The 128,066-nt window shown below is 44.5% G+C and overlaps 3 protein-coding genes across 7 annotated transcripts; 2 read left to right on the forward strand and 1 right to left on the reverse strand.

The window, feature by feature from the left end:
* Positions 1 to 3,128: 3,128 nt before the first annotated feature.
* On the reverse strand, positions 3,129 to 21,233 carry LOC141100388 (uncharacterized). Its single transcript, XM_073588844.1, has 3 exons — positions 21,116 to 21,233; positions 5,575 to 5,662; positions 3,129 to 5,434 (listed from the first exon to the last, which is right to left on the reverse strand). The coding sequence occupies exons 2-3, from the start codon at positions 5,651 to 5,653 to the stop codon at positions 3,831 to 3,833; spliced, it is 1,683 nt and encodes a 560-aa protein (XP_073444945.1). The 5' UTR covers positions 5,654 to 5,662; positions 21,116 to 21,233; the 3' UTR covers positions 3,129 to 3,830.
* An 89-nt stretch (positions 21,234 to 21,322) lies between these two features.
* Positions 21,323 to 78,613, forward strand: LOC141100389 (uncharacterized). 2 transcript variants are annotated; one of them, XM_073588846.1, is made up of 8 exons: positions 21,323 to 21,434; positions 30,998 to 31,670; positions 58,998 to 59,068; positions 62,549 to 62,675; positions 64,008 to 64,076; positions 65,961 to 66,164; positions 73,367 to 73,576; positions 75,842 to 78,613. In XM_073588846.1, the coding sequence occupies exons 2-8, from the start codon at positions 31,022 to 31,024 to the stop codon at positions 76,051 to 76,053; spliced, it is 1,542 nt and encodes a 513-aa protein (XP_073444947.1). In that variant the 5' UTR covers positions 21,323 to 21,434; positions 30,998 to 31,021; the 3' UTR covers positions 76,054 to 78,613. The 2 variants fall into 2 exon arrangements, with proteins under 2 accessions (XP_073444947.1, XP_073444946.1); XM_073588845.1 differs by lacking the exon at positions 21,323 to 21,434 and adding an exon at positions 21,445 to 21,677.
* A 15,927-nt stretch (positions 78,614 to 94,540) lies between these two features.
* On the forward strand, positions 94,541 to 117,189 carry LOC141100390 (uncharacterized). Of its 4 annotated transcripts, none has more exons than XM_073588850.1 (8): positions 94,541 to 94,771; positions 101,107 to 101,776; positions 106,201 to 106,271; positions 109,348 to 109,474; positions 113,025 to 113,093; positions 113,914 to 114,117; positions 114,602 to 114,773; positions 116,176 to 116,403. In XM_073588850.1, exons 2-8 carry the CDS (start codon positions 101,128 to 101,130, stop codon positions 116,225 to 116,227), a joined length of 1,344 nt encoding a protein of 447 aa, XP_073444951.1. In that variant the 5' UTR covers positions 94,541 to 94,771; positions 101,107 to 101,127; the 3' UTR covers positions 116,228 to 116,403. The 4 variants fall into 4 exon arrangements, with proteins under 4 accessions (XP_073444951.1, XP_073444948.1, XP_073444949.1 ...); XM_073588848.1 differs by having other exon boundaries at positions 94,542 to 94,771; positions 113,908 to 114,117; positions 114,596 to 114,773; XM_073588849.1 differs by having other exon boundaries at positions 94,542 to 94,771; positions 113,908 to 114,117.
* Positions 117,190 to 128,066: the final 10,877 nt, after the last annotated feature.

Below are 128,066 nucleotides of genomic sequence, written 5' to 3' on the forward strand. Positions count from 1 at the left end.
GAAGGTATTCCTATTTGGAACCTCTCTAGTTATATACTAACGGAAGATCAAATGTCCTTGTTATCTAGAGGACTAGGCTATTGTCCGACGTATAACTTTGATTTGTATAAAACCTTGTTAGATGTTAACAAATTGGCACGCAATTTTACCATTAAATGTCATTTTTCTGATGATAATGTTACAAAGTTATATGATGATATGCCTATTATAGATGAAGATATCATGTTATCCTATGAAGAACAAAAAACACTTTTGTCTGCAAAAAAACTACAATGTGAAAGCACAGATAGCTATATAGATCTGAATTCAACCTTTCATACAAAAAATCCTCACTTTTATCCCCTGAAGTCACGTCCACCAGTCCTGGATTCCTTCCAGGAGCTGGTGGAAAGTGAACTTATAGAGTTGGATAAGGAAATTAGAAATAATCCTATAAATAGAAATAATTTATCTACAAAAGAAAGAATGGCTTTAAAGGATTTAATAAGTAATAAAGATCTGTTAGTACGTGAGGCTGATAAAGAGGGAGTAGTAGTTATTCTTAATGCAGGATTGTATGAAAGGTTGAATTTATTAGACCTCGAGAATTCTAAAGCTTATCAAGAATTTTTCTATGATCCCACTATTGAATTTAATGGGGAGCTTAAAGCATTGTTAGAGGAGGGCTTATTCAATGGGGCTCTAACACAGAGGTTATCTGACTATTTGCATGTCACCTGTCCAATTGTTCCTATTTACCATTCCCTCCCTAAGGTCCATAAGGATTTATTTCCACCTCCACTACGTCCTATAGTGGCAGGTATTGGATCTTTGGGAGAGAGATTAGGAGAATGGGTGGATCATTACTTACAGCCTCTGGTGAAAGAAATCCCTAGTTACATCAGAGATACCAAAGCTTTAGTTACCATGAAGGAAAATTTTGTATGGGAGGATCAATACTCCTGGATCACAAGTGATGTAGTTTCACTATATCCATCGATCCCTCATGGGGTGGCTATAGATTCCTTAATTTATCACTTAGAAACATTTAGTAATTATGCTACAGAAATTAAGGATTTTTTGGTAATGGCAGTAAGGTTTTTACTTAGTCACAATTATTTTTCTTTTAATAGCAAAATTTTTTCTGCAGAAGACTGGAGTCAGCATGGGGGCCAAGTTCTCCCCGTCTCTGGCAAATTTAGTTCTGGCCAGATGGGAGGAATTGGTCCTATATGCTGACTCCAACCTTTTTTCTAAAAGCCTGGTGTGGACAGGGCGTTATATAGATGACCTAGTCATTATATGGAAAGGAACACAGGAGGAAGCCTCCAGTTTTATAAACAGCATTAATGTGAATGATTTCAACTTAGCCTTTACACATTTTTGGAATAAACATTCAGTGAATTTTCTAGATGTCACATTAACAGCAGGTCTAGATGAAAATGACAACAAAAAAATCTTTATTAGCCCCTACCGCAAAAGCACTGCCAAAAATACATTACTGGCAGCTGATTCTTGCCATCCTCAACATGTGATAAAAAACATCCCCATAGGAGAGCTTATAAGGTATAAACGAAATTCGACTGATCCAAAAACATATAAAAATGCACAGGAGTTAGTTAATATGATATTGATAGAAAGGATTTAATAATAAATAAAAAAACAACAAAAAAAAATCACAATTTCCAAATAATAAAAAAAAAATTTTCTCTACTCCATATAGTCTTCAGTATAACAACATAGTTTCTATTATAAAGAAATATATTCCAGTGTTAAGCCAGGATCCAAAACTAAAACAAATTATTGCAGAAAACCAAATCACTTATGTAGCAAAAAAAGCCCCCACTTTGCAGGATAAACTATCGCCCAGTCTGTATTTGAATTCCTCGCTGGAAACCAGTGACACCTGGCTGAAATTAAAGGGGTTTTTTAAATGTGGAAATAAGAGATGTACTTGTTGTCAATATGCACATAAAATCAACACATTTTCCTCATTCCATAGTAACAAAGAATATCCTATCAACAGTTTTTTGAACTGTAATTCCACCTACGTAGAATATCTGATTGACTGTACATCATGTTGTAAACAGTATATAGGTTGTACAACGGGAAAACTGAGGAAAAGAATTAGAAGACACATTTCTGATGCTATTAACCCCTCCAGCTTCAATCCATCAGCGGTCTCCAGGCATTTTTCACAATATCATTCTGGTAATTTTGATAGCTTCAGGTTTAAAGCAATAGAGTTAGTAACACGGTCTACCGGAGGGGGCGATAGAAAACGTAAACTACTTAACAGAGAATCTGCTTGGATTTTTACTTTGGAAACTAGGATGCCAATTGGCTTAAACAATAGACAAGATTTAATTAGAATTTATTAAAAATCCTAAAATTATGATTCTTTTGTTAATAATTATAACCTGCTCTGTCTTAAGTTCATAAATATATATTTTTTTTGAGTAAAAATTATATTATAGAAGTATTGTGGAGGACAACAGGAGAATAAAATCTCTGTACATATGTTCTGTTATATCATGTATTGTAAAATATTTGTAAAATATATGGAAAAATTACTGCTAGCGTATTAGCTTTTGTTAGGGTTAACACGTGTTTTTAAATAGTTAATCTTATAGGTGGATGCCTACAAGTGTGATCTATTAACGCTTAATCAACTATAGCACCACCTATCTTAGGATCTTTTCCTTCTTATATCCCAGAAAAATAGCAATGTGTATTATGGCAATGATAAAGGTTTAGCCGAAACGCGTCTTGCCGTGCGCTTTACAGCAGTAATTTTTCCCATCTCTGCCTATATTTATAATATGCTGCTATGGATAAATATTTTTAATCTACGTTTGAAATAAAGAAAAAGAATTTTTATGTACTTCAAACTTGGCTCGCTGGATTCATCTCCTTTTCGCATTTATTGTTGGCAAGAGCTCCTGTCATTTATCCGTTGCTGAGAGCCTATACAGTATAGCAGCTTATCTTTTGAACCAACCGGGTAAGCTGGCATTTTTTCTTTTTTACTACTAAAATAGCTTTCTTCTTTCTGTTTTGCATACTTTACTCTAGGGAGCATTGCATTTTTGCTCACTAAAAAACTTTCCAGGAGCCAAAGCAAGATTAAACTTGTAAAGAATCAATCAAGCCTTCTCACATTGGCTTTATTTCAGTTTTCGAGTTGGTAACCTCTTGAAGCAAATCTTTTAATTCCAGGTCTAAAATGTTGAAGTCAACAAAAATGTCCTCTAGGTTATGGATGTGGCCAAACAGAAATTATCCATCCCTCGTCCTTGTAACAAAATAGTAAGTTAACCATGTTCTTCTTGAGACCAGTCTATGTTTTAAGGCATCCACATCTGTAAAGGACTTTAACTTCAGTCACAAGTATCAACCATGTGTAAAACATACAATTTATATTCCAATTGACACTTAAATTCACCAAGTTAATCGTCTGGTTATTTTAACACTGACATAACCAAATACGTTAAAGAGTTCAGAGCACAGCAATGTACATTCACATATTAAAAAATTAAAGGCCAAAAGGTCTGAAGGTCCATCGAGCTGTCATAATTTATGTGCAAAACACTTGGCCACTTCAACACAACAATGGATCATTGACAAGTTGGAGAAGTCAACAAGTTCTGTAATAGACATGTACAATTCAGGTTTATTTAGAAATATGGACCCTTGTAACTTTGGATTAGGCATACATATAAGGTGATTTGCTAGCCGCTATGGTGCAAATAAATATTCAGATCTGTTGAAAAGTGTGATCGTGCTAGTTCTTGGTTTCTGAAATAAGGCAGATGTCTGTAATCTCCTCCTTAATGTACATTTAGGCCTTCTCAAAAAATTACAGTAGCTGTTTCAGACTTTTTAAAGTCCATTTTGGGGTCTATAATATGAGCTGGTTGTTCACCTCTATGGTGGATTCTCTGATGTTTAATTAATGTTGAACAATCTGTAAAACTTCTTCCGCAATCTTTACAAGTGTACGGCTTCTCCCCAGTGTGAATCCTTTGGTGTTTCACCAGTGTAGAACTATCTGAAAAGCACTTTTCACAGAACTTGCAAGAGTATGGCCTCTCCCCAGTGTGTATTCTTTGGTGTTTAATTAACGTGGCATTGTCTATAAAGCTTTTGCCGCAGCAATTACACACATAAGGCCTCTCGCCTGTATGGATTCTCTGGTGCTTGACCAAGGTTGAGCTATCTGTGAAGCTTTTACCGCATTCTGTACATGTAAAAGGTTTCTCTCCGGTGTGGAAGCGTTGATGAACAATGAGGTGGGAAATACAAGAGAAGCATTTCCCACACACTGTGCATGTGTATGGTTTCTCCCCTGTATGGGTCCTCTGATGGTTCACCAGTGTTGACCTGGCAGCAAAGTTTCTCCCACACAGAATGTAGTCAAAAGGTTTTTCGCCAGTATGAGTCCTCTGGTGTTTCACTAGAGATGAACTGTCGATGAAACTTTTTGCACATTGCGAGCAAGTAAAAGGTTTGTCCCCAGTATGCGTCCTCTGGTGTTTCACCATAGCGGATTTTTTTGTATACCTATTTCCACAAGTCATGCATACAAATGGTTTCTCTCCGGTGTGTACACGTTGGTGTATCACAAGCGTTGAGCTGTCAGTGAAGCTCTTTCCACATTCCTGGCAAACGAATGGCCGTTCTCCTGTGTGAGCTCTCTGGTGCACAATAAGTTGAGAGTTACACGAATATGTCTTTCCACATTCTTTACATGCATAGGGCTTCTCTCCAGTGTGACTTCTACGATGGACTACTAAGGTGGAGTTCTCAGTAAACCTCTTCCCACATTCTGTGCATTCAAATGACTTTTCTCCTGTGTGGATCCTTTGATGTTTCACCAAATTTGACCTGTCTGTAAAACTCTTTCCACACTCGATGCAAGTGAAGGACTTTTCGCGGGTGTGAATCCTATGGTGCTTTACCAGATTTGACCGATCCGTAAATCTTTTCCCGCAAACGGTGCACGTGAATGGCTTCTCGCCCGTGTGAATTCTCTCATGTTTTACCAGGGACGGACGGTCCGTGAAACATTTTTCACAATAGGAACAAGAGTAAGGTCTCACACCCGCATGAATCCTTTGGTGTATGACAAGGTGTGAATTATAGGAGAAAGTCTTTCCGCAAACAGTGCATACATGGGATTTCTTACCCCTATGGGTTTTTTGATGCTTCACAAAAAGTGCACTGTCTGTAAAACTCTTCCCACAGTCTATACAAAGGTATGTGGTCATTTCCAACACATTTCCAGTTTTGGGATCTATGGAGTTAAAAATGTTGTAGCAGTTGTCTACCAATCTGGTGTAAGTCATGACAGGGTTGGCTTCAATGTTGCTAATGTACTTTTTCAACGTCCTCTTTTCGGCTTCTTGATTTGATGTGGCATATGGTTCTCGTAGTTTACTTATCATTACAATTTCTGTTTAAAACAAAAACGATGAAATTACTGAAAAAATCCCAAAGAATCTTACTAAGCGTGTCATTCCAAAGGGTGAAACTTTACATGCAGACGTCAGGCACCCATCCAAAAAATGACATGACACATACACAAACATTTACCTTTTCTGGAGTCGTCATCATCAGATCCTGTAGTGTTTAACCTTTCACTCCTTGATGAGCCTTCATCTTCATAATGCATTGTGATAATCTACGGAAAAGAGTTGTGTCATTACAGAGAGCCATGAACTAACACCTCTGGGTTTATGTGCAATACCCAGGTAGGAGTTATCTATCTGGACACATTAGTAAAATCTCAGTAACTGTCATTTGTTTAGATGGCGGAATCTTAAAGGAGGTTTTAGTACCCCCATCTAGTCTATGCTTAGGTGGCTGCAATGTAGATTAAATCCGTACCTTTGTTTTTTGCAATTCTATATTCCTTTCCCAAGTAATCGCATTTTCTAATTTTTATGTAAATCAGCTTCAAGTACAGGGGGCTTGGCCTTGCACTTAAAGCTGTCCAGCCTCTACCTCTAAGGCCGTCCTCTGGTCATTGAATGACAGGTCAGTCTTGTCTGAATGACCAGCCTCTTCCATCAAATATCCCGCAGAGGCACCATCACTCTTTGGGGTAGCTCTTGTGTAGCTCCATGGTCTGCCGGCATCAGTAGCAGCCGGTCATGTGACCGCAAATACACGATTTGCCTACTTCTGGTCACATTTTGACTAGAAATGTCCTGCTTCGCACATTTCACTTGCATTGTGAGAGGTCAAACACGTCTAATTGGCACATGACCACATCTATGCAAATTGCATACTTTTGGTCACATGCCTGTCCGCTGGTATGAGGTCTTATATATTATGGTTATAGGTTGAAGTCTAGAGAGCAGGGCTGGAGTCTGATAATTTAGGAATCTGGGCTGGGATCTGATAACTTGGGTGCCTCGACTGGAGTCTGATAATTTAGCAGCCTGGGCTTAAGTCTGATAATTTAGAGGCCGGGGCTGAAATCCGATAATTTAGGGGCATGGGCTGAAGTATGATAATTCAGGGATTAAGTCTGGGATCTGATAATTTAGGGGGCTGGTCTTTAGCATACTAATTCAGGGACCTAACAAATAAGGAGTGTGGTTTAGGGTCTGAAGAACGAATCCTCCTTCCCCAGGGAAGGGTGCATTAAATGTTTGCTACTGGACTCAGTCTAGGTCCTGGCTTCTAGAGAGGGGAAGATAATGGCAACACGATGACTAGAGCCATATAAAATTTACACTGTTCTATATATTTTCAGAGGTTGTCTGGTTGTTATGAAATTGGCTATTTCTTAATGATTTTGACCTCTTGAATTCAAATCTGACAATGAATATTTTAGTTGGCTCTAATTTCCATAATACCAAAGAATTTTTCTTTAACTGTTACACATAATTAAACGTTTCAGTACTTTGGAACATTATTTTTGCAAATATAAAGATGCAGAATATTTTGTTATGCCAATTTTCTATTTATTTAGAGGATAGGCAGCAACAATTCATAGTTACATAGGTTGAAAAAAGACCAGGTCCATCCATCAGCTTCAACCATCCTCCACCAATTGTTTTTTTTGTCAAGTGACTTTTTGTCCAAACAGTAATATAAACAGTTACAGAAATCACACTACATTTGATCCTCATTCACTGATGACTCATTTTTGCTTGTCTCTTGTACTCCTGCATTGTATCATCTCTTACAGTTAACCAGTAACAGTAATCTGCAAGCACTGATGGACTCCTTTTTCCTTGATGTCTTTTCTCCGTAGACGCAGAATCTTAGTGAAATCTCTCATTGTGCTCGTCATTGACTGCAATGCAGTTTAGTGGAAAAAAGTCTAGATGTGAATGTAAGAAATGAATCTTTCAGACATGCTACAGTCAAGATCCTTATATGTTTTGTGGACACTTTCTACAAACTCGTGATAATTTATCTGCTCTTGATGACAATCTCACTAATGTGAATGATACCCAGGCAGCCTTTTCCTTGCACTTCAACAAACGGAGAAACTCCTCATCTTGAAACTTATAAATCTGAGGTCCAATAAAGACTCTTTCCTTTATCTTTGCTTCACTTATCCTTGGAAATGCATCAATGAGATACTTGATGATTTTGCATTTGTATCCATTGCCTTTACATAGTTCTTCATTAGGCCCAACTTGATTTGCAATAGTGGTAAGTAGTGATGAACATGCTCGGGTGCCAACAAGTGTCTTCGGCGTGCTCCAATAATATGTTCGAGTCCCCGCGGCTGCATGTCTCGTGGCTGTTTGACAGCTGCAACACATAATGAAGAAAGGTTCCAAATCATCAGTTTGCAAAGTTTATTCCAACTAAAAGGATTCCATAATAATATATACACAGCAACGCTTTTCGAACGCATAAACTGCGTTCTTTGTCCGAGATGTGACAAAGAACGCAGTTTGTGTGTTTGATATGCATTGCTGTGTCTATATTGATTATGGAATCTTTTTAATTGGAATAAACTTTGCAAATTGATGAAGCTGGAACTTTTCTTCATTTTTGTACTTCACCGCCAGTGGTCCTTTGAGTTCCGTGCTTCAGGACACCTAAGCCTTGCTGAGCTGGTTACCTCTTTCTTAAACTTCAAGACATGCAGGGATTGCCTAACAAACAGGCAATCCCTGCATGTGTTGAGGCTGTCAAACAGCCGCGAGACAAGCAGCTGGCCGCGGGACTCAAACATATTATTCGAACACACCGTAGTCAATCGGTTAGCACAGTAGTGATAACAAAATCTTAAGTGGTCAACAAGTGTTGGATGCAGGACATTTTTACTTCATGGCTGACGTGAATGTCGGAGAGGCCAGTCTCTTGTACTGTAGTGATCTTCTCTTGCACGACTATCCCACTCACACAGAAAGCAGCAGTTCTTTGTGTATCTATCCTGGAGACCAAGGGAGAGGACAACCACCTTTAAGTCACCACAGAGGAGCCACAAATGTTGGTCATAGTTCAGGTACCTTAACAACTGTTTCATGTTGTCATAGGTTTCTGTCATGTGGACTGCATAACCAACTAGACTTTAAGGTAGCACATTGCCGTTATGCTGCAAGACGGTTTTTAGGCTTGCTTTGGACGAATCAACGAAGAGCCTCCATTCCTCTGGATTATGACTTCTCTTCAGAGCTTCCATTAAACTGTTGATGTTGCATACCACAAGATCGCTCTCCATGAAGAAGGATTGGACAAGATCTTTATTCTTTATCGCAGTTGTGAAACGAACAAGTTCAAACATCGCCTGCTAGGAGATTCCACTGCTGTAGCCAGGAACCTAAGAGCTCAGCCTAAAGGCCCCGTTACACATAACGATGTCCCAGCGATCCCACCAACGATCCGACATGATGGGATCGCTAGGACATCGTTAGGCTGATCGCTGGTGAGCTGTCACAAGACAGACCCTCCAGCGATCAGGACCAGTGACGCTGGACGCTGATTTCTAATGTAAACATCGGGCTGGATACCCGATGTTTACATTAGAAACCAGCGTCGCTGATCTCTCGCTGCCACAAGTAGCAATGCGCGCTGGCCAGCGGGAGACCAGCGAATGAAAAATGGCCCAGGCCGATCGAGGACGATCAGCGATAACCGGCAGGGGGGGCCAGTTGGTGATCCCAGTCACACACAGCGAGATCGCTGTGGCGTCACAAAATCAGCGATCTTGGGTCATGAGAGAATGAGGCTTCACGACACCAAGTGCCCTCTTCTTTCTCACTTGACCCGACTGAAAATGTTTCTGGTGCTTTGGGGACAGGCAGTTCTTCTGTATGTAGTACTGGGCGTATTGCATAGGGAAGGTTGAGATACTGTAAAGTCCACTTCTTTCTTGAGACTCCTTTGCTAATGGGGGGCACCATGCAGAAATAGCAATTGGTAGTATGATGGGTTGGCTCTCCCCAGATCATTTGGATTGCAAAAGGCATAGATTGCCTCTTCCCATGCAATCACTGGGTAAGATGTGATGGACATTGTGGAGGACACAACACAGGACCCGTTCCTCCCACATCACCAATGTGATGTAACTACACAGGCACAGCTCTCCGGCGCCCCCTTGGTCTCTCAGGTCAGTAAGGGAACTGCACCTAGATCAAATCGCCACCGGGGAGGATGTCCTGTTACCCGCTGGGTATTCTAAGATTCGTTATCAGAGTAAAAGCATCAGCCCAAGATTAATTTTATAGTTTAATTGCCTTAAGGGCGCACTAGATAATTACAGAAATACACAGAAAGCTATACAATGGAATTACAGTGGATTTGCAGTCAGAGTAAAATATAACAATAAGGGTACAAGACTTAGAGATATTAAGCTGGAGGTCAATTTACCAGATTATAGGGTGCATGTGGGTGCAGGGAGCTCTGCAGTCCACAGGTACAAGAATCTTAGTTGCCGGACAGACCCCCAAAGCACGGGCCGCTGCTCCCCTTGGCAGGTCTGGCCCCAGTTCCTTCTTAGATCACCATCGTCTGGTTCTTCTGTGTGAGTGTCTGTCTCTGCCATGGGCTGCTAGTTCTTAAACACGCTAGGTTCCTCCCCCTGTGTCAGAGGGTGGGCTAATAATCTCCACCCTTTAGCTCTCTGCAGAACTTATTCCCAATATCTAAGAAAGGGGGTAACTTTCAACAGCATGATCGGATCAGGACATGAGAGGTACCAGTGAATGCAGTTTGTATTTCCTGTCGTGTGGAGAGTAAACATGGCCCCATTGGGTCGCTGTGGAGGGCCAATCTATGTATCTCAGGTCCCAGAACCCTCACCGACTCAGGAGTCACACTGCCAGATGCGCGATTTCCTCAGGGTCACTCAGATATTTTTCATGAGTCCATAACTCGAAAGATGTGCTCATAATCCATGATCCTAGGATGGAGCCGGAGAGGCTGGGAGAGACAATGGATGTGTATTTCTATGTCTAGCTGGCAGGTACTTTCTAATTGAAGCCCTCAGGCATCTTCCTGCCCCATACTGGCGTGGCTCCTTACCTAAGCTTTGAAGTTCTGTTTTGGGCCTTATCTCGTTATCATACTAAAAGGCCTTGTTATTCAGCATTGGAACACTAAATCCTGCTTTCTTCAATATGCTTACAGGCCCTGGGGGGGTAGGAGCAATTAACTCCTTCATCACACCTCCCTGCTTTAGAGGGCGCTAAGGGGTATCACATTCCTGTGTTCCCCCATGCGCCCATCCGCACCCTCTCCTTGCCGGGACAACCCATCAGCGTTACCATGGTCCCTGCCTCTTTTGTGGTGAATGGTGAGGTGATACTGTTGGAGAGCGAGGCTCCAGCGTAGCAACCTCCCATTTGTCCCAGAGACTGTGTGTAACCAGCTGAGGGGGTTGTGGTCTGTTTCCACGGTGAATTGGCGTCCGTACATGTATGGCTGCAGACGTTGCAGGGCCCACATAATTGCCAGACATTACTTCTCCATCGTGGAATAGGCCACTTCCCTCGGCAGGAGCTTCCGGCTCAGGTACAGAACGGGTTGTTCATGGCCCGTAGTGTTCACCTGGCTGAGCACAGCACCGAGGCCGAAGTCGCTGGCGTCGGTCTGCACTACGAACGGCCGCGTGAAGTCGGCTGCCTGTAGTACAGGAGAGCTAGAAAGGGCGGTCTTGAGCGCCTGGAAAGCTGTCTCGCATGCGACTGTCCAGTCGACTGCGACGGGCAGCCTCTTCTTGGTGAGGTTCGTCAGGGGCTTGGCCAGGGCACTATAGTGTGGAACAAACCTCCTATAGTACCCGGCAGTCCCCAAGAAGGACATCACCTGCTTCTTGGTCCTGGGGGTGGGCCAGAATGCGATGGCATCCACCTTCCCGGGCTCTGGCTTCAGAGCTCCCCCACCTACCCAGTGTCCCAGGTAGTGGACCTCACTCATACCCAGCTGGCATTTTTCCGGCTTAATGGTCAAGCCTGCTCTGTTGTGAGTTCATTTTCCCCTTCACCATTGAGGTCTGATGAACTCCCTCTTCTGGTGAAGGAAGGTAGTGAGGCTGATTACCAAGCACCTGAGCTGAATGATGAAGACTGGGTGACTGAAATTGCTGACTGGATATAAGGCAGACGACGCCCTTCTGCCTTGCAGGTGATTTCTATGAGGGATTCTTGGAGACCAGTCTGATTCCTGCTCCTCAAAAGCTAAGTTTTCTGCTCTGCTTTTTGCATTTGTGTTTTGGTTTTGTTTTGCATTGTTTTTCTGGATTTCTGCCATTCCCTGCTGGGGTGAGCTGAATTCCTTTTTGCTCTGTCTTCAGAAAATACCTGAGTACTGATATAGTCTTTTGAAGCCTAGCGTCTTCAGGGCCTTTTTCCCTATCAGCCTGTTGGCTCTTGTTTTTGATAGGGTTTTGGCGGATTGCAGACAGCAGCTTTTCTATTCTTTCCTATTTAGTTAGCTTGGGCCCCATCATTTGCTCAGCCTATCTTTCTATCTGTGTGAGTGTTTTTTCATCTTGCTTCAATGTCATTATATGTTGGGGGCTGCCTATTGCTTTGGGGTCTGCTCTGGGGCAGTTTAGATTTCCCTTTCTGTCTTTAGGCTATCTAGTTCTCCGGCTGTGATCGAGGGGTCTAGGGCACCGTAGGAACCCCCCACGGCTACTGCTAGTTGTTGTTGATAGGTTCAGGGGTCTGCAATCCGATAGCTGCCAACTTCTCTGGTTTTCTGGACTTAGCCAGTATTTCTGTTTTTGCCTCCTACGGTGACTCATTCATAACACTGCTCGCTGGATTCGCCCGAGCACCTGCGCCAGGTGTTCTAGGTGATCTTCCCAGGTGGGACTGAAGATGGCAATGTCGTCTAGGTACGCAGTCGCATACCCTTCCAGTCCCTCGAGCAGAGTGTTGACCATCCTCTGAAAAGTGGCAGGGGCATTCTTCATGCCGAATGGCATCACCGTGGACTCGTACAGTCCGAATGGGGTGATAAAGGCAGAGCGTTCCCGTGCCCCAGGGGTCAGGGGAATCTGCCAATACCCCCTGCTCAGATCCATGATGGTCAGGTACTTGGCCACGGCCAGCTGATCGAGCAGGTCATCGATGCGCGGCATTGGGTACGCATCGGTGACCGTCACAGCGTTGAGCCTCCGGTAGTCCACGCAGAACCGCGTAGTTCGGTCCTTTTTAGGGACGAGGACTACAGGTGAAGCCCATGCGCTGTTGGACACTTGGATCACCCCCAGCTTCAGCATCTCGTCTATCTCTTAGCGCATGTGCTGCTGCACCGCAAGAGAGACCCGATATGCTGGATGCCGGATTGGGGGGTGATTGCCGGTGTCCACGTCATGGAGGGCTGTCTCAGTCCTTCCGGGCAGGCTGCTGAACAGCTCCCGAAAGGGGTGTAGGGTGACCCCCAGCTGGGAACGTTGGTCCTCCGAGAGCTGGTGGCCAACCCCCACATCCTCGATGGATCCACCCGCCTTGGCTTGGGTGAGCAGATCCAGGAGGGTTTCTACCTCTCCTTCCTCGGGAAGGTTGCACACTGGGTGGGCACAAGCTTCCCGCTCATGATGGGACTTCATCATGTTCACGTGGAAGGCCTTCCTCCTTCCATGGGCGTGGTCCAGGGTGACCAGATAGGTGACAGCGTTGAGCCGCCGGTGCACGAGGTATGGACCCTCCCAGGCTGCCTGAAGCTTGTTTTGAGGTATGGGGACCAGTACCCACACCTTTTGACCCACCTCGTAGGTCCACTCACAAGCATTCTGGTCGCACCACCGCTTCTGGTCAGCCTGGGTTTGGGCCATATTGTCATGCACCAGCCATGTCAAGGCCATCATTCTGTCCTGGAAGCGCACGACATACTCAATGACCGACACTCCAGGGGTGACCAAATCCCCTTCCCATGCTTCCTTCACCAGAGCAAGGGGCCCCCGTACACGTCGCCCGTACAGGAGCTCAAAGGGGGAGAACCCCGTTGAGGCCTGTGGGACCTCCCGGTAGGCAAACAGCAGGTGTTGGAGATACCGCTCCCAGTCTCTCCCGTGGGAGTCAACCAACATCTTCAGCATCTGCTTTAAGGTGCCATTGAACCACTCACACAGGCCATTGGTCTGTGGGTGGCACGGGCTGGCTACCAGATGTTGCACCTGTACCTGCTTACAGAGAGACTCCATCAGCTGCGACATGAACTGGGTCCCTCGGTCGGTGAGCATTTCCTGGGGAAACCCCATTCTGGAGAAAATCTCCAGTAAGGCAGTGGCCACTTTGTCAGCCCAAATGGATGACAAAGCTACCGCCTCCGGGTACCGGGTGGCATAGTCCATTACCGTTAGTATGAAGCATTTCCCGAAGCGGCTGAGAGTGGACAGAGGTCCAGTGAGATCCACAGCCACCCTCGAGAAAGGCTCTTCGATGATGGGCAGTTACCAGTGGGGCTTTGGGGCGCCGCCCCGCCTTCCCCACCCTCTGACAGGTGTCACACTAACGGCAGTAGGCAATCACCTCGGTCCTCATTCCCCATTCCCGGCCAGTAGAAATGCTGAGCTAGCCTGGCCCTGGTTTTGGTGATTCCTAGGTGTCCGGCCATGGGAATCTCGTGTGCAATCCGCAACAATTCCGCCCTGAACGGATAGGGTACCACTAACTGTCGGTCCCTGGGCCACGCCTCCGGTGAACCCGGCTGGACCGTTACCTGGTACAGCCGTCCCTGGTCCTAGACCACTCGCTCGCGGTCAGACTCCAGGGGAGGCTGTGCCGCCTGCTCCTTGAGAGCTTTCAGGCTAGTGTCAGCTTCCAACGCTGCCTGAAATCCCTGACTCGATGTGGCAAGAATTGACGAAACAGCCACATCCTCTGTCAGCTCCCCGGGATCTGTCTCCTGGCCGCTGTCTGACTCGGCAGCCACTTGGTTGGAGAGGGGGAAACAGTCGGACCTCCGCGAGGCTCCTTGGGCTCCGGCGCTCCTACTCCTGGTAACAGCGGCCACGCCCGCTGAGACCACAGATAGCGCCTGCTTCCCCTCGGTCCCCAAGTCGCCGGGTCAGGCAGACTTCCCTGGCCTCCTGACATCCTGAATGCGGGGAACTCCTGCCTTGGGGTGTTACCTGGTGGCTCCTCTCCCAGGACGCCCCCTCCCCCCATGGCATGTTCCTCTTTCTGCAGAGGCCCTAGACTCAGCAGGCTGAATTCACTTAGGGGCCCTACACTGCCCATAGCAGCCCCTCCCGCCACCTCTGAGCTCTCCCCTGCAGTCTTCTCACCTGTCCTCACTGTGAGCCCTGTGTGTGTAGTGTCAGTGCATGGCTTACCATCAGGTTTCACTCCCTCCTCCACTGTTGGAGGCACATTCAACACATTAACATTAGCATTCACAGTAGAGTCATGACATTCTTGGAGAGCCGGGCTTGGGGGTTCAGTGGCCACATACTGAGACACTAGCGGCCCCAAATCGGTCCCAAGCAACACATTGGCAGGAAAATTTGGCGTTACTCCCACCTCCACTGTTGGAGGCACATTCAACACATTAACGTTAGCAGTCACAGTAGGGTCATGACATTCTTGGGGAGCCGGACTTGGGGGTTCAGTGGCCACATACTGAGACACTAGCTGCCCCAAATCGGTCCCAAGCAACACATTGGCAGGAATATTTGGCGTTACTCCCATCTCCCGGCGCCCCAGTCCAAAAACACCTTGGTGACGGGCAGCGCCGGTTCAACACCTCCAATTACGGAGATGGAAAGGGTCTTCCCAGGCACCAAGTCTTGAGGGGACACCACCTCAGGACGTACCAGGGTTCGTTCAACGCCTGTGTCCCGCAGTCCCATGACCGCTGAGCGGCCGATGGTGACGGGTTGGTAATTGTCCAGGGACCTCCCACCACCCCCTCCCACACACAAAACAGTGGACGGTTTCTGTTAGAGGGATGGGGCCTTATTGCGCTGGGGACACGCAGCCTTAAAGTGTCCCAGCTGGTTGCAATGATGATGTCTGGGTTCTGCTCCTGGCCTGGAGAGGGCAGCAGGGGGGTACAACCCTTGAACTCTGGGGGCTGGGGGGACAGGGGCAGGATTGGGCTTACCCCCTCTCCAGGTGCTGCTGGCAGGCTTCTTTGGCTCAGAGGCCCTGTTGTTGGCATACTTGTCTGCCAGGGCGGCTGTAGAAGAAGCCCCCTTTGGTTTCCGGTCAAGGAGGAACTGCTGGAGGTCCTCTGGGCAGTTCCACAAGAACTGCTCCGTGACGAACAGTTCCTGGACCTCCTGGCGGGTGGTGAGCTCTAGACCCGAGGTCCGGTGCTCTGCAGCTCTCAGCAGTGCCCACATGTGGTCAGTTCAGGTGTCCTTTGAGTCCCGCTGCAGGCTCCGGAACTTCCTGCGGTACAACTCCAGGGTGAGGTTGTAGTACTGGATCAGGGCCCACTTGATGCTGTTGTAGTCCTGCTCCTCCCTGGCAGGTAAGTCCCCCAAAACTTCCAGGGACTTACCCCTCAAATGGGGGGTCAGGTACCTTGCCCACTGATCCAGGGCCAGATGGTGTTGGAGGCAGGTTCTCTCAAAGGCCAGCAGAAAGGAATCCAGGTCTCCATCATTTTCAAGCAGGGGGAAGTCCTCCGCCCGGACCTTGGAAGCCTTGGTCCCCGGTGGGGCTGGAGCATCCAGCTGGAGCCCGTGCTGAGCCATCTCCAGTCGGTGCCGGCGCTCCGCAGCTTCACGGCGTTCTGCAGCCTGCAGCACACGTTCGGCATGCTCACGCTCCTCCGCCGCTCGCTCACGCTCCGCTGCTTTCTCTGCCGCCACCAGGAGTCTGTCATGGGCGGCGGCGTTACCAGCCTCGAGCTGTGCCATAGCCGCTTGGAAAAGGGCCTCTGATCTGGACAGGCTGGGGCGGGCAGGTGTTGGACAGTCCACTGCAGGACTGAGCACGGGGGTCTGGCTCCTAGGGGAGCCCTGGCTGAGCTCCCCCTCGCCTTCATTGGTATTGTCCTCCACCACCTCCTCAGAGACCATAGCATTGGCCTTCCCCTTTGCCTTACTCCTGGTGCCTTCCGCCATCTTGGGAACCTCTGGTTACTGACACAGCGGCAACCCTGACCTCGCACACAACTTATTATATTTGCACTCTGACCGTCTAGTGCTGGGCTGACCTTAGGACCCCAGCAGTGAAAGTTACAGCTGGTAGTCTTTAGTGTCTGGGAGTAGGGGTCCCACGCACACTATTACTCTGATCCCACTGCTGCCACCAATGTGGAGGACACAACACAGGACCCGTTCCTCCCACGTCACCAATGTGACGTAACTACACAGGCACAGCTCTCCGGCGCCCCCTTGGTTTCTCAGGTCAGTAAGGGAACTGCACCTAGAGCAAATGGCCGCGGGGGGAGGATGTTCTGTTACCAGCTGGGTGTTCTAAGATTCGTGAGGGGTAAAAGCGTCAGCCCAAGATTAATTTTATAGTTTAATTGCCTTAAGGGCGCACTAGATAATTACAGAAATATACAGAAAGCTATACAATGGAATTACAGTGGATTTGCAGTCAGAGTAAAATATAACAATAAGGGTACAAGACTTAGAGATATTAAGCTGGAGGTCAATTTACCAGATTGTAGGGTGCATGTGGGTGGCGGGAGCTCTGCAGTCCACTGGTTCAAGAATCTTAGTTGCCGGACAGACCCCCAAAGCACGGGCCGCTGCTCCCCTTGGCAGGTCTGACCCCAGTTCCTTCTTAGATCACCATCGTCTGGTTCTTCTGTGTGAGTGTCTGTCTCTGCCATGAGCTGCTAGTTCTTAAACACGCTAGGTTCCTCCCCCTGTGTCAGAGGGTGGGCTAATAATCTCCACCCTTTAGGTCCCTGCAGAACTTATTCCCAATATCTAAGAAAGGGGGTAACTTTCAACAGCATGATCGGATCAGGACATGAGAGGTACCAGTGAATGCAGTTTGCTTTGCCTGTCGTGTGGAGAGCAAACATGGCCCCATTGGGTCACTGTGGAGGGCTAATCTATGTATCTCAGGTCCCAGAACCCTCACCGACTCAGGAGTCACACTGCCAGATGCGCGATTTACCTCAGGGTCACTCGGATATTTTTCATGAGTCCATAACTCGAAAGAGGTGCTCATAATCCATGATCCTAAGATGGAGCCGGAGAGGCTGGGAGAGACAATGGATGTGTATTTCTGTGTCTAGCTGGCAGGTACCTTCCAATTGAAGCCCTCAGGTATCTTCCTGCCCCATGCTGGCGTGGCTCCTTGCCTAAGCTTTGAAGTTCTGTTTTGGGCCTTATCTCATTATCATACTAAAAGGCCTTGCTATTCCGCATTGGAACACTAAATCCTGCTTTCTTCAATATGCTTACAGGCCCTAGGGGGGTAGAAGCAGTTAACTCCTACATCACACACATCTATTGTAGCATAAGTGTGGAGCCCAACTCTTGTCCTGATCTCCTATTCTGCAACCAAAATACAGGTTGTAGGCTTTCCTTATCATGGAAGTCAAGTTTCGCCTTTGTGATGCAAAAGTGACTTCTCCGCATATGTAGCAAAAACTATTCGCTTTGTTAATGCAAGAAAGAGACATATCTGAAAAACATATAGAAATGTGTCAATATGCTAAGAAACTAAGCTAAGAAATCCTAAAACTGCATACCTTACACAGAGAGCATCTATAATAGTAAGTCATGCAACTCTAATTAGGATTACATCATCGGAGCAGAGCTAGTGGTTTTTTTTTCGACTGGTCACCTTAAAGCGAACCTGTCATCAGGATTGTGCTGAGTAACCTACAGAGAGTGTCAGGTCGGCGCCGTTACACTGATTAAAATGATACCTGGTGATGAAATCCATCATGTGGTTGTTGTTTAATCTTTATTTTCAGTTAATAAGATTCTCGTGCCCCAGGGTGGCCTGTGGACAGGGATTTATGTGGTGCTCTGTTCTCATATTCATCCTTATGGGCTTAAATGACAGGTCAGTGATACCTCAGTGACCTGCCTCCTATTTTAAATACGCTTGTGCAATTCATATTGTGGTCTTTGGAAAAAAATTTTAACTACAGCAAAATGCAGCGTGCGCATGCCGATAGATGCTACTGCACATGTGCCGCCGGCGGGGCTATTTTGTTGGAGGAAAAAAAATTTGGCTGCTGCAAAATGGCGCCGGTGCTTGCACAGCAGCATCTATCGGCGACAGATGCTACTGCACATGTGTCGGCGCCATTTTGCTGCAGCTAAATTTATTTTTATAAAAACTATATGAACTGCGCAAGCGCAGTATCTAAAATAGAAAGCAGGTCACTGAGGTATCACTGACCTGTCATTTAAGCCCATAAGGATGAAAATGAGATCAGAGCACCTCATACAGCCTTGTCCAAAGGCCGCCCCGGAGCACGAGAATCTCATGAAAACTGCAAATAACCATTAAACAAAAAACCAAGAGACGGATCTCAGCACCAGATATCATAATAATCAGTATAACGGCGCCAACCTGACACTGTCTGTAGGTTACTGTGCAATCCTGCTGACAGGCTCCCTTTAAGGTGATAAAATACTGAAGGCTCAAGAGACTAAATCAGTAGTCCCCAACCTTTCTGTCCTTGAGAGCACATCCAGCTCCGACAGAGAGTCGCGAGCCACATCCAGCTCCCTCCCCCCCTCACAGTAGTGGCAACCAAAACCCCCTTTACAGGTGTAAAGATAACTAAAGCTTTTAAACAGAAATCACGCGGAAGCAGAACACAAAGGTCCAGTGATCCCCACAATACCCCCATTCAGTATTCTCCCATTCAGCACTCCCAAAGCACATTCGTATCCAGCTTCAAGCACCTCCTCTAACAGGTAGTATCATCCTGTCTCCAGAATACCATACCTAAATTATCTCTAAACCCCTAAGACCAGTATGGTCATGGCATCCAGATCTGCTCTTCTGTGCAGCGCTACTCACAGAAATCACCATTTTGAGATTTGCTCTTCATATCTGTTTGCTACACCTTGAGCCAATGCACCAAGCTGGCAGACAGCCAAGAGCTGCAATTCATGGGACCACAAGACCGGCTGGGGACCCCAGGACTAAATAGATTATTATTATAGCGCCATTTATTCCATGGCGCTTTACATGTGAGGAGGGGTATACATAATAAAAACAAGTACAATAATCATAAACAATACAAGTCACGACTGGTACAGGAGGAGAGAGGACCCTGCCCGCGAGGGCTCACAATCTACAAGGGCAGGGTGATAATACAGTAGGCGAGGGTAGAGCTGGTCATGCAGCGGTTTGGTGGATCGGTGGTTACTGCAGGTTGTAGGCTTGTCGGAAGAGGTGGGTCTTCAAGTTCTTTTTGAAGGTTTCCATGGCAGGCGAGAGTCTGATATGTTGTGGTAGAGAGTTCCATAGGAAGAGGGATGCCGGGAGAAATCTTGTATGCGATTGTGGGAAGAGGAGATAAGAGGGGAGTAGAGGAGATCTTGTGAGGATCGGAGGTTGGGTGTAGGTAAGTACCGGGAGACGAGGTCACAGATGTGTGGAGGAGACAGGTTGTGGATGGCTTTGTAAGTCATGGCTAGAGTTTTGAACTTTAGTCTCTGGGTAATGGTGAGCAAGTGAAGGGATTGACAGAGAGGAGAGGCTGGGGAATAGCGGGGGACAGGTGGATTAGTTGGGCAGCAGAGTTTAGGATAGATTGGAGGGGTGTAAGTGTATTAGACGAGAGGCTACAAAGTAGAAGGTTGCAGTAGTCGAAGAGGGAGATGATGAGGGAATGCACTAGTGTTTTTGCAGATTCTTGGTTAAGTAATGTGCAGATCCGGGAAATATCTTGCAATTGGAGTCGGCAGGAAGTGGAAAGGGCTCGGATATGTGGTTTGAAGGAGAGATCAGAGTTCAGGTTTACCCCAAGGCAGCGAGCTTGTGGGACTGGGGAGAGTGGTTAGCCATTGACTTTGATGGATAGGTCTGTTGGGAGGGGCTGAGTGAGATGGGGGAAAGATGATGAATTCTGTTTTATCCATGCTAAGTTTAATCTAGCGGAGAATGATGAAAGAGCGGCCAGACATTGTGGGATTCTGGTTAGTAAGGAGGTGATATCGAGTCCAGAGAGGTAGATGATGTAATACATGAGCAACTAACACTGCATTAATGATGATGATGTTGAAATAATAATGACACTTTTCCTATAATTCTGCATGAAAGGTGTCATAAGTAATTGCATCCTCCACTGGAGCTTGAAAATTAATCAGCAAATGTAAGCTTCATATTCGTTTTCAGCACCCAAAAATTAGTTAAATGAGTTGTCTACTACTTTAGCATTGATGACCTATAGGATAGGTCATCAGTGTCTGATTGGTGGGGTCCGACACCCCAGCCGCTAGTGGCCACAGGAAGGGAACACCCACTTGGAAACAATCTATAGAGAAATGGCTTTATGTGCCAGAGAGCTGCAGTACCGCTCTGTGATCAGCAGGGGGCAGCCCAGCCATAATCAGAGACAGAGGGGGCGCTGTACTCGGATGGTCAGTGGTGCAGAACACACTTGGGGGTCTGCATTTCACCCCCGGGTCATGCACAAGTCCCGGATTGTACAGAGCTCTGTCATATTAGGCCGTGTGCGGTCAGTGCGGCATCCAGCATGGAGAGAGGCTGCACACATCGCAGCTGCTGTAACCCCGCCGTCACCTCCTGCGCTAATCCCTTACCTGGTGCAGCCCGCAGCCTTTGTGTGGGAAGGAGGAAAGGATGTGGCCGGAACTCAAGCTCCTGATTGGCTGCTGCGTTGCGTGACGTCATCAGATAGGCGCACACCCGAGTGCTGTAGTTCTGTAAACTACCGTTCTCATTGGTAATACCGCCCGTGGGACTATAATTCCCAGCATGCTCTGCGTTGCTGTTCACGCCCCTGTGTTACGTCATTTCTGTTTCACTGAGATCTTCAGGGAATTGTAGTTTTTTTTTAATACGAGATCATTTGCTCCGAAGAACAACTGGACTACATTTCCCATATGTCCTTTAAAGCAGGTATCTTCTGTTGTAATATGGGAGTTGTAGTTCTCACTGAGCCTGAAGAGAAAATCCTGGCCTAGTCATGTGGATTTTATCTATAGGAACCTGACACAGAATTGTCAGTGGCAGCTCAGTGTCGGTGACCTGGACTCAGTGGGAATCACCTGCGGGGTGTGGTGCTTGCTGGGTATTGTAGTTGTGGTGTAGAAGGACTACAAGTCCCAGGAATCAAGACTATAGGTGCAAGTGGGAAAGCAGGTAACGTGTGTGCCTGTGTGATGTTCTTATGTGTCACCTGTGATGTTGGGGTCCATGTATGTTTATAAAGGTGGGATGGACGTTATACAGGTGGGATGGACCCTATATATTATAGGTGGGATGGACCCTATATACTATAGGTGGGATGGACCCTATATACTGTAGGTGGGATGGACCCTATATACTGTAGGTGGGATGGACCCTATATACTATAGGTGGGATGGACGCTCTACAGGTGGGATGGACGCTATATACTGTAGGTGGGATGGACCCTATATACTGTAGGTGGGATGGACCCTGTATACTATAGGTGGGATGGACCCTATATACTGTAGGTGGGATGGACCCTATATACTGTAGGTGGGATGGACCCTGTATACTATAGGTGGGATGGACCCTATATACTGTAGGTGGGATGGACCCTATATACTGTAGGTGGGATGGACCCTATATACTGTAGGTGGGATGGACCCTATATACTGTAGGTGGGATGGACGCTCTACAGGTGGGATGGACCCTATATACTGTAGGTGGGATGGACCCTATATACTGTAGGTGGGATGGACCCTATATACTGTAGGTGGGATGGACGCTCTACAGGTGGGATGGACGCTATATACTGTAGGTGGGATGGACCCTATATACTGTAGGTGGGATGGACGCTCTACAGGTGGGATGGACCCTATATACTGTAGGTGGGATGGACCCTATATACTGTAGGTGGGATGGACCCTATATACTGTAGGTGGGATGGAAGCTCTACAGGTGGGATGGACCCTATATACTGTAGGTGGGATGGACCCTATATACTGTAGGTGGGATGGACGCTATATACTGTAGGTGGGATGGACGCTCTACAGGTGGGATGGACGCTATATACTGTAGGTGGGATGGACGCTATATACTGTAGGTGGGATGGACCCTATATACTGTAGGTGGGATGGACGCTCTACAGGTGGGATGGACCCTATATACTGTAGGTGGGATGGACCCTATATACTGTAGGTGGGATGGACGCTATATATTGTAGGTGGAATGGACGCTCTACAGGTGGGATGGACGCTATATACTGTAGGTGGGATGGACGCTATATACTGTAGGTGGGATGGACCCTATATACTGTAGGTGGGATGGACGCTCTACAGGTGGGATGGACCCTATATACTGTAGGTGGGATGGACGCTATATATTGTAGGTGGGATGGACGCTCTACAGGTGGGATGGACGCTATATACTGTAGGTGGGATGGACGCTCTACAGGTGGGATGGACGCTATATACTGTAGGTGGGATGGACCCTATATACTGTAGGTGGGATGGACCCTGTATACTATAGGTGGGATGGACCCTATATACTGTAGGTGGGATGGACCCTATATACTGTAGGTGGGATGGACGCTCTACAGGTGGGATGGACCCTATATACTGTAGGTGGGATGGACCCTATATACTGTAGGTGGGATGGACCCTATATACTGTAGGTGGGATGGACGCTCTACAGGTGGGATGGAAGCTATATACTGTAGGTGGGATGGACCCTATATACTGTAGGTGGGATGGACGCTCTACAGGTGGGATGGACCCTATATACTGTAGGTGGGATGGACCCTATATACTGTAGGTGGGATGGACCCTATATACTGTAGGTGGGATGGAAGCTCTACAGGTGGGATGGACCCTATATACTGTAGGTGGGATGGACCCTATATACTGTAGGTGGGATGGACGCTATATACTGTAGGTGGGATGGACGCTATATACTGTAGGTGGGATGGACCCTATATACTGTAGGTGGGATGGACGCTCTACAGGTGGGATGGACCCTATATACTGTAGGTGGGATGGACTCTATATACTGTAGGTGGGATGGACGCTATATATTGTAGGTGGAATGGACGCTCTACAGGTGGGATGGACGCTATATACTGTAGGTGGGATGGACGCTATATACTGTAGGTGGGATGGACCCTATATACTGTAGGTGGGATGGACGCTCTACAGGTGGGATGGACCCTATATACTGTAGGTGGGATGGACGCTATATATTGTAGGTGGAATGGACGCTCTACAGGTGGGATGGACGCTATATACTGTAGGTGGGATGGACGCTCTACAGGTGGGATGGACGCTATATACTGTAGGTGGGATGGACCCTATATACTGTAGGTGGGATGGACGCTCTACAGGTGGGATGGACCCTATATACTGTAGGTGGGATGGACCCTATATACTGTAGGTGGGATGGACGCTATATATTGTAGGTGGAATGGACGCTCTACAGGTGGGATGGACGCTATATACTGTAGGTGGGATGGACCCTATATACTGTAGGTGGGATGGACCCTATATACTGTAGGTGGGATGGACCCTATATACTGTAGGTGGGATGGACCCTATATACTGTAGGTGGGATGGACGCTCTACAGGTGGGATGGACCCTATATACTGTAGGTGGGATGGACCCTATATACTGTAGGTGGGATGGACGCTATATACTGTAGGTGGGATGGACGCTCTACAGGTGGGATGGACGCTATATACTGTAGGTGGGATGGACGCTCTACAGGTGGGATGGACGCTATATACTGTAGGTGGGATGGACCCTATATACTGTAGGTGGGATGGACGCTCTACAGGTGGGATGGACCCTATATACTGTAGGTGGGATGGACCCTATATACTGTAGGTGGGATGGACCCTATATACTGTAGGTGGGATGGACGCTCTACAGGTGGGATGGACCCTATATACTGTAGGTGGGATGGACCCTATATACTGTAGGTGGGATGGACGCTATATACTGTAGGTGGGATGGACGCTCTACAGGTGGGATGGACGCTATATACTGTAGGTGGGATGGACGCTCTACAGGTGGGATGGACGCTATATACTGTAGGTGGGATGGACCCTATATACTGTAGGTGGGATGGACGCTCTACAGGTGGGATGGACCCTATATACTGTAGGTGGGATGGACCCTATATACTGTAGGTGGGATGGACCCTATATACTGTAGGTGGGATGGACGCTCTACAGGTGGGATGGACCCTATATACTGTAGGTGGGATGGACCCTATATACTGTAGGTGGGATGGACGCTATATACTGTAGGTGGGATGGACGCTCTACAGGTGGGATGGACGCTATATACTGTAGGTGGGATGGACGCTCTACAGGTGGGATGGACGCTATATACTGTAGGTGGGATGGACCCTATATACTGTAGGTGGGATGGACGCTCTACAGGTGGGATGGACCCTATATACTGTAGGTGGGATGGACCCTATATACTGTAGGTGGGATGGACGCTATATATTGTAGGTGGAATGGACGCTCTACAGGTGGGATGGACGCTATATACTGTAGGTGGGATGGACGCTCTACAGGTGGGATGGACGCTATATACTGTAGGTGGGATGGACTATATACAGGTGAGATGGACCCTATACAGGTTGGATGGACGCTATATACTGTAGGTGGGATGGATGCTATACAGGTTGGATGGACGCTATATATTGTAGGTGGGAAGGACACTATATACTGTAGGTGGGACGGACGCTATACAGGTGGGGTGGACGCTATATACTGTAGGTAGGATGGATGCTATACAAGTGGGATGACTATATACAGGTGAGATGGACCCTATACAGGGGGGATGGACGCTATGTAGGTGAGATGCTCCCTATACAGGTGGGATGGACAATATACTAGTGGTATGGACCCTATACAGGTGGGATAGGCACTATACAGGTGAGATGGACATTATACTAGTGGGATGGACCCTATACAGATGGGAGAGAGGTGGGATGGACCCTATATAGGTGGGATGGATGCTTTATGACCAGTGTCACTTTATGAGATAATATCTCTGGAACGCTACAATGAATCCCCTGATTCTGAGACTGTTTTCTCTCAACATATTGTACTTCATTTTCCTAGTAAACTTACCGTAGGTCACAATTTTTGCTTTTATTTGTCAAAAATATTGGAATTTTGTCAAAAAGTTAGAAAATTTCTCGATTTTCAATTTTTATGCCCTTAAATGAGATATATCACACAAAATAGTTAAATAACATTTCTCACATGTCTCCTTTACATCTGCATCATTTTTTTAATATATTTTTTTGTTAGAAGGGTTAAAAGTTTACTAGTACCTCCTCATTTTCCAACAAAATTTTACAAAGTTATTTTTTAGGGACCACATCACATTTGAAGTGACTTTGAGGGGCCTATATTACAGAAAATACCCAAAAGTGACACCATTTTAAAAACTGCACCCCTCAAAGTGCGCAAAACCACATTCAATAAATGTATTAACCCTTCAATGCTTCACAGGAACTGAAGCAATGTGGAAGGAAGAAACGAACATTTCATTTTTTCCCACAAAAATGTTCATTAAGCCCCAAGTTTTACATTTTTACAAGAAAATGGACCATATAGTTTGTTTTGTAATATCTCCTGAGTATGCCAATACCCTATATATGGGGGTAAACTACTGTTTGGGCGCACGGCAGGGCTCGGAAGGGAAGGAGAACCATTTGACTTTGTGAACACAAAATTTGCTGGAATAATTAGCGGACGCCATGTCGTGTTTGCAGAGCCCCTGTTGTGCCTAAACACTGGATATCCCCCACAAATGACCCCATTTTGGAAACCACACTCCTCAAAGAACTTGCATCTCTGGCAAAAATTAAGAGACCACCACATCAAAACTTGTTTTTTTGCGGGACGAGTTGATGGTTTTATTGGTACCTTTTTCGGGCACATGACATTTTTTGATCGCTTTCTGCTCTGTTTTTTTGGGAGGCAGAATGAACAAAAACCAGCAATTCAAGATTATTTTTTTTTTAATGCCATTCCACGTGTTGTAAAATTGCTTTATTCTTCGGATCAGTATGACGACAGCGATACCACATTTACCGTATATAATTTCTTTTATGTTTGGTGCTTTCACACAATAAAAGCGATTTTATAGAAAAAAATATTAGAGTTGCATCGCTTTATTCTGAGAGCTATAACTGAAATTTTTCCGCTGATGGCGCTGAATGGCAGCTCGTTTTTGCTGGACAAGATGACATTTTCAACTCTTTTTATTTACATTCGTCTGTTTGATCGCATTTTATTCCACTTTTTTCCAGTGGTATGATGAAAAAGCATAGTTTGCCATTTATTTATTTTTGACGGCATTCACTGAAGGGGTTAACCATACCTCCCAACTTTTGAAGAAGGGAAAGAGGGAAAAAGGCTGCGGCGTGACCACGCCCTGACCACACCCAATTCAGAACTAGTCACACCCATGTCCATGCCGCAACCGCACCCATTTAGCACTGCTGATCACACTGACTGGTACTGAGGGCACAGTGGCTGGTACTGTTGGCACACTGACTGGTACTGAGGAAAAGAGAAAACAGAGAGAAAGAAAGAACAGAGACGGAAAGAAAGGGGAAAGAAAGAACAGAGAAAAAGATAGAGAACAGCGAAAGAGAAAGAAAGAGGGGAAAGAAAGAACAGAGAAAGAAACAGAGAAAGAAAGAACAGAGATAAGGAAAGGGGACAGAAAAAAAGAAAGAGAGAGAGAAAGAACAGAGAGAAATAAAGGGGTAAAGAAAGAGCACAGAGAAAGAAAGGAAGAACAGAGAGAGAAAGAATAAGATTAGAGACAGAAAGAAAGGGGAAAGAAAGAACAAAGAGAAGCAGAAAGAAGGGAAAGAACTGAGAAAGAAAGAGGGGAAAGCAAGAAACAGAAAGAAAGAGGGGACAGAAAAAAGAACAGAGAGAGATAGAACAGAAAGGGAGAGAGAAAGGGGAAAAAGAACAGAGAGAGGGGAAAGAAAGAACAGAGAGAAAGAAAGAACACAGAAAGAAAGGGGAAAGAAAAAATAGCAGAGAGAAAGAAAGGGGACAGAAAAAAAGAACAGAGAAAGAAAGAACAAGAACAGAGAGAGAAAAAAAGAAAGGGGAAAGAAAAAACAAAGGGAGAGAAAGAAAGAGGGGAAAGAAAGAACAGAGAGAGAAAGAGAAAGAAAGAACAGAGGGAGGAAAGAAAGAGGGGAAAGGAAGAATAGAGAGAAAGAAAGAGGGGAAAGAAAGAAAGATCAGAGAGAGAGAAAGGAAGAGGGGAAAGAAAGAAGAGAGAAAGAAATAAAGATTCTATAAAGATACTATAGCAGTCCGGCTCACATTGTAGTGCCCACCTGAGCCTCCTGATGCAGGACGTATCATGATCCGCTCACATGGCCGACATCCACAAGTCCAAGGCAATCCTGCTGTCCACACTGTCGGACGAGGACACGGTGATGGATCTGAAGCGTTCCCTGAAGTGCCTCCATAGTTCCGTCACATTCTCCTCCCGAAATTACCTCATTTACGGTCAGCTTCCAGCACGTCACTTCCGGTGGAACGTCAAATGCGAATTTTAAAGTGCTCCTCGGGGATCCACCGTGTACTCCTGTGTACACACACGGCTCCGCTCTGTACACCTCGCACACACACATGGCTCCACTCTGGAAACCTCGTACACATGAGGCTCTGCTACGTACACCTTGTACACACGCAGCCACGCTCTGTACACCTTGTACACACATGGCTCCACTCCATAAACCTTGTACACACGCAACTCCACTCCGTACACCCACAGCTCTGCTCCGCTCCGTACACACATGGCTCAGCTCCATACTCTTCATACACACAGGGCTCTGTTTCGTACGCCCCGCACACATGCGGCTCTACTCCGTACACACGCGGCTTCGTTCCATGCGCTCAGCTCCGTAAACACACGGCTCAGCTCCGTACACTTTGTACACACAGGGCTCCGTTCCATACACCTCGTACGCACATGGCTCCGCTTCATACACCTCGTACACACACGGCTCTGCTCCGTACACCTCATACACACACTGCTCTGCTCCGTACACCTCGTACACACACGGCTCTGCTCAGCTCCGTAAACACATGACTCAGCTCCGTACACTTTGTACACACAGGACTCCATTCTGTACACCTCATACACACGCGGCTCCGCTCCGTACACCTCGTACACACGGCACCGCTCCATACGCCTCGTACACATGCGGCTCCGCTCCGTACATACACGGCTCTGCTCCATACACACACACAGTTCCGTTCCATATACACACGGCTCCTCTCCATCCACCCTGTAAACCCCTCCTGACCCCACACATAAACTTCACCTCATCCAGCACATGACAACCAGCACAGCAGAGTCCTGCAGACACTGAGGCTCCTGATCATGTGACCCCTGACTCCTCCCCTCCTGTGACCTCATCACAGGTCCTTTGCGCACAGAACACACAGCCCAGCCACATCATTGCAGGCTGCGGTGGATCTCTCTGGGACGGCGAGGATGGGATTGGTGCATGGGGGGGTGTAGCGGCTCAGTGCAATGCGGGAAAAATAGCGTTCCGGGCGGGACGCGGGTGGGGGGTGTCAAAACCGGGACTGTCCCGCGAGAATCGGGATGGTTGGGAGCTATGGACATGGCAATACCAAATCTGTGTACTCTTTTTGGTTCTTCACTGACGGGAGCTCCTTAGACCATGCTCTGCGCATGGTCTAAGAGGCTTTCCGTAGGTGGTTGACCTGGGGGTTGTCATGAAGACCTCCTTCCTCTCCCAGCCTCCTAAATGTTGCAATCGCTCTTGATCGTTTAGGGATCATTTAGAGGTTTAAACAGCCATAGGCAATGCTGGCACCATCCCTGTCTGTCACAGCAGGAGCTCGGCCACTAGCAGCGCTGAGCTCCTGCTGTGATCTGGCGGGAGATATTGATATTTCAGGACCTTCTGCGCAATCATGCTGTGATTGGTCAGTCAGCTGGACTGACCAATCACAGTGCCTTGAGTGCGGCGACCGACAGCATGGGTTGTCGTGCCGCTCAGCTGTCGGCACGGAACTGTCTTTTCGTGTTTACACAAAGTGAGAGTTTAAATGCATGACGGACATAGCAAGTCACGATGCGGGAACTGACATCTGATCATGACGTGCTATGTCCGTAATTCATCGTTAAGATGTATTTGGGGCCAAAAAAAAAAATCATTTTTCTAATCAGTAAAATTTTGCACTGTTTACCTTCTAAGGCCTCTATGTATCAGAGCACATAGCTGGCTCCTGAATTAGTTAACTGAGAATCCATTAGTGAGCTCATTCTAATGAGAGAGTGTGTAAAGGGGGTTTTACACTAAGCGATATCGCTAAAACGTCACTGGTTTTTGTGACGTTATAGCGATATTGCTAGCGATATCGCTATGTGTGATACTTACCTCCGACCGGCTCCCCCGCTGTCCATTGCTGATCGCGCGAGAATGTCCGGCTCCATTTCTTGTCGGGCGCTTCCTGCTGAGACTTCCTGCTGTGATGACGAGCGACGCGTGGAGGCGGGCGGGAGGACGTCAGGATCGCTGTGTGTGAATGGTAAGTATCGTGCGCTGCGTCGCTGCTGCATCGCTGTGAGATCTTTCTGTATGAAAGCTCACTAGCGATCATTTAGCGATGCACCAGCGATCCTGACCGGGTCATATCGCTGGTCGGATCGCTGGTGCATCGCTAAATGTAAAAGGGGCTTAACTCATTTATCTGACTTTTTGTCAGCTGATTTGTAACCACAGATGACATCAAAGGTGAATGTGTGAAAGCTAAACAGTGCAACATGACAACCACTACAGCCCATCCTGGATATAGTACACTGAGTATTTAAATGGGTTGGCAACTGATTAGCTCTGATCACTGTGGTTTTACCATTTAAATGCCACTGGAAGTTTCTGACAGTAACATTTTAATGGCCCAGTTTTGTGAAGCAATCGTTTTGGTACATACAGCCCCCTTTGCCTATTAAAGACGCCTATTAACGCCATATTGGTACTCCTATGAAGCCGACCCATGGGATCACTTTTTCAACACAGCTCCAGTCCGCATGTTGCTGGTGCTACTGTGAGCCGCCTGTGTGGTCTAAACGTGCTACCATTACCTGTATCATCTTCGGACTCCCATCGAGTTCATCTGGGGCATCATTGGGCGGCAATAACACAGGAGCTGCCAGCAGCGGATCTTGATGATTTGCCCAAGTGCATTCAGTGCGGCAGAACATTCCTCAGACAACCAATAATTGCTCCCTGCACGATATTGAATAAATCGAGATGTTTTGAAAATCTTTTTTCCATTCTTCCACCATTGGCAGATCAGTAGCATGTCTCCATCTTGTGATTTCCATAATTCCATGACTTTTTCTTCTTGGTGTTGAGGAGTGTGTAAAGATAAAATCTCATGTATTTATTTGTTTCTCTTATTTTTTTCTTTTACATACAGGATAGTTTGTTTTTTTGCAAAATCATGCCTAGCTGTTTGGTGAATCAATGTAATAGCACCACTGGAAGAAAGGGCCAGAGCAAGCAGATAATTATGCACTCCTTCCCTAAGGATATCTCCAGAATAAAATTATGGCTGCAACAGACTGGACAGATATTTAAAGATCTAAACACTATGGCCCAGAAGATATTGGATGGGAACCAACAGAACAAATATCGTCTGTGCTCGCTCCACTTTACCCCAGAGTCGTACATTAGCAATCTTGACTATCGAAAATCTTTGAGTTTTGTTGCCGTTCCCTCTATTTTCCCAAATGTCAAAGAAGGGGAAAATATCATCGAAGAAGATTTGAAGAAAAAATATGTAAAAATACAAAAGAAAAAAATAGATGCAAGAAACAAGAGCCTTCAACATTCTTTGATAATTCTTCCAACCAACATAACGATCCAAAGTATAAAAGTGGGAGAAGACCTTCTTCAGGTCTATCCCACCAGCTTCCCAAACGAAAAACTATATGCCCGGGAAGAAATGCCGCATGACGTGGAACTGACAAAAATTGGGTTTTGCAACATTGAAACCCAGACAGATGACATTATGCTGTCGAATTCCCCTCTTGGCTTTAAAGAAAAGCAAGCAGTGGGATCTGAAGTTCTAAACGGACCGCCCTCGTCCGGTGCGTATCAACATATTCCATTACTGTTGCGGTAGCGTTTTAAAAGTATTGATGAGAAAAAGGATTTGCAGCTTAAGTAGTCCATGGTCACTAGAGCTTTGCGAACCTTCTCCTCCTTGGCGGAATTCCTTGCTACAATTTTGATTAGCCTGAGAGGCACGATATCATTCCACAACAATTATGTCACACCTTCGAATCAAAAATGGAGCCGGGAATACCAGTAGGTAAGAGGCTTTTCGCATGGCTCTGATCTGGTGACTGACGTGGCCTGTGGACCAGGGTCCTGCAAATCTTTCTCATCTCTATTTACAAGCCAAAGATTTTTTTTAACTATTAGACGATTTCTTTGAAGGTGCAAACCTTACTATCATTATCAGTAACAAATGAGCCACTCCTTATCTGGGTCACATAGAAAGTACTTTAGACACACACAGGAGATGGGAAAATTAGGTTGGGGCCACACTTGTGAGAAACTCACGTCAAAGGCCGGCACTGCCGCCAGCACTCGGATCGGAGTGTTCAGCTGCATGTATTCTATGTGTTTCTTAAAAGGGTCGCTGTCAGCACAGAATGACTGTTCAAACCAAGTACAAACATTTAGGCTATGTGCCCACGTTAGCGTTTTTAAACGCTCAGGAAACTGATCCCCCTTTCCATTAAACATGTGGTTTTTTTCCGCACGTTTTTTGCGCGTTTTTGACGCGTTTTTTTACGCGCATTTTCTGGGAACATTAGGAAAGGATAAAAACGCGGAGCAATGTGGAAATTAATGAGCATGCTGCGTTTTTAGCCACTAAGCGATTCCTGAGCGTTTAAAAACGCATGCATTGGCACAAAAAGCAAAAACGCATGTAAATTAATTTGAAGCTTCTTTTACGCGTTTCTGCAGCGTCTGAGCCGGCACAAACACTGCGGAAACGCTTAAAAAAACGCAACGTGGGCCACAAAGCCTTACAGTTAAAACCAGAAGTTTCCACGCACTATATAAAAAGACACATCTGCATGCTTTTCTCAATATGAAATCAGAATAAACCTTTCCTGTTTTAGGTCAATTAGGATTACCATAATTATTGATATTTGCCAAATCTACTGTATAATCGTCTAATTCTGTCTGTAACGGAAATCCCGCGTCGCTGATTGGTCGCGCCCGTCGTGTCAGTCATAGTGGCACGTAGTTCAGTCAGGTTTACTGAGCAAGTTCTGTCAGTCACAGTGCCACGTAGTTCAGTCAGGTTTACTGAACAAGTTCTGTCAGTCATAGTGCCACATAGTTCAGTCAGGTTTACTGAACAAGTTCTGTCAGTCATAGTGCCACATAGTTCACTCTTCTTTACTGAACAAGTTCTGTCAGTCATAGTGCCACATAGTTCACTCATATTTACTGTACAAGTTCTGTCAGTCACAGTGCCACATAGTTGTCAGGTTTACTGAACAAGTTCTGTCAGTCACAGTGCCACGTAGTTCAGTCAGGTTTACTGAACAAGTTCTGTCAGTCATAGTGCCACATAGTTCAGTCAGGTTTACTGAACAAGTTCTGTCAGTCATAGTGCCACATAGTTCACTCTTCTTTACTGAACAAGTTCTGTCAGTCATAGTGCCACATAGTTCACTCATCTTTACTGTACAAGTTCTGTCAGTCACAGTGCCACATAGTTCAGTCAGGTTTACTGAACAAGTTCTGTCAGTCACAGTGCCACATAGTTGTCAGGTTTACTGAACAAGTTCTGTCAGTCACAGTGCCACGTAGTTCAGTCAGGTTTACTGTACAAGTTCTGTCAGTCACAGTGCCACGTAGTTCAGTCAGGTTTACTGTACAAGTTCTGTCAGTCACAGTGCCACGTAGTTCAGTCAGGTTTACTGTACAAGTTCTGTCAGTCACAGTGCCACGTAGTTCAGTCAGGTTTACTGTACAAGTTCTGTCAGTCACAGTGCCACATAGTTCAGTCAGGTTTACTGAACAAGTTCTGTCAGTCATAGTGCCACATAGTTCACTCATCTTTACTGAACAAGTTCTGTCAGTCACAGTGCCACGTAGTTCAGTCAGGTTTACTGAACAAGTTCTGTCAGTCATAGTGCCACATAGTTCACTCTTCTTTACTGAACAAGTTCTGTCAGTCACAGTGCCACGTAGTTCAGTCAGGTTTACTGAACAAGTTCTGTCAGTCATAGTGCCACATAGTTCACTCATCTTTACTGTACAAGTTCTGTCAGTCACAGTGCCACATAGTTCAGTCAGGTTTACTGAACAAGTTCTGTCAGTCACAGTGCCACATAGTTGTCAGGTTTACTGAACAAGTTCTGTCAGTCACAGTGCCACATAGTTCACTCATCTTTACTGAACAAGTTCTGTCAGTCATAGTGCCACATAGTTCAGTCAGGTTTACTGTACAAGTTCTGTCAGTCACAGTGCCACATAGTTCAGTCAGGTTTACTGTACAAGTTCTGTCAGTCACAGTGCCACATAGTTCAGTCAGGTTTACTGTACAAGTTCTGTCAGTCACAGTGCCACATAGTTCAGTCAGGTTTACTGTACAAGTTCTGTCAGTCACAGTGCCACATAGTTCAGTCAGGTTTACTGTACAAGTTCTGTCAGTCACAGTGCCACGTAGTTCAGTCAGGTTTACTGAACAAGTTCTGTCAGTCACAGTGCCACATAGTTCAGTCAGGTTTACTGTACAAGTTCTGTCAGTCACAGTGCCACATAGTTCAGTCAGGTTTACTGTACAAGTTCTGTCAGTCACAGTGCCACATAGTTCAGTCAGGTTTACTGTACAAGTTCTGTCAGTCACAGTGCCACGTAGTTCAGTCAGGTTTACTGTACAAGTTCTGTCAGTCACAGTGCCACATAGTTCACTCATCTTTACTGAACAAGTTCTGTCAGTCATAGTGCCACATAGTTCAGTCAGGTTTACTGTACAAGTTCTGTCAGTCACAGTGCCACGTAGTTCAGTCAGGTTTACTGAACAAGTTCTGTCAGTCACAGTGCCACATAGTTCAGTCAGGTTTACTGTACAAGTTCTGTCAGTCACAGTGCCACATAGTTCAGTCAGGTTTACTGTACAAGTTCTGTCAGTCACAGTGCCACGTAGTTCAGTCAGGTTTACTGAACAAGTTCTGTCAGTCACAGTGCCACATAGTTCAGTCAGGTTTACTGAACAAGTTCTGTCAGTCACAGTGCCACATAGTTCACTCATCTTTACTGAACAAGTTCTGTCAGTCATAGTGCCACATAGTTCACTCATCTTTACTGTACAAGTTCTGTCAGTCACAGTGCCACATAGTTCAGTCAGGTTTACTGTACATGTTCTGTCAGTCACAGTGCCACATAGTTCAGTCACCTTTACTGGACAAGTTCTGTCAGTCACAGTGCCACATAGTTCAGTCAGGTTTACTGAACAAGTTCTGTCAGTCACAGTGCCACGTAGTTCAGTCAGGTTTACTGAACAAGTTCTGTCAGTCACAGTGCCACATAGTTCACTCATCTTTACTGAACAAGTTCTGTCAGTCATAGTGCCACATAGTTCACTCATCTTTACTGTACAAGTTCTGTCAGTCACAGTGCCACATAGTTCAGTCAGGTTTACTGTACATGTTCTGTCAGTCACAGTGCCACATAGTTCAGTCAGGTTTACTGTACATGTTCTGTCAGTCACAGTGCCACATAGTTCAGTCAGGTTTACTGAACAAGTTCTGTCAGTCACAGTGCCACATAGTTCACTCATCTTTACTGAACAAGTTCTGTCAGTCATAGTGCCACATAGTTCACTCATCTTTACTGTACAAGTTCTGTCAGTCACAGTGCCACATAGTTCAGTCACCTTTACTGGACAAGTTCTGTCAGTCACAGTGCCACATAGTTCAGTCAGGTTTACTGAACAAGTTCTGTCAGTCATAGTGCCACATAGTTCACTCATCTTTACTGAACAAGTTCTGTCAGTCATAGTGCCACATAGTTCACTCATCTTTACTGAACAAGTTCTGTCAGTCATAGTGCCACATAGTTCACTCATCTTTACTGAACAAGTTCTGTCAGTCACAGTGCCACATAGTTCAGTCAGGTTTACTGAACAAGTTCCGTCAGTCATAGTGCCACATAGTTCAGTCAGGTTTACTGAACAAGTTCTGTCAGTCACAGTGCCACATAGTTCAGTCAGGTTTACTGTACAAGTTCTGTCAGTCATAGTGCCACATAGTTCAGTCAGGTTTACTGAACAAGTTCTGTCAGTCACAGTGCCACATAGTTCACTCATCTTTACTGAACAAGTTCTGTCAGTCATAGTGCCACATAGTTCACTCATCTTTACTGAACAAGTTCTGTCAGTCACAGTGCCACATAGTTCAGTCAGGTTTACTGTACAAGTTCTGTCAGTCATAGTGCCACATAGTTCAGTCAGGTTTCCTGTACAAGTTCTGTCAGTCATAGTGCCACATAGTTCACTCATCTTTACTGAACAAGTTCTGTCAGTCACAGTGCCACATAGTTCAGTCAGGTTTACTGTACAAGTTCTGTCAGTCACAGTGCCACATAGTTCAGTCAGGTTTACTGAACAAGTTCTGTCAGTCACAGTGCCACGTAGTTCAGTCAGGTTTACTGAACAAGTTCTGTCAGTCACAGTGCCACGTAGTTCAGTCAGGTTTACTGTACAAGTTCTGTCAGTCACAGTGCCACGTAGTTCAGTCAGGTTTACTGTACAAGTTCTGTCAGTCACAGTGCCACATAGTTCAGTCAGGTTTACTGAACAAGTTCTGTCAGTCACAGTGCCACGTAGTTCAGTCAGGTTTACTGAACAAGTTCTGTCAGTCATAGTGCCACATAGTTCAGTCAGGTTTACTGAACAAGTTCTGTCAGTCATAGTGCCACATAGTTCAGTCAGGTTTACTGTACAAGTTCTGTCAGTCACAGTGCCACGTAGTTCAGTCAGGTTTACTGTACAAGTTCTGTCAGTCATAGTGCCACATAGTTCAGTCAGGTTTACTGTACAAGTTCTGTCAGTCACAGTGCCACATAGTTCAGTCAGGTTTACTGTACAAGTTCTGTCAGTCACAGTGCCACATAGTTCAGTCAGGTTTACTGTACAAGTTCTGTCAGTCACAGTGCCACGTAGTTCAGTCAGATTTACTGTACATGTTCTGTCAGTCACAGTGCCACGTAGTTCAGTCAGGTTTACTGTACAAGTTCTGTCAGTCACAGTGCCACGTAGTTCAGTCAGGTTTACTGTACAAGTTCTGTCAGTCACAGTGCCACATAGTTCAGTCAGGTTTACTGTACATGTTCTGTCAGTCACAGTGCCACGTAGTTCAGTCAGGTTTACTGTACAAGTTCTGTCAGTCATAGTGCCACATAGTTCAGTCAGGTTTACTGTACAAGTTCTGTCAGTCACAGTGCCACGTAGTTCAGAATTTAACCCTCACTCACAGCGCGACGTAGTTGATAATCTGTTTACTAATTTCGTTCAGTTGTATTAAGTTCTATGAGCAATAACATTTAATGATAATGTATATATTTTACCTGGAAAATCCTGTGTATTCATTGCATTATTCTTAAATCTTCATAAATAAACTGCATACATATTCTAGAATACCCAATGCGTTAGAATCGGTCCACCATCTAGTGCCAGAATAATGAGAGAGAAAGTTTTAAGGCATTTTTATTACTACAAAGTCAAAAGTTTAATAAAGTAAGATTACTATGCCTTTAACCCCTTTACCCCCGACGGTGGTTTGCACGTTAATGACCGGGCCAATTTTTACAATTCGGACCACTGTCCCTTTATAAGGTAAAAAATCTGGAACGCTTCAACGGATCTTGGCGATTCTGAGACTGTTTTTTCGTGACATATTGTACTTCACGTTAGCGGTAAAATTTCCCACATGTTTACTTTACATCAGCTCAAATTTGGAAACAATTTTTTTTTGTTACGAAGTTATAAGGGTTAAAAGTTGACCAGCAATTTCTCATTTTTACAACAAAATTTACAAAACCATTATTTTTAGGGACCACCTCACATTTGAAGTCACTTTGAGGGGTCTATATGGCAGAAAATACCCAAAAGTGACACCATTCTAAAAACTGCACCCTTCATGGTGCTCAAAACCACATTCAAGATGTTTATTAACCCTTCAGGTGTTTCACAGGAGCAGAAGCAACGTGGAAGGAATTAATTTACATTTAATTTTTTAGTCACAAAAATGATTTTTAGCAACAATTTTTTTTATTTTCACAAGGATAAAAGGAGAAAATGGACAGATAAAGTTGTTGTACAATTTCTCCTGAGTACGCCGATACCCCATATGTGGGGGAAAACCACTGTTTGGGCTCGGAATGGAATGAGCGCCCTTGTGTGGTGATCACTTTGAACCCACAAGTGTTTCTCTAAAGTTTATAACGCACAGGCATGAAAATAAAAAATACTATTTTTTCCACAAACATGATCTTTTAGTCCCCAATTTTTAATTTTCCCAAGGGTAACGGGAGAAATTGGACCCTAAAAGCTGTTGTTCAATTTGTCCTGAGTACGCTGATACCCCATATGTGGGAGAAAACTACTGTATGGGCACACGTCGGGTATCGGAAGGGAAGTAGTGATGTTTTGGAATGCAGACTGATGTGCCTAAACAGTAGAAACCCCCAACAAGTAACCCCATTTTGGAAACTAGACCTCCTAAGGAACATATCTAGATGTGTGGTGAGAACTTTGAACCTCCAAGTGTTTCACTAAAGTTTACAATGTCCGGGCGTGGAAAAAAACAAACATTTTTTTTCCATAAAATGATCTATTAGTCCCCAACTTTTAATTTTCCCAATTGTAACAGGAGAAATTAGACCCCAAAAGTTGTTGTCCAATTTGTCCTGGACAACAACTTTTGTCAAAGTGGGGTGAGAAAGAAAAGCGAGCACGAGTGTTGATCGGTGAACTGCGTCACCAATAAACGCTCGGCGGCTGCTAAAGTTGCGCACTTAGGAGACACACAGGGGAGGTGGAGGGTGGTTAAAAGAGGGGGAAAGGGAAGGGGGATTGGGGTCGATGAAGAGAGATCAGGCAGGGATCAGGACACTTACGGTTTTAGTCTCTTTTCTTTCTTCTGTCTTCAGCAGGGATTGTGGTGTCGCTTCTGTGGCACCACAAGGCCCAGCACAGCAGGAGATCTAGCAGTGTGACCGCTCTGCAGGAATCCTAGGCAGGGCACAGCATGGTCACACTGCGGCTGTGCCCTGTGATTGAAGATTGGCGCCATCGATGTAATCAGCAGCTGCAGGCCATGCCTGGCCCTACCTAGGCACCAGGCCTAGGATCGGTGCTCTTAAAGCACTGATCCTAGGTAGGTCACCGGCAGGGCACAGCACGGTAACACACCGGCTGTGCCCTGGTATTGGCGCGATCGATGTGATCGTCGATCTCGCCAACAATCTGTGTGGTTTTGGACGATGCCTGGCGTTGTCAGGCACCAGCCTAGGATTGAGTGCATCGGTACTCAATTCTAGGCTCGGACATCATTGTTTCAGCCAATCTGATTGGCTGAAACAATGAGAGAGGCTGCGATTGACTGTTCAGAATTGAACAGCCAGTCACAGCAATCGGGTGGGCGGGGACACCCCCAGGATGCCGTAGCCATCTTCCCACAGGTAAAATGGCGCCGGAATTTTAATGCGATCACCACAATTTCGGATTTCAAGACTGATTTCAATAACCAAAGTATCATTTTATTCAGTATAACGGCACTGACCTGACAGTGTGTGTGGGTTACTATGCATAACCCTGCATAACCCTGCTGACAGGTCCGCTTTAACTACATTTTCCCATTTTCTTGGATTCCATCTATCTCCTCCTTTCTCTGGCTTTATGAAGCCAAGTCTGTCAATCAAAGAGGTGGGTAGAGTGATTGAAAACCAGCAGTTGGTGAGAAGGTCTATATAACACAATGCCATTTTGTGTCTGATGCTTAGATCGCATAATCAATATGGTTCAAATCGTGGAAGACCGTTTTTTGGGTGGGGGGGTTTCTCGCAAATTGCGCCAGCATTTTGCCATTTAGCCTGATATACAGTATCTTCCCACTGAGTTTATATTTTTTAATTTGGATTGTACCAGACCGCATGCATTGACACACGTCAATATTGGAAAACAATATGTTATGGTGAACGTAAGTTAGCTATCCACACGATAGATAATACAGTTGTGCTTAAAAGTTTACATACCCAGGCAGGATTTTTGCTTTCTTGGCATTTTTTCAGAGAATATGAATGATAACACCAAAACTTTTTCTCCACTCATAATTAATGGTTGGGTGAAGTCATTTATTGTCAAACTACTATGTTTTCTCTTTTTAAATCATAATGACAACCCAAAACATCCAAAAGACAACGATCAAAAGTTTACATACCCTGTTGATTTTGGCCTGATAAACATGCACAGAAGATAGCACAAATGGATTTGAATGGCTACTAAATGTAACATCCTCACCTGTGACCTGTTTGCTTGTAATCAGTGTGTGCATAAAAGCTGACTGAGTTTCTGGGATCCAGACAGACTCTTGCATCTTTCATCCAGCCACTGTTGTTTCTGGATTGTAAATCATGGGGAAAGCAAAAGAATTGTCAACTGATCTATGGGAAAAAGTAGTTGAGCTGTATAAAACAGGAAAGGGATATCCAAGGAATCGATAATGCCAGTCAGCAGAATTCAAACTGTGATTAACATATGGAAAATCAGGGGTTCTGTAAAAACAAAACCACGGTCAGGTAGACCAACAAAAATTTAGTAAGTACTCGTCCAAGTTACAGTTGTGCTCAAAAGTTTACATACCCCGGCAGAATTTTTGCTTTCTTGGCATTTTTTCAGAGAGAATGATTACACCACGCATTTTCTCCACTCATGGTTAGTGGTTGGGTGAAGCCATTTATTGTCAAACTACTGTGTTTTCTCTTTTTAAATCATAATGACAACCCAAAATATCCAAATGACCCTGATCAAAAGTTCACATACCCCATGAATACCGTGTATTGCCCCTTCTAACATCAATAACAGCTTGAAGTCTTTTATGGTAGTTGTGGATGAGTTAATTTATTTTCTCAGATGGTAAAGCTGCCCACTCTTCTTGACAAAAAGCCTCCAGTTCCTGTGAATTCCTGTGCTGTGTAGCATGAACTGCGCGCTTGAGATCTCCCCAGAGTGGCTCAATGATGCTGAGGTCAGGAGACTGAGATGGCCACTCCAGAACCTTCACTTTGTTCTGCTGTAGCCAATGACAGGTCGTCTTGGCCTTGAATCATAGAATCATAGAATCATAGAATCGTAGAGTTGGAAGGGACCTCCTGGGCCATCTGGTCCAACCCCCTGCTCAAAGCAGGATTCGCTAAATCATCCCAGTCAGATGTCTGTCCAGCCTCTGTTTGAAGACTTCCATTGAAGGAGAACTCACCACTTCTCGTGGCAGCCTGTTCCACTCATTGATCACTCTAACTGTCAAAAAGTTTTTTCTAATATCTAATCTGTGTCTCTTCCCATTGAGTTTCATCCCATTGCTTCTAGTCTTTCCTTGTGCAAATGAGAATAAAGTTGATCCTTCTACAATGTGACAGCCCTTTAGATATTTGTAGACAGCTATTAAGTCTCCTCTCAGTCTTCTCTTTTGCAAACTAAACATTCCCAAATCCTGCAACCTTTCCTCATAAGACAGGGTTTGCAGACCGGTCACCATTCTGGTCGCTCTTTTCTGAACTTGCTCCAGTTTGTTGATGTCTTTTTTAAAATGTGGTGCCCAAAACTGGACACAATATTCCAGATGAGGTCTGACCAAAGAGGAGTAGAGGGAAATAATGACTTCACGTGATCTAGACTGTATGCTTCTGTTAATACATCCTAGAATTGCATTTGCCTTTTTTGCTGCTGCATCACACTGTTGACTCATATTCAGTCTGTGATCTATTAGTATACCCAAGTCTTTTTCACATGTGCTGTCACTTAGCCCTATTCCTCCCATTCTATATATGCTTTTTTCATTTTTATTGCCCAGATGTAGTACTTTGCATTTCTCCCTGTTAAAAACCATTCTGTTAGTTGCTGCCCACTTCTCCAGTTTATTTAAATCTTTTTGAATCCTCTCTCTCTCTTCTCTAGTATTAGCTATCCCTCCTAGCTTTGTGTCATCAGCAAATTTAATCAGTTTACCCTCAATTCCTTCATCTAAATCATTGATAAAGATGTTGAACAATACAGGGCCCAGGACAGAGCCCTGTGGTACCCCACTTGAGACATTCTTCCAACTGGATGTGCAGCCATTTACGACCACTCTTTGGGTCCGATCACTAAGCCAGTTATGAATCCACCTAACAGTTGCCTTGTCCATTCCATACTTAGTCATTTTTTCAATAAGGATTGTATGAGAGACTTTGTCAAATGCTTTTCTGAAGTCAAGATATACTATATCTACAGCATTTCCTTGATCCACCCAATCAGTGATACCGTCATAGAAGGAAATTAAGTTAGTCTGACATGACTTATTAGTTACAAACCCATGCTGACTCTGTTTAATCACTTCATTCTTATCCAGGTATTGACATACATGTTGTTTAATAATTTGTTCAAAGATCTTTCCTGATATAGAAGTCAGACTCACCGGCCTATAGTTGCCTGGGTCCACCTTCTTCCCCTTTTTGAAGATAGGAACAACATTTGCTCTTCTCCAGTCTTCTGGCACTTCTCCTGTTCTCCAAGAATTTTCAAAGATTATGGAGAGGGGTTCAAAAATTTCTTCTGCTATCTCCTTCAGTACTCTGGGGTGTAATTCATCTGGACCTGGAGACTTGAATTCATTTAGGTTAGCTAAGTGTTTCCTCACTATCTTTCTGTTTATAGATATCCTGGATTCTTCTATTCCCTTAATAGGACAGTGAATAACAGTTGATGTTGCATTTCCTTTCTGAGAGAAAACAGATGCAAAATAGGAATTTAAAAATTCAGCCTTCTCAACATCCTGTCTTACCATTTCATCATTTTCATCCTGTAAAAATCCTATAGCATCTTTGACTTTTCTTTTACTTTTGACATATCCCCAAAATCCTTTATTATTGCTTTTGACATCTCTTGCAAGCCTCAGTTCATTTTCAGCTTTAGCTAATCTGATTTGTGCCCTGCAGGTTCTGCAGACAGCATTATATTCTTCTTTAGATATGCCTCCCTCTTTCCATTTTATAAACATTTTTTTCTTCCTTTTTAGCATGTGCTTAAGTTCTGTGTTCATCCATCCTGGTTTCCTTAAATGCTTCCTATTCTTCCCTCTTTTCGGAATTGTTAACAACTGTGCTTTGAGAATTTCATTTTTCAAGATTTCCCATCCTTCCTGGACATTTTTGTCTTTAAGGATATCCAGCCATTGGATCCCTCCAATTCTCTTTCTGAATCCCTTAAAATCTGCCTTTCTGAAATCTAACCTTGACGTCTGAGTCTTCACAGGTCTTCCACCTCTAGTAATCCAAAATTCTAAAATAGCATGGTCGCTACCTCCTAGGGTCCCAGCCACTTTTACCTCCTCAACCATTTCCTCCCTGTTTATAAGGATTAGATCCAAGGTAGCAGTTCCCCTTGTTTTCTCCCTTACCTTTTGGAAGATAAAGTTGTCAGCAAGAGAGGATAAGAATTTCCTTGACCTGTTAGTTTTGCCTGAGAGAGATTCCCAACAAATGTCTGGATAGTTGAAATCTCCCATGACAACTATGTCATATTTTTTGGAGAACTTGGCCATCTGATGCATAAAGAGTTCATCTATATCTTCGGCTTGCACAGGCGGCCTGTAGTAAATGCCTACAATGGTGTCCTTTCCATTGTTCTGTCCTTGTATTCTTACCCAAACAGTTTCCACAGAACTCCCAGTCTCTGAAGCTTCAATCTCTGTGCAGATATACGCGTTTCGAACATACAATGCGACACCCCCTCCTCGTTTATCAAGTCTGTTTCTTGCAAATAAGTTGTATCCTTCTAGTCTTGTATTCCAATCATGTGTATTGTCCCACCAAGTTTCAGTGATTCCAATTACATCATATTTCTGTTCCTGTGTTAGTAGTTCCAATTCTCCTTGTTTGTTGCCCATGCTTTGTGCATTAGTATAGAAACATTTTAGTTTGTGATTGGTTTCTCTTTCTCCAATATTTTTATTAATTAGATTCTTTCGTCTTTGTTCTTCCATTCCACTTCTAATAGCAGAGTTCTCAATAGCATTTGTCAGGTGTATGGCTTTTTCTGGTCTTTTGCTTCCCTTCCCATGTTGTTCTAGTTTAAAGCTCTCCTTACAAGTGTAGCAAGGCGACTTCCAAATACATGCTTTCCAGTCTTCGTAAGGTGCACCCCATCTCTAGCAAGTAGTCCATCGTATAAGTAGTTCACTCCGTGATCCAGAAATCCAAATCGTTGCTGATGGCACCATCGACGTAGCCAGTTGTTCACCTGCAGAATCTTATTCCACCTCCTTGTTCCATGGCCATCCACTGGGAGGATGGAAGAGAAGACCACCTGCGCTCCCAGTTCTTTCACTTTCTTGCCTAAGTCTTCAAAGTCTCTGCAGATGATTTCCAGGTCGTTTCTTGCGGTGTCATTTGTCCCCACATGTAGTAGCAGGAATGGGTAGTCATCTGTAGGTCTGAAGAGTCCTGATATCCTGTCAGACACATCTTTAATTTTTGCACCTGGAAGACAGCACATTTCTCTTGAAGTTATATCCGGTCTGCAGATAGCGGCCTCTGTTCCTCTCAACAGGGAATCCCCCATGACCACCACTCTCCGTTTCTTCTTCACAACATTTTTCTTTCTCCATCCAGGAGGACTCTGAGGGCGTACAAGGTTGCTGTTTGTTGGCAAAGTCTTATCCTGATGTATTTCTTCATCGTTTTCCTGCGTGAGAGCCTGGTACTGGTTCCTGAGCAGTATGGGTGCTGACTGCCTCCTGATCCTCCTGCTTCTCTGGGTCACATGTCTCCATTCCTCTGTTTCTTCAGGTGCACTTCGAATTTCTTCTCTTTCTGTAACATGAAGAGATAATTCTGCTCTGTCCAAGAACTCTTCACCTTCCTTAATGATCTTCAACGTAGCTAACCTCTCTTCGAGATTTTGCAACTTTTCCTCCAACAGGGACACAAGCTTGCATTTGTGGCATGTGAAGTTTGGCTTTTCCACTGGTAAATCTGTGAACATGTAGCAAGAAATGCAGCTCACCAAATGGCTCCTGGCCTCTTCCATCTTGAGATTTCTTAAAAATGATGAAAGATGAGCCAAATTTCGCGCACCGATAGGCGCGCGGTTTTTCCGATTTCCTCTTTTCAGCTGCAACGGCCAAAACCCAGTGATCGTTGAGCTCGCGGAGACTCTTCACTTATCCCAGAAGGCACTGGGAATATGCAAATGATCTCCTCAAGACTTTTCCCCTTGTGTTTTGGTTCGTTGTTATGTTGGAACGTTCAAATATATCCCACACGCAGCTTCCGGGCTGATGAGTGCAAATTTGCCTCCAGTATTTGCTGATAATGTGCTGCATTCATCTTTCCTTTAACTTTGACCAAGTTTCCTGTGCCTTTGTAGCTCACACATCCCCAAAACATCAGCGATCCATCTCCTTGCTTTACAGTTGGAATGGTGTTCCTTTCATCTTAGGCCTTGTTCACCTCTCTCCAAATGTAGTGTTTATGGTTGTGGCCAAAAAGTTAAATTTTGGTCTCATCGCTCCAAATTACCTTGCTCCAGAAGTTTTGAGGCTTGTCTCTGTGCTGTTTTGCATATTGTAGGCAAGATACATTGTGGCATTTGCACAGTAACGGCTTTCTTCTGGTGACTCGACCATGGAGCCCATTTTTCTTCAAGTGTCTCCTTATTGTGCATCTTGAAACAGTCACACCTCTAGTTTTCAGAGAGTCCAGTATTTCAGCTGATGTTATTTGTGGGTTTTTATTTGCATCCCGAACAATTTTCCTGGTAGTTGTGGACAAAATCACAGAGCCCCTAATTTTCCATTTGTTAATCACAGTTTGAACACTGGCATTATCAATTCATTGGATATCTTTTTGTATTCCATTCCTGTTTTATACAGATCAACTACCTTTTCCCGCAGATCTGTTGACAATTCTTTGGCTTTCCCCATGACTCACAATCCAGAAACGTCAGTGGCTAGATGAAAGATGCAAGAGTCTGTCTGGATCCCAGAAACTCACTCAGCTTTTGTGCACACACACTGATTACAAGCAAACAGGTCACAGGTGAGGATGTTACCTTTAGTAGCCATTCAAACCATTTGTGTCAACTTCTGTGCATGTTATCAGGCCAAAATCACCAGGGTATGTGAACTTTTGATCAGGGTCATTTGGATGTTTTGGGTTGTCGTTATGATTTAAAAATAGAAAACATAGTAGTTTGACAATAAATCGCTTCACCCGACCACTAACCATGAGTGGAGAAAAAGTTTTGGTGCTATCATTCTTATTCTCTGAAAAAAGGCCAAGAAAGCAAAAATTCTGCCGGAGTATGTAAACTTTTGAGCACAACTGTAATTTATTAATCAATTGGATCCAACCACTGGGATGAGCGCCAACCAGCAGAACGGGAAGCTTTTATCCCTGTTAGAAAGGAATGCATGCACATGCTCGACAACTGCTCCATTCATTACCTAAGGGATTGTCGAGCACTGCGTTCAGCTTCTTCTTGCAGCGCCATAGAGAATGCATGGACCGGCGGTCGGGTATCTAACTAGGGCATTATTTTGTAATTGGGATAATAGTTCTTCATCGCGGATAAAGAATCCCCATCTTCCAATAGGTGCAGGTCCCAGCAGTCAGACCCCCACTGATAACTTACTTATCACCTATCCTTGTTTTAACTGGACAGCCTCTTTAATACCAAGCAAACTGTTTTCCAAAAGGTCAATTTTGTTGGTAGTGCCATATATCGGAAGATTGTCTTCTTCCTTCTAGAGGAGAGCTACGTTGCATACCTTATCCCAGGGAGCATTGCGTGGAAGACTCCCGACACCACTTAAATCATATCCAAACTGGTTGTTTGCAATGGCACGCAAAGCCAGATAGTAGACAATGTATATAAAAAATGAGCAGTTATCTAGAAATCATTTTCTGTGGCTGCTCTGAGACTGGACAAAATTGACATTTCATCAAAATTGTACTCCCCAAAGAACCAACTCCTCCAAACCTTATCAACCTAGAAAGAGCAAACTAAAACAAGGAAAAGGGTTAGAGCAACTCCAAGTTGAGTCTATGAACTCATAAAAAAGTCCTTTTTTTATATTCCATATTTGTATTGATTTTTTATTACATTTTTATATATTTTTACTACTGAAGATCTTACAAATACTGCTACAGCGTTACTTTGAAAAAGAGCTGCCAGGGGAAAAACCAGGATTCAGAAAAGGCAGAGGAACAAGAGATGTGATTGCTAACATTAGATGGATAATGGAAAAGGCCAAAGAATGCAACAAGGAGATCTATTATTTCTTCATCGACTACAGCAAAGCCTTCAACGGTGTTGGTCACCGGAAACTTTGGAATGCTATGACGCATATGGATGCGCTGAACCATCTGATCAGTCTCATTAGAAACCTTTACATCAACCAAGAAGCAACAGTCCGAAGGGAATACGACGACACGATAGGGTTCAAAGTCGAGCGAGGCCTCAGACAAGGCTGCATCTTGTTACCATTTCTCTTCAATTTATATGCAGAAACTATTTTCATGAACACTGGACTTGCCGAAAAAAAAATTCATGGATGAATTATCCACAATCTTAAATACGCAGACGATAAAACATTGATAGCAACAAGCACAGATGTAATTAACATCTTATTACAGAGTCTCAATATAGTGAAGACAAAGATATTGACTACTGCCAGTTATGACCAGGACACATTTTGAGATGACAGCGTGGAAGTGGAAGTTATAAAGGACTTCAACCCACTTGGATCAATGAGCAAAGACTGCCCTGGAAGTCAATAGGAGAATAGCTATATGGGCAAATCAACAATGAAGTTACTGGACAAGGTCTTCAAGTCAAAGAACATGTCACTGGCGACAAAGACATGGCTCATACATAATCTGTTTTTTTTCTGTTGTAACATTTGGACGCAAAACCTGGAGAATAAAGGAACAAAACAGAAGAAGAATCTACGCCTTTGAAATGTGGTGCTGGAGGAGGATGTGATCAATATCATGGGTGGCCAGAAGAACAAACACATTTTGGAACAAATTAAGCCAGACATGTCACTCGAAGCAGTTATCATCAAGCTACAACTTGCCTACTTTGGACACTTCATACGAAGAGAGCAATCACTCAAGAAGGACATCATGGTCAGAAGAAAAGAAGGAACAAGGCAAAGAGGAAGACCAGCAACCCGATGGCTTCATACTATGAAGATAATGGCGGAGAAGACCCTGGTGGACCTATCAATGCTTGCACAAGATCGATCTTCCTAGAGTGTTCATCCATCAAGTCGCCATGTCTAGATTTTGAGATGAAGTCTCTTAAATAATAATAGTAGTAGTAGTAATAATAATAATAATAAAATGTAACAAAAAAGGCCATAGAATGTTTTATCTAAAAGTTTCCTTTTCATCAAAGTTTTCAATTTATTTTTGACTGCTGTCACTAAAAGATGCTTTTTTCTTTTGACAAACTATTTCTTGCATCACCATATTTTGAGAGCTATAATTTTTCCATATTTCTGCCGACAGAGTCATGTGGGGGCTTTTATTTGCGGGACAAGTTGACGTTTTTATTGGTACCATTTTTGAGTACATGACATTTTTTGATCGCTTTCTATTCCAATTTTTAGGAGGCAGAATAAACCAAAACCAAGCAATTCCAGGAATTGTTTTTTTGGGGGGTTTACTGTCGTTCCGCGTGTGGTAAATTTTATAAGGCAGCTTTATTCTTCGGGTCAGTACAATTAAAGAGATACATTTATATATTTTTTTAATGTTTTGCCGCTTTTACACAAAAACTATTTTATAGAAAAAAGAATTGTTTTTGAATCGCTTTATTGGAGTTGTATGGCGGGTTGCTTTTTTGCGGGGACAAGATGATGTTTTCATTGTTACCGTTTTTATTTAAATTTTACTTTTTGATCGCGCTTTATTCTACTTTTTGTTTGGTAGCATGATAAGAAAGCAAAGGTTTTTGCCTTTTTTTTTTTTTTTTAAAACGATGTGCACTGAAGGAGTTAATTAGTGTGACAGTTTTATAGGTGGATCGTTCCGGACGCAGCACCCCCAAATGTGTACTTTTTTGTTTTTACATAAATATGCGTAGTTATTGGTTTAATGTTTTTTATTTTTTTTTATTTACTTTGTGATTTTATTTTTTTAATCGTCTTAAAACATTTATTTTAACTTTTTTTATTTTTTTTTACTTTTTTACTTAGTCCCTGTATGGGACTTTTTTTTTATTTTTATTTCCTGATCACTGGTTCATGCAATGCAATACACATGTATTGCATTATATGAGAGCTGGCAGTTTTACACTGTCAGTTCGCTTGTTAAGCCCCCGTTACACACTGCGATATCGCTAGCAATATCGCTGTAAAGTCACCGATTTTGTGACGTTGCAGCGACATTGCTAGCGATATCGCTGCATGTGATACTTACCTCCGACCGGCTCCCCGCTGGTTATCGCTGATCGTGCGAGAAGCTCCTGGACCATTCCTCGTCGGCCACTTCCTGCTGGGCTTCCTGTGGCGCCGATGAGCGACGCGTGGAGCCGGGCGGGAGGACGCAAGATCGCCGCGTCTGACAGGTAAGTAGCGACCCCCGTCCCCAGCGATGTCACTGGTGAGATCTGCCTGTGTGGCAGCTCACTAGCGACCACCTAGCGATGCACCAGCGATCCTGACCGCGTCATATAGCTAGTCGGGATCGCTGGTACATCGCTAGGTGTAACGCTACCCTTAGACTCAGCTCCCTTTCCAACACATCCAATACCCTGAAAAATCCTTTGGCTATAGCTTCAACATGCTCTTGTTATAACATCAACACTGGAGACCAGTATAAAGAGACCTGGAATTGTCAGAATGGGTGAGGAGTCAGACTAGAGATGGGTGAAACAGAAATGTTCGGCATTCATAGTGGACAGTGACTATTCGGGCCTGAACGCGAACATGCAATTTCTGCTGAAGTCCGGGAGAGAGAATATTTTTAAAGGATATGGATACTGTTAGGGGCATTTTTTTACTTAAATGTAAGATTTCTGGCCTAAAAATTATTTTTGTATCTGGATTTCATTTCAATCTTTGTACCCTTTTGTTTAAATGTCGTGTGTTGCACTGTATATTGCTGGCTGTAGAATGGGGTAACTAAGAATCATCAGTGAGGTCATTCTGATGGGGAGTTTGCAACTCTTTTGTCTATTACAGAGCTTCTCCCAGATGACAATCACATTGGAAGTTCAGCTCTCCTTTGATGATATGGTTTGTGATCATAAACTCTCATCTCCTCTCAACTTTTTTATTATTTAACAGCCTTCGGCTTGGTCCCATGAACAATCTGTAGGAAGATTGATCTTGTGCAAACCTAGATAGATTATTATTATTGTTATTATTATTATTTATTGTTATAGCGCCATTTATTCCATGGCGCTTTACATGTAAGGAGGGGTATACATAATAAAAACAAGTACAATAAAGTTAAACAATACAAGTCATAACTGGTACAGGAGGAGAGAGGACCCTGCCCGCGAAGGCTCACAATCTACAAGGGATGGGTGAGAATACAGTAGGCCTGGGTAGAGCTGGTCATGCAGCGGTTTGGTCGATCGGTGGTTACTGCAGGTTATAGGCTTGTCGGAAGAGGTGGGTCTTCAGGCTCTTTTTGAAGGTTTCGATGGTAGGTGAGAGTCTGATATGTTGTGGTAGAGAGTTCCAGAGTAGGGGTGATGCGCGAGAGAAGTCTTGTATGCTATTGTGGGAAGAGGAGATAAGAGGGGAGTAGAGAAGGAGATCTTGTGAGGATTGGAGGTTGCATGCAGGAAAGTACCGGGAGACGAGGTCAGAGATGTATGGAGGAGCCAGGTTGTGGATGGCTTTGTATGTCATGGTTAGGGTTCTGTACTGGAGTCTCTGGGCAATGGGGAGCCAGTGAAGGGATTGACAGAGGGGAGAAGCTGAGGAATAGCGAGGGGACAGGTGGATTAGTCGGGCAGCAGAGTTTAGAATAGATTGGAGGGGTGCGAGAGTGTTCGAGGTGAGGCCACTGAGGAGGAGGTTGCAGTAGTCAAGGCGAGAGATGATGAGGGCATGGACTAGGGTTTTTGCAGATTTTTGGTTGAGGAATGAACGGATTCGTGAAATATTTTTGAGTTGAAGTCGGCAGGAAGTGGAAAGGGCTTGGATATGTGTTATGAAGGAGAGATCAGCGTCAAGGATTACCCCGAGGCAGCGAGCCTGTGGGACTGGGGAGAGTGGGCAGCCATTTACTGTAATGGATAGGTTCGTTGGGGGGGTCACGTGAGATGGGGGAAAGATGATGAATTCTGTTTTGTCCATGTTAAGTTTCAGAAATCTAGCGGAGAAGAAGGATGAAATAGTGGACAGACATTGAGGGATTCTGGTTAGTAGGGAGGTGATATCTGGTCCAGAGATGTAGATCTGTGTGTCATCAGCATAGAGATGATACTGAAAGCCATGAGATTCTATGAGCTGTCCCAGGCCAAAGGTGTAAATGGAGAAGAGCAGGGGTCCTAGGACTGAACCTTGTGGGACTCCGACAGATAGGGGGCGAGGTGAGGAGGTGGTGTGTGAGTGGGAGACGCGGAATGTCCAGTCTGTTAGGTATGATGAGATCCAGGATAGGGTCAAGTCTGTGATGCCAAGGGATGAGAGGGTCTGCAATAATAGGGAATGGTCCACTGTGTCAAAGGCAGCGGACAGGTCCAGGAGGAGGAGGACAGAGTAGTGTTGTTGCTCTTGGCGGTTAAGAGGTCATTGGTGACCTTAGTAAGGGCAGTTTCAGTGGAGTGGTGTGACCAGAAGCCAGATTGTAAGCGGTCGAAGAGGGAGCAAGAAAAGAGATGGGAGGACAGTTCAAGGTAGACGTGTTGTTCCAGTAGCTTGGAGGCATAGGGAAGAAGTGATATAGGGCGATAGCTAGATACAGAGGATGGGTCAAGAGAGGGCTTTTTGAGGATAGGTGTGATGGAGGCATGTTTAAAGCTTGATGTCCACCATTATCTTGATAGTATCAAGTCATTGGGTTGCTGGTCTTCCTCTTCGACTTGTTCCTTCTATTTTTCTGACCATGATGTCCTTCGCCAGTGATTGCTCTCTTTGTAAACATCCTAAGTAGGCAAGTTGTAGCTTGGTGATCCTTGCATGTCTGGCTTGATTTGTTCCAAAATTGATTTGTTTGTTCTTGTTGCCATCCATGGTATTGATAACAACCTTCTCCAGCGTCACATTTTTAAGGCATCGATTCTCCGCCTGTCTTGTTTCTTTATTGTCCAGGTGTCGAATCCGTATGTTACCACAGAAAAAAAAACTATGAATGCGCTGTGTCTTCATTGCCAGTGAAATGTTCCTTGATTTGAAGACCTTGTCCAGTAATGTCATTGGTGATTTGCCCATAGCTATCGCCTATTGACTTCCGGTTTCGTCTCTTCACCTTGAGTGATCATGATCTGAGTAGGATGAAGTCCTTCAACTTCCAGTTCGTCTCCATCCATCTCAAATGTGTCCTGGTCATACCTGGCAGTAGTCAATATCTTTGTCTTCTTTGTGTTAAGTATCAGTCCCATGTTCGAGCTTTCCATCTTGACATTCCTTAATAAGTCGTTCATTCCATTTGCGTTTGTTGCTATTAATGTTGTATTGTCTGCTTATTTAAGGTTGTTAATGATTCATCCAGCAATTTTGATTCCCTCTTCTTTTCTGGAAAATCCAGCCTTCCTGAAATTATCTTCTGCATATATTGAAGAGAAATGGTGACAGGATGGAGCCTTGTCTGAGGCCTCGCTCTACTTTGAACCCTGCCGAGTCGCCGTGTTCTGTTTGGACTGTTGCTTCTTGGTCGATTTAAGGGGTCCTAATGAGGCGCACCAGATGATTCAGCACACCCATATTCTTCATGGTATTACAAACTTTCTCGTGATTTACACCGTTGAAGGCTTTGCTGTGATCAAAGAAGCAAAAATAGATCTCCTTCTTGTATTCTTTGGCCTTTTCCATTATCCATCTAGTGTTAGCAATCACTTCTGTTATTCATCTGCATTTTCAGAATCCGACTTGATCTTCTGGCAGATAAGAGTTACTAATGTAGTTCCATTAGATAGAGCTCACTGAAAGATTCTTAGTTAATGCCATTCTGCAGCAATGAGCAGGGAAACAAGCAACCTTAAAAGTCAAAATTGAGTAAACTATTTAAAGGGAATCTGTCACCTAGTTTTTCGTATATAAGCTGCGGCCACCACCATAAGGGGCTTATCTACACCATTCTGTAATGCTGTAGATAAGCCCCCGATGTAACCTGAAAGATAAGAAAAACGAGTTCTATTATACTCACCTGGGGGTCTGGTCCGGTCCGATGGGTGTCGCAGTCCGGGTCCGGCGCCTCCCAACTTGTAGCAATGACGTCCTCTTCCTTGCTTCTGTCGCGCTCCTGTGCAGGCGTGCTTTATCTACCCTGTTGAGGGCAGAGCAAAGTACTGCAGTGCGCAGGCACTGGGCCATATACCAAGATGTAGGCCCAGCGCCTGCAGTGAGCAGGGCCTTGGACATATACCAAGATGTAGGCCCATATACCATGATGGGGGCTAAATACCAGGATGTCATTAACCTATGGAGTGCAGTATGGGGCCATTATACTGTGGGGCACTACTATAGGGCTCTAGGACTTACATAATTGGTGTGGCATCACTGCTCTTCACAGCCTATGGTGCTTGGTTCTCTGAACGCTGCTCCAAAGCCTTTGGATGCCGGATTCTGGGATCATTGTAGGAACGCCAGAGTCTACGTCGGACCTGCATGGGAACTTTTTGTTTTCTAATAAATCGGTAAAGAAGGGACAGTGTCTTGTCTTTATTTCTCCCTTTTTTTCAGGTTTCCATTCGTGGACTACGGCGAATTCCCAGGACTACTGTGGACCTGCCTTCTCAAAAATAGACCAGAAAACGTGTCAGAAATAAAATGTGTTTTTCTGCCTGTGTGTTTTTCTTTCATTATTGGGTTAGTAATGGGGGTGTCTGATAGACCTCTCTCCATTACTAACCCCAGGGCTTGATGTCAGCTATGATTTTTGACAAATCACAGATGTCATCAACCGCAATTACCATTAACCTGATTGCTACTGCACCAGGGAAATTGAGAAGAGCGAAGTCCAAGCGCCAGAATTCGTACAGCTAAAGTGATTAGCCAATTCTGGGGTGGCTGCGGGCTGCTATTTTTAGGCTGGGATTGACCCAATAACCAGGGACCTTCCCATCGTGTCTGCTTTTTCTTGGCTGGTTACCAATAACATGGCTAAACACCATTTAATGCCACATGAAAGGCACTAAAAGGTGCAAGTTTATTATATGTAGGGGGCTTGTAACATATATCTAAAAGACATCTATGTATTCTATTTATCTATTCTATCTATCTTATTACTCCACTGCTCCAATAGAATGGACAGAGCAAGGTTACACATTTCTAAGGGAGCAGTGGAGTAATGTATGACCCCCGCTCCGTCCATTTCTATGGAAGCAGTGGTGTAATGTGCTACCCTGCTCTATATACTTCTATGGGAGTAGTAATACCATAAAAGTGGACAGAGTGATGTCATCGGAAGCATAGCTAGGGTTTTGGTTTGGGGGGTGGGGGTGCAAAACTTCTGAGTGGGCCCCTAACCAAGTAACCCTGACTACATGGTTATGGTATGGTAGCACACCCTAATAGTAGATGTAGGAGAACCTCAGCAGGTTCTCGATACAAAGACAAATGCTGATATTACCGCCATATAGTGGTAGATAGCAGTGCTGCAGAACACATAAGAGATTACAGCACAGGATAGATATAGATAGTTAGACTCACAGCTGACATTCTTTCTGATGGAACCGTTCATTTTTGCATCTAGACCAAACGGTTTGATGGCTCCAATGCTGTATAATGGCTCCACATTAACTGCCACATTATATGATAGCCTCCTACATAGCCTCCATATAGTATAATGCACTTCCCTTAGGCCTCTATATAGTATAATGCTTTCCCTATAAAAAATATATACAATACTCACCTCTCCTCCTAGCTGCTCCGGTCTCTGCAGCGAGCGCCTGCACAGCGGGCTCCATGTAGTGACATCCTCACACCGGCTGTCAGTGTCTGAGTCAGTGACATCAGACTCAGAGGGGGATTGATGCGTCACGCTCCCTCATCATTGCTTCCAACTCTCGGCATCCAGCTGATACAGGTGAACTTGTGATGATGGGCGGTTTCCTGGTGCTAGCCCTCCCCCGCCCGGCTCACTGGCCCCATAGCGGCTGCATGGCAGTGCAAGGAGATCATGTCTACCAGATCTACTGCAGAGTTTAACTGTATCGACGCACGCTGATAGGCCCCTCAGCGTGCGGGGGACCTCTTTGCACTGGTAGCTACGCTACTGGGTGTCAAACATTACACCACTGCTCCCATAGAAGTGGACTGAGCAGGTTCTCGACTACATAGATTAGATACTGCGTATCTAATTCCATCCTGTGAGATACACTTCGCTGAGCTCGATATCTAATCCCATCATGTGATAAACTACAGTGAGCCCTGTATGTAATCCCAGTATTACTCTAAGAGTATCCAACTGCGCACGTGATAAACTGCACATTTCTAACCCCAGTTTATGATACAGCGAGCAGCACCAACTAACAGAATCGGTGCCGACCGTCCTCGGGGACACTGTCTACTTGTTGGTATCACTGGCAGTCGCCAACAAAATGACTCCACACTGTGTTCCTTAATTTCATCTCTCATTCTTTCACAAACACCCAGAAGGGGAGGAGAGCAGTGACGTCACACACATGATCAGACCCCGCCCACATTTACAGCAGTCGTAATGTAAGCTGGTTGTACACTAGGTTTTCATGAAAAATTTCAGCAGCTCCTCCCCCTAGTGTTAAAAAGTGGAAATACCAAACCTTTAAGATATTTTTCATATTTAACTTCATTAAAAACAAATTATTATCGTGTGTATGTGTATATGTATATATATATATATATATATATATATATATATATTGTGGTGTAGTTACCACTATGTCCACTGGGGGGCGCTGTGTCGGTGTCCCAGGATGGGTGTACAGGCACATTCAGTGTGGTAACAGGAGCAGGGTCCTAAATGACCATTATGGGTCTCAAGGTGGGTGGCCTTGGGATGCAGGCTCCAGGGTGTATTGATCAGCAGAGGTACTGCTGATCTTTCTGTTACACTGTGTCAGGGAAGCCTGTGTGTGTCTATACAACCTTTAGTGATGTCATAGCCATGTGATCACCTGTGGGTGTGGTTACAGGGCTATGTAATTGAGGTGTTTGGCACATGTGAGAGAGAGAGAGAGGGAGTCTGGCAGAGTGTGGACAGACTTCCATGTGTCCAGGTGGGACACTACAGAGAGTGGCCTGTGTGCTAAGGAAGGAGAAGCCTTCCTGGGTCTGCGGCTGCAGATAGAGCGCTGCTCGGGACATTGCCCTGGCCTATGTATATTAGTTGTATATGGGGAGGACTACACCTCCCAGCATGTGCTGAGACTCTCGGTCTGAGTCTGAAGCCACGGACGTTTATGTTCTTTTGTGCCTAAGCTAGAGGCTATTTTGGTGATACGCTGATTTATGGTTTATGGAGCAAATAAACCTCCTGAACTTTGGGAAGAACCTGCCCCATGATTGTCTCCCGCTGCACCTGAGCGAGTCACATCCCTACAATATATATAACTCAAAGTCTGTAGTAGCCCGCTCTATACAAATCCACAGTTCTCGCCCGATTTGGGTGAAATTTGGCACGCCACCTCTCCACCCACAGGAGCAGAATACTGCACATGTTAAATCTCGCTAGCGTTCCCCTTTCATGAGATTGGGGCCCCCAAAGTTAGGCCCTTTACATATAATGGAGAAATGTGAAGGTGAAAGTAAAAGTACTGAGGGGAAAACAACGGTTGTGACTGAGAGGGACGGATTATAGCGACAATGCCAAAGAGTCGCTGCTAAAGGGCCGCACCACCACACACAACACACAAACATCATACAAACATCACACAGACAGCACACATACACCAACCCACAGGCACAACACCACACAAAGACCAGACCACTCTAGACACACACAACACAAACACCACCCCACAAATACCACAACACCACCCCATAAATACCACATGCACACCACGCACACACGCAAGGACCACAAACGCATGCAAACACCCTCAGATGGATGCACCCTACGCATACGGACGAACATTACTGAGCAGCAATATTGGTCAGGCGAACAATTCCTCATAGTAAGATTGTCATTATTGCTTACTATACAGGGAGCTTTCATCACTGAAGCTGCTGAGGTAAAGTGAAAGCTGAGCTCTGATTGGTTGCTATGGGCAACTAGACAAGTCTGCCTGTGAGGCGGTTTTCATTACTGAGATGTGAGCTCCTTCAGGTCATAGTAATACTGTGTGAGGCCGCTCTGTATTTACTATTCATCTCATTACATCTCTTATCAGTGTCAGGTGAATACTAAAGGGTCATAATACTAAGGACTGTTTTGCACTATGTTGTTACTTGGGTGTAAATGTTTTATATGTTTGTGTAAGGTGCATAAATTTTCATTTTTGATAAAAAAAAAATAGTTCTAAAAATAAAATAGTTGTTAATGTTTATACTACATAATATGTATTGAATATGTAAAATCAATAAAAATATTGAAATAAAAAAAGTTGTTCACATCAATGTTACGACAAATTAGTAAAGTGGCAAAATAATAAAAATTTAAAGTGGAAAAATTTTACTGTAGCCCTCTGAAAATGTGAATTTCAGAGTGACACTGAAAATTTTACTTTAACTACCATAACCAACAATTTAACATATTTTCCGGGAGTGAAGCCATGGGTATTCTATTCCAATATACACTCACTGGCCACTTTATTAGGTACACCATGCTAGTAACGGGTTGGACCCCCTTTTGCCTTCAGAACTGCCTCAATTCTTCGTGGCAGAGATTCAACAAGGTGCTGGAAGCATTCCTCAGAGATTTTGGACCATATTGACATGATGGCATCACACAGTTGGCGCAGATTTGTCGGCTGCACATCCCTGATGCGAATCTCCCGTTCCACAACATCCCAAAGATGCTCTATTGGATTGAGATCTGGTGACTGAGGAGGCCATTTGAGTACAGTGAACTCATTGTCATGTTCAAGAAACCAATCTGAGATGATTCGAGCTTTATGACATGGCGCATTATCCTGCTGAAAGTAGCCATCAGATGCCTGTTCTTAGCTGAGAGGAGTGGTACCCAGTGTGGTCTTCTGCTGCTGTAGCCCATCTGCCTCAAAGTTCGACGCACTGTGCGTTCAGAGATGCTCTTCTGCCTACCTTGGTTGTAACGGGTGGCAATTTGAGTCACTGTTGCCTTTCTATCAGCTCGAACCAGTCTGCCCATTCTCCTCTGACCTCTGGCATCAACAAGGCATTTCCGGCCACAGAACTGCCGCTCACTGGATTTTTTTTCTTTTTCGGACCATTCTCTGTAAACCCTAGAGATGGTTGTGCGTGAAAATCCCAGTAGATCAGCAGTTTCTGAAATTCTCAGACCAGCCCTTCTGGCAGCAACAATCATGCCACGTTCAAAGGCACTCAAATCACCTTTCTTCCCCATACTGATGCTCGGTTTGAACTGCAGGAGATTGTCTTGACCATGTCTACATGCCTAAATGCACTGAGTTGCCGCCATGTGATTGGCTGATTAGAAATTAAGTCTTAACACACAGTTGGACAGGTGTACCTAATAAAGTGGCCAGTGAGTGTATATATATATATATATATATATATATATATCATTTTTTTATTAAAACGTTAATGATTTACATTTTTTCAATTGTTGAAAAATGTTTTTTTTTTCTGGCACCTTCACTTTAAAGGTAATCCATGAGTAGGATCAATCATCCTTGACAGTCTGTGTGGGCATGCAGGTCACAGGAAGCTGAATAAAATTATATCTGCAACATAATGTTTTATTGCAGAGAAATCCAAGTCTTTCTTAATATGTAAATGAACTGTTACCTTTATAGTCAGCTGAAAAGCATTAGCTTTTTCGATGTTTCTGGTTTTTGATGCTGTTATGGCTTTTTCTAGATGCTGCGGTTGCATTACCTATGGGACTGATGTCTAAGCTGAAGCTACATATGGATTCTTTGCTCCGAGAGGTAAGATGCTGTTCCTGGTGCGGCCTCTGCCCATACAGGTGACCGTCCTAAACCAGATGTTCTTCATAGGAACTGATTTAAATTATTAGGATGCCAACCTACAGTTGTCGCACTCTAGAGACATCGTCAGGGCTAAAAAAAAAAAAAAAGTCTGTCCCCTTTAAATAATAAAAAGGGACAGCATCATATTTTGTGTCAAGGCATATAAAGGTAAATAATGGGTCAGCCTGCTTTCTGTCAATGAATTGAAACATTATTGCTTACATCCTGAAAGTCTTTTCTAGAAATGACCATAGCCATTAATATTAGGAAAATTTTCATCGTGGCTCTGGCTCTTTAAGGCAAATCTATCTCCAGATTTCACAACATACATTATTATTATTAGATCTTCTATTCCTGACAAGGTTGGTGTCAGAATGAGTCCAAGCGTATTCAGTCTCTGGCCCAACATGCCTGACTGACAGCTACTCAAACTCCACCCTCCTGCTTAACTGACAGCTGCAGCTTGTACAGAGCAGCCTGAGATCTCAGCAGCAGAGGAAGGACACTAATGAACTGCCAATCAGGCTAGGTGGGCAGAAATGTACTTTTACCTTTCAATGTACATTATACAGCCATTCTAATATTGATTTTCAAAGTAGACGCATCAACCTCATCAGGTCTAAGAGATCTGCTATGCCAAGGGCACATCGGTTGCAGAGAATGCAAACGCGACAAGGCCCATGCGGGTGTGGGGCCCGCCGACGCCAGCACCTATTTCAGATGCAATGTATTGCGGCGCAGAGACCCTCCCGCTCTCTGCAGTGCAGTACACGCCGCCGGCCAATCAGAGGCCGGAAGCTGACGTCAATGTGCCCATCACTAGCGGCGCATGGCAGAGATGTCATATGCTGCCCATGGCTGGCACGCCAAATTCAGTAAAGGTTGTAGAAGAGGACGCCACATATCGTGTGAGCAGAGAAAGGTAAGAAAAGGACATTATATCAGAAAAGGACCCAAGATGAGGGATATTATACTAGAAAGAGGCCCAGGATGGGAGACATTATACAAGAAAGAGGCCCAGGATGGGAGACATTATACAAGAAAGAGGCCCGGGATGGGAGACATTATACAAGAAAGAGGCCCGGGATGGGAGACAAGATACAAGAAAGAGGCCCGGGATGGGAGACATTATACAAGAAAGAGGCCCAGGATGCGAGACATTATACAAGAAAGAGGCCCAGGATGGGAGACATTATACAAGAAAGAGGCCTAGAATGGGAGACATTATACAAGAAAGAGGCCCAGGATGGGAGACATTATACAAGAAAGAGGCCCAGGATGGGAGACATTATACAAGAAAGAGGCCCAGGATGGGAGACATTATAGCAGGAAGAGGCCCAGGATGGGAGACATTATACAAGAAGGAGGCCTAGGATGGGGGACATTATACAAGAAAGAGGCCCAGGATGGGAGACATTATAGCAGGAAGAGGCCCAGGATGGGAGACATTATACAAGAAAGAGGCCTAGGATGGGGGACATTATACAAGAAAGAGGCCCAGGATGGGAGACATTATAGCAGAAAGAGGCCCAGGATGGGAGACATTATACAAGAAAGTGGCCTAGGATGGGGGACATTATAGCAGGAAGAGGCCCAGGATGGGAGACATTATACAAGAAAGAGGCCCAGGATGGGAGACATTATACAAGAAAAAGGCCTAGGATGGGGGACATTATACAAGAAAGAGGCCCAGGATGGGAGACATTATAGCAGAAAGAGGCCCAGGATGGGAGACATTATACAAGAAAGAGGCCCTGGATGGGAGACATTATAGCAGGAAGAGGCCCAGGATGGGAGACATAATACAAGAAAGAGGCCCAGGATGGGAGACATTATACAAGAAAGAGGCCCAGGATGGGAGACATTATAGCAGGAAGAGGCCCAGGATGGGAGACATTATACAAGAAGGAGGCCTAGGATGGGGGACATTATACAAGAAAGAGGCCCAGGATGGGAGACATTATAGCAGGAAGAGGCCCAGGATGGGGGACATTATACAAGAAAGAGGCCCAGGATGGGAGACATTATAGCAGGAAGAGGCCCAGGATGGGAGACATTATACAAGAAAGAGGCCCAGGATGGGGGACATTATAGCAGGAAGAGGCCCAGGATGGGAGACATTATACAAGAAGGAGGCCCAGGATGGGAGACATTATACAAGAAAGAGGCCCAGGATGGGAGACATTATAGCAGGAAGAGGCCCAGGATGGGAGACATTATACAAGAAGGAGGCCTAGGATGGGGGACATTATACAAGAAAGAGGCCCAGGATGGGAGACATTATAGCAGGAAGAGGCCCAGGATGGGAGACATTATACAAGAAAGAGGCCTAGGATGGGGGACATTATACAAGAAAGAGGCCCAGGATGGGAGACATTATAGCAGAAAGAGGCCCAGGATGGGAGACATTATACAAGAAAGTGGCCTAGGATGGGGGACATTATAGCAGGAAGAGGCCCAGGATGGGAGACATTATACAAGAAAGAGGCCCAGGATGGGGGACATTATTCAAGAAAGAGGCCCAGGATGGGAGACATTATAGCAGAAAGAGGCCCAGGATGGGAGACATTATACAAGAAAGAGGCCCTGGATGGGAGACATTATAGCAGGAAGAGGCCCAGGATGGGAGACATTATACAAGAAAGAGGCCCAGGATGGGAGACATTATACAAGAAAGAGGCCCAGGATGGGAGACATTATACAAGAAAGAGGCCCAGGATGGGAGACATTATACAAGAAAGAGGCCCAGGATGGGAGACATTATACAAGAAAGAGGCCCAGGATGGGAGACATTATACAAGAAAGAGGCCCAGGATGGGAGACATTATAGCAGGAAGAGGCCCAGGATGGGAGACATTATACAAGAAGGAGGCCTAGGATGGGGGACATTATACAAGAAAGAGGCCCAGGATGGGAGACATTATACAAGAAAGAGGCCCAGGATGGGAGACATTATACAAGAAAGAGGCCTAGGATGGGGGACATTATACAAGAAAGAGGCCCAGGATGGGAGACATTATAGCAGAAAGAGGCCCAGGATGGGAGACATTATACAAGAAAGAGGCCCAGGATGGGAGACATTATAGCAGAAAGAGGCCCAGGATGGGAGACATTATACAAGAAAGAGGCCCAGGATGGGAGACATTATACAAGAAAGTGGCCTGGATGTGGGACATTATTACAAAAAGAGGCCAGGATGGGGACTTAAGTACATGGAGGCTGAACACGTATGTCTTTGTAGGATCTAGAACACTATAAAGGCCAATACTTTTGACCAACATAGGGGTGGAGGCCCTGGTCCAAATTTTGCACCAGAGTCCATCGAACTTTGGTTAAGCTACTGCTACTATGTGTGTAGCTTATAGTATGAAATCTGGCGACAGATCCACCATAAGCTATTACTCCTTTAATAGTCGTCCTTGTATTTTTATATCTCAGGTTCCAATCAGGTTTGATGATGTGGCGGTGTACTTTTCGGCAGAGGAGTGGGAGAGCTTGGGAATGGTGGATAAGCTGATGTACATGGATGTCATGCTGGAGAATTACTACACTCTTTTTTCTCTTGGTAAGACAATATGGCCAAAAGGAGAACTTTTATGGCTGCTATGGCTACTTAACCCTTCGCTTTCCCCTTTGCATATTTCAAACCTTTTTGGCAGACTGAGATCTGTCTTGGATGGGTGATATTGATCTGATAACTCTAGATATGGAGGTAGTAGCTAAAACTTTATACAAAAGCCCATGAAGGAGAAACTTGAGATCACCCCTGAAGACCCTATATTATAATTCGCCTTTTACTATCTACAGCTCCAAAAAAAAATTATTCAGGCCCAGTTGTCCAATTAAAATTCAGGTTTATTAGCAAAATTCACAAACTTTCTGCTGCCTGTTCTTGTTTCCTTTGTTAATTTAAATGTAAAGAGACAACTAATGAAACAAGTGGTTTCTCCAGCTTCACCACAAAATGACACTTTTACTGCCTACTGCAGTCTCAGAATTATTCACCCCCTTCATGACAAGCGTCTTTAGTACTTAGTAGAGCCCTCTTGGCTGTTATGACCTGCCGCAAATGTGATGTATAGCTAAACACCAGCTTCTGGCTGCGTTCTTGAGAAGTCTTAGCCCATCCATCATGGACAGTAGTCTCAGGTCATTGATATTCTTGGGTTTGCAGCTGCATCTGCCTTCTTTATGTCTCACCAATCTTCCATGACTTCTGAAACCAAGTTTTGGAGTATTTATGAGGTATACTAGGGATGATTGTCCTGTTGGAAAGTCCAATTATGCGCAAGCTTTTAGAAGAGATGATGTTTTCTCCTATGATTTCATGATACTTCATAGTATCTAGTTTATTTGCTAATTTCCCAAGGGGTTTAGTTTTCCTGAGGGTGTTCACTTTTTCCCCTGCATGGCATTACCCAATTATAAGTAGGGATAAAGAAAGGCCATACCCCAAGAGAAGGTCTGAACCGGATTTCTCTTTGTGATATGATAAGACCGATACATCTAATAAAGTCACAGATCTCACTGCCAGCACCTACTGTGATTACAAGTGGCAAGAGACTGAAAAAAGAGCACGTACAAAAATCAGGAAAAATGTAACTGCCCCCAAAGATTAATCTCTTCTAACCACCTCCTTTACAAGCTAATGTATCTGCAATGGAGATGAGAAATAAATTAAAAACTTCCAACTTGATTTAAAATTTGTCTTGATTTAGTCTGGATTGTGACTAGAGCCACGATCTAGGACCCGTTTTAAGTCTGAGACCAAACTTTCCCAAAACCCAGCATAGCCATAGAATACGCTGTTCGAGGTTAAGTCAATGTGTCCTCTTATCGATAAACTCCGTTGTAACTGCTGGCATAAGGTTACTGTATGTCCCATTCGCTTCCACAGGATTTGTCTTTGAAAAACCTGAAATCATCTCAATAATTGAAGAATTTCAAGACCATTACCATACAGCAGGTGAGAGTAGATGACAAAGGAAATCTGATATCTGTGTCTTGTATATTCCTGAACGTCACAGGTTTTGTGTCTTTGTACCTTGTTCTCCATCATTATTTCAGCTCCTTACGACAGTTCCTTGTGTTTGATATTTGCAAATAGTCTCAATACAGTAATGATTAGTGATGAGCGAACCAGAAAGGTAAAGTTCACGGTCCGTACTGGACACCTAGTGTAGTGTCCGTACACGGACCCCAAACAAAGACTTCTCCCGAGAGAAACCATGTTACTGTTCGGGTTTAGTAACCTGAACAAAGTTTTTTAAAAGGCTGCAGAGCAGCCAATCAACAAGTTTTTCCTGTGTGAGGACTTTTTACCCCATCACAGCCATGTCAAGTATTGGCATGGCTGTTATTGGCCTACGCTCTGTGTAATAATAATAAAAAAAGACATGGGGTATCCTTTATTTTTGATAACAAGCACACGTAAAGCCGACAGCTTCAGGCTGTTGCAATCATCTGTCAGCTTTATCTTGGCTGCTTATTAAAAATAGAGGGGTCCCTACCCCGTTTTATTAAAATTCTGTAAATAAATAAGGTAAAAAACGTGTGGGGTCCCCCCATTTTTGATAACCAGCCAAGCTAAAGCAGACAGCTGGGGGGCTGGTATTCTCAGGGTGGTAAGGCCCATGGATATTTGGCCCTCTCCAGCCAACCCAGAATTGACGCATCCATTAGATGTGCCAATTCTGGCTCTTTTCTTGGCTTTTCCCATTTCCCCAGGTGCATTGGCAAGCAGTGTGTTATTTTGGGGTTGATGTCAGCTTTGTGATGTCAGATGACATCAAGCCCAGGATTTATTAATGGAGAGGTGTCCATCAGACACCCCTATTACTAACCCAGTAATAAAAGGTTAAGAAGACACGCAGAAAAAAAGTCCTTTAATTGAACAAAACACTCCCTGACAATTACTTCCTTTTTCCCATTTATTAACATAAAAATAAAAAATCATAGTAATCCTCACCTGTCTGCCGTTAGTCCATAATGATAATGTCCAATAACGAACACAAACTCTACTACATCTCGTTGTATTGCTGAGTGGTGACAGTAATGTAACCGCTCAGCCCGGCAACCAGATCACACTGAGCTTAACCTGAGAATGTGGCTGCCTGTGACCGGCGGTAACCTTAATGAAGTCACCGCCGGTCATATGCAGTCGCGATCTCACGCAGGAGTTGCAGGGGTTAGGCAACTGAGAGACAGTTATTGATTGATCCATGTCTATCCTATCTCCATTGTTAGTACACACAGTTTCTCCATTGACATAAAGTTGGGTTAAACCTAGATATGCCGTCAAATTCTCTGGGTGTCACCAATGGTGTCGTCCACCTTTGGTTCACATTTTTCCTTTTTACATGTTTGTTTTTGTGTCCAAGATAAGGTTGATAATACTTTAATCAAACCTCTTTATCAGGGTTGGAGCTATGGTGAAATCCTTGACAAGATCTGCCTTTAATACGTGCGGATTTGGGGAAGATATCCACCTTTTTTGGACTTGGCCTTAGAGATTGTACGGAGTGCACTAGCTAAAGCCTCGGCACCGCTCTTGGCAAACATTTCATGGCTTATGGCAACTTTTTTTTAAAATATACAGAATTGAAGGTAGAGCCTAACTTCATGGCTGCTCTGCACACTAGGACCCACATGGTCTCGCCTACCCACCTCTTACAGTTAACATTTAACTCTGTGCTACTTCCTTGGAGCCCATTCTCTCATCACAAATGCTAGAAAAATTGCACTTGGCTTGTAGACCTTCTTTCCCTACATGAAAATCCCACCATGATTGACTAGATTTCGGCCTACAAAAAAATTAAGGCTGCGTATGAATCTTGTTTTACTGTTGCAGATGTGCAGCCCGTCGGTATGAAAGAGGAGCCGGAGTATCATTCAGAGAATGAAGTGTCCGCTGGATATCGGACATTGGAGAGTTCTGTGGGCAGCAAATCAGGACGTCTATCATGTGCGCAAATGTGCAAAAGAGTTGAGCAGCCGGTCTGTCATTCAGAAGCCCCTACAAAGCAAAATCTGGCAGATCACAGCTTATATAATGGTAATATGTTTTTTTTTATTTCATTCTGCATTCATTCATTGTACATATTTCACAATAAATATGTATAAATTTACAAGAAATATACCCATTCTATATCACCAACACCCCCACCCCTCCTCCTCGGTAGAAATATAGATAGGTAATATACAGTGAGTACGTAAAGTATTCAGACCCCTTTAAATTTTTCACTCTTTGTTTCATTGCAGCCATTTGGTAAATTCAAAAAAGTTCATTTATTTTTCTCATTAATGTCTACTCTGCACCCCATCTTGTCTGAAAAAAACAGAAATGTAGAAATTTTTGCAAATTTATTAAAAAAGAAAAACTGAAATATCACATGATCATAAGTATTCAGACCCTTTGCTCAGTATTGAGTAGAAGCACCTTTTGAGCTAGTACAGCCATGAGTCTTCTTGGGAATGATGCAACAAGTTTTTCAAATCTGGATTTGGGGATCCTCTGCCATTCCTCCTTGCAGATCCATCCCAGCTTTCTGCCAATGCACAGTGTACACCGAAAGCTGCGAGTAGGGCAGCACGGTGGCTCAGTGGTTAGCAACTCCAGCCTTGCAGCGCTGGGGTCCTGGGTTGAAATCCCACCAAAGACAACATCTGTAAGGAGTTTGTAAGTTCTCTCCCGTGTTTGTGTGGGTTTCCTCCGGGTACTCCGGTTTCCTCCCACACTCCAAAGACCTACTGATATGTAAAGTGCTGAGGACTCAATGGTGCTCTATAAGTGAGTAAAATAAATAAAAAATAAAATCCGCTTTTGAAACTATTCAGGTCTCTTCATCAGGCTTAGTGAAAGAACCTGAGTAGTCTAAAGCTTGCTATTTGTTACGCTTATAATGATGACTCTCAAATGTTAATATTTTGCTATCTACTGGCTAACACGGTATAAAGATATACACTACCGTTCAAAAGTTTAGGGTCACTTAGAAATTTCATTATTTTTTAAAGAAAAGCACAGTTTTTTCCAATGAAGCCAACATTAAATGATTCAGAAATACACTCTGTACATTGTTAATATGGTAAATGACTATTCTAGCTGCAAACGTCTGGTTTGTAATGCAATATGTTCATAGGTGTATAGAGGCCCATTTCCAACAACCATCACTCCAGTGTTCTTATGGTACTTTGTGTTTGCTACCGTCTTTCCCAGAAAGTAAGACCCAGTCTTACATTAATTTTACCCCAAAAAGTCCCACCCTGTCTTACTTTCGGGGGAGGTCTTACATTAGCCGAAAGAAAATGACAATTTCTTTTTAACCAATAAATTAACATTTATTAACATGCTGAAGAGTCGGTCATCACCAAACAGTAGAATAAAACAAATGTAGCGTATCAAGAATATCTTGTTACTACCGTGTTACCGTATGACGGTATTTCCATGTATAACATGTAAAACAACGAACTAACAACAACAAACAGTCTGAATGAGTTATACTGGAAGATAAAACAAGATTTATTCCATCACAACCAGGTCATCATCTTCAGGAACATCATCATAAACATCAACACTCTGAGGTTCCTCTGGATTTTCTTGGGGCTCTTGGGGCTCCATTTCCGCCTGGATCATTGGCCCATACCTGTCATGTGTTGCAACGGCACTGTCCTGAAATGAGCAGGTCTTGTCCAGGTAGCCAGCTCGCAGTGCATTAGCAACGCAAGTGTCAGTTATCTTTCCCCATGAGTTCTTCACCCAGTTAACAATCTCAGGCAGTTTTGGCTTAACAAAGTTCCCACGGACGTTCCTCTCCATACGGTTTTCAATGTAATCATTGATTTCTGCACGGAGATTGTCCTTGAAGGGCTTGTTAATGGCGATATCCAGAGTCTGGAGATAAGCCGTCATCCCTGCCGGAATCATGATCTGGTCGATTCTTCGCTCATGAAGGAAGTTCTTCATGTCCTTGGCGCGGTGTGTGCTGGCTGCATCCCAGATCAGCATCCCTCTTTTGTTCCCGCGCATAACAAGCGGCAGCATTAAATCAAGCCACTTCCTTATAACCGCTTGTGTGGCCCAAGCTTTTTCAGTTTCCAGCACATAAATGCCAGACACCCTCTCAATCTTGTCCTTCTTGCCCTTCGCAATGAGTAAAGGTGGGACTTTACTACCATCCAAACGAATCGCCAAAATGCAGGTGACACGTGCACTTTCATAAGCGGTGGAGGGAACGTACACAGAGGAGGCACCTCGTTGGTCAATGGTGGTTTGAGCTGCTTGGCCCATGAACACGGCAGTTTCATCCATGGCAATCATGTTGGAGAGACCGTACTTTGAGAAGTCAGTGTCATCCACAAACTTCTTGTATGCAAATGCACGCTTAACAATCTCCGCATCTTCCAGCCTAAAGCGGGTCGTGGATCTTCTCAACGACAGGTCATTGCGCTCAAGAAAGTTATCCACCCAGTGCTGTGATGCCTTGAATTCCTCTGGGGAAATTTCAAACTGGGGTGCCACAGCAAGGGCATATTCCTGAATCTGAGCCCTGGTCACCACCAATGTCTTCGCTCTCCTGTCAGCAACCCACTCACAGACCAGGCTTTCCAGCTCGGTATACATTGGTTGCCGACCACATCAACCTTGCGCTTTTTAGCCATGCCGCTCTCCACTTGCTCACTGAGGTGACCATAATCTGCTCGCCATTTACGCACCAATCGTTCACTCAACATTTTTTCCTTGCAGAATTCTGCCATATTTTTGCCCCAAGACTCTTCCACTATTCCTTTTTTATACTCCACGGAGTAGCTCTTTCTTTTACCGCTCCCGGAAGCGCTCATGTCTAGGGGTAAAAATATACGGTACCGTATCAGCATTGTTTATCATTCAGTATCTCTTTTACAGTACAGTACTTAACGTTACACCGTTCAACTGGAAAGCAGACAACAAATCAAAGTACGGTAACAGTAACACACTACGGTATGGTACGGTACTGTACGGTAATTGCCGTATACCCTCTGCCTGCATACCATAACAGTGCCGTATCCCACTGCACACAGCCCCATACCCCATAACAGTGCCGTATCCCACTGCACATGGCCCCATACCCCATAACAGTGCCGTATCCCACTGCACACAGCCCCATACCCCATAACAGTGCCGTATCCCACTGCACATGGCCCCATACCCCATAACAGTGCCGTATCCCACTGCACACAGCCCCACACCCCATAACAGTGCCGTATCCCACTGCACACAGCCCCATACCCATTACAGTACATGTTTCCCTACTTGGTTTTTAAATGCTGGACGTTTTCCTCTGCGGTGCGGCTGTGGGTGCGGAAGGCGCTGCAGGGAACGCTGTGCCAATCAGCAGGGAAACAGCGGTGACGTGGGGCTGGGGTGGCCAATTACAGCCCGAGCTGCTGGACCAATCAGTGCTCGAGCCGGGGGCCGGCGGTGACGTGGGGAACAGGGGCGGCCAATGAGCTGTTGAGCTGGGCGGATTGCGGGGTTAACACGGCGAGTTAACCCCATGAGCGCTGGACCCGCCCAGCTGCACCTGAGGACACCTCTGGAGCCTGGGGACCCAATGGGGGACAGCGGCGGCCCAAAGGTAAGGGCCTTACATTTCTCAGCGGCCAACCCTGCCTTACATTCGGGGGAGGCCTTACATTGAAGGATCCCCCCGTAACCCCCACCCTGTCTTACTTTCGGGGGGGTCCTACTTTCGGGGAAACACGGTAACTGTGTAAGAAAGCTAATGGGTGGTTAGAATACCCTTGAAATCCCTTGTGCAAGTATGTTAGCACAGCTGAAAACAGTTTGACTGATTAGAAAAGCTATAAACCTGACCTTCCTTTGAGCTAGTTGAGAATCTGGAGCATTACATTTGTTGGTTCCATTAAACTCTCAAAATGGCCAGAAAAAAAGAACTTTCATGTGAAATGCGACAGTCTATTCTTGTTCTTAGAAATGAAGGCAATTCCATGCAAGAAATTGCCAAGAAACTGAAGATTTTCTACAACGGTGTGTCATACTCCCTTCAGAGGAGAGCACAAACAGGCTCTAACCAGAGTAGAAAGAGAAGTGGGAGGCCCCGCTGCACAACTGAGCAACAAGACAAGTACATTAGAGTCTGTAGTCTGAGAAATTGACACCTCACAGGTCCTCAACTGGCAGCTTCATTAAATATTACACGCAAAACGCCAGTGTCAATGTCTAAAGTGAAGAGGCGACTACGGGATGCTGGCCTTCAGGGCAGAGTGGCAAAGAAAAAGCCATATCTGAGACTGGCTACTAAAAGGAAAAGATTAATATGGACAAAAGAACACAGACATTGGACATAGGAAAATTGGAAAAAAGTGTTATGGACAGACGAATCCAAGTTTGAGATGTTTGGATCACACAGAAGAACATTTGTGAGACGCAGAACAACTGAAAATGCTGGAAGAGTGCTTGACGCCATCTGTCAAGCATGGTGGAGGTAATGTGATGATCTGGGGTGGCTTGGGTGCTGGTAAAGTCGGAGATTTGTACAAAGTAAAAGGGATTTTGAATAAGGAAGGCTATCACTCCATTTTGCAACGCCATGCCATACCCTGTGGACAGCGCTTGATTAGAGCCAATTTCATCCTATAACAGGACAATGACCCAAAGCACACCTCCCAAATTATGCAAGAACTATTTAGGGAAGAGTAGGCAGCTGGTATTCTATCTGTAATGGAGTGGCCAGCGCAGTCACCAGATCTCAACCCCATTGAGCTGTTTTGGGAGAAGCTTGAACGTATGGTACACAAAAAGTGCCCATCAAGCCAAACCAACTTGTGGGAGGGGCTTCTGCAAGCATGGGGTGAAATTTCTCCAGATTACCTCAGCAAATTAACTGCTAGAATGCCAAAGGTCTGCAATGCTGTAATTGCTGCAAAGGGAGCATTCTTTGACGAAAGAAAAGTTTGAAGGAAAAAATTATTATTTCAAATAAAAATCTTTTTTTCGAACGTTGTCAATATCTGGACTAGATTTTAAATTCATTTGGCAACTCATTTGATTAATAAAAGTATCATGGAAAACACAAAATTGTCTGGGTGACCCCCAAACTTTTGAACGGTAATGTATTTTTCCTTGATGATGAACACAAAATGTTGCAAATAAATAATTTTATATATCCAACACCCTTTCCTGCTACCTGGAATAATTTTCCAGAAGATAAAATAATTCCCCTCAACCTGTGTCACAATTTGGATTTTGATCTGTATCTCTCCTGCATCCTACATGTATGGTGTTAGTGTTCCCTTTCCAAGAATATGTACCAATACATACTCCCCTTCAAGCCCCTAAGATATGATGTGATTTTTCAGGAATACTTTCCAGTTTGAACAATGGTGCACGGTGGCCAGTCTGCCTCTGAAACTCCTAACTTAAACACTTACTCCTGTGCTTTGGCATATACCACCCTTCACTCTTCTTTAGAGTTAGAGCCCCTTTCCCTCATCACCCTGTGGAGACAGCAGGTACTTTTGTCCGCTAGCCAAAACCACATGGACCAGGGCTCATCCCACCGAACGCCCTCTCTCCTTTACGATGGGCGTAATACTACTCAGACAACACAGGTTGAGGGTAAAACAGTGGGGCAATACTTTATTGAACCACAAAATGGGCAAATAACATATAGAACATTCCCAGCAAAATACCCAAGATGTTGCAAAATTACAGAGTCCCACCCTTCCACTAACTATCTGTGATAAGGGCAGCTGTGACTTTACAGCTTCCACGGCCAACTACCCCCACCTGTGGCACGCACAGTGAGGAGATAACAACAAGCTTAGGAGCTGACAGTCCATCGAGTAACAAGGACAGATGACCGGAGGTCACAACCTGGCTTCTCCGAACATCTCCATGCAGTCAGGTGACCGGTGTGTCCCAATCCTGGCTTTCCCAAATATATTCTTAGGGCTCAGGTGACCGGTGGGTCCAAAACCTGACTACTTCAAATGTGTCTATAGCTTCAGTGATGGTCAATGGAGCACATCTGTAATCTTTCAGCCGGGGCCGTGGTCCCTAAGCTAACATCCTGTATAATGTCAAATCTGTGTCCCTTATTATGGAGCCATGATGTCTTGGCTGCTGTCTTGTAAAAGAGTCTCTGGTTCTTTGGATTTCTGGATATCTTGGATGTTTGGATGCATGGATGTATATTGTTACAGAGGCATATCCCTTTTTATAGTTCACAGCTGTTCTTCAAGCCATTATTCACAGGTCAAGGAGAAGGGGTGATGAGATTAACTCGCATTTACTTTATCCTTCAATGTTTGCAAGTCATTAACTTGCATGGCGTGATATAATGTGTAATCAACATATCAGGAAATATCATTGTTCAATGACCCTGCATCCCTGTTTTACAAAGATAACAGTACAAAAACTGTAGGAGCTGATATAAGAGGTAAATAACAACCATTCATCAGTTTACACATATCAATTTGATCTACAAGAGGTGTCAATATTTCAGACTCTTGACCAACCTAAGAAAAAAACACAAATTCAAAAGTCAGCATATAGTGTAGGGTTTTGTAGTCACTCAGCAGCTGTTGAGGTTGGCACAGGAAGCGGTTTCATTAAAATGTCCAGGCAGGTTTATTAGAACTGAATAAACCGCCCAGCATAAGCAAACAAAAGACAGGATTTTCCGGCACAAAGGCTAAAAAAACAGAAAATAAACAGTCCATTTAGTAGTGCGAGTTCATCCGCTCAGGTCAGTGACCTTCAGTAAACACACTGGAGGCCTCCACACATCCAGTCACAGACATTGAATGAGAGACTTGATCTCCATTTTATCTACCAAACCAAGCCCCTGGGGTGGAGATATGTGAGTAGTCATTCCCACCCATCTCTTTTGACTGTTCGTAAAACCCGGCCTTGATATACCCTATTAACTCTCTCAGCACTTACATGCTGGAGTATGCTTTCCCGGGCTTACATAACCGAAGCTACCAACCTCGATGATACATATCTCCCCTCAAGGACCTGTCCGGTGGCCATCTTACAATAGATAACAGTCTATTCTTCTTGGCTTACTGAAAATAGACGCCTGGTTAATTAAGATAAAATGATGTGTTGTCACACACCCATTATAGGAAAATCATGTATTTTGCGCTTAGACCTCTATTACCTACTTGATAATCCCACGGTGGCTGTTCAGATCTCTAGTGATCGGTGTGTTATATGCAACAAAGGTCACCTATGAATCTTGTATTCCTCAGTTGCAGATATACAGTCATTCACAGTGAAAGAGGAACCTGAGTATTATTCAGAGACCGATATGTCCATGAGATATTGGACGGCGGAAAGTTCTATGTGTCGCCAACAGAATCTTTTGGAACGATCGCAAAGGTGCAATGGACTTGAGCAGCCCGTCTATCATGCAGAAGACTCTAGAAGGCAAGACCTGGTAGACCAAAGTTTTTATAATAGTAAGAAAGCATTTTTTTAATTTATGATATAGTATTTATACTCCACAATCAGTATACAGTTGTGTGAAAAAGTGTTTGCCCCCTTCCTGATTTCCTATTCTTTTGCATGTTTGTCACACTTAAATGTGTCGGATCACCAAACAAATTTAAATGCTAGGCAAAGATAACACAAGTAATCACAAAAAGCAGTTTTTAAATGAAGGTCTTTATTATTAAGGGCAAAAGAAATCCAAACCTACAGGACCCTGTGTGAAAAATGATTCCCCCCTAAACCTAATAACTGTTTGGCCCACTCCTAGCAGCAACAACTGCAATCAAATGTTTGTGATAACTGGCAGTGAGTCTTTTACAACGCTGTGGAGGAATTTTTGCCCACTCATCTTTGCAGAATTGTTGTAATTCAGCCACATTGGAGGGTTTCTGAGCATGATCCACCTTTTTAAGGTCATGTCACAGCATCTCAATCGGATTAAGGTCAGGACTTTGACTAGGACACGCCAAAGTCTTAATTTTGTTTTTCTTAAGCCATTCAGAGGTGGACTTGCTGGTGTGTTTTGGATCATTGTCCTGCTGCATATCCCAAGTGCACTTCAGCTTGAGGTTATGAACAGACAGCCTGACATTCTCCTTCAGGATTTTTTTTTGTAGACAGCAGGATTAATGATTCCATTTACCACAGGAATTCTTCCAGGTCCTGAAGCAGCAAAATATCCCCAGACCATCACACTACCACCAACATATTTTACTGTTGGTATGATGATCCTTTTTTGAAATGCTGAGTTACTTCTACGCCATGTGTAATGGGACACACACCTTCCAAAAAGTGCAACTTTTGTCTCGTCAGTCCACAGAGTATTCTCCCAAAAGTCTTGTTGATTATCAAGTTGTTTTTTGGCAAAACTGAGACGAGTGTTTATGCTCTTATTGCTCAGCAGTGGTTTTTGTTTTGGAACTCTGCCGTGCATGCCAATTTTGCCAAGTTTCCTTCTTATGGTGGAGTTTTGAACACTAACCTTAACTGAGGCAAGTGAGGCCTGCAGTTCTTTGGATGTTGTTGTGGGGTCTTGGATGAGACATTACAGCGCTTTTTGTGTAATTTTGGTCAGCCAGCCACTCCTTGGAAGGTTCACCAATGTTCCATGTTTTCACCATTTGTGGATAATGTCTCTCACTGTGGTTCGCTGGAGTCCCAAAACTTTAGAAATGGCTTTATAACCTTTTCCAGACTGATAGATTTCAATTACTTTGTTTCTCAATTGTTCCAGAATTTCACACATCTGTATAACATAGAAAACTCCTACTCATCATACAACTCACCCCATTACCCCCTTTCCTCACCACTACAAGTATTGGTGCACTCATACATGGCCACTTTTCCAACTCCTCTTCTCTTTATTGCAGTGCTATAATGGAGTCAGGAGAAGCCCTTTCTGCTAATACATGGGGTCCTAGACATGTCCACATAGTGCATCAGTAGTACTTTCAATCCCTGCTCCCGCTTATGTCCCCCTGACCTTACTTTTCTAAGTGGATATTGTTTTTATGCTCCTCCATTATAGAAAGACAGTGCACTTTATGCATATAATTCCCCTTCTTCAACTCCACCTTGGATAGTGTGCCGTTTTGTCTCATCTATATCAGAATCCCACCATGATTGTATAGATTTCTACCCATTTTGGTGTACATACAATAAGGCTATGTTCAGACTGATTATTTTCAGAAGTTTTTGGACTGAAAACTCTTCACAGTTCTCCCCATAAACTGCTTCCAAAAAAATCTTCCAAATAATTTCTATAGGGAATCTACTTTGCTGTCCATACGAGGAGTTTTTTAAACCTGAAGAGGTAAATAGAAGGTGTATGTTAATTCTTTGGAGCGCTAGCCAATCAAAAGGCTGCAAAAAACTTTTTTATATACGAATACTTTTTATATATATGAAGAAAACCTCTTCAACTTCCTCAGGAAAAGAAAAACTGCTCTAAAACCTCTTCCAAAAAATGAGTCTTCTGAAGCAGTTTCTGCTTGAAAACTCATGTTTTCTTAACTTCTTTAAAAAAAATGGAGCCAACCGAAGAATGAGCATGTTAAAATAAGTGATATATGATGGAATATTTGCACAGCAATGCCGTTTTGACATTGCTGTGCATTATGTTCATTTTATGGGGCGCTTTTGCGGCACTTTTTCAGGCGGATTTCGGGCAGATAGTGTGATCATGTGCACTCAGCCTAAGGGTCACATATAAATCTTTTGTATTTCTCTTTCAGCTGCACAATACATTACAGTAAAAGAGGAGCCAGAGTATTTTTCTGAGACTGATGTGTCCTCCAGATATTGGACAGCGGAACATTCTGGGGGGTGTCAAACAGGAGCTTACGTTACCAGTGGAAATGCGCAATGGAGAGGAGAAGCCGGTCTGTCGTTCCGGAGACTCTACAAGACAAGAGCTGATAGATCAAGTTTTCAATATTGGTTATGAATCTTTACTTCAGCCAATTGGTGTCCAGTCTGAAGGAACAACATGGGTTGGGTCAGGTGCCACCAAGTGTGAAGTGATGGCTGAACATAAATCCCACCTCACTGAGAAATCTTACAAAAGCACGGACGGCAAAAAATGCTTTAACAGTAGTTCATACCTATTAAGACAGAAGATAATCCATGTAGGTGGGAGGATTTATTTAGGTGGGAAGTGCGGAAAAAAGTTTCATTGATAGCGCTTAGCTTGTCATAGATAAGGCGCAGACCGGGGAGAAGCCATATGCCTGCAGTGAATGTGACAAGAGGTATATATGTAAGTTGCACCTTGTGAGACACCAGCGATCACACACGGGTGAGCGGCCGTACGTGTGCAGCAAATGTGGTAAAAGGTTTGCTCAGAGCTCCAATCTGCTCACTCACAAATCCTTGCTGGGAAGAAGCCTTATTCTTGTTCTGATTGTGATTGACCAACCATCAGAGAACTCACACAGGAGAGCGGCCATATCCTTGTAGAGACTGCGGGAAAATGTTCTCTCACAGCTCCGCTCTGGTGAAGCATGTCCGTATTCATACTGGTGAAAAGCCGTATGCATGCAGAAAATGTGGGAAAAGCTATTTAATACAGGTATCAAAAGAGCAGCTAAAAAGCAGTTCTAATGGCAGTTATACACTGTGTTCCAAATTATTATGCAAATGATATTTTTCTATGATTTTCCTAAATAGTCAGTACAAATGACAGTCAGTCTAATAAAAGTCATCACCGGTTAGAGTATACATCAAATTTTATTGAAGAAACCTCTCAATGATAACAGTATAATCTCCAAAATGAATAAAAACTCAAATTGCACTGTTCCAAATTATTAGGCACATTAGAATTTCTAAACATTTGATATGTTTTAAAGAACTGAAAATGTTCATTTGTGGAATTTGCAGTATTAGGAGGTCACATTCACTGAACAAAAAAGCTATTTAACTCCAAAACATCCTAACAGGCCAAGTTATATGTTAACATAGGAACCCTTCTTTGAGATCACCTTCACAATTCTTGCATCCATTGAACTTGGGAGTTTTTGGAGAGTTTCTGCTTGTATTCTTTGCATGAAGTCAGAATAGCCTCCCAGAGCTGCTGTTTTGATGTGAACTGCCTCCCACCCTCATAGATCTTTTGCTTGATGATACTCCAAAGGTTCTCTATAGGGTTGAGGTCAGGGGAAGATGGTGGCCGCACCATGAGTTTATCTCCTTTTATGCCCATAGCAGCCAATGACTCAGAGGTATTCTTTGCAGCCTGGGATGGTGCATTGTCATGCATGATGATGATTTTGCTCCTGAAGGCACATTTCTGCTTTTTATACCATGGAAGACAGCTGTTAGTCAGAAACTCTATACACAGTACTTTGCAGAGGTCATTTTCACACCTTCAGGAACCTTAAAGAGCCCTACCAGCTGTTTCCCCATGATTCTGGCCCAAAACATGACTCCTCCTCCTCCTTGCTGAAGTCGCAGCCTTGTTGGGACATAGTGGCCATCCACCAACCATCCATCTGGACCATCCAGGGTTGCTCGACACTCATCAGTAAACAAGACTGTATGAAAAATAGTCTTCATGTATGTCTGGGCCCACTGCTACCATTTCTGCTTGTGAACACTGTTTAGGGGTGGCCGAATAGTAGGTTTATGCACCACAGCAAGCCTTTGAAGGATCCTACACCTTGAGGTTCGAGGGACTCCAGAGGCACCAGCAGCTTTAAATATCTGTTTGCTGGTTTGTAATGGCTTTTTAGCAGCTGGTCTCTTAATCCGATGAACTTGCCTGGCAGAAACCTTCCTCATTCTGCCTTTATCAGCACAAACATGTCTGTGCTCAGAATCAACCACAAATCTCTTAACAGTACGATGATCACATTTAAATTTTTGGGAAATATCTAATGTTTTCATCTCTTGACCAAGGCATTGCACTATTTGATGCTTTTCAGCAGCAGAGAGGTCCTTTTTCTTTCCTAAATTCCTTGAAACCTGTGCCCTGCTGAATAATGTGGAACATCATTCTTAAGTAGTTTTCCTTTAATTGGGCTCACCTGGTAAACTAATTATCACAGGAATTTGAGATTGATTTCAGTGATCCAAAGAGCCCTGATACACAATACCATCTATGAGTTTATTTGAAAAACAAAAAATTACATCTTTATGACACTTAAATCCAATTTGCATAATAATTTGGAACGCAGTGTAGATAACAGGTGATTGCACCGAAAAGAGAAAACAAGAAAATCAAGTGTCTCATGTGTTCCCCCGCATGCAAAATAGAGATATGTCCGTGGAAAATAGAGTTAACAGACCTATAGGTATGAAAGGAGGGCTCAATAAAAAAGAGATATGATATATAAGCAATAATGCCAAATGCGTCCTAAAAAATGGGCCTTTTTTGTGTGTGACATCAGCCAAACAGAAAATATGCTCTAAATCTGGTATCGGTGTAATTTCACCGATAAAGTCGTTTAATCACTTATACCGCATGAGCAACGGTGTAAAAAATAAATAAAACCAATTCTTCACCTGCTGCTGATTTTTTTTTTCATTCTGCCTCCCAAAGATCGCAGTAAGGCTCGGCGCACATTTATCCTGCACTCTGCGCTGAGCGCCTACATCAGGGTTTCTGTGTAAATCTCTGAAATACATTATTCAGATAGAACCCCGGCTTAAGGTTCCCTATGTAAAGCACTGCGGAATGTGCTGAAGCTATATAAATAAAGATTATTATTATTATGGGGAGGCAGATGGAGACGCTGTGCATGCCGTAGGACCTGTGATCTTGCGGCCACCATTTTTTGCACTTCTGAAAAGAAGGACAACGCTGAAGAGAGGTCAGATGGGGTCCAGAGTAACTGCTGCCTCATTATAGTGAATGGATCCCTCTGGGGGTTTCATCTGAATCACGTCACTCTGAGATCAAGATGTAAACCCCGATGTAAGTGCTCAGTGTAGAGCGCCTGATAAATGTGATCCCAAATGTTATGGAAAATGTTCCCAACAAAAGCTTCAAATCAGTCTACAAAAAAAGCAAATCCTCACTCACTCCGTCATCTGTCAATGGAAATATAGGGGTCTTCCACGTTACTGTCATGATCCATGCTGGATCATGACAGATAAAAAGCACTAGTAACCTTTTTTTTTCCTTAAGCTGTGTGCTTAATGATAAGTTTTGCCCCCCGGTGGCCGTTAGGCTCATTGCACTTGATGTTTTCTTTGCTTTGCCTTTTGCCCCCGGTGGTCAGTGGGGTTATAGCAGCTTTTGCCCCTGATCATTTGACCATCCCATTTTAGGGTCACATGGTCTATGAGCAGGTGTTGGTGATATTGCTCTTTTCCAATCAAGTCTGGTGGAGAAAGGAACTACAGAGAAGAGTTCCTGGCAGCTCAGGGGAGCTCTGGTGTATAGCTTCTGTGGAAGCTGAACTCAGGTGTCGAGCTTCAGGGGAAAGCTGCATTCTGGTGGTGGACGCTGTTGCTGGGAGCAATAGCAACAGAGCAAAGCTAAGTGGTGTTTCCCTGTTTGTATTTTTCCCTGGTATGTATTAGTACAGCGGTGGGGCCAGTGCCTGCACCACCCAGCTCCCTAGCAAGGGATAGGTGTAGGGTGTGCTAGGGTGACAGGTATCTTGATCGGCGCCCGGTGCGGAACCGGCTTAGGGAACGTTAGGAGTGTGAGGGACACTGACTCAGGGGAGTGCAGTAGGTCTCCACGTCCCCGTTCCCTATCGCAGAGCACACCGTTGTAACTGTTTCCCCTTCCCCCGTGTCTTGTTGTTTTAGTTACCGGCCTGCGGGTCGTGTCACACAGGACGGGTCCACGTGACAGTTACTGGTAGTACAAAGGTTCTAAAAATGCGCTGTAGCTAAAAATGCCCGCTCCCTTCTGAGGCTTAGTGTACCTAAACAACATATATAGCGCCCACATGTTGGGCATTTCTGTAGCGATGACAACCCATCTAATTTACAGGTGTGTGTCTCCAGAAGCATGAGGTGGGCATAACATACTGGTCACTACAACGGCAGTTTGCAATTTTCACTCAGCAACATCAACTGCTGCTTGTTCCTGGAAATCACCCATGGAGTCAAAATCGTCACCACAACTGTAGATAAATTCCCAAAGGGGCATAATTGGGGTCACTTGCCATGGGGGATTCTGCACTTCTAGCACTAAGCGGCGAGGTATAAGAAGTCCGCAAACTATTCTAGGAAAATCTGCGCTCCATCCCTCCAGAGTCACTCTGTATGGCTAATCAGTACTTTACAGCCACATATGGGGTATTTCTACATTGAGCAGAAATTGTGGGACCAATTTTGATGCCATTTTTACCCATTTCCCAATGTGAAAATGTAAAATCTGGGGCTAAAAAAGTTTTGGTCCTAAAAATGTAATTCTTTTTTCTTCACTGCCCAATGGTATAACATTTTGTGGCACACCTGTTTTGTCAATATGATCACTGCACCCCTAGATAAATTCATTGAGAAGTCTAGTTTGTAAAATGTGGTCAATGGGGGTTCTGCTGTTCTGACACCTCAGTGACTCCACCAATGTGACATGGCACCCCCAAACCAGTCCAGCAAATTCTGAACTCCAATATGGCACTTCTTCCCTTCTGAGCTTTGCACTGTGCCCGGTGGTCGGCGCTTATAGCAAGTGAGCCATTCTGCTACATACAGGCGATCTTATAATTGCCTGTATGTAGCAGAGCCGATAGGATTATGGCAGCTTCTAGTCTCGCATGGATACTATTGAAGCATGCCAAAAGTAAAAAAAAATTTTTTTAAAAATATAAAAGTTCAAATCACCCCCCCCCATCGCCCCATTCAAAATGAAACAATTAAAAAAAAATCAAACATATACATATTTGGTATTGTCGTGTTCAGAATCACCCGATCTACCAATGTAAAAAAATTATTAACCCGATAGCTAAACGGGCTAACGAGAAAAAAAGTCAAAACACCAGAATTATATTTTTGGTCGCCGCGACATTGCATTAAAATGCAATAACGGGCAATCAAAAGATCGCATTTGAACCAAAATGGTATCATTAAAAACGTCAGCTTGGCACGCAAAACATAAGCCCTCACCCAACCCGAGATCACAAAAAATGGAGACGCTACAGGTATCGGAAAATGGCTTTTTTCTTTTTTTTTTTTTTTAAGAATGTTTGGAATTTTTTTTCACTACTTAGATAAATAAAGAACCTAGACATGTTTGGTGTCTATGAAAGACCTGGAGAAATCATAATGGCAGGTCAGTTTTAGCATTTAGTGAATATAGTAAAAAAGCCAAACAAAATACAACTGTGGGATTGCACTATTTTTGCCTTTTCACTGCACTTGGAATTTTTTTCACGTTTTAAAGAACACAATATGTTAAAACTAGAGATGGGCGAACTCGAACAGTAAAGTTCGGTGTCTGTACCAAACACCTACTGTTCAGGCACAGACACCGAAAATGGACTTCACCATGAAGTCCATGTTACTGTTCGGGTTTAGCTGCCCAAACACCGGGTGCTTGACAGCGCGGCAAACACCACTTCTGATCAGCTGTGAAATCATACCCGCCAGTCAGAGAGCCGCGGTTCCCACGCTGTCAAAAGACAGCGTGAGCACTCAGCTGTCATCGGAGGTATAAAGCTTACCTCCGGTCACTGGTGTCAGCTCATGGGGCTATCACTCCCATCATCCGACACCTGCTGCCGCTAATAACAGTGAGAGCAGGAAAGGCTGATGGGAGTATTCATCAGCCGCTTCTGCGCTGTAAATAAATAATTAAAAAAAACCTGCGTGGGTTCCCCTGTATTTTTGATAACCAGAAAGGCAGTACTCACAGCTGAGGGCTGCAACCCCCAGCTGTCAGCTTCAAAAAGGCTGGTTATCAAGAATAGAGGGGTCCCCACACTGTTTTTTATAAAATTATTTAAACAATTTTAAAAAACAACGTGGGGTCTCCTGTATATTGGCCCCCCAGCCTAAAAATAGCAGCCCGCAGCCGCCCAGAAAAGGCACATCTATTACATGCGCCAATTCTGTCTCTTTGCCCGGCTCTTCCCACTCACCCTGTAGCGGTGGCAAGTGGGGATCATATTTGTGGGGTTGATGTCACCTTTGTATTGTCAGGTGACATCAAGCCCACGGATTAGTAATGGAGAGGCGTCTACAAGACACCCATCCATTACTAATCCTATAGTTGTATTATAAATAAAGACAGCCAGAATTAAGTCCTTTATTAGAAATAAAACAAGACAGTTTTCCATTTTTATTTAAAAACTAGCTGAAGAGCCCGGCGCTGCCCGGACATAGTAACTATCTGTGGTTAGTTATAGCAAATTATAATTATCCTCCATCCCATAGTCCCATGCCCATATACCCAACATACATATCCACCATCCCATAGTCCCGTGCCCATATACCCATCATACATATCCTCCATCCCATAGTCCCATGCCCATATACCCATCATACATATCCTCCATCCCATAGTCCCATGCCCATATACCCATCATACATATCCTCCATCCCATAGTCCCGTGCCCATATACCCATCATACATATCCTCCATCCCATAGTCCCATGCCCATATACCCATCATACATATCCTCCATCCCATAGTCCCATGCCCATATATCCGTCATACATATCCACGATCCCATAGGCCCGTGCCCATATACCCATCATACATATTCTTCATCCCATAGTCGAGTGCCCATATACTTATCACACATCCTCCATCCCATAGTCCCATGCCCATATACCCATCATACATATTCGCCGTCCCATGCCCATATACCCATCATACATATTCGCCATCCCATAGTCGAGCGCCCATATACTCATCACACATCCTTCATCTCACAGTCCCATGCCCATATACCCATCATATATATCCTCCATCCCATAGTCCCATTCCCATATACCCATCATACATATTCGCCATCCCATAGTTGAGTGCCCATATACTCATCACACATCCTTCATCTCACAGTCCCATGCCCATATACCCATCATACATATCCTCCATCCCATAGTCCTGTGCCCATATACCCGTCATACATATCCTCCATCCCATAGTCCAGTGCCCATATACTCATCACACATCCTCCATCCCATAGTCCCGTGCCCATATACCCATTATGACATCATCATCACCATGGCAACCGTTATGACATAACCGTCACCATTGCAACCTATGATGAATCAGCGTCGCCATGGCAACAATTGTGACATCATAATGAAGGGCGGGGCTTGACACACACACACTTTTTCCCCATTATGTAGATAGGGGCAAAATTGTTTGGTGAATTGGAACGTGCGGGGTTAACATTTCGCCTCACAACATAGCCTAGGACACTCTTGGGGTCCAGACGTGTGACTGTGCCAAATTTTGTGGCTGTAGCTGCGACGGTGCGGATGCCAATCCCGGACATACACACACACACACACACACACACACACACACGGCATGAATCGTGGTATGTGTTAAAGGGGGGGCCCACTGAGACTTTCGCCCGGGGCCCTCAAAAACCTGGAGCCGGCCCTGGTGCCTGGATATGTGCTAGCATGAGCAGGGGGACTTTGCGTGCCATGTAGGATTTTAATCCATGGTGGCGTCACATGATCAGAAGTCTCAGTGTCTGCAGGACTCTGCTCTGCTGGTGGTCGTAATGGTGCTGGATGAGGTTAAGTTTCTGTGTGGGGTCAGGAGGGGTTTACAGGGGAGATGTAGCAGAGCCATGTGTGTGCGAGGTGTACGGAACAGAGCCGTGTTTGTATGAGGTGTACGGAGCAGAGCCGCATGTGTATGAGGTGTACGGAGCGGAGCCGAGTGTGTACGAGGTGTACGGTCCGGAGCCGTGTGTGTACAAGGTGTATAGAGCTGAACCGCGTGTGTACGAGGTGTGCGGAGTGGAGCCACGTGTGTACGAGGTGTAGGAAATGGAGCCCTATGTGTACAAAGTGTACACAGCTGAGCCATGTGTTTACAGAGCGGAGCAGAGCCGTGTGTGTACGAGGTATACAGAGTGCAGCCGTGTGTGTAAGAGGTGTACGGAACGGAGCCCTCTGCGTACAAAGTGTACGGAGCTAAGCCGTGTGTTTACGGAGTGGAGCAGAGCCGGGTGTGTACGGAATGTACGGAGTAAAGCCGTGTGTGTATAAGGCATACAAACTGGAGCCGTGCGTGTTCGAGGTGTATGGTGGGGAGCATTCATACCTCCCAACCGTCCCGGATCCAGCAGGACAGTCCCGATATTGAGAGGCTGCCCCAGCCGGGAGCTTACTTTTCCCACGGACACAGGAGTACACGGCGGAGCCCCAAGGAGCACGTTAAAACTCGCACGTGACGTTCTACCGGAACTGACATGCTGGAAGCTGACCGGAAATCAGGTAATTTCGGGAGATTTTGACGGAACCATGGAGGCACTTCAGGGAATGCTTCAGATCCATCACCGTGTTCTTGTCCGACAGCGCAAACAGCGGGATCACCTTGGAATCGGGGATGCCGGCCATGTGAGCGGATCATGATATGTCCTGCATTGGGAGGCTCAGGTGGGCACTACAATGGGAGCCGGGCTGCTATAGTATCTTTATAGAATCTTTCTTTCTCTCTCTGTTTCTTTCTCTCTCTCTGTTCTTTCTTCCTTTCTTTCTCTCTGTTCTTTCTCTCTCTCTGTTCTTTCTTTTTCTGTGTTCTCTCTTTCCCCTCTCTCTCTCTCTGTTCTTTCTTTCCTCTCTTTCGCTCTCTTTTTTCTTTCTTTCCCATCTTTCTTTCCCATCTTTCTCTCTGTTCTTTCTTTTTTTCCCCTTTCTTTCTTTCTCTGTTCTTTCTTTCCCCGCTTTCTTTCTTTCTGTTTCTTCCCCTTTTCTTTCTCTCTACCACTCTGTTCTTTCTTTCTTTCCCTTCCTTCTTTTTTTTTCTCTCTCTCTCTCTCTCTCTCTGTTCTTTTTTTCTGTCCACTCTTTCTTTCTCTGTTTTTTCTTTCTCTGATTTTCTTTATTTCCCCTCTTTCTTTCTCTCTCCCTCTCTGTTCTTTTTTCCCTTTCTTTCTTTCTGTTCTTTTTTTCTGTCCACTATTTCTTTTTTCTCTCTCTGTTCTTTCTCTGTTTTTTCTTTATCTCTTTCCCCTCTTTCTTTCTCCCTCTCTGTTCTTTTTTCCCTTTTTCTTTCTCTGTTCTTTTTTTCTGTCCACTCTTTCCCCCCTCTCTGTTCTTTCTTTCTCTTCTTTCTTTCTTTGTCTCTCTCTGTTCTTTCTTTCCCCTCTTTCTGTTTCTTTGTTCTTTCTTTTGCTCTGTTCTTTCTCTTTCTCTCCCTCTCTAATCTTTTTCTTTCTCTGTTCTATCTTTCTTTCTCTATTCTTTCTTTCCCTTATTTCTCTGTTCTTTCTTTCTCTCTTTCTGTTCTTTCTGTCTCATCTTTCTTTCATACGTACACTACTAATCAATAGTCTCCTTCACATGAACGTCTTTTGCCACAGAACGTGTCCGTGTGGATCACACGCGTGTGCGTGTGATCCACACGGAGACATGTCCATTTTTGGCCGGCACCACGGATGCCACGCGGCATGAATCGTGGTATGTGTTAAAGGGGGGGCCCACTGAGACTTTCGCCCGGGGCCCTCAAAAACCTGGAGCCGGCCCTGGTGCCAGGATATGTGCTAGCATGAGCAGGGGGACTTTGCGTGCCATGTAGGATTTTAATCCATGGTGGCGTTGTGTGTTACTAACGGTAATGTTTGAGACTGTAGTCTCAGCTCTCTTCAAGTCAATGACCAGGACCTCCCATGTAGTTCTGGGCTGATTCCTGACCTTTCTCAGAATCATCCTTACCCCATGAGTGTTTTTTCCATTTTCTAATAATTGTGCCAACAGTTGTTGCCTTCTCACCAAGCTGCTTACCTGTTGTCCTGTAACCTATCCCAGCCTTATGCAGGTCTACAACTTTTTCCTTGGTGTCCTTAGACAACTCTTTGTTCTTGGCCATGGTGGAGAGGTTGGAGAGTGATTAAGTGTGTGGACAGGTGTCGTTTATACATTTAACAAGTTTAAACAGGTGCAATTAATACAGGCAATGAGTGCAGAGTAGGCTTCTTTAAAATAAAAACTAACAGGTCTCGGAGAGCCAGAATTCTTGCTGGTTGGTGATCGAATACTTATTTCATGCAATAAAATGCAATTTAAATATTCAGAAATCACGCAATGTGATTTTCTGTTTTTTTGGTTTTTTTTTATTTAGATTCTGTCTCACATTTGAAGTGTACCTACAATAAAAATTATAAACCTCTGCATTCTTTGTACAGTTGTGGCCAAAAGTATTGACACCCCTGCAATTCTGTCAGATAATACTCAGTTTCTTCCTGAAAATGATTGCAAACACAAATTCTTTGGTATTATCTTCATTTAATTTGTCTTAAATGAAAAAACACAAAAAGAATTGTCCTAAAGCCAAATTGGATATAATTCCACACCAAACATAAAAAAGAGGGTGGACAAAAGTATTGGCACTGTTCGAAAAATCATGTGATGCTTCTCTAATTTGTTTAATTAACAGCACCTGTAACTTACCTATGGCACCTAACAGGTGTTGGCAATAACTAAATCACACTTGCAGCCAGTTGACATGGATTAAAGTTGACTCAACCTCTGTCCTGTGTCCTTGTGTGTACCACATTGAGCATGGAGAAAAGAAAGAAGACCAAAGAACTGTCTGAGGACTTGAGAAACCAAATTGTGAGGAAGCATGAGCAATCTCAAGGCTACAAGTCCATCTCCAAAGACCTGAATGTTCCTGTGTCTACCGTGCACAGTGTCATCAAGAAGTTTAAAGCCCATGGCACTGTGGCTAACCTCCCTAGATGTGGACGGAAAAGAAAAATTGACAAGAGATTTCAACACAAGATTGTGCGCATGTTGGATAAAGAACCTCGACTAACATCCAAACAAGTTCAAGCTGCCCTGCAGTCCGAGGGTACAACAGTGTCAACCCGTACTATCCGTCAGCGTCTGATTGAAAAGGGACTGTATGGTAGGAGACTCAGGAAGACCCCACTTCTTACCCCGAGACATGAAAAAGCCAGGCTGGAGTTTGCCAAAACTTACCCAAAAAAGCCTAAAACGTTTTGGAAGAATGTTCTCTGGTCAGATGAGACAAAAGTAGAGCTTTTTGAGCAAAGGCATCAACATAGAGTTTACAGGAGAAAAAAAGAGGCATTCAAAGAAAAGAACACGGTCCCTACCGTCAAACATGGTGGAGGTTCCCTGATGGTTTGGGGTTGCTTTGCTGCCTCTGCCACTGGACTGCTTGACCTTGTGCATGGCATTATGAAGTCAGAAGACTATCAACAAATTTTGCAGCATAATGTAGGGCCCAGTGTGAGAAAGCTGGGTCTCCCTCAGAGGACAATGACCCAAAACACACTTCAAAAAGCACTAGAAAATGGTTTGAGAGAAAGCACTGGAGACTTCTAAGGTGGCCAGCAATGAGTCCAGACCTAAATCCCATGCAACGCCTGTGGAGAGATCTAAAACTGGCAGTTTGGAGAAGGCACCCTTCAAATATCAGGGACCTGGAGCAGTTTGCCAAAGAAGAATGGTCTAAAATTCCAGCAGAGCATTGTAAGAAACTCATTGATGGTTACCGGAAGCGGTTGGTCGCAGTTATTTTGGCTAAAGGTTGTGCAACCAAGTATTAGGCTGAGGGTGCCAATACTTTTGTCTGGCCCATTTTTGGAGTTTTGTGTGAAATGATCAATGTTTTCCTTCATTCTCTTTTGTGTTTTTTTATTTAAGACAAATTAAATGAAGATAATAATACCAAAGAATTTGGGAAAACTTGCAAAATCAGCAAGTTATACTTATAAAATACTTATCTTCCCCACTGTATATACTGTATGTTCACCAAAGATGGAGGTCGTTGATAATTACCACGAAAAACAAGACCGGGCGTTAACTGTGGAACTGATCATGAATCTTTTAACAGCCAAGATTAGAGTCAAGCTGCACAAACGGCCAAGACAACAGGTCCTTTCCAATTTCGATTTGACCAACATACCTAAAGTTTTTAGGAACAGGCTACAGACTCAATTTACATTACTGGACATGGATGAAAGAAAGCCTAAGGAATTATGGACACATATAAAGACCATCATTCCTGAGGAAGCCAGTAAGACAATAAGCAAGAGATAAGAGACCTTAACCCCTTAGTGACAGAGCCAATTTGGTTCTTAATGACCAAGACAATTTTTACAGTTCTGACCACTGTCACTTTATGAGGTTACAGTTTTGGAACGCTTCCACTGATTCTGAGACTGCTTTCTCGAGACATATTGTACTTCATGTTAGTGGTAAAAAAAATTTTGATATAACTTGCGTTTATTTATGAAAAAAATGGAAATTTGCCAAAAATTTAGAACATTTTGCAATTTTCAAACTTGTAATTTTTGTGCCCTTAAATAGGAGAGTCATATCACACAAAATAGTTAATAAATAATATTTCCCACGTCTGCTTTACATCACAACTTGTGAAACATTATTTTTTTTGTTAGGACGTTTTAAGGGTTAAAAGTTAACCAGCGATTTCTTATTTTTCCAACAAAATTTACAAAACCACTATTTTTAGGGACCACCTGACTTTTGAAGTGAGTTTGAGGGGTCAATATAACAGAAAATACCCAAAAGGGACACCATTCCAAAAACTGCACCCCTCAAGGTGTTCAAAACCACATTCAAGAAGTTTATTAACCCTTCAGGTGCTTCACGAGAACTAAAGCAATGTGGAAGGAAAAAATTAACATTTTACTTTTTTCACAAAAAAATTTACGTAGGAACCAATTTGTTTATTTTCACAAGGGTATCAGGAGAAAATGGAGCACAAAATTTGTTGTGCAATTTCTCCTTAGTACGCTGATACTCCGTATGTGGGGAAAAGTCACTGTTTGGGTGCATGGCAGGGCTCAGAAGGGAGGGAGCACCATTTGACTTTTTGAACGCAAAATTGGCTGGAATCAATGGCGGGCACCATGTCGCATTTTCAGACCTCCTGATGTACCTAAACAGTGGAACTCCCCCAATTCTTACTCCAAGCCTAACGCCAACACACCCCTAACCCCAACACACCCCTAACCCTAATCCCAACCCTAACCATAACCACAAACCTAATCCCCCCTCTAACCATAATGCCACCTACGCACTTTAGCCCAACTCTAATCCTAATTGGAAAATGGAAATAAATACATTTTTTTGATTTTATTATTTTTCCCCCAAGGGGGTGGTAAAGGGGGTTTGATTTACTATTTTTTTATTTTGATCACTGTGATAGGGTCTATCACAGTGATCAAAATGAACCAAAAGGAAAAAAATTTCCTATTGTTGCCGGGTGCCGGCAGGCGCACTGCGCAAGCGCCTGCCATTTTCTCCTGGAAGAAGATGCCGGTGGTCCGGGGGGCTTCACGGGGGAATGCTGCAGAATCCAGGGATAGGGGGACCCTATTTCTCTCTCCTTTGATGTTCGATCACATCAGAGGAGAAATTAAATGGAAAAATCAACTTTTTTTTGCTGTTGCTGTTATACCGTTAATCATGTTCTCTATGGTCTCAGCTACCCCCGGTAGCTGAGACCCTGGAGATATTCCTAATCTGGGGGGTGCTATACCCTTATTCCTCAGCACTGTTGATTAATGGAGCTGTGGTTTAAGTACCCTTATCTGCCACCTTTAAAAGGCGTATCGGTCGTTAAGGAGTTAAAGATCATCAAAGAAGATGACTGGAGTAAGCTAATCTTCTCTGATGAGTCTAATTTTCAGCTTTTCCCAACACCTGGTCGTCTAATGGTTAGGCAGAGACCTGGAGAGGCGTACAAGCCACAGTGTCTTGCACCCACTGTGAAATTTGGTGAAGGATCGGTTATGATCTGGGGATGCTTCAGCAAGGCTGGAACTGGGCAGGTTAATCTTTGCGAAGGACGTATGAATCAAGCCGTATACAAGGTTATTCTGGAAAAACAGTTGATTCCTTCTGCTCAGGCAATGTTCCCCAACTCTGAGGACTGTTTTTTCCAGCAGGACAATGCATCATGCCGCACAGCTAGGTCAATCAATGTGTGGATGAAGGACCACCACATCAAATCCCTGTCATGGCCAGCCCAATCTCCAGACCTGAACCCCATTGAAAACCTCTGGAATGTAATCAAGAGGAAGATGGATAGTCACAAGCCATCAAACAAAGAAGAACTGCTGACATGTGTACCAGGAGTGGCATAAAGTCACCCAGAAGCAGTGTGAAAGACTGGTGGAAAGCAGCCAAGACGCATGAAAGCTGTGATTAACAATCATGGTTATTCCACAAAATATTGATTTCTGAACTCTTCCTGAGTTAAAACATTAGTATTGTTGTTTCTAAATGATTATGAACTTGTTTTCTTAGCATTATTTGAGGTCTGCAAGCGCTGCATTTTTTTGTTATTTTAACCATTTCTCATTTTCTGAAAATAAATAAAAAATTTAGTGCTTGGAAATTCAAAGACATGTTGTCAGTAGTTTATAAAATAAAAGAACAATTTACATTTTACTCAAAAATATACCTATAAAGAGAAAAATCAGACAAAATGAAAATGTTGCAGTGGTCTCTTAATTTTTGCCAGAGCTGTATATTGTGAGCACTCAGTCTGGTAGTCTGCTCCTGCATCCTCTAAGTCAGGGGTCCCCAACCTGTAGCTCAGGAGCCACATGTGGCTCGCGGTCCCATGAATTGTGGCTCGCGGCTGTCTGCCAGTTTGGTGCATTACCTTCAGGTCTAGCAAACCGGTATGAAGAGAACATCTCAAAATAGTGATTTACATGAGTAGCCCCGCACAGAAGAGCAGATGTGGATGCACATACACTCACTGGCCACTTTATTAGGTACACCATGCTAGTAAGGGGTTGGACCCCCTTTTGCCTTCAGAACTGCCTCAATTCTTCGTGGCAGAGATTCAACAAGGTGCTGGAAGCATTCCTCAGAGATTTTGGACCATATTGACATGATGGCATCACACAGTTGGCGCAGATTTGTCGGCTGCACATCCCTGATGCAAATCTCCCGTTCCACCACATCCAAAAGATGCTCTATTGGATTGAGATCTGGTGACTGAGGAGGCCATTTGAGTACAGTAAACTCATTGTCATGTTCAAGAAACCAATCTGAGATGATTCGAGCTTTATGACATGGCGCATTATCCTGCTGAAAGTAGCCATCAGATGTTGGGTACATTGTGGTCATAAAGGGATGGACATGGTCAGCAACAATACTCAGGTAGGCTGTGGCGTTGCAACGATGCTCAATTGGTACCAAGGGGCCCAAAGAGTGCCCAGAAAAAATTCCCCACACCATGACACCACCACCACCAGCCTGAACCGTTGATACAAGGCAGGATGGATCCATGCTTTCATGTTGTTTACGCCAAATTCTGACCCTACCATCCGAATGTCGCAGCAGAAATCGAGACTCATCAGACCAGGCAACGTTTTTCCAATCTTCTACTGTCCAATTTCGATGAGCTTGTGCAAATTGTAGCCTCAGTTTCCTGTTCTTAGCTGAGAGGAGTGGTACCCAGTGTGGTCTTCTGCTGCTGTAGCCCATCTGCCTCAAAGTTCGACGCACTGTGCGTTCAGAGATGCTCTTCTGCCTACCTTGGTTGTAACGGGTGGCAATTTGAGTCACTGTTGCCTTTCTATCAGCTCGAACCAGTCTGCCCATTCTCCTCTGACCTCTGGCATCAACATGGCATTTCCGGCCACAGAACTGCCGCTCACTGGATTTTTTTTCTTTTTCGGACCATTCTCTGTAAACCCTCGAGATGGTTGTGCGTGAAAATCCCAGTAGATCAGCAGTTTCTGAAATTCTCAGACCAGCCCTTCTGGCACCAACAATCATGCCACGTTCAAAGGCACTCAAATCACCTTTCTTCCCCATACTGATGCTCGGTTTGAACTGCAGGAGATTGTCTTGACCATGTCTACATGCCTAAATGCACTGAGTTGCTGCCATGTGATTGGCTGATTAGAAATTAAGTCTTAACACACAGTTGGACAGGTGTACCTAATAAAGTGGCCAGTGAGTGTATATTGGTCTTAGGGGTTTAGAGATGTTTTAGGTAAGGTACGCTGGAGGATGGTACCGTCAGAGGAGGTGCTCAAAGCTGGATGTGACAGTGTGTTGGGAGTCCTTGATGGGAGAATACTGAATGGGGGTATTGTGGGAACCCCCGGATCTTGGTATACTGCTCTGGGTGATTTCTGTGGAAAAGCTTTGGTTATCATTATACCTGTAATGAAGGCTTTGGGTGCCACTGCTGTGAGGGGGGTGAGAGCTGGATGTGGCTCACGACCCTCTCTCAGAGCTGAATGTAGCTCTCAGGGTCAGAAAAGTTGGGGACCAGGGCTCTAAGTGCATCATGTGTGTTGCACTGAATTGGACGAGAATTGAACTAGAAGAGAAGTGAAAGTAACTGGATACTCAGTCACAGTAAACAATGTTTCTGTTTGTTTTCGCTCTAACCCCTATAGTCCTCCAATTTCTACTAATCTCTCTAATCCTGACACCTAGTAAGGAACTGTTCATCTCTCTCTCCATCCTCCTTATCCATCCCACCTCCTCCTCAGATCTGTTCCTCGACATACAATCCTCTGTTCCAAACACAGAACAGCCCTCTCCTGCTCCCATCTACTACTCACTGCCAGTGAAATCTCCCCCAATCCTGGTCCTCTCCATCACATTCCCTCTGTAATTTCTACCTCCCATCCATTATCCTTAAACACATTTCCGCAACCTTTCTAACCTTGTACCCATTTGCCCAGTTCCTCTAAAAGGAGCTCTATGGAACGCTCATTCTGTCTATAACAAACTTTCCTTCCTCACCATCACTGAAACCTGCCTCACCCCCTCTGACACAGCCTCTTGCTGCACTCGCATATGGTGGATTCCGCCTTTCCTGCACCCTCTGCCCCTTCAGCAAGCATGGTGGAGTTTTTTTCCCTGTCAGATTCCTGCTCCTTCACCCAAATCCCACTACCACCCTCTTTTACTCTCCCTTCTTTTCAGGTGCACTTTGAGAGCACCTACTCCTCCTCCAACTGGCTGTCAGGTACCACCCCCCAGGGCCAGCCACCACCTTCATCAATCACTTCACCACCTTGGCTACACCATTTCCTTTCCACTATAATCATGAGTGACTTCACCATCCCCATTGAGGCTTCCCACTCAGCTTGACTCCAAGCGTCTACCTCTCACATCCTCCTTCAGCCTTTCTCAGTGCTGTTCACTGATGAGAGTTGATCATGCGGAGCAGAAATGATGGCTGCAAACGATGTTGGAGATGTCAAGGAGAGCGCTAAGCATCAGCCACTGCGGCCACCAGACGAGCCTTTGGTGGTGGTGGAGTTACAGTGTCTGGTCAATACAGAACGGCCCTACACTTTGTGACTGGTTCCGTGACAAGCTCCTACTACTGAATAACCTCATTAATCCGCTCCTTGGGCCTCAGCATGCTTGGACTCTCTCCAGACCTGAATCCCATGACCAGAATGAGATGTCGTTGTCGAGCTGTAATTGATGCTCAAGGCCGAGTTATTGAGGCATAGACATTTTTGGTTGGGGTATACCCACCAATCGCATAGTTCCATCTTTTTTGAAGTAACATACGGATGCGAAACCGTCTTTTATCTTTGATGGAGACGCCAAATTGTGAATTTTGACTTGTGGGCCAGTTTTATGCTACATTTCGTTTAGTTTCACGAGCCCTTTTTTTTGGCCCCGGAGGATGATGCGGTTTTGTCACATACAGGACACAAAGCAAATAATCTAGTAAACGCCTCCTCCCTATGAGCAGGACGGATCTGCAGCCTTTGGTGTATAGAGCACTGAGGGTCTCATTCCCTGACAGCGAGCAGAGATCATGGAAAACAATCTAGAGAGAAATGGCGTTATGTATGCAGTACCGCTCTGTGATCAGCAGGGGGCAGCCCAGACATAATCGGGGACAGAGGGGGCGCTGTACTGGGATAGTGGTGCAGACACACTTGGGGGTCTGCATTTCACCCCCGGGTCATGCACAAGTCCCGGATTGTACAGAGCTCTGTCATATAGGCCGTGTGCGGTCAGTGCGGCATCCAGCATGGAGAGAGACTGCTCACTAGGCTGCGGTTACCCCGCCATCATCAGCAGGCTTCTGATTGGCTGCTGCTTCGTGGACGTCACTAGGGAGGCGCACATGCGCGTGTTGTAGTTCTGTTAACTGCAATTCTCATTAGGCAAATACTGCAGTGGGACTTTAATTCCCAGAATGCTCTACGTTCGCCTCAGAATTACGTCACGTCCGTTTAATGTTGCTTTCTGGGAATGGTAGTTTTCTTTTTATACGAGTGAATTTGTGCTGAAGGGCAACCGGACTACAATTCCCAGATGTCTTCTTAAGCAGGTATCTTCTGCTGTAATATGGGAGTTGTAGTTCTCACTGAGCCTGCAGAGAAAAGCCTGGCCTATTCATGTGGATTTTATTTATAGGAATATGACAATGTTGTCAGTGGCAGCTCAGTGTCGGTGACCTGCACTCAGTGTGAATCACCTGCGGGGTGTGGTGCTTGCTGATTATTGTAGTTCCGGTGTAGAAGGACTACAAGTCCCAGGAATCAAGGTTATAGGTGCAAGTGGGAAAGCAGGTAATGTGTGTGCCTGATGTCATGTGCTTATGTGTCCCCTGTGATGTTGGGGTCCATGTATGTCTAGTGGGATGGACACTATATGGCGGATGTGTGCGGATTTGGCCTGCGTTTTTACACCTGCGGTTGGGTGTAAAAACGCTGCGGAATCCGCTAAAAAAATTGATATGCGTTTCCACAGCGGTTTTTGTTTTCCATAGTATAATATGGTACTGTACATCCCATGGAAAACTGCTGCGGATCCGCAGACAAATCCGCAACGTGTGCACATACCCTACAGGTGGGAGCGGCGCTATCCAGGTGGGACGGACACCTGCAGGTGTCACAAGTAGGTTTTCATTCGCTTGGAGGAAGCGGAGATCATGAAAATGTTATAAAATGGAGGCAAAGTATAATAACCCTGATTTAGATTTGAAATAAAAAAAAATTCTGCCGCCTGAAGTATTTTTGTTGATTTTTTTTAGCCAAATAAAATGTCCTGAATCCAGATACGAAGTAGGAAGATCTGCTGTGCGTCAAAAGATTTCACAAATGAGAAATGTTTGTTTAATGGCTTAGACCCCTACATGAAACTTGACTCGAGCTTATGTCATGGTCTGGAAGGGGTTCCCGCAAAACGACGTACAGTTACATCATAGCGATCAGGCAGGCTCAGGAGCTGTGCCTGTATGATTGCCGCTCGTAAGTTGTAGCTGAGATCCATGCCGCCCCAAACTATTTAACTTCCTATATGTCATAATCATAGCATTTAGGAGGGTGGAGGCTCCTTGTAAAACTGTCTTACTAGTTAACATCTTTAGTGATTGCCGTAAAAAAATAAAACACTTGGCAAAAACAATGCTTTATCATCATACCGCTGAAAAAAGTGGAATAAAACCCAGTCAAAAAGACATATAAATAAAACTGGTACCGATGAAAACACCATCTTGTCTCGCAAAAAACAAGCCCTCACATGACTGTCGGCAGAAAAAAAGGAACTATATAAATCTGGTATCGCTGTAATAGCACCGACCCGAAGAGTAAGGTCACTTAATCACTTATAACGCATGAGGAACAGAGTAAAAAATAAAACCAATTCTTCACGTGCTGTTGATATTTTTCATTCTGCCTCCCAAAGATCGCAGTAAGGCTCGGCGCACATTTATCCTGCGCTCTAGGCTGAGCTCTTATACCGGGGTTTACGTGTCAATCTCTGAAATACGTGATTCAGACGGAAGCTTTGGTGGAAGATTCCCTATAATGAGGCAGATGGTGGTACTGTGGACGCCATAGCACCTATGATCCGGGGGTGTCCATCTTTTTAGGATTGCAAAAAAGTCCTGTCGGCCACAGTTTTGTGCACTTCTGAAAAGAAGGACACCGCTGAACAGAGACCACAAGGAGTAACTCTGCTGCCTCATAGTGAATGGATCCCTCGGGGGGGTTCGTCTGAATCACGTCACGAAAGAGATTTAGATGGAAACCCCAAAGTACCGTATTTTTCGCTTTATAAGACGCTCCGGATTATAAGACGCACCCCAAATTTTGAGGAGAAAAATAGGAAAAAACGTTTTTTTAATAAAATGGTGGTGCTTCTTATAATCCAGGCGTCTTATTGCTTACCGGTCTGTCCCCGGGTTGCTGTCGCCCACTCTGTCCCCGGGGTGCTGTCGCCCACTCTGTACCTGGTGCTGCCGTCACCGCGCTGGGTCCTCCGGGTGCTGCCGCCGCTGCGCTGGGTCCCACGGGTTCTGCTGCCGCCGCCACCGGGCTCTGTCCCGTGCTGCGTGGGGGGCTCTGCCGTTCCATCCATGCCTGCGCGGTGGCTTGCTTCCTGGAAAATGGCCGCCGTGCAAGCGCAGATGGAGATCTTGGCACTGAAATCTCGGGAGATGAGATTTCAGCGCTGAAATCTCATCTCCCGAGATCTCCATCTGCGCTTGCATGGCGGCCATTTTCCAGGAAGCAAGCCACCGCACAGGCATGGATGGAACGGCAGAGCCCCCCACGCAGCACGGGACAGAGCCTGGTGGCGGCGGCAGGCACCGGGGGACACAGCGCGGCAGCACCTGAGGGACCCAGCGCGGCGGCAGCACCCGGAGGACCCAGCGCAGTGGAGGCAAGTAACGGACACCCGCAGCGGCAGCCCAAAAAACGTATGTTTGCATTGTAAGACGCACCCCTATTTTCCCCCCAAATTTTTGGGAAAAAAGTGCGTCTTACAAAGCGAAAAATACGGTAAGTGCTCAGTGTAGAGCGCCGGATAAATGTGATCCAAAATGTTATGTAAAATGTTCCCAATAAAAGCTTCCACTCAATCCACAAAAAAAGCAAGTTCCCACTCAGGTCTGTCATCTGTTAATGGAAATATAGGGGGCTTCCACGTAGGGCTGTGGGGTCGGAGTCTGTGTCCATTTTGGTGGAGTCCGAGTTTGAGTCTGTATACAATGGACCGACTCCTAAAATATATAATAAATTGGGTACAGTGCAGGATGTGCTGTAAATGTCTTCATAAGAACGTGTTAAAGTTGTGAAATCTATAAATGTCTGTTCTGTTTCTGATCTAAGGAGCTCGGCTTTTAGTTGAGATGAATCTGTGCTGCACGTTATGTACATGCTCAGTAGAGAGGCAGGGCTGTGGAGATGGAGTCGGTCAGTGGTTTGGCTTACAGACTCCTCAGCCCTGCTTCCATGTTACTGATAGTAAAAAAAAAAAGGGCTCTGGAAAAGCGCTATGGCTCATTGCTTGTTTCTGGAAAACACCCATGAAGTCAAAATCGTCACTACATCTGTAGATAAATTCCTAGAGGGGTGTAATTTTCAAAACGGAGTCCCTTGAGGGGGGATTCTGCTCTTCTAGCAAGTAGGGGCTCTTTATATGGGGTCCACAAACTGTTCTAGGAAAATCTGCGCTCCAGGATGCAAATGGCGCTCCTTCCCTCCCAAGTCATCCTTATGGCTAAGCATTACTGTACAGCCACATATGGGATATTTCCGCGATCAACAGAAATTGCGTGAGAAATGTTGGTGCCATTTTTACCCATTTCTCTGTGTTTAAAAGTAAAATCTGGGGTTAACACAGCATTTTAGTGGTAAAAATGGACCGTAATTTTTCTTCACCGTCCAAGGTTATACAATTATGTGACACACCTGTGATGTCAAGATCAGTGCACCCCTAGATGAATTCATTGAGTGGTGTAGTTTGTAAAAATGGGGTCACTTATGGAGGTGTCTTACTGTTCTGGCACCTCAGGGGCTCTGCCAATGTGACATGGCACCCTCAAACCAGTGCAGCAAAATGTGAACGCCAAAGTCGTTTTCGACCACATATGGGTTATTGGAGTACTTGGGAGAAATTGCTTAACAAATTACACGTTTTGTTTTCTCATCACCCCTTGGAGTAAAAATCTTGGCCAAAGCAACATTTTAGTGGAAAAAAATTATAATTTTTCATTTACATTGCCCAATGTTATACAGTTTTGTGAATCGCCTGAGAGTTAAAAATACTAATACACTAGATGAATACCTCGAGAGGTATAGTTTCCGAAATGGGGTCACTTGTGGGGGTTTCTGCTGTTGTAGAATGTCAGGGACTCTGCAAATATGACATGGCATTCGCAATCTATTCAAGCCAAAATGGCGCTCCTTCCCTTCCAAGCCCTGCCGTGCACCCAATTAGTAGTTTTCCACCACATATGTGGTATCGGTGAACTTAAGAGAAATTGCTCAATAGATTGTGTGGTCCATTTTCTCCTGTTTCTGTTGTGAAAATGAAAGAATTGGGGCAAAAGCAACATTTTTGTGGAAAAAATACGTCTTTTCAGTTTCACGGCTCAACGTTATAAAATTCTGTGAAGCACCTATGGGTTCAAGGTGCTCACCACACCTCTAGTTAAATTCCATGAGGAATGTACTTTCCAAAGTGGGGTCATTTGTGGGGGGGTTCCATTGTTTAGGCACATCAGGGGCTCTGCAAACCCGACATGGCATCCGCTAATTATCCCAGGATATTTTACATTCCAAAAGTCAAATGGCGCTCCTTCCTTCCCAGCCCTGCCGTGCGCCCAGATTTCCCCCACATTTGAGGTATCGGCTGACTCAGAAATAACACAAATTGTATGGTCCATTTTCTCCTGTTATCCTTGTGAAAATGAAAACTTTGGGACTAAAGCAACACTTTTGTGGGAAAAATTAAATTGCTTGCTTTTTCCTTCCACTTAAACAGTTAATAAACTTATTGAATATGGTTTTGTACACTTTTGGGTATTTTCTGTCATAATAGACCCCTCAAAGTCGCTTCATGTGTAATGTGGTCTCTCTATAAAAAAAAAAAAAAAAAATTGGTTTTGTAAATTTTGATGGAAAAAATTGAAATTTCTACTAAACTTTTAACCCTTCTATCGTTCTTACAAGAAAAATTCTGTTTTAAAAATTAAAGTAAAATAGACCTGTGGTAAATGTTATTATTTTGTGTGACTTCACTCTCTGATTTAATGGCATAAAAATTAAAAGTTTGAAAATTTCAAAATCTTCTAAAATATTTGTCAAAATTCCGAAATTTTCACAAATAAATGCAGAATTTATCGACCTTAGTTTACCACTAATATGAAGTGCAATCTCAGAGTGGGATCCGTTGCAGCGTTCCCGAATTATTACTACATAAAGTGACCGTGGTCAGAATTGTAAAATTTGACCTGGTCGGGAAGGGGAAAACAGGCTTGTGGGTTAAGGGGTTAAAAGTCAAATATCAGGGGTAATAAGAAATTGTGAAGACGCGAAAGCACGTAATATATTTGATTTGAGGCAAAAAAAAAAAAAATGGCTGGCACATTCTGGCATCAACTTCTGATGCCATGAAATCTTCATCATCGGAGTCTTTGGGACAAATTGGACTGTCTGACTTGTTTGCCATCGGCAATTTCCAAAGTGATGCAGATAGGTTACTGGAACTTTGTGAAAGTGAGCAAGCGGTCTTAGAGCTGAGGGGAGATTTGGGTACTGGGCGGGAGATTTTGTCTTTGGGTTCATGCCTGTAATACATGTAGGAGTCATCAACATGGTTTTGAGGCTCTCGCCACCATTGGAACTCCAAAGCTGAATTTTTTTTTCTCTGACCCTTACTCTACTGTCTCAGGTTTTCAGCACATGTCCTGCACACCTTATGCGGTGCCAATGTTTTTCCTGGTCACCCAGTTTAGCCACAGAATATGCATAAGTGTTACGCACAGTCACATATATTTGTCCTGTGTTTGGGTATCGTAAAAGATCCACAATTGTAGCAAAATACATCAGGACTGCACCGTGAATGAACTGTTCGAGGTTACTTACATGGCCATAAAATTCCGACATCAGCAGTTTTTACCCTGTCACCAGGTTTGACCAATATGAGGTACGGCCACCACCTTTCAGGCCTGATATGCAACGTTCTAGAATGCTGTATTTCTGCCCCCTGCAAGATAAGAAAAAGACCTTTTATTATACTCGCCTGCGGGGCAGTACGGTCCGAGGGATGTTGCTGTTCTTGGTTCGGCGCCTCCCTACTTCTTGCTATGCCATCCTTTTTCTTGCTTCGTGTGGATGACGCAACTGTACCTCATCCGCACAGTAATCCCCTGTATCAAGCTCCTGGATAGACTACTTCTCTGCCCTGACGAGGGCAGAGCAAAGGCCTGCAGTGTACATGCGCCGTGAAAGGTCAATGTGCCCCGGCGCACGCGCACTGCTGTACATCACTCTGCCCTAGTCAGTCTTTAACATCAAGATTTAAATGGCCCAATGGCATGAAGCAATTGCCCCGGCACCCACTGTCCCCTTGCCATGACAGCTGAGGGCCTATTGAAGGCCCTCATCAACACTTGATACTCCTCAATTTTGGTACTTTTATGAAGCCAATCGGTAGGAGCCCTTTTTCAACACAACAGCGCCAGGCAGCATGTTACAGGGAGTAGTCTCTGTGGCCTAAACATGCTAACATGGCCTGTAGGGTCTCCGGACTTGTCTTCCATCGCGCACATCTGGGATGTCAAAGGGCGCTGTCAGCAGCAGATCTTGATGATTTGCCCAAGTGCATTCAGTGCAGCAAGCATTCTTTAGACAACCATTAATAGCCTCATTGATAACGGCCAAGACGTGTAAGTGCTAGTTTTTCATATTCCATACTGAATTAAATTTAGATGTTTTGAAAATTTCGTTTCCATCTTTTCATTATTTACATAGACATGTTACGGATATCTATCCTGTGATTTCCATCATTCCACGACTTTTGCTTCTTGGTGTTGCAATTTCAGTGTTGAGGAGAGTATATAGAGAAAATCTCATTTATTTTTTTTCTCTTATTTTTTTTCTTTTACATACAGGATAATTTTGGGGGCAGAATCATGCCTAGCTGTTTGGTAAACCAATGTAATAGCAACACTGGAAGAAAGGGCCAGAGTGAGCAGATAATATTGCACCCCTTCCCTAAGAGTATTTCAAGAATAACAGTATGGCTCCAGCAGACCGGACAGATCTTTAAAGATCTAAATGCTATGGCCCAGAAGATATTGGATGGGAACAAACAGAACAAATATCGTCTGTGCTCGCTCCACTTTACCCCGGATTCATACGTCATCAATGTCAACCATCGTGGAAAATCTTTGAGTTGTCATGCCGTGCCCTCTATTTTCCCAAATGTCAAAGAAGGAGAAAATGTCATCGAAGAAAATTTGAAGAAAAAATATGTGAGAAGAGAAAACATACAAATAGATGCAGAAAACCAGAGCTTCCAACATTCTTTGATAGAACTTCCAACCACCATAACTATCCAAAGAATAAAAGTAGAAGAGGACCTTCTTCAGGTCTATCCCACCAGCTTTGGTAATGGAAGACTATATGCCGAGGAAGAAATGTTCCAGGATGTGGAAATTACAAAAATTGGATTTTGCAACACTGAAACCCAGACAGATGACACGCTATCAAATTTCCCTCTTGTTTTTAAAGAGAAGGAAGCAGTAGGATCTTATGTTCTGGTCAAACCGCCCTCGTCCGGTGCGTATCGACTTATTCAATTAGTGTTTTTCCATAGTTTGCAAGCAGAGGTGAGATAAAAAATTTGCAGGCAGCAGTCACGTAAATAGTCATTGAGCGCCGGAGCCCTCATCAAAGTGGGGGATTTGACCTCGGACGTACTATTCCGTCTGAGGTCAGAAAGGGGGTATTATGGGCCCCACGTAGTCCTCCATACAGAATTATGGGCCCCACATAGTCCACCATACAGTATAATAGGTCCCACATAGTCCTCCATATAGTATAATGGGTCTCACATAGTCCTCCATACAGTATAATGGGTTCCGCATAGTCCTCCATACAGTATAATTGGTCTCGTATAGTCCTTCATATAGTATAATGGGCCCTGTATAGAACTCCATACAGTATAATGGGCCCCGCATTGTCCTCCATACAGAACGATGACCCTGCATAGTCCGCCATGCAGTATGATGGGCCCCGCACAGTCCGCCATGCAGTATGATGGGCCCCGCACAGTCCGCCATGCAGTATGATGGGCCCCGCACAGTCCGCCATGCAGTATGATGGGCCCCGCACAGTCCGCCATGCAGTATGATGGGCCCCGCACAGTCCATCATGCAGTATGATGGGCCCCGCACAGTCCATCATGCAGTATAATGGGTCCCGCATAGTCCACCATGCAGTATGATGGGCCCCGCATAGTCCACCATGCAGTATGATGGGCCCCGCATAGTCCACCATGCAGTATGATGGGCCCCGTATAGTCCGCCATGCAGTATGATGGGCCCCGTATAGTCCGCCATGCAGTATGATGGGCCTCCATAGTCCATCATGCAGTATGATGGGCCCCTCATAGTCCATCATGCAGTATGATGGTCCCCGCATAGTCCACCATGCAGTATGATGGGCCTCCATAGTCCGCCATGCAGTATGATGGGCCCCGCATAGTCCGCCATGCAGTATGATGGGCCCCGCATAGTCCGCCATGCAGTATGATGGGCCCCGCATAGTCCACCATGCAGTATGATGGGCCCCGCATAGTCCACCATGCAGTATGATGGGCCCCTCATAGTCCACCATGCAGTATTATGGGCTCCTCATAGTCCACCTGCAGTATGATGGGCCTCCATAGTCCACCATGCAGTATGATGGGCTCCTCATAGTCCACCATGCAGTATGATGGGCCCCTCATAGTCCACCATGCAGTATGATGGGCCCCTCATAGTCCGCCATGCAGTATGATGGGCCCCTCATAGTCCGCCATGCAGTATGATGGGCCCCTCATAGTCCGCCATGCAGTATGATGGGCCCCGCATAGTCCGCCATGCAGTATGATGGGCCCCTCACAGTCCACCATGCAGTATGATGGGCCCTGCATTAAAAATAAATACTCGCCTCTTCTAATTCCCCCTGCTGCTTCCCAGCATCCCATACCTTTTGAATCAAGAATGGAGTCTGGGAAACCAGTAGCTAAAAGGTGGTTTTCAGGGCTCTGATATGGCGATCATGTACTATTGATGTGGCCTGTGGACCAGGGTCCTGCAAATCTTTCTCATTTCTATTTACAAGCCAAAGATTTTTTTCAACTATTAGAAGATTTCTTTGAAGGTGCAAACCTTACTATCATTATCAGTAACAAATGAGCCACTGCTGAGCTGGGCCAGATAGAAAGTACCTTAGAGACACAAAGGAGACAGACAATTAGGCCGGGGTCAGACTTGCGAGAAACTCACACGTCAATACCCGGCACTGCCGCCAGCACTCGATTCAGCTGCATGTATTCTATGTATTTCTTAAAGTGACGCTGTCAGCACAGAATGACTGTACAAACATTTAGGCTGTGCGCCCACGTTGCGTTTTTTAAGCGTTTCCACCGCTTTTTTGCTGCTGCAGAAACGCTTAAAAGACGCATTCTCATGCAATCCTATGGGCAATTGTTGTGCCCATGCTGCGGATTTTACCGCTGCGGGATCGCATAGCGGTAAAATCCACAGCATGTCCATTAATTCTTCGGAATCGCAGCAATTCCGCCGCCATAGGATTGCATTGAAATGCTCACATTATTCATGTGGCTATGCCCACGATGCGTAAAGTGAGCGATTCATGTGTGGATGGTACCCAGGGTCTGGAGGAGAGGAGACTGTCCCCCAGGCCCTGGGTACCATATTCCTGTAAAAAATAGAATTAAAATAAAAAATAGGGATATACTCACCTTCTGTCGGCCCCTGGAGTCCTCCCACCTCTCAGCCACACTGCCAGCATCTTCCGGTCCCAATGATACATTGCGCGAATCACCTGAGATGACGTCGCGGTACGTCATCAGAGGTCATTCACGCAATGCATCATTCTGTCTTTTACTATTGATGCTGCATAGGCAGCATCAATAGTAAAAAGTTGGTCACACTTGTCAAGCGCTATGCTTGTGTGTGATCAACCTGTCAATCACTTTTCCAAGCTAAAAACGCTTCTGTTTTGCGGGAAAAAGCATGCAAATTCCCCAATTGTTTTACCCGCGAGAGTTGCGGACAATTCCACAGCATTTCTGCAACGTGGGCACATAGCCTAATAATGTGAATATATCGTTGGATAAAATACAGTACCTTGCGAAAGTATTCGGCCCCCTGGAACTTTTCAACCTTTTCCCACATATCATGCTTCAAACATAAAGATACCAAATGTAAATTTTTGTTGAAGAATCAACAACAAGTGGGACACAATTGTGAAGTTGAACAAAATTTATTGGTTATTTTAAATGTTTGTGGAAATTCAAAAACTGAAAAGTGGGGCGTGCAATATTATTCGGCCCCTTTAACTTAATACTTTGTTGCTCCACCTTTTGCTGCGATTACAGCTGCAAGTCGCTTGGGTTATGTCTCTATCAGTTTTGTACATCGAGAGACTGAAATTCTTGCCCATTCTTCCTTGGCAAACAGCTCGAGCTCAGTGAGGTTTGATGGAGATCGTTTGTGAACAGCAGTTTTCAGCTCTTTCCACAGATTCTCGATTGGATTCAGGTCTGGACTTTGACTTGCCCATTCTAACACCTGGATACGTTTATTTGTGAACCATTCCATTGTAGATTTTGCTTTATGTTTGGGATCATTGTCTTGTTGGAAGACAAATCTCCGTCCCAGTCTCAGGTCTTTGGCAGACTCCAACAGGTTTTCTTCAAGAATGGTCCTGTATTTGGCGCCCTCCATCTTCCCATCAATTTTAACCATCTTCCCTGTCCCTGCTAAAGAAAAGCAGGCCCAAACCATGATGCTGCCACCACCATGTTTGACAGTGGGGATGGTGTGTTCAGGGTGATGAGCTGTGTTGCCTTTACGCCAAACATATCGTTTGGCATTGTTGCCAAAAAGTTCGATTTTGGTTTCATCTGACCAGAGCACCTTCTTCCACATGTTTGGTGTCTCCCAGGTGGCTTGTTGCAAACTTTAAACAACACTTTTTATGGATATCTTTGATAAATGGCTTTCTTCTTGCCACTCTTTTATAAAGGCCAGATTTGTGCAGTGTACGACTGATTGTTGTCCTATGGACAGACTGTCCCACCTCAGCTGTAGATCTCTGCAGTTCATCCAGAGTGATCATGGGCCTCTTGGCGGCATCTCTGATCAGTCTTCTCCTTGTATGAGATGAAAGTTTAGAGGGACGGCCGGGTCTTGGTAGATTTGCAGTGGTATGATACTCCTTCCATTTCAATATGTTCACTTGCACAGCGCTCCTTGGGATGTTTACAGTTTTGGAAATTATTTTGTATCCAAATCCAGATTTAAACTTCTCCACAACAGTATCAGTGCTTCAGACAGAACCCTGAGACATACGGAGACTTGATTACACACAGGTGGATTATATTTATCATCATTAATCATTTAGGACAACATTGGATCATTCAGAGATCCACAACGAACTTCTGGAGTGAGTTTGCTGCACTGAAAGTAAAGGGGCCGAATAATACAGTTTTTGAATTTCCACAAAAATTTAAAATGACCAATAAATGTGTTCCACTTGTTGCTGATTCTTCACCAAAAATTAACATTTGGTATCTTTATGTTTGAAGCATGATATGTGGGAAAAGACTGAAAAGTTCCAGGGGGCCGAATACTTTCGCAAGGCACTGTACCTGTGTGTGTAAACATTATTCTTCAATGGAATATGTAAAAGAAGAGGTTGGACAAGGAAATGACATCACAACTCTTTTTTTTTTTGTTAAATAATAGATCTTTATTTAGCTTTCAAAAACATATACAAATCCGCATCAAAAACGCGCAGATTTTTATCTGCCGAGAGATGCAGAATCTGCGCAGAAAATTCCACAAGCAAATCCGCAACGTGTGCACATACCCTTAATATGTACATGAGCTGCTACCGTTATAGTCAGCTGAAAAGGGTTAACTTTTTCGATGCTTCTGGTTTTTTGATGCTGTTATGGCTTTTTCTAGATGCCGCGGTTGCATTATCTATGGGACTGATGTCTAAGCTGAAGCTACATATGGATTCTTTGCTCCGAGAGGTAAGATGTCGTGCCGGGCGCTGCCTTTACACACCTGACCGTCCTAAACCAGATGTTCTTCATGAGAACTGATGTAGTACCACCCTACGGTTGACATATTCTGGGGACATAGTCAAGGCTATCCTATTAGGGCTGCTGAACCAGAGTTGCCCGCTTGTTACATCTTCCCATTAAATGATAAGCGGCAGTATCATATGTTGTGTCAAAGCATATGAAGTTAATAGATGGATCGGCCTGCTTACTGCTTTATGTCAGTGAATTTGAACCGTTGTTGCTTACTTCCCGAAAGTGTTTTAATTTACATTGTTGCTCTGGATCTTTAAATGAAATCTGTCAGCAGGATTTTGCTATGTAATCTGAAGTCACCATGCTGTAGGGGTTAAAACACAGATTTCAGTGATGCCTCTCTTATCAAGCTCTGCGGTTTTACAATGGTTGTTTTAGCACCAGTAGCTTATCATTGATGTGACTAGCTGGGTGAGTGAGCCCTGGTCTGACTCTGTCCCCTCCTGTGATAGGCACCTCAGTGTCTATGGACTTTGAATATATACAGAGCCTGGTGTGGGCGGGGCTAGCTTCCTCAGCTCTGCTTTATGCTAAATCCAAAAGCTCTGATTGGGTCGGAACGGCAATACCTAGTAATCTAAGTGATGCATCATTGGATTCATGGTCTCTTTGCCTACATCGTGCTGCTCTAAGATGAGGTAGCAAAACATGCTGACAGATTCCCTTTAAAGCACATCTATCTCCAGATTTCACAATTCACACTGTAGCCATTATTAAATAGATCTCCTGAGGTCAGTACAGGTTATAGAAGAGGACGCCACACATCGTGGGAGTCAAGGAAGGGAAGAATTGTTTATTATTTTTATTTTAATGTGTTGGAAAATAGCATCAGAAAGGATATTACCCCAGAAAGGGGCTCAGGATGGGGGACATTATAGAAGGAAGGGGCCCAGGTTGGAGGTCATTGTTATAGGATGGGTGACATTATATCAGGAAGAAAGACATTCTTACAGGAAGGGGCCCAGGACAGGGGAAATTACACCACTAAAGGGTCCAAGGTGGGTGACATTTTACAAGAAGGAGCCCAGGATGGTAGACATTGTTATAGGATGGGTGACATTATACCAGGAAGGAGGACGTGGTTACAGGAAGGGGCCGAGGACATGGGACATTATACCACTAAATGGGCCAGGAAGGGGTCCAGTATGAGGGACCTTATTACTGGATGGGGGCCTGGACGTGGGATATTATTACAGAAAGGGGCCAGGACATTATTACATCGAGGGTGAACACATACAGTGGGGAAAATAAGTATTTGATACACTGCCAAATTTGCTAGTTTTCCCACCTACAAAGAATGGAGAAGTCTGTAATTTTTATGGTAGGTACACTTTAACTAACTGTGAGAGAATCTAAAAAAAAATTCCAGAAAATCACATTGTATGATTTTTACATAATTAATTTGCATTTTATTGCATGAAATAAGTTTTTGGTACAGAAACCTTTTTCTGCCATTACAGAGATCAGATGTTTCCTGTACTTCTGCATACATTGCTGCAGGGATTTTGGCCCCCTCCTCCAAACAGATCTTCGCCACATCTTTCAGGTTTTGGGGCTGACTCTGGTCATCGTCGAGTTTCAGCTCCCTCCAAAGATTTTCTATTGCTTTCAGGTCTGAAGACTGGCTAGGCCACTCCAGGACCCTGAAATGCTTCTTACTGAGCCACTCCTTAGTTGCCTTGGCTGTGTGTTTGGGGTCATCGTCATGCTGCAAGACCTAGCCACAACCCATCTTCAGTGCTCATACTGAGGGAAGGCTATTGTTGGCCAAAATCTTGCGATACATGACTGCATCCATCCTCCCTTCCATATGGTGCAGTCATCCTGTCTCCTTTTGCAGAAAAGCACTCCCAAAGTTTGATGTTTCCCCCACCATGCTTCACAGTTGGGATGGTGTTCTTGGAGTTGTACTCATCCTTCTTGCTCCAAACATGGCGAGTGGAGTTGATAATAAAAAGTTCTACTTTCGTCTCATCTTACCACATGATCTTCTCCCACGCCTCCTCTGGATCATTCAGATGGCCATTGGCGAACTTCAGATGGGCCTGGACATATTCTGGCTTGAGCAGGGGGGCCTTGCGTGCCCTGCAGGATTTTAATCCATGACAGTCTAGTGTGTTACTAATGGTAATGTTTGAGACTGTGGTTCCAGTTCTCTTCAGGTCATTAACCAGGTCCTCCCATGTAGTTCTGGGCTGATTTTTGGCATTCCTCAGAATCTTCTTTACCCTATGAGGCGAGTTCTTGCATGGAGCCCCAGACTGAGGAAGATTGACAGTCATATTGTGTTTCTTCGATTTTCTAATAATTGGGCCAACAGTTGTTGCCTTCTCACCAAGCTGCTTGCCAATTGTCCTGTAGCCCATCCCAGCCTGGGCTACAATTTTGTCCCTGGTGTTCTTAGACAGCTCTTTGGTCTTGGCCATGGTGGACAGTTTGGAGTGTGATTGATTGTGTGGACAGGTGTCTTTTATACAGGTAACGAGGTCAAATAGGAGCAGTTAATACAGGTAATGAGTGCAGAGTAGGAGGGCTTCTTAAAGATAAACTAACAGGTCTGTGTGAGCCAGGATTCCTACTAGACGGTAGGTGATCAAATACTTATTTCATGCAATAAAATGCAATTTAATTATGGAAATATCATACAATGTGATTTTGTTTTTGTTTTTTGTTTTTTTTGTTTTTTTTAGATTCCGCCTCTCACAGTTGAAGAATACCCACGATAAAAATTACAGACCTCTCCATTCTTTGTAGGTGGAAAAACTGCAAAATTGGCAGTGTATCAAATATTTTCCCTACTGTATGTCTTTATAGGATCTAGAATGCTATAAAGGTACTGACATCTTACCAACATGGGGATGGGGGCCCAGGTCGAATTTTTGCACCACTGCCCTTCGGACGCTAGCTGTGCCACTACTACTATGTATGCAGCTTATAGTATGAAATCTGGCGACAGATCCACCATAAGCTATTACTCCTTAATAGTCGTCCTTGTTTTTTTATATCTCAGGTTCCAATCAGGTTTGATGATGTGGCGGTGTACTTTTCGGCAGAGGAGTGGGAGAGCTTGGGAATGGTGGATAAGCTGATGTACATGGATGTCATGCTGGAGAATTACTACACTCTTTCTTCTCTTGGTAAAACACCATCGTCAAAATGAGAACTTTCATGGCTTCTATGGGCACTTAAAGCAGAGGTGTATCTAAGTTTTCCAAGCACATATGCAAAGTCATGGTCACGTGTGTCTGGACGCAGATGATACCGCAAGGCGGACCCATGTGACACACGTGACCCTGGATACACCGCCTCCAGTGGGGCGCATTTAAATAATAAAGCGTGCAGGTGGATACGCCGCCTCCACCTGGCGAATTTGGGTATTACACGTTGTACATACAATAATCAAATGATAAAGGGGGAACCTGGGAAACTTTAACAATGGTGGGCCCTGCAATAGGGAAAGGGAATTGGAGACCTCCTGAGCTCCCCTGAGCCAGTGTCCCTGCACTCCTAACGTTCCCTATGCCGGTTTCGCACCGGGCGCCGCACGCGTACCTCAACGCCCTAGCTCGCCCTGACCCTAAACCCTCACTAGGGAATAGGTCGGTGCGGAAACTAATCCCACCACTGCACTAATAACACACATGAGGAAAGAGACAATACAGGGGAAACACCACTTAGCTTTGCTCTGTTGCGTGCGCTCCTAGCAACAGAGCCCTCCACCTGAGTGCATCTTCTCCTCCACCCGGATCCATCACCATAACAGGATCCTTCACCTTAGTGCAACCTTGGAGCAGAGTCCAACACCAGTTGCAGCTGCTTAGAACCAGAGTCCCAAGGAAGAGTTCAGCTGCTGACACGAAGTTGAGCATGCTTGAGTCCAGCTCAGCGGCCAAGTCCCACATGGTGAGTGCCACTCTCCATAGTCGCCACTCCACCAGCCCATGCAGACACTTCCCGCTGACACCATCACTGCGACTCCACCACGCCATGCCAGCCCTTCGTCCAGACACCATAGCTGAAACACATCCCCCCTGGCTAAGCTGCGCAGGACTCCTCACCAGCTCCATCCTTCATCCAGGCTCTCCCAAACCAGAGTGAACACAAACTCACAATATCACAGCAAGTGATTGCACACCTCTAGCACACCTTTATAGGCTGTCACACCTGATACCTAATTAAGTGCACAAAAACCCAAAGTGCAATACCACAACCACCACCGGGGACAGTCAAAACACCTTTGAACTTAACCAAAGTAAAAAAAGTTCACTTTGTGCTTTTAATATCGCCAGATCCAACACTGGATCATGACATGCAATTTGCACACTTAGTCACAGGTCGACGAGACGCTCTAACTAATTCTCTCAATGGTCAGTGAAAAACTGAGACAGGCAGGAAGAGAATCTAGTTGTCATGTGACTGTATGTGTGAAAATTGCATAGGAGTCACGTGGCTTTGTGATGACTGCTGGATTGGCACGCAGAGCTGAATCCTGACAGTGAGTATATTACATGCTGTTAGAATTGGCGACAGGGCTTCATTTTATAATAAAAGGGCTCGTCCAGGTTTGAGATGAAAGTTTGCAGTCACTATAGGTGTCTGCAGGCGTCTGAATTTTCACAGCGCATGCACTGCACACTTTTAGGATTCTTTGCTGGTGGCAAGAGTGCACGGTCATGTGGGCACAGGTATGTGATGTGTATACTTCTGGCCACCTTCCAACTAGACATGTCCGACCTCGCGCAATTCATTTTAATTGAATAAAGGCCAAGCATGTCTAGTGGGCACGTGACCACATGTATGTAAATCGCCGGTACCAGAGAATCCTGACAGTGTGCAGTATGAGAATTCGGAAGCCTGCAGTCACACAGAATGCCTGTAGACTCATCACAAACTTGAATAACTCCTTTAATCCTCCTAACCTATAAATATGAGAATTAGTAAACATTTACTTCCAGGTACCTGATAGGTGACGTTGTCTCTGGAGTCATTCTCACTTTTCTTCATCGTGTCCAGACGCCATGATGACTTTTTTCACCCACATCTCGTCTCTGCAGACTCCCATCTTCTCCGGTCTTCTGCAGCAAATCCCCACACGATGCTCTTAAAAATAGAAGTGTCATTATAATGCTCCTGAATAAAAATATCTGCAGTACACTGAGCCCCTGAATAAATAATTGCCCTTCACTATATTCCCTGCATGAAATATGACCTACACACTGTCCCTCATATTCTTCTTGCCTTCCACACTGTCCTCTCTATTCTATAAAGGGCCCACTCTTTACACTGTTCTCTCACACTGTGTCCTGCCTATATAACCCAGTCTCTATACTGTGCCCCCTCATCACACTCTTCCTCCTTGGCATACGGTCCCCTCCTGGCTGTTCCCTTACACTGTCTCCCCTTGCTACCACACCACACACACAATACTTAGTCTTCATTCTGTGCCTACTCACACCTTTCTCCCCCCATACTGTCTCCTCACACATTTCCCCTTCCCTCCTCATACTGTCTCCTCTATACATCCCCCGTTAACCATAGTCTCCTCATGTATTTACCCCCTCGCTCTCCATACTGCCTCCTCACACATCCCCCTGACTCCCCATACTGTTTCTGCACCCATCCCATCACCGTCGCTCCTCATTCTGTCCACCTACATTCCACCTCACTGCTAATACAGTGTCCGCACCCATCCCCCCACTTGGCATACTGTGTTTGCACCCATCCCCTCCCTCACTCCCCAAACTGTGTCTGCATACATTCCGACTTCGCTCCCCATACTGCGTCTGCACTCATCCTCCCCATTCTGTGCACCAATCTCTCTACTCGCCATACTGTGTCTGCATACATTCCGACTTCGCTCCCCATACTGCGTCCGCACTCATCCTCCCCATTCTGTGCACCAATCTCTCTACTCGCCATACTGTGCCTGCACCCATACCCCCTCATACTGTTTCTTCATACAACCCCTTTTGAGGCCAAGGAGGAGCAACTATTGAGCCAAATTGGGTATAGAGAAAAGGAAGTATTTCTCCTGGCATTTCTAATAACAGATAAAGCAGAGGTGTATGTAATGACACACCGCTCTGCTCTCCTCCCAAGGTCACACAGGTCTCCTTGCTGGCACCTACTGTGTTTACAAGTACAGGGGGAGGATAGCAGAGCTGGTTGTCAAGGCTAGAGACACACAGCGTCTGCTCTCATTCTGGCAGTGAGATCTATGGTTTCTGCTTACACACATCAGTCTCTGAAAAAGTCTGTTGTAAGCGTTTCTGGGTGCATTGTCTTTGTCCTTTTTTTCCCCCATTGCACGACTCCTCCTGCTTATCTTTGAGCTACATCATACAGGGAAAGAAGAAAATGCCTCCAAAGAAGAATCTCGCCGCCTTCTTCCTTAGAGTGGAAATTGTCATATAAACTTTACAAGCTAATGTCTCTGCAATGGAGATGAGAAATAAAATAAAAACTTCCCACTTGTTTTAAAATGTGTTCTGATTTAGTCTGGATCGCGGCTAGAGCCACGATCTAGGACTCTTTTTAAGTCTGAGGTCAAACTGTAAGGTCCCTTTCCCAAAGACCAGCGTAGCCACAGGATACACTGTTCAGGGTGAATTCACTGCATCTTCTGAACTTCATGATAAACTCTATTGTAACTGCTGGCATAAGATTATGTCTCATTCGCTTCCACAGGATTTGTCTTTGAAAAACCTGAAATCATCTCCATAATTGAAGAATTTCAAGACCATTACCATACAGCAGGTGAGAGTAGATGATAAAGGAAAGCTGACATCTGTGTCTTGTAGAGACCTGGATTTCGCAGGTTTTGTGTCTTTGTTCCTTGTCTCCATCATTATTTCAGATCCTTCTCCATAGTTCCTTGTGTTTGCCATTTGCAAATATTCTCAAAGTAATATTTTCCAAAACTAAAAATCTGGGAAATAGGGGTTAAGTAACTGAGACAGTTCCTTAGTGATCCATGATAAGAAGCTGGTCCAAGTCTGTCCTGTCTCGAGTGTTGGGTGAAGCAAACTGAGAAATGTCGTCACCAGTGGTGTCGTCCACCTTCAGTTCACATTTTTCCTTTTTTACATGTTTGTTTTTATGTCCAAAAATAAGGTTTATTTTAGCTTAATAAAACCTCTTTATCAGGGTTGGAGCTTTGGTTAAATCTTTGACAAGATTTCATTTAGCACTTGTGGATTTGTGGAAAATATCCACCTTGTCTGGATTTGGCCTTAGAGATTGTACGGAGTGCACTAGCTAAAGCCTCGGCACTGCTCTTGGCAAACATTTCATGGCTTATGTCAACTTTTTTCTTAAATATACAGAATTGAAGGTAGAGCCTAACTTCATGGCTGCTCTGCACACTAGGACCCACATGGTCTCCCCTACCCACCTCTTACAGTTAACATTTAACCCTGTGCTACCTGCTTGGAGCCCATTCTCTCATCACACACGCTAGAAAAATTGCACTTGGCTTGTAGACGTCCTTTGCCTACATGAAGATCCCACCATGACTGCCTGGATTTCGGCCTACAAAAAATTAAGGCTGCGTATGTATCTTGTTTTACAGATGCAGATGTGCAGCCCGTCGGCGTGAAAGAGGAGCCAGAGTATCATTCAGAGACTGAAGTGTCCGCTGGATATTGGACATCGGAGAGTTCTGTGGGAAACAAATCGGGACGTCTATCATGTGCGCAAATGTGCAAAAGAGCTGAGCAGCCGGTCTGTCACTCAGAAGCCCCTACAAAGCAAAATCTGGCAGATCACAGCTTATATAATGGTAATATGTTTTTTTATTTAATTCTTCATTCATTGTACATATGTCATAATAAATATGTATAAATTACTAGAAACATACCCATTATACACCGCCATCACCCCCAACCCTCCTCCTCCGTAGAAATAACAATATATAATACAGAGGTTTGCAAAAGTACAAAAAAATGAGAATTTGACTCCCTTCCAACTCCTGAGATGTCTTAGCAAATATCAGGAATACTTTCCAGTTTGAACAATGGTGCACGGTGATCAATCTTCCTCTGAAACCCCCTAACTTAAACATTTATTCCTATGATTCGGAATATACCGCCCCTCACTCTTCTTTAGCGTTAGAGCCCCTTTCCCTCATCAGCCATTTTAGGAGAAGCATGTACTCTGCTCTTAGACCTCCATTGTCTACATGATAATCCCGCCATGGTTGGTTAGATCTCTATGATCAGGGTGTAACATGCAACAAAGGTCAATCTTGTATTCCTCAGTTGCAGATATACAGTCATTCACAGTGAAAGAGGAACCTGAGTATTATTCAGAGACCGATGTGTCCATGAGATATTGGACGGCGGAAAGTTCTATGTGTCGCCAACAGAAGCTTTTGTTACGATCGCAAAATTGCAATGGAGTTGAGCAGCCGGTCTATCGTGCAGAAGACTCTACAAGGCAAGACCTGGTAGCCCAAAGGTTACCTGTCCTCAGACATGACTACTTTTCCAACTCCTCTTTTCTTTATCAAAGTGCTATGAAATGTGAGGTAAAACATTGCTTAAAAACAGGCAGCGAAATGTTTTACTCACAGAATCAGCTGTGATCCCTTGCTGTCCTGTCTGTATACTCTTTTGCTTCCTCCCCTGCCCAGGAGCTGTGGTATGATCAGACCATGTTCCTGTACGGTCACACACAGCCATTACACAGTACACAGCAGGGGCACATTTATCAGATTACCTCAGCAGAGAAACATTTTTTTTTAACACATCCAATTGTGGAAATAATTATTATTCCAAGATCTGTTGATTACAGTGTACTTTGTGGGAGACCCTCTTTGATATTAAAAAACGAGATTTTTAAAAACAGCCAGCATGGCTGGGGTCCCTGGCTGTTTAAGCTGCAGAATGCAGCCTTGTACTGACCCTGCCTGAGGCGTCTCAACCTAATGCCCCCAGAGGGGGATTAGGGAGGGTGCGTCTGTCACATCTGCATCCTCGCCTCGACCTCAACTCAGACCCCAAAGGGATTGGGGAAGGAGGGGGGGTCTCGACTTCAAACCAGTACCCGAGGGACTGGGGAAGGAGCGATATGGGGAATAGCCATCTCAACTTCAACCGGGCACCCCATAATAGGGGGCCGAGGAAGGAGCCATGCCGGGAGTCTCGCTGGAGACCCACTAATTCTTCATCTGTAATCCGTCGGAAAAAAACAAAATAAAATCTTTAAGTGTGCCTCCTTGCGACACTAAGCAAAAACTGGAGAAGGCTGACACCGTCCAGGGGTGTATACTGCAGAGGAGGAGCCATAGTTAATCTTTTTCAGATTATGCATAGTGTCGCCTCCTAGTGGACAGCAGCATAACACCCATGGTTCTGTGTCCCCCAATGAGGCGACAGAGTAAAAACCCTCTTCGAGAGCCTGAGGAAAAGAAAAACTGCTCCAAAACCTCCCCCAAAAATGGAGTTTTCTGAAGCAGTTTTTTAATGGGTTATGGGCACTTGGCGTCTTTTATACACTGAGTTTTTCCAACCAAAGGCACTTCAGGAAAATGCGGCCAGTTGTTTTCCTGAAATAACTTTGCCGTCATTTCTACCAGCAGCTTCACCTCCCAAGTCTTTCACTCAATACTGTGAAGTATAGAGAGCGGGTGGCTTCCGAGCAGAAGTCGCCCAAAAAATGAGCATCTTAAAAGAAGTGATATAAGATGGAACATTTGTACAGTAATGCCATTTTGACATTGCTGTGTGTTATGTTCATTTTATGGGGCGCTTTTGCAGCACTTTTTCAGGTAGATTTTGGGCAGATAGTGTGATTATGTGCAAGGGTCACATATAAATCTTTTGTATTTGTCTTTCAGCTGCACAATCCATCACAGTCAAAGAGGAGCCAGAGTATTTTTCTGGGACTGATGTGTCCTCCAGATATTGGACAGCGGAAAGTTCTGTGTGCATCAAACATGAACTTACGTTACCAGTGGAATTGTACAATGGAGAGGAGAAGCCGGTCCGTCGTTCCGGAGACTCTACACGACAAGACCTGGTGGATCATGGTTTCAATATTGGTAATAAATCTTTAGTTCAGCCAATTGGTGACCAGTCTGTAGGAACCACGTGGGTTGGGTCAGGTGCCACCAAATGTGAAATGATGACTGAGATTAAATCCCACATCTTACAAATGCACGGACTGCAGGAAATGCTTCAGCAGTAGTTCTTACCTATTAAGACAGAGAAGAATCCTTGCAGGTGACAGGCCTTATTTCGACAAAACTTTCATAGATAACGCTTAGCTTGTCATACATAGAAGGACGCACACCGGGGAGAAGCCATATGTCTGTAGCGACTGTGACAAGAGGTATATATGTAAGCTGCACCTTGTGAGACACCAGCGATCACACACGGGTGAGCGGCCATACGTGTGCAGCAAATGTGGTAAAAGGTTTGCTCAGAGCTCCAATCTTCTCCCTCACTTGAGAATCCACGCTGGGAAGAAGCCATATTCTTGTTATAATTGTGAAAAATGCTTTATCCGGAGGTCTCATCTTGTGCGTCATCAGCGGATTCACACAGGACAGGGGCCCTACGCTTGTAATGAATGTGAGAAAAGCTTCACAGAAAGATCTGGTCTGCCAAAACATCTGAGAACAATCCACAGACCACCTCCAAAGACCTGCAGCATCATCTTGCTGCAGATGGTGTCACTGTGCATCGGTCAACAATACAGCGCATGCATAACGCCTTTTTGTATGACCAAACAACTCAATCTTTGTTTCATCAGTCCACAGGACCTTCTTCCAAAATGTAACTGGCTTGTTCTAATGTGCTTTTGCATACCTCAGGCGACTCTGTTTGTGGCGTGCTTGCAGAAACGGCTTCTTTCGCATCACTCTCCCATACAGCTTCTCCTTGTGCAAAGTGCGCTGTATTGTTGACCGATGCACAGTGACACCATCTGCAGCAAGATGATGCTGCAGGTCTTTGGAGGTGGTCTGTGGATTGTCCTTGACTGTTCTCACCATTCTTCTTCTCTGCCTTTCTGATATTTTTCTTGGCCTGCCACTTCTGGGCTTAACAAGAACTGTACCTGTGTTCTTCCATTTCCTTACTATGTTCCTCACAGTGGAAACTGACAGGTTAAATCTCTGAGACAACTTTTTGTATCCTTCCCCTGAAAAGCTATGTTGAATAATCTTTGTTTTCAGATCATTTGAGAGTTGTTTTGAGGAGCCCATGATGCCACTCTTCATAGGAGAATCAAATAGGAGAACTACTTGCAAGTAGCCACTTTAAATACCTTTTCTCATGATTTGATACACCTGGCTATGAAGTTCAAAGCTCAATGAGGTTACAAAACCAATTTAGTGCTTCAGGAAGTCAGTAAAAAGTAGTTAGGAGTGTTCAAATCAAGAAAATGATAAGGGTGCCCATACTTTTGCACCGGTCAAATTTTGTTTAAATGCAGATTGCACATTTTCTGTTAGTACAATAAGCCTCATTTGAATCCAGAAATATAACTGAGTCCATCAGTTATTAGATATATGAAACTGAAATACCTGTTGCAAAAACCAAAATTGCTATTAAGAAAAAAGGTTAACATTAATAGGGGTGCCCAAACTTTTACATATGACTGTATCTAAAGGAAATGCCATTAAATAGTAGATCAGTGGGGGTCCAACAACTTTTGTCCCCACTGATCAGTTTTTGGGGTTTTTTTTTGCTCCAGCAGCTGTTGGGTTTAAACACATTGGAGATGCTGAGCGCAGCTTCATTCAAAGTGTAGCAGCCGCTGCTGGATACTGCAGGGCAGCTTGATTCTTCTGTATAGAAGCAGTGTTGCGGTGGCTGCTACACATTGAATAAAGCTGTACTCACCAGCTACTTTTAATGTATTGTTGTGGAAACTCTTTATAGGGAGAACTTTGGGGAGACGCTAGGGATCTTAACACATTAGTCAGTTTTGACCAAATGAGGGCGTCGACCGGTTGAGGAGACAAAGCCACAATATACTCTCATGTCTGTGTTCAGAACCTATCTGCTGGGCCTTAAAACGGGGATCCTTTTTAGAAAAAGCAGAAAGAATAGAGATTATAAGGTCGACTCTTTGATTACCTTCACTTATGAAACCATACAATGTCTAAAACAGCTCCCCAAATTAGCAAAACCTACCGAATTTTTCGGACTACAAGATGCACCTTTCTTCCCCCACATTTGGGAGGAAAATTAGGGTACTTCTTATAGTCTGAATATAACGTACCTGGCTCACTGTGGGGTGGACGGCGGAGGTGGAGCGGGGTCACAGGAGGCAGGAGCAGGGTCGCCGCTGCAGGAAGCCGGCAGCGTCATTGAGCCAAGATTCAAATATGCACATGTGCAGCCACTGGCACCATTTTGCTGGAGACCGCCAGAGGTTAGTCTGAGCATGCGCAGCCATCGGCGTCATTGAGTCGAGATCCCAATCTGCACATGCACAGCCACCGGCGCCATTTCGCAGAAAATACCAGAGGTCATTGTGAACATGTGCTGCTCTGGTGCCATTTTTTCCGGTGGAAAAGGCCGGGATATGAATGCGTGCAAGTGCCGCCGATGGCAATTGCGGTGCTAGCACAAAATTTTAAAAAGACGGTTCATACAAATCGTGATGGCAGGTTCGGTCATCATGATTTTATGAGTCTCCTTTTTTAAATACCACTATAGGGCCACCTGTCAAAGCTGTCCCTGCAGATGTGATAAAATTACATCGCCATTCATGTTTGGACAGGTTGGGATGATGGGAGCTGTAGTTTGGCGACAACTGCGGAGCCACACAGGTTGTGAAAAACTGCTGTCGCCATACAAGAGTGTTGCACAACCTGCAGCCCTCCATCAGTTAGATCTCCCCCATAAGTGTCAGCCGTAGAGATGGCGAACCCAAATCGTAAAGTTCGGCATCTGTACCGAACACCTACTGTTCGGGCATGGACACCGAACACTGACTTCACCAGGAAGTCCATGTTGGGTTCGGCTGCCCGAACACCGGGTGTCTGTCACACTGTCATCTGCATGGCAAACACCGCTTCTGATCGGCGGTGAAATCATCCCCGCCAGAGAACCGCGGTTCCCACACTGTCAAAAGACAGCGTGAGCACTCAGCTGTGATCGAAGGTATAGGCTCTGTGCACACGCTGCAGATTCCACTGCAGTTCCACAGCGGTTTTGGCCGCTGCGGTGTACAGTACCATTCAAATGAATGGTAACCAAAAACCGCTGTGTAGACGGTGCGGATTTATCCGCGCTGTTTTCCTGCGGTTTTGAAACTGCAGAAAGAATTGACATGTCAATTCTTTCTGCGGAATCCGCAGCGGTTTCCTATCTCCAACATTGTGGAGATGGTGAAACCGCAGGCTAAACCGCAGGTCAAAAGACCTGCGGTTTTATCTGCGGTTTTGCAAAATCCGCGCGGATGAATGCGCAGCGTCTGCACACACCCATAAAGTTGACCTCCGGTCACTGGTGTCAGCTGATGTGACTACAGCTCCCATCATCCGACACCTGCTGCCGCTAATAACAGCGAGAGCAGGAGCAGCTGATGGGAGTATTCATTAGCCGACTCCTGCACTGTAAATTAATTTAAAAAAACTGTGTGGGTTCCCCTGTATTTTTGATAACCAGCCAGGCAAAACTCACAGCTGGGGGCTGCAAGCCCCCCGGTGTCAGCTTCAGCAGGGCTGGTTATCAGGAATAGAGGGGTCCCCTCGCAGTTTTTTAAATTATTTACATAATTAAAATAATTAAAATAAAACATCGGTTTTGACAACCAGCCTTGCTAAAGTAGACAGTCGGTATTCTCAGGCTGGTAATGGGCCATGGATATTGACCAACCCCCAGCCTAAAAATAGCAGCCTGCAGCTGCACAGAAAAGGCACATCTATTAGCTGCGCCAATTCTGGCACTTTGCCCGGCTCTTCCCACTTGCCCTGTAGCGGTGGCAAGTCGGGTTCATATTTGTGGGGTTGATGTCACCTTTGTATTATCACGTGACCTCAATCCCACGGGTTACTAATGGATAGGCGTCTATAAGACACCCATACGTTACTAATCCTATAGTTATCTCTTAAATAAAAGATACAGCCAGAATAAAGTCCTTTATTAGAAATAAAAAAAACACACTATTACTTTTTTATTTAAAAATAACAAACAGTTATACTCACCTAATGCCTATTCCGCCGAAGCCTTTGTCTCCTGTAAGTAAATAAAAATAACAATATACCATACCTCTCCATCGTTCTGTCCCACACTGTAATCCATGTCTGGAGGATAAATAGTTTTCAATCTGGTCGGTGCCAAGATGCGACCGTCCAGGCTGAGAACCACTGGTGACTGAACTGCGAGCGTAGCCTCAGTGACCAGCGGTGACACGTCATCGAGGTTACCTCTGGTAACTGAGGCTGCGTTCCCAGCTGGGCTGAACTGCCGTGACCTCGGTGAGATCCCCACTAGCACATGACAGCATGGCAAACACTGGATGTTCAGGCCCCCCATTCAAGGTACTGTTCTGGTACCCGAACCCAAACTTTTTGTAACTGATTGGCCAAACTCACCGGACCCGAACATCCAGGTGTCCGCCCATCTTTAGTCAGCAGACAAGTTATTAAATAATTTAGCAAATGTTTTGTTTCAATTGTTATTCGCCCATTTTCCTCCTCTAAAACCTAGGTACGTCTAATGGTCCGGTGCGTCTTGTAGGCCTGAAAAATATGTTTTATATTGTCTGCTTATTTTCAAAATAAAACTTACTGCTAAGGAAGAAATGAAAACCAAAGTTAGTAATTTAAGATATAAATTGTCTGAAATGATAATAAAAGTAAGCTAATTAAGAACAACATCTATATGGCATGAGAAAGACAAGTACAGTCAGCGTGTGAGCGCCATCATGAGGAACAGAATTGACAAATGGGTGTGTGTTTGAGGTACTGGACCTTCTCCTATTGGCCATGGAAATTATTATGTTTTGGTTATTGGCCAGAGGGTTTAGGATGTGATTTACTTTGCCTCTATGAGAATAAAATAAAGTTGGTTAATTCCAGTTTGATTAAAAACCTTTACTTTTGTACTGAAGTTTTCATTGAGTTTGAGTCCAAAAACTTAAAGAGATTCTGTCAGCAGGTTTTTGCTCTGTAATCTGAGAGCGGCATAATGTAGGGGAAGATACATCTCTGGAATCAGTGTATCACTTATTCGGCTACTGCATTTATGCAGGGGGCATTTATGCACATGTAATCTAAGTACATGTATCAAAGTACTGGCAGTTATAACATGGATGAATGTGACATGCATCTCTATTCTCTTCATACAGGTAATCAGCTTTTCCAATCTCTGCTCTGAATCCACTCCTGTGTTTCTCCATTCAATGTCAGCAAGCAGTTAATCCTGAATGCTATCTATGTGTTTTCAACTATGCAAGCTTATTTCTGGTATATAGTTTTTTCAACTTACTCTGCTTGTCCCCTTATGTTGTGAGGTCAAGAAACTTTTCAAAGTGCTTTATGATCCATGTAGTGCTGGACATGTGTTTATTTGACCACAACATTTTATTGGGTCCTGCTGTCTCAATTTAGTGTGATTGATTAATGAGAAGGGAGAGAGCAAAAAAAAAAAAAAACTTAGCCTTAACCTCCTATATATTCAGACATAGCTTGGGGAGGGCATTTATGCAGGGGGCATTTATGCACATGTAATCTAAGTACATGTATCAAAGTACTGGCAGTTATAACATGGCAGTTAGACAAGGCAGGAGACAGGTAAGACAATTATATACATCTTCTCCCTGTACATTTGGATTACAACAAATATATACAATATGCATTTGTGTAATTTATATCCTGGCCGCTGCATTCACACACATCCACCACCCTGGCATTAACTCTCTACACTCCATCCATATCGGCCCCTCGCTCCTTTCCTCTCCTATGTATAGCGCTCACGCTCTTTTCACATTGCTACACAGCAAAGATCCAGTCAGTCCCACCATTCAACATCAGAGACGCTCTCACAAATCACTTAACCATCTGCTCACTCTTTCTATCCTCCTTCTCCTAGTCGCAGGAGACATTGCTCCCAACCCTGGCCCCCCATGTTATAGAAAGTCAAACCCCCCATCTGCTACACTCAGAAACCCCTCTAATCTTATCAATATTCCCTGCCTGCCATCTGTCTCTCTTAATTGTGCACTTTGGAATTCTCGCTCAGTGTGTAACAAACTCTCCTTCATTCATGACTTTTTCCTCTCTAATGCTCTTAACCTCCTGGCTCTTACTGAAACCTGGATCCAGCAGTCAGACACTACTGCTGCTGCTGCTCTTTCATACGGGGGACTACACTTCTCTCATACCCCAAGATCAGACAATAGAGCGTTGGTCTGCTCCTATCACCAAAATGTACATTTCAAGTTATCCCTCAACTACCCTCACTAGTCTTCCCTTCTTTTGAGGTCCATGCCATCAGACTCTACACCCCATTCTCCATGCGAGTGGCGGTGGTGTATCGTCCTCCCGGCCCCTCCCATCAGTTCCTGGATCATTTTGCCACTTGGCTTCCACATTTTCTCTCCTGTGACATCCCTACCCTCATCATGGGCGATTTCAACATCCCCATTGCTCTTCCCCTCTCACCATCTGCTACTCACCTTTTATCTCTAACCTCCTCATTTAGCCTTTCGCAGCTTACTAATTCTCCAACGCATGAAGACGGAAATTCCCTTGATTTGGTCTTCTCTCGGCTTTGTGCAGTGGATGATTTTGCAAACTCCCCTCTCCCGCTCTCTGACCACAACCTTCTTTCATTCTCTATCAAGAACTGCCAGGCTGCTCAGGTCACCCCCACTGTCCAGACTTATAGAAACATACAGGCCATTAACACCCAGAAACTTATGAAGAACTTGCAGTCTTCATTGGCCCCTATCTCCTCCCTCTCATGTCCTGATTCTGCATTGAAGCATTACAATGTAACACTTCAAAGTGCCCTGGATGAATTTGCACCCCCTATAAATAGAACACCACAACACAGACGGCGACAACCCTGGCACACGGTGCAAACACGTTTCCTGCAGCGGTGCTCCAGGTGCGCCGAACGTCTGTGGAGAAAATCCAATCTAAACGAAGATTTCATCCATTTTAAGTTTATGCTTAGAACATACAACACTGCCCTCCACCTCTCAAAACAAGCCTATTTCAACACCCTCATCACGTCACTGTCCAATAACCCGAAACGCCTCTTTGACACTTTTCATTCTCTACTCAACCCAAGAGTACAGGCCCCAACCACGGAGCTCCGAGCTGACGATCTGGCCAATTACTTCAAAGAAAAAATTGACCAGATCCGACAGGAAATTATCTCCAAATCCCCTCATACCATGCACTGTCCTCCCTCCCCCACTGCATCTAGCTCGCTCTCTGATTTTGAACCAGTCACAGAAGAAGTAAGCAGGCTCCTTGCATCTTCTCGCCCAACCACTTGCACCAGTGACCCATTTCCGTCACATCTGCTCCAGTCCCTTTCCCCTGCTGTCACCCCTCACCTAACTAAAATATTTAACCTCTGTCTCTTCTGGTATCTTTCCCTCCTCATTTAAGCATACCATCATACATCCACTACTTAAAAAACCATCCCTCTACCAAAACTGTGCCGCTAACTATAGACCTGTCTCTAATCTTCCCTTCATCTCTAAACTCCTGGAACGCCTGGTCCACTCCCGTCTGATCCGCTATCTCTCTGATAACTCTCTTCTCGACCCTCTCCAATCTGGTTTCCGCTCTTTACACTCTACTGAAACTGCCCTCACTAAAGTCTCTAATGATCTACTAACAGTTAAATCAAATGGTCACTACTCCATGCTAATTCTCTTGGATCTCTCTGCAGCATTCGACACTGTGGATCATCAGCTCCTCCTCACTATGCTCTGTTCCATTGGCCTCAAGGACACCGTTCTCTCATGGTTCTCCTCCTATCTCTCCGACCGCTCCTTTACTGTATCTTTTGCCGGTTCCTCCTCCTCTCATCTTCCCCTTACTGTTGGGGTTCCTCAAGGATCGGTTCTAGGCCCCCTCCTCTTCTCCTTGTACACTGCCCCTATTGGTCAAACAATCAGTAGATTTGGTTTCCACTACCATCTCTATGCTGATGACACCCAATTATACGCTTCTTCTCCTGACATCACGCCAGCTTTTCTAGAAAACACCGGCGATTGTCTAAACGCTGTGTCTAATATCATGTCCTCACTATATCTGAAACTGAACCTGTCAAAGACTGAACTCCTGGTGTTTCCTCCCTCTTCTAATGTACCTCTACCCGACATTGCCATTTCTGTGTGTGGTTCCACTATTACTCCCCAGCAACAGGCCCGATGTCTTGGGGTCATACTTGATTCCGAGCTTTCCTTTGCCCCCCACATTCGATCACTGGCTCGCTCTTGTCATCTGCACCTCAAAAACATTTCTAGAATCCGACCTTTTCTTACTTTTGACTCTGCAAAAACTCTTACTGTTTCTCTTATTCATTCTCGTCTCGACTATTGTAACTCTCTTCTAATCGGTCTCCCTCTTACCAAACTCTCCCCTCTCCAATCTGTCTTGAATGCTGCAGCCAGGATCATATTCCTCACCAATCGTTACACCGATGCCTCTACCTTGTGCCAGTCATTACACTGGCTACCCATCCACTCCAGAATCCAGTATAAACTTATTGCCCTCACCCACAAAGCCCTCCATAGCTCAGCACCACCCTACATCTCCTCCCTTGTTTCAGTATACCACCCTACTCGCACCCTCCGTTCTGCTGATGACCTGAGGTTAGCATCCTCAATAGTCAGAACCTCCCACTCCCGTCTCCAAGACTTTACACGTGCTGCGCCAATTCTTTGGAATGCACTTCCCAGGTCAATACGATTAGTCCCCAATCCCCACAATTTTAAGCGTGCCCTGAAAACGCATTTATTCAGACTGGCCTATCGCCTCAACACATTAACCCAATCTATCCCTGTGTGGCACAGCCAAAAGTTTGACCATAACCAGGTTCCCCGCATCATGTTCCCACATGCTTTATGCATCCATTAGCCCTCTGTGTCTGTACTGTTACACACTTAACATTATGGCTGATCCAAACAATCAGGGCAACTGTTACCACCCACCTTTCGTGTCTCCCCTTTTTTTCCTCATAGACTGTAAGCTTGCGAGCAGGGCCCTCATTCCTCTTGGTATCTGTTATGATCTATGTGATTATTGTTATGCTGTAATGTCTATTGTCTGTACAAGTCCCCTCTGAAATGTAAAGTGCTGCGGAATATGTCGGCGCTATAGAAATAAAATTTATTATTTATTATTATTACTTGTTGTCAAGTAAAAGAAAAAAATCTTCGTTTTATCTGCCAGAGATTATCACTAGAGGACTAGATGTCTCATGCCCTGTAGTCATCCTGCTCCCTGTAACCCCACCCACACCACTGATTGGCTGCTTTCTGTCAATATACATTGTATGTAGAAAACAGCCAATCAGTGGTGTGGGCGGGGTAATACAGAGCTCGACATTCAGAGAACTGGTAAATGTGCAGCAGAGAGAACAGAGATTTTATCAAAACTATAGCAAGCAGCCCAGTGAGTGACACATCGTGCAGTCAGGATCTCTGCCCCTACATCATACTGCGCTCAGATTACATAGCAAAAACCTGGTGACAGATTCCCTTTAAAAATGTCACTGGAAAACAAATAATACGATTATTCTGTCTATATCTTTCTAAGTATTTATTTTACTAAGCTAGATTTAGGGCTAAACTAACTCGACATTTTGTAAAAAAGCAATCCCCTTACAGTGACTTAGGGGGGCACTAACACAGGAAGAGACCATGCAGCCGAGTTACAGTGTTCAGAGCACCTCATTTAACGAGAAAAAAGAGCATTTTCTATCTGTTGTTAAACTTAAAGGGAACCCGTCACCTCATTATTCACATATAAGCTGCGGCCACCGCCATTAGGGGCTTATCTACAGCATTCTGTAATGCTGTAGATAAGCCCCCGATGTAACCTGAAAGATAAGAAAAACAAGTTATATTATACCTATCGGACCGCGACCGCCCCTGGGTGAGTGTCACGTCTCCGGGTCCAGCGCCTCCCATCTTCATATGATGCCGTCCTCCACCTTGCTTGTCGCAGCTCCTGTGCAGGTGTAATTCTCTGCCCTGTTGAGGGCAGAGCAAAGTACTGCAGTGCGCAGGCGCCGGGAAAGGTCAGAGAGGCCCATTGCCTGCGCACTGCAGTACTTTACTCTGCCTTCAACAGGGCAAATCAGTACACCTGCGCAGGAGCAGGAACAAGAGATGCAACTGCTTACATTAGATGGATAATGGAAAAGGCAAACAATACAATAAGATCTATTTTTGCTTTATTGACTACAGCAAAGCCTTTGACTGTGTTAATTACCAGAAACTTTGGAATACTACTAAGAATTAGTGCGCCATCCACCTAGAGGTAAAGCCAGCAAGGAAGTGCAGTGAAGGGTGAACATATAAAACCCAACCCAGAGATAGGAAAACACCTGGAGAGGAACAAACGAAGAACAAAGACAATAAGAACCATCAGCCTTTGGACAGGAAATAAGACAATAACTTGGCAGACAGGAAAACTGACCAAGCAGCAGTTTGAATCCCCATGAAAAACAAGTGTAGAATGAAGGCCTTATTACAGATTGTCAAGATGGAAAGCTTGAACCTGGGACTGCAACTTGACACAAAGAAGGTAAAGATAGTGACTACTGCCATATACGACTGGGACACACATGAGATGGACGGTGACAAACTGGACATTGTTAGTTACTTCGACCTACTGGATTGATGTTCACTCAAGATGCAGTGACGACACCAGATGTCTATAGGAGATTAGCTACGGGCAAATCAATGAAGTCACTGGACAAGGTCTTCAAATCAGGGAACATTTCACTGGTGATGGCTCATACATAGTCTGAGTTGTTCTGTAGTAACAAAGATGTGAAACCTGGACAATAAAGAAACAAGACGGTATAGTCGACACCTTCAAAATATGGTGGTGGAGAAGGATGTCATCAATATTATGGATGGTAAGAACAAACCAATCAATCTTGGAACAAATGAAGCTAGACATGTCACTCAAAGCAAGGATCACCGAGCTAAGACTTGTCTACTTTGGACACCTCATTCGAAGAGCGCAATCACTGGAGAAGGACATGATGTTTGGAAGAATAGAAGGAACAAGGCGAAGAGGTAGACCAGCAACCCGATAACAGCAGAGAAGACCCTGGTGGACCTATCTAGGCTTGCAGAAGATCAATCTTCCTACACATCGTTCATTCATCAAGTCACCACTGAGATCGAACTGAAGGTCGTTAAATATGGAGTCTGATATTTTAAGGTCCAGAATCTGATATATTAAAACTATGTTGTTTGATAATTTAGGCATTAGGTCTGAGAAGAGAACATTGAGGTACCTGTTTTAATTATGGGTCGAGTGAGAACTGGAACCTTATTGGTCTATAGTGGAGAATTTCAGGGCCTGGGCTGGAGTCTGATACATTAGGTTCTCGTTGTGGGGTCTGATACTTTATGGACCTGGTCTAGAGTATGAGGGATCTGATCATTTAGGGGCTTGGTCACAGACCAGTTAATTAAGGTGTCTGGTCCTAAGTCTACTAATTCAGGGTCTTGGTCTAGGGTCTGACGAAAGAATGCTACTTCTCCGTCAAAAGGTGCATTAAA

Source organism: Dendrobates tinctorius, unplaced genomic scaffold (assembly GCF_039654945.1).
Source record: "Dendrobates tinctorius isolate UK_male_01 unplaced genomic scaffold, ASM3965494v1 ptg000104l, whole genome shotgun sequence".
Classification (NCBI taxonomy): Eukaryota; Metazoa; Chordata; class Amphibia; order Anura; family Dendrobatidae; genus Dendrobates; species Dendrobates tinctorius.

Excerpts from the sequence above, each read along its gene's own strand:
- LOC141100389 (XM_073588846.1), top strand. The coding sequence starts at position 31,022 with ATGCCTAGCTGTTTGGTGAATCAATGTAATAGCACCACTGGAAGAAAG. Across the intron at positions 59,069-62,548 it reads TGGATTCTTTGCTCCGAGAG|GTTCCAATCAGGTTTGATGA; the intron begins GTAAGATGCTGT and ends TTTATATCTCAG. Across the intron at positions 62,676-64,007 it reads CTACACTCTTTTTTCTCTTG|GATTTGTCTTTGAAAAACCT; the intron begins GTAAGACAATAT and ends TCGCTTCCACAG.
- LOC141100390 (XM_073588847.1), top strand. The coding sequence starts at position 101,128 with ATGCCTAGCTGTTTGGTAAACCAATGTAATAGCAACACTGGAAGAAAG. Across the intron at positions 109,475-113,024 it reads CTACACTCTTTCTTCTCTTG|GATTTGTCTTTGAAAAACCT; the intron begins GTAAAACACCAT and ends TCGCTTCCACAG. Across the intron at positions 114,118-116,175 it reads AGATCACAGCTTATATAATG|CTGCACAATCCATCACAGTC; the intron begins GTAATATGTTTT and ends TTTGTCTTTCAG.
- LOC141100388 (XM_073588844.1), bottom strand. The coding sequence starts at position 5,653 with ATGCATTATGAAGATGAAGGCTCATCAAGGAGTGAAAGGTTAAACACT. Across the intron at positions 5,435-5,574 it reads TGATGACGACTCCAGAAAAG|AAATTGTAATGATAAGTAAA; the intron begins GTAAATGTTTGT and ends TGTTTTAAACAG.